At 34.5% G+C, this 144,179-nt stretch overlaps 1 long non-coding RNA gene across 1 annotated transcript; it reads left to right on the forward strand.

Annotated features, from left to right (window-relative positions):
- Window positions 1–5,879: 5,879 nt before the first annotated feature.
- LOC144330551 (uncharacterized) lies at window positions 5,880–102,309 on the forward strand. Its single transcript, XR_013396849.1, has 4 exons — window positions 5,880–5,934; window positions 17,955–18,019; window positions 97,908–98,030; window positions 102,072–102,309. It is a non-coding gene; the product is annotated as an uncharacterized LOC144330551 (long non-coding RNA).
- The last annotated feature ends 41,870 nt before the right edge of the window (window positions 102,310–144,179 follow it).

Raw genomic sequence — 144,179 nt, forward strand, 5'->3', positions numbered from 1 at the left:
TGCCTCGCTACTTTTTGTATTTTTTGTATAGATAGGGTTTCATCATCTTGCCAGACTGATCCCCAGCTCTTGGGTTCAAAGAATCCACCTGCCTTGGTTTCCTAACGTTCTGGCATTACAGGTGTGAGCCGCTGCTCCTAGCCTGTAAGATTTTATTTATAGTCTAAGTTCTTTAGATATTTATACTAATCTTGGAGAGATGAGAAATGGCAGATGAATGTATTTATTATGTTGTATATGATCTCTCAAGTGACTTTGTCAGCCATTTTCCATGTAGAAGCCTTTGATATTCTGCCTATTTAAAAGTCAACTTAAGTGTTTCTGCTCAAGACATCCAAGAATACGGTTTGGAAAACAAACTCTGTTCTGGGGCCGTGGTCACACTCAGCAGTCACAGCAATATTCTTAATGTATAAAGTGGGGTTTTGGACACCAGGTCAAGACAGCATTGACATGTAAAGCAGGACACAAAGCATTGCAATTTTCATACCGGAACTCAAGAGATTTTTATATCTGAAAAGACTCTTAATTTGACTAGGGAATAGACATCATCTCTCTAAGAAAGATGTAACATGTAAAAAGATGTAATATGGTCCTAGACGATGACAAAAAAAAAAAAGCAGGCAACCTCTTTAGGGACATAAACATGACTTAAGTTAGCTTATACTCACTTTGTATTAGCAAGGCTGCCACTGTTACTCTAATTTGCTATCATATAAGGCAACACTGCCATTTGCTTAATTTCTAAGTTACGTCTTCATGAATACATATCCTCTTAAAGTTTTCAGTGACCCAATACTGTGCTAACCTACTTGGGATAGAACAACTCCATATAATTCCAATCTACTTTTTAAATTTAGGACAAACAACTTTAGGAACAAATAATTTCTCAAGCCGTTTTATAGGAATATATATCCCCTCTTAGTCCTCATAGAATTTGTAAGCTATAATGTTTAGTTGATGTAATTAATATATAAACTTTATTTGCTGGTTATTTAAAAAGTTACTTATATAAAATATTTTAGACTAAAATAGATTTAATACCTTTCAGAAGAGAGATTATGTATTAGATATCTTTGATCATCTTCAAGTTATCTTACACAATATTTCCAAAATAGAAACATTCAGTACTTCTTTTATATTCTGTTGTGAGAGCAGGCGATATGGAAGGCCTATTTATCAGAAAACCACTCAAGCACCACTTAAAATCCTTTCAGAATCACTACTTAATCCAGCCAAAGCTATGGCAACCATTTCTTTGCAATTTTAGACCAGCTATTTGGTGATGTTAACTCTCCTGCTGTCAGTCTTAAGTAGTTACCAGGGAGAGCTTTAGTTGTCTGGATGTTGCGCAAAACTTAATGCTGATCCACTATATTTGTGACATCACGCTAATTAGATTTAATGAGAAAGAAATGGCAAGATTTCTAAATGCTTTAGTAAAATACATACATGTCAGATGATAGTGGATAAACACCACAAAGATTCTGAGACCAATTGTGCAGAGGAGGTCTGATGGAATGTTGTCATTTGAGGCATTCTGAGATAAGGCAAGTGAAAAGATAAGTTGCTGCACTTTGAATTTTCTGCCACTAATGAAAAACAAGAGTATTTAATTTTGGGGAGATTCTGTGAATTCAGTGAATTTTTACCACACTTATATACATATACTACTTCTACCCATTTATTGATTATTCAGGATACTGATAAAATTTGATTGCAAGTAGGAGTAAAATTTACTCTGTAGTTCAGGCTATTGTTTAAAAGACTTGCCATTTAGGACATTAATATGGCTTAGAATTGTGTCCCCACTCAAATCTCACCTAGAATTGTAATAATCCCCACATGTCTTGAGAGGGACCTGGTGGAGGTAACTGAGTCAAGGAGTTGGGTTTTTCCCATGCTGCTCTAATGGTTGAGAATATGTCTTATGAGATGTGATAGCTTTATAAATGAGTTACCCTGAACAAGTTATCTTGCCTGCTGCCATGTAAGACGTGACTTTGCTCCTCATTTGCCTTCCACTATGATTGTGGGGTCTCCCCAGGCATGTGGAACTGTGAGTAAACCCAACCTCTTTCCTTTATAAATTACCCAGTTTAGGTATGCATTTATTAGCAGTGTGAGAACACACTAATACAGTAAATTGGTACAGGTAGAGTGAGATGCCATTGTAAAGACACCTGAAAATGTGGAAGCTACTTTGGAACTGGGTAACAGGCAGAGGTTGGAACAGTTTGGAGGCCTCAGAAGAAGACAGGAAAATGTGGGAAAGTTTGGAACTTCCTAGAGACTTGTTGAATGGCTTTGAACAAAATGCAGATAGTGATATGGACAATGAAATCCAGGCTGAGGTGGTCTCAGATGCAGATGAGAAACTTTTTGGGAACTAGAATAAACGTGACTCTTGCTATGTTTCAGCAAACAGATCGGCGGCATTTTGCCGCTACTCTAGAGATCTGTGGAAATTTGAACTTGAGAGAGATGATTTGGAGTACCTGGTGGAAGACATTTCTAAGTGGCAAAGCATTCAAGAGGTGACAGAGCATAAAAGTTTGGAAAACTTGCAGCCTGATGATTCAGTAGAAAAGAAAAACTCATTTTCTAGGGAGAAATTCAAGCTGGCTGAAGAAGTTTGCATAAGTAGCAAGGAGCCAAAAGTTAATTGCCAGGACAATAGAGAAAATGTCTCCAGGGCCTGTCAGAGGTCTTCACAGAAGCCCCCCCCATCACAGGGGTGGAACATCTAGGAGGAAAAACTAGAGTGGTTTCCCCAGGGCCTTGCTGCTTTGTGCGGTCTCTAGACTTGGTGCTGTGAGTCCCAGAGTGTCTGAAAGGGGCCAGTGTACAGCTCAGGTTGAAACTTCAGAGGGTGCAAGCTCCAAGCCTTGGTGGCTTCCACTTGCTTATTCCGATGGTGCACACAAGTCAAGAATTGAGGTTTGGGAACCTCTGCCTAGATTTCAGAGGATGTATAGAAATGCCTAGATTTCTAGGCAGAAGTCTGCTGCAGGGGCAGAGCCCTTATGGAGAACCTCTGCTAGGGCACTGTGAAAGGGAAATGTGGAGTCAAAGCCCCCATATAGAGTCCACACTGGGACGCTGACTACTGGAGCCATAGAAGAGAGCCACTGTCCTCCAGACCCCAGAATGGTAGATTCACTGACAACTTGTACTGTGTGCCTGGAAAAGCTGCAGACTGTGAAAGCAGCTTGTGAGGGTGGCTGTATGCTGCAAAGCCACTGAGACATAGCTGCGCAAGGCCATGAGAGCCCACCTCTTGCATCAGTATGACCTGGATGTGAGACATGGAGTCAAAAGAGATCATTTTGGAGCTTTAAGATTTGATTCCCCCATTGGGCATCAGACACGCATGAGGCCTGTAGCCCCTTGTTTTGTCCAATTTCTCTCATTTGGAATGGGTGTATTTACCCAATGCCTTTACTCTCATTGTATCTAGGAAGTAAATAACTTGCTTTTGATTTTACAGGCTTGTAAGTGGAAGGGACTTGCTTTGTCTCAGATGAGACTTTGGACTTGGACTTATGGATCATTGCTGGATTATGTTAAGACTTTGGGGGATTGTGGGAGGGCATGATTATGATCTGAAACGTGAGGACATGAGATTTGGGAGGGTCCAGGGGCAGAATGATATGGTTTGCCTCTGTGTCCCCACCCAAATTTCACCTTAAATTGTAATAATCTCCACATGTCTCCACACAGGGCCAGGTGGAGATAATTAAATCATGGAGGCAGTTTCCCGCATACTGTTCTTGTGATAGTGAGTAAGTCTCATGAGATCTGATGGTTTTATAAATGGGAGTTCTCCTGAACAAGCTCTCTTGCCTGCTGCCATGTAAGATGTGACTTCGCTCCTCATTCACCTTCTGCCATGACTGTGAGGCCTCCCCAGCCATGTGGACCTGTGAGTCAATTAAACCTCTTTTCTTTGTAAATTACCCAGCCTTAGGTATGCTTTTATTAGCAGTGTGAGAACCAACTTGTTCAGCAAGAAAATTTAGGTTACTATGTGATAAAGGCTGTCCAATAAAAGATGGGTATTTTCACCTATTTACTGAATTGTTGATTTGATAATCATGCAGCTTACCATTGAATGATAGATTTGATTCATCTAGGACCAGTTCCAAGCAAATTCAGAAGACACAAATGGATCTGTTGCATTGATGCCTCTCCCTCAGCTCACTTTTATTTTTTCTTTCTTGAAATGTTCTCCCTAATGAATTGCTGAAAGCTTCAAGTACTGTTAGTACATAGTTCAACATAATTTGTTTACGCTAGTTGTATATTGACCAAAACCTTCTTAAAATTACCCTCAGTTTGAGGCAGTTTCAGATAGGCTTCATCTGGACTCTAGTCCCTTGACATCCTTTTTCTTAGAGCATTTACTTTAACATCATCAACAACAAAAACCTTGTAATTGCAAATGATTTATCACTTTATTTGTAATGTACATCCTTTCCCAGTCTCTTGCTAGAGTTACAATACAGGAATGTCTTTGTCAGGGCCCTAGAAGTCATCCCTATGAAATATAATCATCTAAAAAGGCAGTACCTGTTTTCTATAGGAAGGTCAGAGCCTAATTTCAGTAAGTATCAAAAAGCAAATATATACAGCCTAATCACATTGACTAACATCCCCTAACACTGTCTAGTACTTCTTTTCATTAGCTCACCCCAGCATTTGAAAACACTAATACCTTTTGTTACCGTAAAGCTGAGTTGAATTTCTCTCCCCTGCTGTGAGTCATAAAATCTTTCTTGCTTGTTAACTCTTCTCATATACATTTTTTCTTTAGTAAGAATGGCTATAGCAGTAAAACGTGACCTAAAGGTGGCAGAAGAGAACTCTGGTCACAGGGAAGAGACAGCATGTTGTTCATTTCAAATGAAAGAAAAAATGATCTGAGTGAGTAGTTACATACTGACACCTGTGACAGATAGGGCAATGGAAAATGTCTGCTTGATCAAGATCCTGGGGGAAATTAATATTGTAATATTGAGACAAAGAGATCTGAAAAAGAAGAATGTAGATGAATGGATTAGAGTAAGCATAATATATACGGTTTAGGTGAATTACATTAATACCCACTAAGAAACCATTCATCACAGAGATGACACTCAAAAACCAAACAGGGTCAATTTGGCCTCTGTGTGCCAGTTTGCCTTTTTCCTTGTTCATTCCCATATCAGTAAAATAGGCCCAGGAGGGGCATATCTATTTTGACAGGGATGGAGACTGTGTACAAGTTCAAGAACTATGGACTTTTTCTCACCGGTGACAACCTGGCTATTATCCCTGATGAATTTCAAAATTGCCAGCAACAAAACCAGGCACTGACCCCTTCAGGCAAATTCTTCTGGATCACTGAAAAAGCCAGACCGCACATTTAGTGACACGAGGCGTGAAAAACAAAAACAAAAGCAAAAAAACTCAGGCTGAACCAGTAAAATGGGGGATGCAGGCTCTCTAACAGCCTGAACACAGGATGGTTTCTTGCCCAACCTTGAGACGTCGGACATTTTATTTGTCTCTCCTTCTCCCAGCTGTTGTGAGTCTTCATGTGTGCACCGACGGCAACAGAATTTGTTGCCCTTCCTGAAGGACCTCAACTGTTTTTGTTACTCAGAGTAGAAAGAACGAGGCAAGATACTGTGCCTTTCTTACAGCAATGTCACTCTTCTTTCCACTCCTGCACCAGCAAGAGAAGCTTTTTCTGGACATTCCCAGCCCTCCATCTTTCTCATGAGAACTCAGGGAGATCTTTGGAGAATAGCCTTCAACGTCGTAGAAATTCCTCTGGGCTTCTATACTCACATACTAGATCACATTTGGCCTTTGGCAATTCAGTAAACATTTTAGCAATTTCTTCTTTCCTGCCTGTCTGAAGACTTTGTCCTCTTCCTGCTGCCAAAGGTTTGCAGTGCTCATTTTAGGTGCTGGCTTCTTTAGCTTTCAGGCTGGTTGATTGTCATATGAACTCAGGTCTCTGCCAGGTTTAGAAAAAGTTATTATTTTATAGATTACCCAGCTGTGTCTAGTTGTCAGGGTGGGAATGATGTACTTTCTGGTTTTCTACATGCTATGCAGGAGATGGAAGTGTTTGCCTTCAGCATTTCCTGCAGTGCAGTTCTCCAGGCATCATCATCTCTCTGCTTTTGCCCATCTGTTAATGTCTTCATTTCACATTACCTTTTAAAGCATACATTAACTATGTATTTAAAGAGTTGATTGACAGTTCTTTCTTTTCGTTTGGCACATTAAAGATGCTTCTTTGCTGTTATTTGAATTGCTTATTTTCTGAGGAGAAGTCTCAGGTCAGAATTTAAGACTGTTCCTTTGTATGCATTGTATTTTCATATCAAAATTCTAACAGTTTTTCTTTATATCTTTCTTTTATGAATTTGATTATGATGTGATTTTGTGTGATATTCTTTGGATTTATTTTACTTAGTGTTTGTTGATCTCCTAGTTTTGGTACATTTTCCTTCAGACCAGGAAACTTTTAGGGTATTATTTATTCATATATATTTTTATGTGCCCCTCCCTTAGGGAACTACGGGAACATTTATATTGGGTGGCTTGATAAGATGCTATAGATTAGTGACAATCTGTTTATATTTTATTTTTTTTCCTTTCTCTCTTTGTGATTCAGTTTAGGTAGGTGCTATTGTTGTCACATAGCTTAGTGATTTTTTTCCTTCTGCCACCTCTCATGTGATCTAATTAAGAAAAATTTCACTTAAGACATTTTATTTTCATTTCTACCTTTCCCATCTGTTTCTCATTCTAGTCTTGTTATATTCACTCATTGTTAAAAGTATCAAGCACATTTATATTAGCTGTAGCTCCTTAATGTCATTTTTTGTCAGTCCCATCTCTGTCATTTTTTTTAAGCCCTTCTGTCAGTTGTTTATGTTAATTCATAATTTCCTCCTGATTATGACTAAATTTTTTCTGTTTCTTTAATTTATAATAATATATAATTAGACGCAGGCATTGTTGTTAGATTGTTGCAGTTTAGATTTGCTTTTCTTCCTTTAATGTAACTATCAAGTTACTAGCAAATCAGATCCACTGTTAAGGAGCTTGTTTATAAATTTTGTTAGCGAAGTCTGCAGTGGCCTTTCCTTGGCTTAATTTCCCCTTACTGCTAAAGCATGTTTATTCCTAGTTCTCTACTGATTGCTCCAAATGCTCAACGAGCTCTCTTGATTCTGGCTATATGAACTTAATCTTCTCACACTCTATGTGAGCTCTGGGCATCAGTCATGATTGGCAGCTGTTTGTTTGTTTGCTTGTTTTGAGGGGTGCTGGTGGCATTTATGCATGATCAGAATATTTTAAGTCAAAGAATCCAGAAGATTTATTGTAGTTTAGCTCATTCTATAGTTCTCCCTCAAGTCAGATATCATGCCTACAATTTCCAGGTACTATTTTACATTTCAAACTCCAGTCTCTGTCTCCGAGGCTCTGAGATGGCCATTGTCTACTTAGGCTTCCCCTTTCTGATGTGGGGATTCAAAAATATCCTCAGGCACAAAGTCAGGGCAGTGTTAATATGCACCTCCAGTTTTGGGGGGCTTTTTTCACTTTCAGGGATCACAGTCATGTCCTCCTGCTGACCAATAACTGTTCACTTTTCTAATGTTTTAATGCATATGGTAAATCTAGTTTCAGGTACTCTACTACTTTTATAGTTCAGGTAACTGAGGAAAAGAACATGTAAGTATTTCCCCAAGGTCGATTTGTCAGAAGGTTTTACAAAGGCAAAAGTGTTTTCTGGCACGTTCAGGATCTGGATCTCAGGAAAAGAGGAGTTGAAAATCTAGGGGATAAATTTTCTTTAAATTGAGTCAGGTGAAATGGCACACAATACTTTTACTTAGTTTTCAGTTGTACGAACTTAGACATATGATCAAAAGTAGCAATTTGTTTAAAGAGATGAAAAATATATTCTATATCTAGATAGCCATAGGTCTAGGTTATTCTCTACTGTGCAAGAAAGAAGGAAACAAATTTAATCAATAATTCCACAATTAATTATGGCATATTCTAAAATTTATTACATGCATATTAAATGTTACACTAAGATGGTATAAATGACTCGTTAATACAAAATATATTGTATATGATTAATTTCAATTAATTTATTGATGGAAATTTTATTTTGAAAAGACATTGGACAGTACATTTTAAAAAATTTTCTAACCCTAAAGAAATTTTATACATTATTATATTTCAGTTGTATATCAATGGGCATGGAATTTACAAAGTTGAAAGGTCAATTTTTAAAATTTTTCTATAGTAAGTTTAGATCTTTCTGCCTTGTATTTGTGGGAAGAAAACATTTTCTGACATTCCCCCAGTAGAGTGGAGCTTACTTTTTTCTTTTTACCAGAGCAGGATCCTGTGTACAAACTGGTTTCTTTTTGCTCCTCTATGAGTTAACAGTTTTTGCTTCTGTCCCACTCTCAAAAATAGTGTACTTTTGCCAAAGACTGGAAATATAAGGGTTTACTACCCTTCACTCGGTGCCAAAATATCGTTGCTTGTTTTAGACCAAAGATTTTGGTCAGGTAAGGAATAAGTATACTCCCAATTCTAAAAGATTTTATGTATGATTGATCTTTTTATTGTTTAAATATTTGCTAGAATCCAGCAATTATGCTATTTGGGCCTGAGTTTTCACTCTAAAATTATGTTCAAAAGCAAATTCTATTTATTTAGAAAGGTAAAACTACTCAGATTTACTATTCTTATTTCAGTTTGATAATTTATGTTTTAGAAGAAACTTGCTTAGATAAATTAAACAATCATATGGCACCAATTAGTTTATATAATCACCCATTATCAGCTTAAATTCTGTAGTACCTCTAGTGCTATCTGATGTTTATTTTTTATAAACTGGTATATTTTGTTTATTTTTATATACTGGTATATTTTGTCTCTCTCTCTCTTTTTTTTCTTAATAAGTGAAATTAGAATTTTATCAATTTTGTTAGTCTTTTCAAAGAACTAGATTTTCATTTTATAGGTTTTCTCTATTATTCGTTTTCCCCATTAATTTATGTCCACTCTTTTTTTCAATATGTTTTGGTGTTTCCTTTATCCACTTTGGATTTATTTTGGCTTTTTATTTCAGGCTTTCTAAGACGTATGCCTATTTCATTGATGTTTATATGTTTCTTCTTTCCCACCAGAAAGATTTAAAGCTATACCTATTCTTCTAATAGCTGGTTAATTTTATAGCATAAAAGTCTGAGTTTTGTTTTCATTTACACTGTTAGGCTATTTCCTAATTTCCTCTGTGATTTTTTTCTTTGGTCCATAGTTGACAGCGCTGTTCATATCTTCTTTATACTTATTTTTCCTCTTTATTTATTTTATAAATTACTGAGTTAGGGTGAAAAATTCTGTGAACTTTTACTTTTGTACTCTAGGTGCATGAAATTTTGTTTCGTGTACTTTGAAATCTCTTTTTAAGTATACACTTATTTAAGATTATTGTATCTCTTTGATTAATCAATTATTTTGTTACACGTCCTCTTAATCTGTGATAATACTCACAGTTTTGTAGTCTATTTTTCTGACTTTGGCATAGCCACACCAATTTTCATAGTGTTTGCATTTTTTTCATGGTTTTACTTTCCAAATGTACTTAATAAAAAAACAAAAACATGTATAGATGGGTTTTGCTTTTATCTGAAAGTCTCTGATTTTTCATAAAAATGCTTATGTTTATATTTATTCTTACAAAGTATTAATAGAATCTATGTAAATCTTAGTCTTAAAGCTTTTTGATTGAAAACTTTACTTCCATCTTATTTAATGTAACTATATGGATAGATTGAATTAACTGCTTTGCTGTTTATTCTTTCTTCTTTTTTCATCTGACTCATTTTTTAATGCTTCAATACCTTTTGAACAATAAGGCTTAAAATTCACACTGGCTAGCTGCCCATCTCCAGGCTTCCTACAGGGCTGCTTTGGCTGAATGAAGAGAGGGTCTCATGCCTTCCTTTCTACCTGCTGGACAGTCTGTTTCCTTTCACTGTTCCTCTTCAGTTTCAGAGTTTCAGACATCTTCTCTCCCTTTACAGTACAAATAAAATAAAATAAAAGCTTTAATATGCTAAAAAGTGTAGATGCTTACCCTAGTCCTATATTTATTCTCTACCTTCAAGCATAATTCCAATTACCTTTCTAGAAATTATACCTGCTTTGTCTACTGGAGACAGTCAGCTGAATCATCTTGCAGAAACATTGAGCTTTAGCACTCAAGGGCCCCGAGACAGCTGTATTCAACAATCTTATTGCATGAAAGAAGGCACTAGCACAGAGAGGGGTAAGACCTGAGTGAAGTCACAGGGTTAGCAGCATGGCTGAGGCTAGTACTGTTGCTCCAAGCTGGATGCTCCCTTTACTCCTCTGCTTCTTGCAGGGGGTGCTCTGGGGAGCATTGTCTTAAATGCTTATTGGACCAGCTGTATCTCAGGTGAATCAGCCTCAAAAGAATTGTTAAGGATAAAGTAATTTGTAATTCAGAGGCCCCAAGAGAAAGGTGCTTGTAAGATGACGAAAGAGGCAGATCCTGCTTCTTACCCTGTCCCTTCCTCTGTCCCCTAAAAGCTTGTCAGACTGGATGCAGGAGGTGAAGGGATCACATGAGGGATCAATGAGGGTTTGGCGGTGAGATGAGCTGCTGCTCTCTTCTCTGTCAGGTCCAGCTTCAGGAATATCCAATCCCATCTGCCCACTCCCAATGAGCAAATTGGTTTGTAAATCCTAAGGCTTATCATTGCAAGAACCTGCAGCCTCAGGGGAGTTCTGAGGGACACAGACATTGCAGACTTTTTCACCAACCAGGAAAACTTTTCAGACATCACCCAAGAGGTCAAGCTGAAGATGTAAAAGGTGGTCCATAAGTCCATGCTGCAACTTGATGAGAAGAGTGAGGCAGCTGCCACCACTGGGGATGTCCTAAAGTTGACGTTCAAGCCTCTCATTATCATTTTCAACAGGCCCTTCATTGTGATGATCTTTGACCACTTCATATGCAGCAGTCTTTTCCTGGGCAAGGTCATTAGCCTAACCTAAGGGTATGCCCACCCAGGAGCCAAGGCACCATGTGACTTTGGGCATCAGAAACAACGTCTTGGGGAATGGGAGATTTCCCCAATGTTTTACGTTTTTTCCTGAAATCCAATGAGAAGTGTCTTTATCTTTAAGCATCTTGTAATAAATAAATGCTATTAGTGGGGGGAAAATAATATAAGGTGAAGTTTTTATTCTTTATCTTGTTATTTTGGAAGACAAGAAGGACTTCCTCATTCCTCTATATTCTAACTAGAAATGGGAACACATTTTATGTTCAAGTCTGCAAAATCTATTTGGCTTAGATTTTATGTTCTTCTCTATGGATCTGATAACATCTTTTTTGCATTAAAAAATAATTTCATCTTCGTGTGTGTGTGTGTGTGTGTGTGTGTGTGTGTGAGAGAGAGAGAGAGAGAGAGAGAGAGTTTCTTCTTTTTTTTTTTTTTTTTTTTTTAAATAGCCTTGGAGTACCAGTGGAATTTTTGGTTACATGGATGAATTGTACACTGGTGAGGTCTAGGATTTTAGTGCACCTGTCACCTGAGTAGTACACATTGCATCCAATAGACAGTTATTTGTCCCTCATCCCCCTCCTACCCTGCCCCCTTCTGAGTCTCCAAACTCTGTTATACCACTCTATATTCCTTTGTGTACCTGTAGCTTAGCTCCTACTTGTAAGTGAGAAAATAGAATATTTGGTTTTCCATTGCTGAGTTGCTTCAGTTAGAATAATGACCTCTAGTTCCATTCAAGCTGCTGCAAAAGACATTATTTTGTTCTTTTTAAGACTGAGAAGTATTTCAAGACATATATATACATATATGTATATAAACACACACACACACGCACATATATATCTCCTAAGGATTATCTCAAGAGCCTACAACCTCAGGGGAGTTCTGGGGGACATGGACATACACAAAAATATATATGTAAATATATATAATATATGTATTTATATATTTATGTTTATAAATAAATATATATATACTGTTTTTATACAAAAATATTTTCTTTATCCACTCATTGGATGATGGGCACTTAGATTAATTCCATATCTTTCCAATTGTGAATTGTGCTGTGATAAACATGTGCACAGATGCGTTTTTGATATAGTACTTTTCCTTTGGGTACTCAGTAGTGGTATTACTGAATAGAATGGTAGATCTAATTTCAGTTCTTTGAGAAATCTACATACTGTTTTCAATAGAGGTTTTAGAGGTTTTACTAATTTACATTCCTACCTGCAGTGTAAAAGCATTCCTGTTTTACCACATACACACCAACATCTATTGTTTTTTTAACTTTTTAAGAATAGCCATTCTGGGTAGGGTAAGGTGGTATTTCATTGTAATTTTAGTTTGCATTTCCATGATGATTAGTGATGTTGGGCATTTTTTCACGTATTTGTTGGACATTATACATATTATTTTGAGAAATATCTATTCATGTATCTTGCCCACTCTTTGATGGGATTTTTTTTTCCAGATGATTTCTTTGAATTCCTTGTGGATTCTGGATATTAGTCCTTTGTCAGATGCATAGTGTGTGAATATTCCTATTCTGAAGGTTTTCTGTTTATGCTGATAATTATTCATTTGGCTGTACAGAAACGTTTTAGTTTAATTAATTCCCATTTAATTACTATTGTTTTTATTGCACTTGCTGTTGGGGGTCTTAAACATAAATTTTTTGTCCAAGCCAATATCCAGAAGATACATTTTCCCAGATTATCTTCTAGATTTATTATGGTTTTAGGCCTCAGATTTGAGTCCTCGATTTATCTTGAATTGATTTTTGTATAAGGTGGAAGAGAGGGATACAGTTCCATTCTTCTATATGTGACTATCCAGTTTTCCCACCATTATTTATTAAATATGATGCATTTTCCCCAATTTGTTTTTGGATGCTTTGCCAAAGATCAGTTGGTTGTAAATGTTTGAGTTTTTTTTCTGGGTTCTCCATTCTGTTCCATTGGTCTGTGTATTTACTTTTATACCAGTACCATGCTGTTTTGGTTACTATAGGCTTGTAGTATAATTTGAAGTCAGGTAATATGATGCCTCCAGATTTGTTCTTTGTGCTTAGGATTATTTTGAGTATTTGGGCTCTTCTTTGGGTCCGTATTAATTTTAGGATTGCTTTTTCTAATTCTGCGAAAAATGATGTTGGTATTTTGATAGGAATTGCATTGAATCTATGGATTGCTTTGGTCAGTATAGGCATTTTTACAGTATTGATTCTTCCGATCTTTGACTATGAAATATATTTCTCTTTGTTTGTCATCTATTATTTCTTTCAGTAGTGCTCTGTAGTTCTCTTTGTAGAGATCTTTCACCTCTTTTGCTAATTATATTTCAATTGTTTTTGTAGCTATTTTAAAGGGACTGAGTTCTGGATTTGATTCTCGGCTTGGTCAATGTTGGTGTATAGCAATGCTACTGATTTTTGTACATTGATTTTTTATCCTAAGGCTTTACTTATTTCATTTATCAGATACAAGAGTGCTTTGGATGAATCTTTAGAGTTTTCTAGGTATAAGATCATATCATTGGCAAACAGAGATAGTTTGATTTCCTCTTTTCCAGTTGGGATGCACTTTATTTCTTTCTCTCGCCTGATTGTTCTAGCCAGGACTTCCAGTACTACTTTGAATAGAAATGGTTAAAATGGGCATCCCTGTCTATTTCTAATTCTTAGAAAAAAAGTGTTTCAACTTTTTCCCATTCAGCATGATGTTGGTTGTGGATCTGTAATATATGACTTTTATTACTTTCATATATGTTCCTTCTATGGCTAGTTTGTTGAGATTTTATATCATAAAGTATGCTGGATTTTATTCCATGCTTTTTCTGGATCTACTGAGATGACAATATGGTTTTTGTTTTTAATTCTGTTTATGTGATGAATAACATGATTGACTTGTATATGCATATGTTGAGCTATCCCTATATCACTGGAATGAAACTCACTTGATCATGGTGATTTTTTTTTATGTACTGTTGAATTCAGTTTGCTAGTACTTTGTTGAGAAGTTTTGCATTTATATTAATCAGATATATTGGTCTGCAGTTTTTTGTCGTTATGTCCTTTGTTGGCTTTGGTATCAGGGTGATTGATAATGGCATCATAGAATGTGTTAAGAAGGATTTTTGAAATCTTTTCAATCTTTTGGAATAGTTTTAGTGGAATTTATACCAATTCTTCTTTGAATGCCTGGAATAAATCAAATGAATTCATCTGTTCCTGGGCTTTTTTTGTTGTTGTTTTTGGATTTCTTTATTTTATTACTGACTCAATCTCACTGCTTGTTATTGGTCTGTTTGGAATTTCTATTTTTTTCTGATTTAAGCTGAGGGTTGGGGAAAATGTTACATGTTTTTAGAAATTTATGAATTTCCTCTAGTCTTTCTAGTTTGTGTGCATAGAGGTGTTCATATCAGTCTGGAATGATATTTTTTATTCCTGTGATGTCATTTGTGATCTTCCTTTCTGATTGAGCTTATTTAATTTTCTCTCTCTTTATTTTTTTTTAATCTAGCTAGTGGTCTATCAATATTGTTTATCTTTTCAAATAATCAGTGGTATATTCATTGATCTTTTTTACTTTTTTGTTTCAATTTCATTTAGTTTTGCTCTGATTTTTGTATTTATTTTCTTCTGATAGTTGGGGGTTTGGTTTTTCCTTGTTCCTCTAGTTCCTTGTGGTATGGTATGATGTTAGGATGTGAATTTCTGATAATTCAGATTTTTCTGATTTAGACATTTAGCACTATAAACTTTCCTCTTAGCATTGTGCTGTATCCCACAGATTCTGATAAATTGTGTCACTGTTGGCATTCATTTCAAAATTTTTAATTTTCATCTTGATTTCTTCATTAATCCTGAAATCATTCAGGAGTAGATTGTTTAATTTCCATGTATTTGAATAGTTTTGAGAGTTCTTTTTGACTTATTTCTAGTTTTATTTTACTGTGGCCTAAGAAGATATTTAATATGATTTCTATTTTCTTAAGTTTATTGATACTTTATTTTGTGGCTTCTCATATGGTCTATCTTGGAGAATGTTCCTTGTGCTAATGTAGTTTTTGGGTAGAATGCTCTGTAAATATCTGTTCGGTCCATTTGTTCTAGAGTACAGGTTAAATTCAGTATTTCTTTCTTTCTTTCTTCCTTTTTTTTTTTTTTTTGGAGACAGAGTTTCACTCATTTCCCAGGCTGGAGAGCAATAGTGTGATCTTAGGTCACCACAACCTCTGCCTCATGGGTTTAAGCGATTCTCCTGCCTCAGCCTCCTGAGTAGCTGGGATTACAGACATGTGAGGCATGTGCCACCATGCCTGGCTAATTTTGTATTTTTAGTACAGACAGGATTTCTCCATGTTGGTTAGGCTTGTCTTGAACTTTTGACCTCGGGTGATCCGCGTACCTCAGCCTCCCAAAGTGCTGGGATTACAGTCATAAGCCACCGCGCCCGGTCTAAATCCAGTATTTCTTCGTTGAGTTTCTGCCTCTATGATCTTTCTAGTGCTGTCAGTGGAGTGCTGAAATCCCCCACTCTTATCGTGCTGCTATCTCTTTTCCTACCACAGTAGTAATTACTTTATGAATCTGGAACTTCAGAGTTAAGTGCATATATATGTATAGTTATTATATCCTTTTGTTGAATTGATCCTTCTGTCATTATGTAATGGCCTTTTTTGTCTTTTCTTTTTTTTTCTTTTTTTTTTTTTACTGTTGTTGCTTTAAAGTCTGTTTTATCCAATATAAGACCAGCTATCCCTGTTCACTTTCAGTTTCCATTTGTGTGAAATATCTTTTTTCACCCCTTTACCTTGAGTCTATAAGAATCCTTACATGTTAGGTTTGTCTTATGAAGACAGCAGCTATTTGATTTGTGAATTTTTAAATTCATTCTTCCAATCTGTATATTTAAGGTAGATCATTTAGACCATTTACATTCAATGTTAATATTGAGATGTGAGATACTGTTCCAGTCATCATGTTGATTGTGAACTAGTGACTTTGTTTTCTTCTTTGTGTTGTTGTTTTATAAGTGTTGTGATTTTATGCTTTCAGGAGTTTCTATTCTGGTGTGTATTAACCTTGTATTTCAAGATTTAGAAAACCTTTTAGTATTTCTTGTAGGATTGATCTAGTATTAATAATTTCACTCCACATTTGCTTGTCTGACAAAGACTTTATTTCTCCTTCATTTATGAAACTTAGTTTTGCTGGATACAGAATTCTTGGAGGATTGTTACTCCATTTAAGGAGACAAAAGATAAGACCTCAAGCCCTTCTGGATTGTAAAGTTTCTACAGAGAGGTCTCCTGCTAGACTGGTAGTTTTTCCTTTATAGGTTATCTGCTTATTTTTTTTCCTTCCTGCTTCTAGAATTATTTTCTTCCCATTGACTTTAGATAGACTGATGACCATAAGCCTGGTGGTGTTCCTTTTGCAGTGAGTCCCCTTTTGCAGTGGGCTTATTGTATTTGGATATTTAAATCTGTAGCAAGGCAAGGTACGTTTTCCTTAATTAGTCTCTCAAATAGATTTTCCAAAGTTTTACTTTTTCTTCTCTCTCAGGAGCACCTGTATTTTTTAGGTTTGGCTATTTTATTTAACCCCATGTTTCTTGGAGACAGTTCATTTATTTAAATCCATTTTTGTTTATTTTGTCTGATTGGCTTAATTCAAAAGACACAACAATGAAAATATTTCTTCTACCTGGTCTATTCCATTGTTTGAGCTTTCCACTGCATTTTATATTTCCCTAAATGTGTCTTCACATTTTCAGAAATTCTGGTAGGTTTTTCTTTAAAATATCTATCTGTTTAGAAATATTCTTACTCATATCCTGATTTTTAAAAATTTGTTTATGTTGGCTTTCACCTTTTTCTTGTATTTATTTGAGTAACTTAATAATCAACGCTTTGAATTATTTATCTGATGTTTCTACAGTTTCATTTGGATACACTAATAGATAGATAGTTTGATATTTTAGGGGATGTTTTAGACCCTGTTTTTCATATTGCCAGAATTATTTTTCTGGCTCCTTCACATGTGGACAGACTATTCTTCTAATGACGTTTGAACTCATTTTTGATTGAGCTAGGTTGTCTTTTTAATTTCTGTTTTCCCTTAAGGATGTGACTTTAATGTTTATAGTTTATTGTCACCTAGCTGCAGCTCCGTGTGCTTTCAGTGGTGCAGACTCGGTATGAATCCCTTGGTTATAGAGAATCTTTGTTCAATGGCTTTCTCAGATGGTGGTTGTGGTGGTGATGTGCTGGATGTGTGAGCAGGTTCACTGTCTCCTGTAGGGAGTTTTTAGTCTGGTTCACAATTTAGGCTGCAGCCTGCTGCTTCTTTCAAAAGATCTGTGGTTTCTTTCAGTTTTTCTGTTAAGTTACTTCGTTGCTTCTGAAAAGAAACTGCTTTTCTTGTGGCTACTGAAAATGAATTCCTCCTTTCCCCTGAAAGCAAAGTAGTCCTATGGCCAGCAGCTCTCACTTGGAGAAGACCACACAGCTCCAGCAGGGCAGTCTTTTGTCTCTTGATCTCCCCTTAAATGTGATGACACACACTAACCCCGGCGATCTCTTGAAACATGTCCTCAAGCATTCAGCACCGTGGTGCGTCAAGACAGCCTGCCCAATCCAATTGCTGGGGCTGGATGTCTCTTAGGGATTGAAGGCTGAAGGGAGGATTGAAACTGGAGGTCTGGGAACTCCCAGTCAAGTAACCTGAGTAACAGTTTCATCTTCTGAAAAAGGTCTTTTTCTTGATTCTAGGTTTTATATGTTTATCTTAAACATTTATATTCCTCAAAGATCCTCTAAACTAACTACAAGCTCCTCCACATCATCAGGACAAACACTATTCTAACTCTCAAAAGGTAAGTATAGTAAGTATCATGGTAGTGGAATTAAAATATGTAATTGCTACATTTTAAGTTATTAAGTTATAAGGTCAAATTTCAGAAAGAGGAAGAGTAAGTAGAAATGGAATTGCTTGGGAATGTTTGCTTAGTTATATTACATTTCTTAACCAACAATAAATAAAACAACATACTTTAACCATTTCTAATTGCTTTCACTTTGTAAATGGTTTCAATCTATCGTCATCTACTTTTTAATATCTATAACCATTAATACAATAATTTTCAGATTTTCAAAATGACAAATGCTAGTATTTTTATCAGAAAGTTTTAGGATGTTCCAGATTGACCAAATATGTTGTTTTTTCCCTTGCTAACGTAGAAAGCTAAGTCTTTAAGTTGCCTTATGTCACATATGACACCTCCATATTATAATATGCGTGCTGTCAATGTCCTGGGGATAGAAATGATATGTCTAGTTCTGAATTTCAGCAATTTTTACATTCCAGAGTTATAAAAATTAGTCAAACCATTGTAAAGATTATATGTTTCATAAGAAAATGAAATATGCACTTAAAATGTAAAAAAACAAAGTCTTATGGCACTGAATATACTTTTCCTAAATCTCTTAACTTTATAGGGAAATTTATTTCACTAATCCTTTTTTATGTTCTTCTAGCAGTTGTTTCTAAAACACTAAGTTATAACTTCATACAACTATTTTAACTTGGATACTATAAGTTATTGAAAAGTCTCTATATATTTATATGATAAATGTATGCAGATGTATACAGATTATACAAAATATATCAATTTTATAAGGCAACAAATATCATAAGTGTTGTGCAAAAGATTTAAACAGACACTTCACAAGAGAAATATAGAAAAGTCGAATAAACCAAATAAAAATTCTCAAAATAAGTGGTCATTGGGCAATGCAAATTTAAACTACAATGAGATATCACTACACATCTTTCAGATAAGAAAAATTTTAAATATCTGATAATTTCAAGTGTTAGCAAAGATGAGAAACAACTAGAATCCTCATAGCTGGTAGAAAAAAATAACTATTTGAGAACCTATTATTTTATAATATTAACATAGACTTTGCATATAATCCAACAATTCCACATCTAGGCATTTACAAGTAAGAAATAAAAGCAAATGTCCACACAATGTCTTGCACACAGATATGTAGTATTTATATTCATAAAGCAGAAACTGAAAAAGGACTATGTTTATCAGCATATGAATGGATAACCAAATGATGGCATATTCATACAATGCAACACTACACAACAGTAAAAAAAAAATTCTGAAACAAAATAATATAGAGGATTCTTTAAACACTATTGAGTAAAAAAGTCAGACACAAAAATGCATTCCACTTGGCTCCCTTTTACATGAAAATCTGGAAAGACAAATCTATTACTGAGACAGAATGGATATTAGTGGTTGCCTGGGAACAAGGAAGTAGAGGATTTATTGGTATATGGCATAAAGGGATTTCGAGGGTAATTAAAGTTTTTTATGTCTTATTGTGATGGTTGTATAGATGTGTGCCTTTTTCAGAACTCATTATTTGTTGACAAAACTAAATTGCATTCATTGACCCATATGTAACAGGTGTTTATAAAAATTATTTTTGTTCTAGTAACAAATATTTAAAAATTATTCAAATGAGGCTTTATTTATTTGTATTTTTAATGTATTAGCAGAGCAATTGCTGGGTGGAAAAAGGTTCCAATTAACTAGTGTCATCTTTCAAGAGATAAGGACTTTTTTCTTTACATGTAAGGCTATATACATGATAATTTATTTTAAATACATTTATATTTTTATACAAAACCTAGGCATTCAAACAGAAACAAATTATACATCCTCAAGAAATAAAACAACTAATATGTGATTTTGTTAGTTAAGTTAAATGGTTATACAGAAAAATAGCTCCTCCAAAACATGAATATCATTTATATTACCAACAATTGTGCTTTTTGTAAAAATTTTAGTAACCTAAATAAGAAATATTTTTCTGTCATATTAAATTAACAATATTTAAATTAACATATTATGTTAAATAAACAATTATTCATTAAAAAGGAAATACAGTATTTCCTGGCTGGTCGCCAAGATTAAAATTTGTAGTCACGTCATTGAATTCAAAATTGCAGATTTAGATTTTTGACTCTGAGCACAGACCTGAGATTAAATAATACTGAAGACTCAATATATATCTTCATATGAGAATAACAGCTAATCTTAAATAATAAGCACCTACACAATATTCACAATTAATTTAGAAGTTATGGGGGCATGTTCTGCTGGTTGTCCCTACCACCTGGGTTTAATATCCATCCTGCACTAAATGAGTTACATGGGCAACAGGCTAAACCAATCTAAGCCTTGAGAGACATAATGATAGTACTGTCAAGCAGGATGATTATTAAAATGAATGACATAATTAATACAAAGCACTTGGGTCACAATTAAGCATCAAAAGTACTATACAAATATTAAATATTCATATAGGCTTCATTTCTAAAATAGCTTCTCAAAAGTAATGCTAAATATTGTTAAAGTTAAATGACAAACCTCTTCTTTACAGCTATATTTCATATTTTTAAAAAGCTAAATTATTTTTTATTACAAAACAGGTAAATTAATATTTGTATAGATAATTATAAATATAAAATTTCAAAATATCTCATGAAATTATTTTTCATGAAGGAATTAACCAATGGTGTACATATAATTAAGAATATAAGTATAAATATATCTAAAATGTCTTCTTGGGTGACCAAAGAGTAAAAATTTAAACCAAATTCTCTTGAAACACATTGTATAGACAATCAAGTATGCTGTGAATAATATAATCACCCAATATCTTTTCTTAGATTTGAATTCCATCATAATAACTCTGATGTAAATAATTAAAATATTTGCTTTTGGTTCAAAATATATTTTATATTGCATCTTATTTCATACATGGTGTTAGTGTACAAAAAATCATAAATGAAAGTTTACTTTATTAAATGCCATTTTAGGATCCATTGCTATCTCAATCCATGTTCACTATAAAACAGAGCCTGAGACTAAGTAATAATCCTCATTACCTTTGGGAGGTCACATTCCAATGTAGGTAGGATGATGCAAATGAAAGTGAAGCAAAGAGGAATGTGAGTAAAGGCAAAAAGGATGCATTAACAAACTGGCCACTGTCCCTTAATGAGTTAAGAACACTCATATCTGATATTCGGCAACTGCAAATATTCATCCAGACAGGGTTATCAGATGGAAGAAGCAAGAGAAAATTGATTTGCCAGTCTTTTCTTGGCTCCTGTACTCCATGGTCAGAGTTTGTCTCATGGAAGGATAACTATCCTATGCATCTGAGATGCCCAACATGGCCCCTTCAGTAATTGCTGGAGAAATCATAATGCCTGCACAGTGTTCTGCTGCTTCACCCAAATCTGGAAGAAGTGAGAGGAAGCAGAGACTCCCCATATGTGACTGATGAATCACAAATGACAAAACTCTCCAGGACACATATTTAAGAGGTGGGTCAGAGGTCTTACATGATAAACTTACTCTAGCATTTCAGTCTTCCTAAGTCTTTGAACATTTTTGTTTCTAAAATACTAAATAAGTTCTAGAATTTCAACATTATTTATACTAGGCTTTCTTTGGGTCAATATTTAATTTCTTAATTTATTTTTTATGTATTATTATTATTATTATTTGAGACAGGGTCTCACTCTGTCACCCAGGCTGGAGTGCGGTCATGGGATTACGGCTCACTGCAGCCTTGATTCCTGGGTTCTAGTGATCCTCCCATGTAAGCTCCTTCAAGTAGCTGGGACTACAGGCATACACCACCATGCCCAGCTAACTTTAAAACAAACGTTTTGTACAGATGAGGTCTTGCTATGTTCCCCAGGTGAGTCTTGAACTCCTGGGTTCAAGTGAATCTCCTCCCTTGGCCTCTCAAAATGTTTTGCGCTACTGCACCCAGCTGAGTTCAAATTTTTAGTCAGCTAACCAATCAAACTATTGGAGTCTCCAAAACACTCAATCTAACATACTATACTTAGAATCTGTGATTATCATACACATATAAATAAATTCAGTCTGATCAAATGTTATATTCCTTTAATGAAATTCATCATATTTTTATTATATTGGGATACATGTGCAGAACGTGCAGGTTTGTTACATAACTATACATGTGCCATGGTGATTTGCTGCATCCGTCAACCCATCATCTACATTAGGTATTTCTCCTAATGCTATCCCTCCCCTAGCCCCCCATCCCCCAACAGGCCTCAGTGTGTGATGTTGCCCTCCCTTTGTCCATATGTTCTCACTGTTCTACTCCTATTTGATAGTGAGAACATGTGGTGTTCGTTTTTCTGTTCCTGTGTTACTTTTCTGAGAAGGATGGTTTCTAGCTTCATCCATATCCCTGCAAAGGATTTGAACTCATTCTTTTTTTTTATGGCTGCATAGGATTCCATGGTGTATATGTGCAACATTTTCTTTATCCATTCCATCATTGATGAACATTTGGGTTGGTTCCCAGTCTTTGCTACTGGGAATAGTGCTACAATAAATGTATGCGTGCATGTGTCCTTATAATAGAATGATTTATAATCCTTTGGGTATATACCCAGTAATGAGATTGCTGGGTTAATTGATATTTCAAGTTCTAGATCCTTGAGGAATTGTCATACCATCTTGCAGAATGGTTGAACTAATTTACGCTCCCAACAGTGTGAAAGCATTCCTGTTTCTCCACATCTTCTCCAGCATCTGTTGTTTCCTGACTTTTTAATGATCACCATTCTAACTGGCGTGAGATGGTATCTCATTGTGGTTTTGATTTGCATTTCTCTAATTACCAGTGGTGATTATCTTTTTTGTGTGTGTTTGTTGGCCACATAAATGTCTTCTTTTGAGAAGTGCCTGTTCATATCTTTGCCCACTTTTTGATGAGGTTGTTTTTTTCTTGTAAATTTGTTTAAGTTCTTTGTAGATTCTGGATATTAGCCCTTAGTCAGATGGATAGATTGCAAAAATTTTCTCCCATTCTGTAGGTTGCCTGTTCACTCTGATGATGACAAACCCACAGCCAATATCATACTGAATCAGCAAAAGCTGGAGGCAGTCCTTTTGAAAACTGACACAAGACAAGGTTGCCCTCTCTCATCACTCCTATTCAACATAGTATTGAAAGTTCTGGCCAGGGCTATCAGGCAAGTGAAAGAAATAAAGGGTATTCAAATAGGAAGAGAGGAAGTCAAATTGTCTCTGTTTGCAGATGACATGATTATATATTTAGAAAACCCCATCATCTCAGCCCCAAATCTCTTTAAGCTGATAAGCAACTTCAGCAGTCTCAGGATACAAAATCAATGTGCAAAAATCACAAGCATTTCTATACACCAATAATAGAGATACAAATCATGAGTGAAAACCCATTCACAACTGCTACAAAGAGAATAAAATACCTAGGAATACAATTTATAAGGGATGTGAAGGACCTCTTCAAGGAGAACTACAAACCACTGCTCAAGGAAATAAGAGAGGACACAAACAAATGGAAAAACATTCCATGCTCATGGATAGGAAGAATCAATATCACGAAAATGGCCAAACTGCCCAATGTCATTTATAGATTCCATGCTATCCCCATCAAGGAACCATTGACTTTCTTCACAGAATTAGAAAAAAAACTACTTTAAATTTCATATAGAACCAAAAAAGAGTCTGAATAGCCAAGATAATCCTCAACAGAAAGAACAAAGCTGGAGGCATCACACTAACTGACTTCAAACTATACTACAAGGATACAGTAACCAAAACAGCATGGTACTGGTACCAAAACAGATACATAGACCAATGTTACAGAACAGAGGCCTCAGAAATAACACCACACATCTAAAACCATCTGATCTTTGACAAACCTGACAAAAACAAGCAATGGTGAAAGGATTCCCTATTTAATAAATGGTATTGGGAAAACTGGCTAACCATATGCAGAAAACTGAAACTGGACCCCTTCCTTACACCTTATACAAATTTACGTTGTATTCTTAAAATCCTTTCACACACAAAAATGCCCAGATTTTTCTGTTAAAATAGTTCGAAAAAATCATGCAATTATTGTGCAACCATGGGTCTTAATTTGTACCTCACTCTTTGGGGTCCTTGAAGAATTAATACTTGTTATATGTCTCAAAGCAATGACTGATGCTAGTGATGAATTTTAAGGCAGGTCATCAGTCCCTGCTGAGACAACTAAGCTAAATATTAACAATTGTTTCCACAATCCTTAGTGCAGGGGAACCTCACAAGTGAAACTAAATTCTTCTGCACAAAAAGGACAAACATCACCTACTCTTCCATTTCTTTGGACAAAGGTTGTCAAAGTGGTTTCAATTCTGGGAGCAGATGCAACCGTCCACTGTGCTGAAAATAGAGGAAAAAAATTTTGTTGTATAATAATAATATATACTATTCTAGAAAAAGCAAATTTTTTTTTCCTGTAAAATTAGGGTGCTAATGATGGTAAGAAAAACTTTAGTTAAAACCGTGACATGTCTAGATGATCTGTGTGTTATAAAAACCAGAAAGTATGAAATTTTTTAAAGTAATGTAGCTCAAATGATCTCTTTTGCATAATACACTTCCACTGTTTAAACAAGGATCCTATAATTCTTTTTGCCTAGACAGCTGTTCAAAGGCTATTAATTTACATCACAAAATGAAATATAACAGTGTGATTGGGTTGGTGGTACTACAGAGGCATTTTTAGAATTCTTAATATAATGCACAGTAAATATCACAAGTTGTATTTCCAGGATGATTTTATCAAGTTAAATGACCTTGGAGTAGACTATTAAGGGCAAGGATACCTCTCTTATAATTGACTTCAGTTATTAAAGCCATACAGAATCTTTTCTCATATTGAGAAAAATTTATCCTCTACCCCCTGATGGCTACAACAAAGGGTTTGGGCTATTTGTTCCAAATCTTGTATATAACTCTATTACAGAGATATTATGCATGTTAAGAACATCTAAATCCAGTCTAGTCTGATGTACCTGGCTATTATCAGAATTTGTGAAAATGCCACTTATTTAAAAATTATTTCATAAGACTGCTCATGTATAGAAAGTTCCTGAATATATTCAGACTTCCATTGCAGTAAGAAAAAGTATGATAAAAGGATATGAAACACTTTTAATAAAAATTAAATATTACCAAATGTATTACAATACTGATTATAACTCTAAGTAATTTTTTATTTGCTTGTTTAAAAAATTAATGTATCCCTATTCATTGGCAAGTATGCTACCAAATGCTGAGGATTCATTCCCGATATTCCAAGCAATGAATGGGCACAATATCTCAAGTGTTCGCCTGGACATGTTCCAGCAATTTAAATACATAGTAATGTATTAATAATATAGGTTTTTTATCATTCTATAAGTATCAATTAAAGTTATATAATAGCCAAAAATTTAATTGCAGTCACACACACATTGCCTAACATTTCAGTCAACGGTGGACCACATATATAATGGTAGTCTCATAAGGTTATAACAGAGCTGAAAAATTCCTATTGCTTAGTGATGTCATAGCCATCATAATATCACAGTGCAACACATTATTTATATGTCTGTGGTGATGCTGGTATAAACAAAACAACTGTGCTGCCAGTCATATAAAAGTATAGAACATTGGGAGGCCGAGGCAGTGGATTACAAGGTCAGGAGTTTGAGAGCAGCCTGTCCAGTATGGTGAAACCACGTCTCTATTAAAAAGTACAAAACAAATTAGCTGGGTGTGGTGGCCCATGCCTGTATTCCCAGCTACTCAGGAGGCTGAGACAGAAGAATCGCTTGAACCCGGGAGGTGGAGGTGCAGATATCGCCCCACAGCACTCCAGCCCAGGCAACAGAGCGAGACTCCATCTCAAAAAATAAATAAATACAATAAATAAATAAATAAATAAATAAATAAATAAGGACATACCATTTTGCACAGTATGTAATATTTAATAAAGATAGTAAATGACTATGTTACTTGTTTATGTATTTACCAGACTATACTTTTTATCATTATTTTAGTGTGTACTCCTTTTACTTATGAAAGATGTTAACTGTAAAACAGCCTCAGTCAGTCCTTGAGGAGGTATTCCAGAAGAAGGCATTGTCATCATAGGCGATGACAGCTCCATGTGTGTTATTGCCCCTGAAGATCTTCCAGTGAGACAACATGTGGAAGTGGAGGACAGTGATGTTGATGATTGTGACCCTTGTTTGTTTTGGACTAATAATGTGTGTGTTTGTGTTTTAGATTTTAACAGAAAAGTTTAAGAAGTAAAATAAATAAATAAATTGTTAAAATAAGAATACAAAGTAAGAAAATATATTCTACAGCTATTCAATGTGTTTGTGTTTTAAGCTAAGTGTTATAAAAAGAGTCAAAAAGTTAATTTAGAAAAGATTTTTAAACATAGCATTTCAATATCTTTTGACCATTATGGTATGAATAAAAGTTGCTTGAATCTAGAAAGCAACACAAATTATTGCATCAATACGATGTATCTAGAAATACATAAAATGAAAATGATTAGTGAAGGAATTCATCTTAAAAGTCAATTAACTTACTGAAATTTAAGGATAAATGTTATTAACCAATTGTAAATAGGGGTGTTTTCCTAACTGTGATTAAAAAAAGGGGTTGGCATACCTGTCAGTCAAGATGTTGTCTTTCTTCAGTGTCAACATGTTTGTGTCCTGTGAAACATTTTCATATTATTTTGAATGCTCGAACTGATCATTTTTACATCTATGCTTTCTTATTAAATTGATTTTCTTCACCAGATGCTGTTTCATGCTGTCCAACTCTAATGCCATTTTTAAATTCTGTATATTTTTAAGATATTTCTCAAGGTCTGTTCCCATCAGAAGATGAAGTTGGTAAGTCATATGGAATTTGAATTACACATGTCCCACTTTAAGTAAAGAAGTTAAGCTCTCCATCTTACAACGCTGTGGATAAGAAAGGTTTTTAACTTTTTTTTTTATCAACACCTAAGAAAAAATTTAATATTTATTCTTCTGGATAGAGACGGAAAAAATATATATTTCTAGAGCTTTCCTCAGACACATATCTACCACCAGGCTACATCACATCTTTCAGAATTTCAATTGGATAAGCTTTCTTGCCACTGTTTTTTAAAATAAAAAGCTCTAGACCCTCTTGGTTCCATATATAATTACTGCACAAAATATTTTTAGTGTTCTCTTTCAAATTGTACCTGTTGCACTTATTAGTTTTATATACAAGCAAATAGTGACTAAGTAGATGCAAAAGAAAAGTTATTAACACATTATTAGAAGCTCAGAATTTTAAGAGGTAGCCAGAGGAGCTAATTTAGAAACAATAGAAACTAAAAAGTTCTTAAAATTAAGAAGAGAAACAATAACTGTATTATTAAGATTACAGACTTCATACCCTCGCTCTGTTCTTCATTCACTCAAAGTCCATTTTTTTTTAAATAAAATGAATAGTGATCATTAAGTCAGTATCATTGGTGGTACATGATTTATACATCACAATATCATTAAGTATTTTCTTTAAGAGAAATAATGTGATGAGGACATTTTAGATTGAAGAGTAAGCATGCACAAAGCATTAAAAGTTCTGAAAATGTGTGTAATATTCAGTAAACTGTAAGTAATTTCTCATTCTAGAAATGTAGGGTGTGCTAGGTTGAGGAGAGACAACAATGATTTCAAGGGAGATGACCAGGCAGATGTTTGTATGTCAAGCTTAACTGTGAACTTTATTTACTAGGCAATAGTGATCTATTGTAATGTTTCAAATAGGTAAATATATGTTATATTTATTCTTTAGAATGATTATTTTGGCATGGTTCAAATGATGAATGAAAAGATTGTGAATTTAGAGGCAGAATGTCAGCAAGGCTACACTCCCAACAGAACCAATAGAGGTGATGATAACTTGAACTAAGGCAATTATCAGTGTGGATATGAAGGAGAAAATTATCCCAGAAGTTGTTAAGGAGAGATAATTCTAAGTACTACAACAGCAGTTAAATGCCTGGGATAAGATAAAGGAAAAAGTCAGAAATAACACTTGCAGTTCTGGTTTTAGTGATTGCATAGATACATTAGCAATCCAAATATTCCTGTGTCTTCTTATTTCTCTCTCTCTCTCTCTCTTTCTCCCTCCCCCCCTATCTCTCTCTCTCTTTAAGTTACCTGAGAGAGATTTGCTAACCAACTTGAATTCTGAAGTTTCCTCTCTTATGGATATGAATATCTTAAAATTCAAAATACCTTTACCAATCCTTTAACTAAACAGTAAAGAATCTCATATTTTTACATAATTGTTTCATCAGTGAAGAGTTTATAGATATAATTTATTCTTCATTTACAATTTCATCATGAAGAGCTTAGAGATAGAATTTATTCTTCTGGCAAATGCTTTTTATGCCTTATAAAATTAAGTGCTATGGGACTGTAACTATGTATGAAATAGTGAGGTATCAGCATAGATATTGCTCATCAGAAAAGGAAAAATGCAAAGAGAGAGGTTAGGGTCAAAAGTCTGGTATAGAAAAGCATTCTAAGTACATTGCTGAAACAGATGAGCTATTTTCATAATGGCATATACTATACTAAATCTATGTAGCTAGAATAAAATATTTCAGGATAATACAAGAGAAAAAAAATGCACTGTTTAGGATGTTTCAAATTCTGTAGAGTTGACAATAAATTATTGAAAGATCTGAAGTAATGATCACAATCTTGATGGAAATAATGAGACATGATCCACAAGAAAAGTCAGTGGTAAAGTCAGCAGGGATCCACTAATTCAAAGTTGAGTTTCATTTTCTCTAGTATGTATGAGATGCTCTAGGTCTTATTTTTTTATGGTTACTATGATATTTCTTAATTCTCTGAGGCTCTAATCAACACCATAGGCAGAAAATTACAAATATTGTGATTGGGTAAACCAAACATTTTGTCTATTATTCTTTTTCAGTGTCTTACGTATTGCTTACGAGACTTTTGAGACCAAGTCCTAATATATGTAATTTCTAGAACTATTTAAGCTAATCTACATAATTCCCACTGGCCTGCTAATCAGAAAGTACTGCTCTAGAACCAAAACTTCCAGATCTAATATCCAAAGGATATGAGATAAATAACAAACATTTAAATTCATCCCACATATTCTGTTCCCTGGTATTTACTGAGGAAACATTTACAGTTTATGAAATAGAAATATTATTTAGGCATCTTGGATACTTTTGAAGTATGGATTTATCAAGTGGACTCTCTTCCTTAAAATCATAACAGACACTTTCTTTGCAAATATTACACGTAAGTTTACTAAGTAACAAGTCCTGTGCTAAGTAGTTGATTCACTCACAAGCTCCCTTTGTCAAGTGACCTAAATGTAAGAGTTAAAGAAAGAGGAAAGAAACACGAAAAGCAGCTCAACAGTCAAAGACAGGTTTAGTTTGGAGAATAAACCTGAGAGGGCCTTCAGGCCGAGTTAGGTCAGGAGCACTCTATCGTACAGACAAGAGTATTTAAGGGTTCAGGGCAGGAGAGTTTACCACAGGCTCAGAATGTCTCTGTCTCTTTGTCTTGCTTACCTGGGAGGGAGAGTTTGGTGTGTGTTCTCATATATCTTCCTGCAGCTGTAGGTATAACCCCCAAGTCTGCTTTTAGCTTCCTTATCTTAGTGCGCCTAAAGAGAAAGGGATGCGCTTATTAGTGCCCACCATTTTACTGGGGCCCATTGTGTGAGTGTGACGTTTGGTGGTTACCCAAGAGACTTTCCCTGATCCCCTTGTATCCAAGCTGTCTTATCTGTGTTTTACTGTCTGCTCTCTCTGGCTGCTTGTTGTTAGAAGAGAAGTGATCTTCTTGAAATGCATGAGGTTAGAAAGGGAGCTGGAACTTAAAATGGCAGTGTTTGTCCAAGATGGCGGTGCTCTATCACTATACGGATAAGCAAATGATAGCTTTGACATGTTTAAACTTGTCCAAAGTCACATGTATTGTTAAGTAGCAGAAACTTGAGGTCACTAATTTATCTTTAAAGGTCACCTATTTAGTCAAAATATAGGCTGTTTTAAGTAAAACTTTATATAAGTACCTCTGCAAGGCAGCAGACCTCAATTCCTATTTTGTGGCAAGAAGTCCTTTCTGACCATTGAAGAACACTCCTTTATTTAGAGGCTTAGTTGTCTTGTTCAGGGTCTGCAGAATGCTAAAGAGTATTCATTTGAAAACAGGTTTGAAGTATCCTAAGAAAGTCTGTTTTTAGTGTTGTAAATACATGCTAAAGATCAAAATAACACCTTTAGAATCATTATAACAGAAATAATACATACGATTAACTGTTCCACAAATAATTTTGCATAAGCACCTTGCTCAAACCATGCAATTACTCCATGAAGCAAATGTTATTTTTCCTCTATTATACATAAAGATATTTTTGTAAAGTTGCTATTATAATTATGGAAGTTTAATGGCTTAAAGACGTCATAGTACTTTTAGCCAAGGTAGACAGAACTTTCTTTTTCTACAAGTTACTGAGTTGAGATTTGTTTAATATTCTTCATTTCATAATCTGAATTTATTTAATTTGTCAGTTAATACTAAAATTGCATAATCTCTGAAAACAAAATTTAGTTTCTTTATTCAAGGAATGAATATCTTTATTCTTTATAAATTGAACTTTTTAAATTTTGTTAACATTGTGTTATATGAACCATTCATTATTTGGCTGGGAGACTTTTTTTTTTTCTGCTCTGCTTAGGATTTTGGATACTTCTTTCTATTCAGTGAATCAGTGACTTAAGTCATTTGGGCTTGTGCACATGTGTTTGCGTTTGTGCTTTATAATAAACCTTAAGGGTTATAAGCACTGGTGCATAAAACAATATCATACTTTGTATTTTAAATGATTTTTCTACAGAAAATAATCAGTCATAAAACAAAAACAAAGGATAACATATAAAATTCTATTATTTTTCTTGAAGCTATATGATGAGAAACTTGAATTTGAATGAATTTATTTTAAAAAAATGTCAATTTCTCCTCAATTTATTTTGAGGAATCTTGAAATACATCAGCTTTAGAGAGTTTTGTCATATAGAAAAAATATTTGAACCAATATTCTCCTAATATTTGGAAAAATTTATCTTTATTAAAAGCTGTATTCTGTATCCCTCAAAAAAACATGACAAAAGTACTTCAAGTGAATGAGGATATTAATATGTCTGTTTCATAAAATCATATCAACTCAATTTTAGAGACCCTTTACAAAAATAGTTAAAAAGGTTCAATAAAATCAATGGTTTTTCAATGGTCTGTTTCAACTGTAATCAAATTTCTACCTATTACAAGGCAACTTAGAAATACTTATGCACAGATCGTTAAAATTTAATATTTAAGACATTATATAGCACTTTATTGGGAATATGAAATCTAGAAAATAGTTATTTTATTGTAAATTATCTCTGTAACAAATAAGGGAAGTGAAAATTCTCACATAATTTGATAATTAGTGACAATATAGTGAATTGTCAAGCAAATCCAATTGAATATAACAGGTTAAGTGACAGACTCACTATACCTGAAAATATTGTTTTCATAAGGAAATTTTCTAAGAAATAAAATAAAGTCGACATTTGTTGACTTTATATTGTTGACTTTATTTATAAAATAAAGTCGATATTTGTTGATGACAAAATATCACTGACTTTTGTTGTTTGTCACTTAGGAAAGAGCCATTTAGGAAAGAGCCATTTAATTTGATTAAAAAAATTCTTAATATGAATGCTTATGCAGACTCTTTTAAAATTATATATCTTACTAGAAGTAAGATACTTTCATAAAAACTAATGGTTCCTTCATTCAAGTATGAAAAAAATCACAATTATCTAAATGAGTTTAATTTGTTGGAGAAGGAGGATGGTATTTCCTAATTACTTTTCTTTTACCAAAAAAAAATTTATATTACTCCTCAAATATTTTCTATTTTGTTCTCTAAATGATCTGGCATTTTAACTCTATCTGGCAATGTAACAATTGAATTAGTAAAATGTTATTTTTATTTAAAAATATATAAATATGGATTTATATCAGATAGAATTACATAGAAGGAAAATAGTATAATATAGTATAATTATAGCATAATTACTTGCCACTGAATTTAAAAAGGGTTAGAGAAAAGCCTACCAGCAAAAGTTATCAACTTCTATTCTGGGGATGGTAGGAATGTGGACAGGTTTTGAGGCATAGTTGTTGTTGCCAAATTTATCAATTCCTGGCAGAAATATTATCTATTATCATTTAAGAGCAATACACTGAATGTCATCTGTTTTATTAATGATATAGAAAAGTGTTGTCAAATTAACTTTTTGTGATAATAGATATTGTCTATATCTGTACAGCTTAATACATCAATCACTTGAAACCTTGAAATGTGTCTAGAGAGATAAAGTGGTCTTTTGGCTGTATGATACACCTTAACTTAGGGGGTTTCTTTCTACATTCTTTTTACATACTCTAACTCTTTAGTTCTCTCCACTGGAGAATAAGACTTGAAAATGAACTCCATTAGGAAATTCAGTCCTATGCCTCATATAATGCCTCGCTGGAAGCAAATGTACAGCTTTGGCATGCAGAATTAGCCTTGGTCTGTAACATTGATGATTTCTTTTTAATGCATTGTGTTTTTCACCCTTAAGACTGGGATTCTCTTTATTTTTGCCTTGGGCTCTATTTTTGTTTGGAGCTATAAGATAGCCTTAAACCCCATTTGACTACATGCTGACCTTCTGGTGACAAGACTCTTCCTTTGTTATGCAGGACCTTACTGAAGCACTATATTGAATCAAAGCATTTCCAAAGAACACAATGTTACATGTAAGAAATGTCTCCAGGAATCCACTGCCTGGAAATTCTTCTCCTTACTCTTCTTGCTAGATTATATTCTTCCTTTCTATTGAAATTGCTACTATGTTAGACAATTACATCATAATCTTTAAACTCTCTCAGAAAATTCCACTTTTAATATATTTTTCTGTCAATCTTATGTCTTCTGGCTTCTTCTTTCTTTTCCCTGCTTCAGGGGCTGAAATTTTAACATGCTGAAAAGACAGTCACTGCTTCACACCAATTTCTCTAGTTTTGAGTAGCATAAGGTTTAGGTGGAATAAAGTGGATGTATTCATGTTTGCATAAGAAAAAGATCAAATGTATGGGTTATAGATAATTTAGTTCAATACATATATTTATTGTAATTGATATATAATCCTTGTGACTATTCTACATGTACACTAAATAAGCCTTCTATCAAAATACCCTCAGGTGAAAGATGAAATAAAAATTCAAGTAAAAGTTTCTTAAAAAGCAATGAAAATGATATTGCATATTGAAATTTGTGGGATACGTTTAAAGCAATGAACAGAAGAAAACAGATTAATTAAACGTCAAGATTAAAAAAATAGAAAAAAATAACCAGCAAAGTAAACAAAAAATGTATAGGAAGAAATAAAGATAAAAGCAGAAATTAATGAGGTAGAGATACAATAGAAGTAGTCATAATTAATGTAGCAAAGTTTTGTTTTTTTAAGTAATTGATTTAGAGAAATATGGATAAAGCACAGATTTATATAAATAAGCAATGTCTATTGGAAAACAACCAGTAAAGGAGCAATTAAGTAACTGAACAAATAAACAAATGATTCATTTACAAACCTCTATATAAATAAACATGAAAACCTCAATACAATAGATAATTCAGTATCAAACATATAAAAAAAGAGACATCATTCACAATAGATAGTATAGTGGCAAAAGAATAAAAAAGAGGAGACTTAAAATAGAAAGTTTAAATAGCCCATTTTCCGCAGATTAAATAATAAACTCACCCACAAAAATCACCAGGCTCCCTGCACTTTGGGAGCCTCCCGTGGGAGGATCACTTGATCCCAGGAGTACAAGACCAGCATTGAAAACATCGTGAGGCCTTGTCTCTAGAGGAAAAAAAAAAAAAAAAAAATTCATCAGGCCTAGATAATTCACAGAAGAATTCTCCCTATTCTTCAAATGGCAGATGTTTTCAATGCTCCACAAATGTTTTAGAAATTGAAAATGAAGGAAAATGCAAGAGTTTTCTGGTTTCTCGTGCAGCATGTAAAAAGCTGGAAGCCACCACTTTGTCCTGACAAGTAAAAAGCCGAACAAACTGAAATATCAACACTCTTTTCAGATCTGTCAGAGAAGTGAGATCACAGGGCAAGCCAGGGCTCCTCAAATCAGAAAGAATAACTGTCAAATGCAGAGAATATTGGCTCATCTGAGCAATAACCCGTGAGCATAAGCCACTTGAGAACCTGTGCTGAGTGCTGAGACTGGGAAACCTGAACTGTGACAAATTACTATAGGCTCAGCATGGACAGGTTTGAGACATAAAAACCTCCAGGGGGACCCAATCACTGAGTACCCCATACGTTTGTAAGTTTTATCTCCAAAAGTTCTACCAGGTTCATGGGCCAGGCGCATTGACTCACACCTGTAATCCCAGCACTTTGGGAGGCCTAGGCAGATGGATCATCTGAGGTCAGAAGTTCGAGATCATCCTGGCCAACATGTTGAAACTCTCTCCCTACTAAAAATACAAAAATTAGCCAGGCATGGTGGCATGCACCTGTAATACCAGGTACTAGGGAGGCTGTGACAGGAGAATCACTTGAACACAGGAGGCGGAGGTTACAGTGAACTGAGATTGTGCCACTGCACTCCAGCCTGGGCAACAGAGCAAGACTCTGTCTCAAAAAAAAAAAAAAAAAAAAAAAAAGAGTTCTACAAGGTTATCACTATGAATATTAAAGAAAAACCCCTGCTTCTGTCAGGAGAAGTGAAAGGAACCGTTTTGACATAAGCCAGAGCACTTTTCTTAAAATGTCTGCCCTCAGGAGAAATAATTTAAACAGAACCTAATCTGCTTGGGTTTTATCAGAGCCTAACGAACCTGGAGGAAAGAAAACACCAACTACAGCCCACTCTTGCCATCCTATCCGACCGAGAAGGCAGCAGGACGGGATTTGCAAAGTTCACAGTCCAGAGGCGTAGGGTCACTAAAAGACTGAGACCTAATCAAAGGAGCATAAAATGCTTCCCCTGTCATGTCATTATTAAAGGTCTATTTATAGAACTCCTTTTTCCCAGTACTTCATATCCAAGTTATAACACAAAAATGACAGTCCATACTAAAAGGCAAAAAAAAAAAAAAAAGAGAAAGAGCAAGCATTAGAACCAGATCCAGACATGGCAGTGAGGTTTGAATTGTTAGACAGAAAATTTAAAACAACTACAATTAAGGTGTTAAGGGCTCTAATATGTAGAGTAGACAGTATGCAAGAAAAGATGGACCACAAAAACAGAGAGAGAAAGAACAGATAGACAGATGGACAATGTAAGCAGAGAGAGAGAGAAATTCAGAGAAAGAACCCAAAAGAAATGCTACAGATAAACCCACTGTAAGAGAAATTAAGAATGCCTTTTACGTACTTACTGGTAGATTGGACATGGCTGAGGAAAAAAAAAATACTTCGATCTTGAAGACATCCCATCAGAAACTGTCAAAACTGAAAAGCTAAAAGAAAGGCAAAGAAAAACATAATAGAATATCTAAGAACTGTGGGACAGCTACAAAGTTTGTAACATACATGTTATGGGAATTCCAGAAGTAGAGGGGAGGAAGAAAGATAAAGAAAACTAAATTTTTTTTTTTTTTTTTTTTTTTTGGCTATTACAAGAACCACTTTATTAGTATTGACAGAAACCCATGAACAAGTCATGAAAAGAGAAGTAACTTTTTTTTTTTTTTTTTAAGGCGGAGTTTCACTTTTGCCTAGGCTTGAGTGAAGTGGTGGGATCTCGGCTCACTGCAACCTCTGCCTCCCGGGTTCAAGCGATTCTCCTTCCTCAGCTTCCCGAGTAGCTGGATTACAGGCGCCCACCACCATGCCTGGTTGATTTTTGTATTTTTAGTAGAGATGGGTTTTCGCCATGTTGGCCAAGATGGTCTCGAACTCCTGACCTCAGGTGATCCACCTGCCTCTGTCTCTCAAAGTGCTGGGATGACAGGCGTGAGCTACCGCACCTGGCCTACTAATTCTTTTTATAAAGGCTGTTTAACATTGATTTTCAAAAATGACAAAGATAGCACAAAAATGAAAATTGTTAGGCGATATTTTTTAGAAAGGTCAGTGCAAAACACTAAATAAAATGGTGATCAGAAGTCAATACCCCATTAGGACAATAAAACTTTATGGTCAGCTTGAATTTATTTTAGAAACAAGGTTGCATCAACATTACAAAATATCTTTATATCATATATTAAATATTAGATCTAAGAAATTTTAAATATATAGAAATAAAGACTTTTAAAAACATGAATAAATATGCCTTAATTACAAGTCCAATCTTAAGTATTTCATTTATTTGTTGCTATCATAAAGGGATTTTCTCCATCTTTTAACAGGTAATGGTTTCTTTGTGCAAAGGCTATTGATATATGTGGTAATTTTATATCATAATACCTTAGTGAAGACTTTTAGAGTTTAGGTTAGCTTTATCAACAATTCTCTGTGTTTTACAGATATTCTATCACGGCATCTACAAATCAAGAAAGTACAAAGATGAGCCTGGAATATCTCCAGGTTTTATAAGAAAGTGCTCAAAAATGGGCTTCACATAGAAATGATAAAGGAGTCAACTTTAATTAATTCCTATTGACTAAAACTGTGACAAGTTTAGCAGTAAAATAAATACACATGTTAACAGGTTATAACCTATAAAATATCATTTTATTTCTCAACTTTTTTTAGTTAAAAATTATTCCAAAATTCAAAGTTAAAACAATCAAGAATAAATGTATTTAGGAACCTTACTATTTTTTCTCCTCTTTCAGAACTCATCCCCCTTTTATAATTTAAAGATATTTTTTGTAAAAGTTAAATTAGGTACCTAACTCACTTGAAGCAAAAATCTACAAGTTAGATTTATTGTTGGTACGTGAGAAAGTTGTTTGAATGTATGACTTTAAGTTTATTTTAAATGTCAGGTACTCTAAATGGATACAGTCAAATAATCCATTAATAAAGAGTCAATCCTTATGAAAATAACTCTTTCTAAATTGAGAGAATATAAAATGTATGATTTCCACTTTTACATGCTCATTTTATAATCAAATACACTGGAGTAATAAAGCTGCCAGTTCACCATTCATTCTATTCTCTGGCTCATTTTCTTTCTAGGTAAAAGCTCAGAAGTATTGATTTCTCATAATGCTCCTTAATTTTCAACTATAAATTTATATAATTTGGAAGAATAGACAAGTCTACAATTAGTTCAAAATCCCTACAATATTGTTCTGTATCTTTAATTTTATGTGAGTTGTGTTTCCCAGTTCTATCATTTCTATTAGAACTATTACCATTATTCTCATAATGCAGCACAGAAAACTTGCAATATTTGCTGACTTTTCCACAGTATGGTAGTGACATTCAGAGTCTGTGTTCACTTGCAATAGTTGCAAAAATAACTAAAAAATAATTAACTTACTGATAGATTACACTTTGCCAAGCTGTGTGATGAATGCATTACATATAGTATCTCCCTAGTACTTAATATAGCCATATAAATAATTATTGCATAATTTGTTTTCCAAATTAGGCTTATAAAACATAGATAGAACACACTTTTTAAAAAAAACTTCAAAAATTGGATAGCAGGATAACGAATAACCCAATAAAAACGGACAAGATATTTTAACAGATGCTTAACTCTGGAAATATTTGGGTGATAAATAAGCAAGTGAAAGCAGTTCAACATCATTAGTTACGAAGAAAATGCAAATTAAAATCCCAAGGAGATACCACTACACATCTATTACAATGACTAAAATTTTAAAAAAGTAACTGTTAATGAGGAGTAGAAAAATTAGAACTCTCCTACGCTGTTGGTGGGAATTTAAAATGATACAACTACCTTGGAAAACTATATGTCAGTTTCTTAGAAATTCACGATACACCTACCCTATGATCAAGCCCTTCCTCTCCTAAGTATCCAACACATGCCTTCCCCAAGACTTGATTATGACTGTGTATAGCAGCTTTATTTATAATAGCCCCTAACTGGAGGCAGCCAAAAAAATCTAAAACCAGAATGAGTAGACAAACTATGGTCTAAACATATAATGGAATACTATTCATCAGTAAAAATGAATAAATATGGATACATGTACTGACAGAGATGAATCACAAAATAACTATGCTGAGTTTTAGAAGTCAGAATGTATGTTCTATACTTTATGATTCCATTTCTACAAAATACAAACTTATCTATGGTAGTTGTTAGTAAAGTAGACCATGGTGAGAGAAGGACTCCAAGAAGCACAAGGAAAATTTTGAGAGAGATGTATCTGTTGGTTTTCTTAATTGGGTGATAGTTTCACAGTGTGATATGTTAAAACCTATCAAATTATGCATTTCAAAATTTCAGTTTATTGTATGACATTTGTACATTAAAACAACTCTTTTTAGGCCAGGAGTGGTGGCTCATGCCTGTAATCCCAGCATTTGGGGAGGCCGAGGCGGGAGGATCACTTGAGGTTAGGAGTTCGAGACCAGCCTGGCCAACATGGCAAAACCCCATCTCTACTAAAAATACAAAAATTAGCCAGGCGTGGGGCGTGGTGGCATGTGACTGTAATCACAGCTACTTGGGAGTCTGAGGTGGGAAAAACGCTTGAACCTAGGAGGCAGAGGTTGCAGTGATCTGAGATTGCGCCACTGCACTCCAGTCTGGATGACAGGGCAAGACTCCGTCACAATAACAAAATTAAAAATTTTTAAAAATCCTCTTTTTAAATTGAAGAAACTTTAAAAATCTACCATCACACAAATATTCTCTGCAAAATTTTTATTATATGATGTGTAGAAGCAAAAATCATATTAGTTGGTGAAAGCGGAGGTGTGATAGAATTAATGACTTAAATGTACAAACTATCTTCTATTTTATGGTAGAGATAGCACTTTATTTATTTGGCTTTTTAAAAATTTCTTTAAAAAATAATGAATGGAATACATGTACAGAACATGCAGGTTTGTTGCATATGTATACATGTGCCATGGTTGTTTGCTGCACCTACTGACCTGTCCTCTAACTTCCCTCCCCTCACCCCTACCCCTTTAACAGGCCCTGGTGTGTGTTGTTCCACTTTCTGTGTCCATCTGTTCTCATTGTTCAACTTCCCCTTATGAATGAGAACATACAGTGTTTGGGTTTTTATTCCTGTGTTAGTTTGCTGAGAATGATGGCTTCCAGCTTCATCCATGTCCCTGCAAAGGACATGATCTCATTCCTTTTTATGTCGGCATAGTATTCCATGGTGTGTATGTACCACATTTACTTTATCTAGTATATCATTGACGGGTATTTGGGATGATTCAATGTCTTTGGTATTGTAAACAGCACTGTAATTAACACATGTTTGCATGTGTCTCTATAGTAGAATGATTTATATTCCTCTGGGTACATACCCAATAGTGGGATTGCTGGGTCAAATGATATTTCTGGTTATAGATTATTTGGCTTGTTTTACTTTCCTATTTACATGACTTGAGATCATTGTATTTTTTGTGTTTTTTTAATCTAATAATTATTTGAAGTAATGTGTTAATTCTTTCTACTTATCCCCTCCAGAAATATATGTTTTCATGTTAGATATTGTTCATGTTTACACTCAGGAGTCAATATTTCACGTTCTTTTTTGATATTGTATTAAAGTACTTGAGTTATTTCATCCACCACTGAGTTTCTACTTTTACATTCAGACATAATAGATGTACATATTTTGGAGTTATGTAATAATTTAATACATTCATATAACTTGTAAAGATCAAATTAGTATAATTGGGATAACCATCACCTTAAATACTTGTCTTTTATTTATGCTGGAAACATTCAAATTATTCTCTTCTAGGTATTTTGAAATATATAATATTTTAAATTAAAGTCAGCCTACTGATCTCTTAAACATTAAGTTATATTTCATGTATCAAATTGTATATTTGCACCCATTAATCAAACACACTCTATCTTCGCTCCTTTATTCGTTTCCCAACCATTGGCAATCACCCATCTACCTCTCTATCTTTAAAAATTGCACCTTTTTAGCTCCCAGAAATGAGTGAGAACATTTTTCACGATATATGATAAATGTAATATATTGGGGATACATGTGATAACTGAATATATTCATATAATTTGTAAAACTGAATCAGTATAATTGGAATATCTATCACTTTAAATATTTGCTTTATTTGAATTATTCTCTTCTAGTTTGAAATATATGATAGATTTTTCAAGTTTTTTCATTAACCTCATATTTTATTTATGTACGTTATAATATATCTTGAGGATGGCTTTGTAGAAGTTTTCTATTTCATTGCTGTTTTTTAAAATAAAAGTTAAACACTTACTTAAAATGAGGACTTTTTATTTACTTCCCTGGAAATACTTGGTGTTAGTGATGACTGGAAATTACTTTTAAAATTGATGAAAATTGATATCAAATACAGCATACAGACTACAGTGTGAAGATGAGACAAAGTATGGTGCTTAGAACCAAGACAAGGATGGAAATGAAGATTAAAAAGAAAGTGGATCCAGAAGCAAGTGATCAAGAAGAAAGTTGTCATTAGAAGTCAGAATAGATCATTGTGTTACAAAATATTTAAAATTATCAAGTCTATGATGAGGCCAGGAGATAGATAAGTCAAAAAGAAAGAGAGAGTAAGAGCAAGAGAGTGAGAGTTCATAGTAATCATCATAAGAAGCAATCAGAGATAGGACCACAGAAGTTCTGCAGTTAAGAAAAAGTGGGAAGTCTAGGAAGTGTATGTAAATAAATGTAAAGTAAAGCTCATCCTTCTGCCAGAAGACGTCTGCTTGAAGGGGAGGTTGAACAATCTATGCTGGTTTAGCAAGAACAAATTAGTGAGCCATGATAGGGATATGATAAGTGGATTAGGTTTGGTTTTGTGTCAGTCCCTCAGGTTTTATCAAGAACCGAGTGTTTTCTGGCAGGTGACTGATATCAAGAGTCTTTATACCCTGTGTTAAGGGCACAATTTTAAATATTTGGCAAATCAATTCAATGGGAAAAAGAAAAGTCTTTCCAAAAAGTTTTGCTGATTTAACTGGATATCCAGATCTCTTTCTTAAAAAGGAACTTTGACTCTCTCCTCATACCATAAACAAAATTAATTCAAGACTGATTATAGGCATAAACATAAAAGCTAAAATCATAAGAGAAATATAAGAAAATAATTTCATGACTTTCAGGAAAGCAAGCATTCTTAGAAGGACACAGAAAGCAAAATAAATAAATAAAGAAAATACAATGTTGATAAATTAGACTTGTTCAAATTAAAAACTTCTGTTTATTAAAATTTGTTAAGAAAGAGTAAAGCAGCCACAGATTGATATACTATTTATAGAACAGCACAAATAATCATCTCAGAAATAATATAGAAGGAACATGTATAACACTGTAATAGAATCCTAAGTCATTTAAATAGACATAAGGTTGTCAAAATGATAATTACTGAAGCTAAAAATGGTCATATAAATATTTTTATACTGTCCTTTCTACTTTTCAGTGTTATTTTTTTTTTGTATTTTTAAATACAAATGAATTGAAGGTTTTAGCATTTGAAATTAAACCATGAAACAATTTTGAGTTTAAATCAATGCAAAACAAAACAAAACAAAACAAAAAGTGTATCTTTACAATAGTAGGTATTCCTGCCAAACCTGATTAGTGGCTACTTGGTGATGAAATACCTTCTAGCAATTAGAAAAATAAATTGAGATAATCAGCAAATGATCTAAGGAAAATAATTGGAGATGTTTTCTTTAAATATTTAAGAAAACATTTTTTTATCCCTGCATTGTGAACAAATTGAGCTGTAGATTACTGTCATTAACTATAAATATCTAATTTCTATTAAATTAATAGAATAATAATGATATTTAACCTCCATTATTTTTATATCGCATTTATAGTAACAAACAGTAACTCATGATGTTACATGTATGTGTTTGTATTTCTGTGTATACATGACTGTTTATTATTTTAGATCCAGAATTTTGTTTTTAAAGAGAAAAAACAAAGTGAAAAGAAAATATGTAGGTTTTATTGCTTTAAACACGGTAAACACTTGGAATATTAAAATTAACTTTTAATATCCCGGGAAGAAAATACATCCATCTTAAAGATGCCAGATGTAGAGATACAATATTGAAATTTTCAGTGTGTGGATAGAAGTAAAGAGAATAATATCTAAGTTATATTAAAATATCCAGTAGATATAAAAAAGAAAATCTCAAATTTCACCAAATATAGAGTTGTATAACTTTTACATTTAAATATTGCAAATAAAACAATAGAAGACGTCAGAAATATAAATCTGCATGTAGAGAACTACTGATGAGTTCATCTACATAAAACATGGGTAACTGCTCTATAATTTTTATATAGTAACTGTAAGACTTAATTAAATGCTTACAATATATTTTAATACAAATAGATCTTGCTAACAAGATACTTTAAAACAATTTTCTGGAATATGTTTTGTGAACAGAGTTGAATATTTTTGACTTTTATTTTAGATTCTGGTGGTACATGTACAGGTTTGCTACAAAGATGTGTTGCCTTTATGCTGAAGTTGGAGTCCAGTAGAGCCCATCACCTAGGACATGAGCAGAGTGAACAATAGGTAGTTTTTCAGCCCTTATTCTCTCCTTACCTTCCTCCATTGTATTTTGCAGTGGCTATTGTTCACAGTTTTATGTCCACGTGTGCCTAAAGTTTAGCTCCCACTTACAAGTGAGATCATGTGGAATTTAATTTTCTGCTGCTGTGTTAGTTTGCTTAGGATAATGGTTTCTAACTGCGTCTATATTGCTGCAAAAGACATCATTTTATTCTTTTTTTACACCTGTAAATTCAACTCTTAATTCTTTGAAAAACCCTTAAACTGCTCTCCACAGTGGTTGAACTAATTTACATTCTCACCAACAGCGCACAGCCCCACTAACATCGGTTATTATTTGACTTTTTAACAAAAGCCATTCTGACTGGTGAAGATGGTACCTCATTGTGGTTTTGATTTTCATTTGTCTAATGATAAGTGATGATGGGCATTTTTCATATGTTTGTTGACTACTTATATGTGTTCTTTTAAAAAGAATCTGGTCATGTCCTTTGCCCACGTTTTAATGCAGTTATTTATTTTTCACTTAGTCGTTATAGGTTCTGGATATTAGGCCTTTGTCACACATATAGTTTGCAAATATCTTCTTTCATTCTGTAGCTTGTCCATTTACTCTATTGATAGATTTTCTTGCTGTGCAGAGGCTGTTTAGTTTAATTTGATCCCACTTGCTTATTTTTGTTTTTGTTGCAATTGCTTTTGAGGATTTAGTCATAAATTCTTTCCCAAGGCTGATGTCACAGAGAGTATTTCCTAGTGTTTCTTCTAGCCTTTTTACAGTTTGAGGTCTTACATTAAAGTCTTTAAACTATCGTGGGTTAATTTTTGTATATGGTGAAAGGTATGTGTCCAGTTTTATTTTTCTGCATTTTACTATTCAATTATCTCAGCACCAATTATTGAATAGGAAGTCCTTTCCTCATTGCTTATTTTTGTTGAAGATCAGATCAAATGAACATGAGATGTCTGTAGATCAGATGGTTGTAGGGTTGTGGCTTTATTTCTGGGTTCTCATTATTTTCCATTGGTCTGTGTGTCTGTTTTTGTACCAGTACCAGTGTCTGTTTTGATCACTGTTTTGTTGCAGTTTGGGACAGTTTGAATTTGGTAATGTGATTTCTCTGGCTTTGTTCTTTTTGCTTACGATTGCCTTGGTATTTGCATTCTTTTTTGGTTGCTTCCGAATTTTAGAAAAGTTTTATTATTTTTATTATTATTCTATTAAAATAACTTTGGAAGTCAAATCTGTAAAAATATGTAAATTCCTTTAAGCATTGTGAAAGTGTTAACAATATTGATTCTTCCAGTCCATGAGCATGTTTGTGTTACCTATGATTTTTTTCAGCAGAGTTTTGTAGTTCTCCTTGTAGAGATATTTCACTGCCTTGTCCTAGGTATTCATTCCTTTTATGGTGTTTGTAAATGGGTTTGAATTCTTGATTTGCCTCTCTGCTTGACTATTATTGATATATAGGAATGCTATTGTTTTTTTTACATTAATTTTGTATTCTGAAAATTTATTGACATTACTTATCATGTCTAGCAGCATTCTGGTGGAGTCTCAGAGTTTTCTACATATAAAATTACTTCATCAGCAAAGAGAGATAGTTTGACTTCTTTTACTGTGTGGGTGCCTTTCATTTCTTTCTCTTGAAAGATTGCTTTGACTAGGACTTCAAGTACTATGGTAAATAGGAGTGGTGAGAGTAAGCATCTTTGTTATGTTCCAGTTCTCAAAAGAAATGCTTCCAGCTTTTGCCCTTCAGTATGGTGTTGCCTGTGGGTTTTTCATATATGGCTATTATTATTTTGAGGTATTTTCCTTTGGTGCCTACTTTGTTGAGGATTTTTAATTTTATGAAAAGATTTTTCTGCATCTATTGAAATGATCATGTTTTTTAAATTCAACTTATATGATGAATCACATTTATTCATTTGCATATGTTGAACCAATCTTGTATCCCAGAAATAAAGCCTGCCCTATCATGCTGAATTAACATTTTAATGTGTTGCTGGGTTCCATTTGCTAGTATTCTTTGAGGATTTTTATGCCCACGTTCATCAGGGATATTGGCCTGTAGTTTTCTTTTTCTGTTGTGTCTCTGCCATACTTTGGTATACAATGATGCTGGCTTCACATAATGAGTTAGGGAGGAGTCACTTCAGGTTTTTTTTTTTAAAGTTTCAGTAGATTTGGTATCATGCCTTTGAAAATCTAGTAGGATTTGGCTGGGCCTCTATCTTGTCTAGGAATTTTTTTTGGCAGGGGTGGGTGTTGGTAGAGTTTTTCTTATTGATACAATTTAGGAATTATAGGTCTCTTCAGAGTTTTTTTTCTTCCTGCTTCAATTATGGGAGGTTGTGTATTTTCGGGAATGTATCCATTTCCTCGAGATTTTCTAGTTTGTGTGCACAATGTTGTTTATAATAGTCTCTGAGGATCTTTAGTATTTCTGCGGAATTTGGTATAATGTCATCTCTGTTATTTCTGATTGCGCTTATTTGGATCCTCTCTCTTTTTTCTTTGTTAATCTAGCGAGGGGTCTGACAATGTTACATAATCCTACCAAAGAATCAACCTTTGGTTTTGTTGATGTTTTACATGGATTTTTGCATCCCTGTTTGTTCAGTTCTGCTCTGATTTTACTTATTTATTCTGCTAGCTTTGGGGTTACTTTGTTCTTGTTTTTCTAATTATTCTAGCTTAGATTATTAATTTGAGATTTTTCTAACTTCCTGATGTACGATTTAGCACTACAATCTTTTTTTTAACACCGCTTTTGCTTCACCCCAGAGATTTCAGTATGTTTTCTCTAATTTCAAATAATTATTTGATTTCTGCCCTAATTTCAGTATTTACCCAACAGCTATTCAAGAGTTGGTCATTTAATTTCTGTGTAGTTGTGAAGTTTTTTGAGAAGCCTTCTTGGTATTGACTTCTATTTGTATTGCTCTGTGGTTTATAAGTATGGTTGATATAGTTTCAATTTTTTAATGTATTTAAAACTTATTTTTATGGCTGAACATGTGGTCAATTTTAGATTATGATGTGTGTGCAAATAAGAATAATGTATATTTTGTGGTTGTTCAATTGAGTATACTATAAATGTCTATTCGGTCCAATCGTTCAAGTGTCTAGTTTAAGTACAGAATTTCTTTATTAGTTTTCTGCCTCAATAACCTAGTGCTGTGAGTGGGTTGTTAAAGTCCCCCACTATTATTTTGTCACTGTGTAACCCATTTTGTAGCTTTAGAAGTACATGTTTTATAAATCTGTATGCTCCAATATTGGGTTTGTATATATTTAGAATAATTAGATCTTCTTGTTGAATTTTACCCTGTATCATTACATAATGCCCTTTATGGTGTTTTTGACAGTTGTTGGTTTAAGTCTGTTTCATCTGATATAATAATGACTCCCTATTCTTTTTTGTTTTTTGTTTGAGTGATAGATCTTTCCTTTCCTTGCCTTTGAGCCTACGGATGTCATTACATCTGTGATGTGTCCCTTGAAGACAACAGAAGGATTAGTCTTGTTTTGTTGTTTAACTTGCCACTTGTGCCTTTTAAGTAGGGGCCTGCAGACCATTTACTTTTAAGGTTAATATTGATATGTAAGGCTTTGATCTATTGTGTTGTTAGTTGGTTGTTTTATAGACTTGACTGTATAGTTGCTTTATAAGGTCTGTGGGCTATGTACTTAATTTTGTGATTGTGTGTGATAACAGGTTATCTTTTTTTTTTTTTTTTTTCATTTCTAAATTTAGAATTTCCTTAAAAACTTCTTGTAAGGCTGGTCTAGTGGTAACAAATTCCCTTAGCATTTGCTTGCCTGGAAATTATTATATTTATTTTTTCCTTATTAAGCTTAATTTGGCAGGGTACAAAATTCTTGGTTGAAATTTATTTTCTTTAAGAGTATTGAAAATAGAACTCAATTCTCTTCTGGCTTGTAAGGTTTCTGCTGAGAAACCCAATGTTATCTTGATGGGCTTCCCTTTGTGAGTCACTTGACTCTTTTATTCCGGGTGACTTTAAGATTTTTCATTTCTCATTGACCTTAGAGACTCTGATGACTATTTGTCTTGGTGATGGTCATCTTATATAGTATCTTGCAGCGTTTCTCTAAAATTTTTGAACTAGGATGCCATTCTCTCTAGGAAGATTGGGGAAATTTCCACAAACTGTATCTTCAAATATGCTGTCCAATTTGCCTACTCTTTCTCCTTCTCTATCAGAAATGTCAATGAGTCATATATTTGGTATCTTTATATAATCCCATATTTCTCAGATACTTTGTTTATTTCTAAATTCTTTTCTTTTCTTTTCTTTTCTCTGACTGGCTTAATTCAAAGGACCAGGTTTCAAGCTCTGAGATTCTTTCCTCAGCTTGGTTTGTTCTGCTGTTAATGTTTCCAACTGTACTCTGAAGACCCTGTAGGGAGTTTTTCAATTCCAGAAGTTCAATTTGGCTCTCTCGTAAAATGACTATGTTATGTTTCAACTCTTGGAAAAATGTACTGTTTTCCTTATACTGGTATTTAATTTTCTTCTGAATCTAGTTCAGTTACCTTGTCAGCCAGATTCTGATTTCCGATTCTGTCATTTTAAACTGGTTAAAAATCTTTCCTGGAGAGCTAGCATAGTCATTTAGAAGTAAAAAAACACTGTCGTTTTGAATTGCTGCAGTATTGTGTTGATTCTTTCTCATCTGTGAGGGCTGGTGTTCCTTTATTTATTTGTAATTGCTTTCATATGAATGGGGCTTTTTAATTTTATGTGTGTGGTTTTTTTAAAAATTTATTTCCATTAAAGTTTGGCTGGGGTTTATGCTGAATATAGCGAATTGGCTTCGTTTCTGGGTGATTTCAGAGGTATAAGGCTCTATGTAGAATGTATATTTGTCATTATGTTCCTGATTGGATTTCACTGGCCATGTGTGCTAATTTTTTTTCTTTTTCTTTTTTTTTTTTTTCGGTGTAATTCAGGCTGTGATCCTGTAGGTGGCATTTAAGACTGAAGGCCTGCAGATACGTTGTTATTTATCTGCATAATTCTTTTATTTCAGCACATTCACAGCATTGCTCTGGGATGGTGGAAAGAGGGCAATAAGTAACCCCCTTGCCATGTCTGTTCCTGGGCCTTAGAACTGTCTCCAATCACTGGAAACTTCATTTCCTTTGCTTCAAGGAAGTCCCTGGTAGGCTGTACTCTCTCAGGGAAAACCAGCACTAAAGGTAAGGTAAGCAGGAGACCTGCAACTCCCGGAGACCTGGTGGCTCTCTGCTTGTCAGAGTCAGAGCATGTCTGTAGGATATGGCTGTAAGGTATGTCTGTGGGTGGTCTGTTGATGCTTCTCAAAGCAGTTTAAATCTTAAACAGACCAACAGTCCCATACAAAATATTGAGTTAAATAAACAGGTCACAGAGTAAAATAATAAACTTTAGTAATACATTTTCTTCTTGTCCTCTCTTTTACCATTCTTTTTACCATAAAATTTTGATGAATTTCATCAGAGAAAACATCTGGGTTTTTGTGTGTGTGTGTGTTGTTGATGATGAAGGGCAGGAAACGAAAAAGTTTATTACCAATTCAATTTGTTTAGTAGATATAGGACTACCTTGATTGCCTATTGTTCATTGGTGTTTTTTTTTTTTCTTTCTCTCTTTCAAATAATTAGTTTAATTTATCTGGGTTATCAAACTTACAGTATAACATGATTCAAAATACATATTTTTAAATCATTTAATTGCCTAAGGAGCTGTAGTAGTGTGTTAGTCAGGGTTCTCCAGAGAGACACAACCAATAGGAGATTGTATATACTTTACTTAATGACATTTATTATGAGAATTGTCTCACACAATTTGGAGACTAAGAAGTCTTATGTTCCGCCATCTGCAATTTGAAAAAACAGGTGATGTATTAAAAATTCAGATTCCAGAATTATGGTTGGGGGCAGACCAAGATGGCCGAATAGGAACAGCTCCAGTCTCCAACTCCCAGCGCGAGTGACACAGAAGACCGGTGATTTCTGCATTTTCAACTGAGGTACTGGGTTCATCTCACTGGGGAGTGCCAGACGATCGGTGCTGGTCAGCTGATGCAGCCCGACCAGCCAGAGCTGAAGCAGGGCTAGGCATTGCCTCACCTGGGAAGCGCAAGGGGGAAGGGAATCCCTTTTCCTAGCCAGGGGAACTGAGACACACAACACCTGGAAAACTGGGTAACTCCCACCCCAATACTGCGCTTTAAGCAAACAGGCACACCAGGAGATCATATCCCACACCTGGCCGGGAGGGTCCCACACCCACGGAGCCTCCCTCATTGCTAGCACAGCAGTCTGTGATCTACCGGCAAGGCAGCAGCGAGGCTGGGGGAGGGGCACCCGCCATTGCTGAGGCTTAAGTAGGTAAACAAAGCTGCTGGGAAGCTCGAACTGGGTGGAGCTCACAGCAGCTCAAGGAAACCTGCCTGTCTCTGTAGACTCCACCTCTGGGGACAGGGCAATAACAAACACAGCCAAAACCTCTGCAGACGCAAACGACTCTGTCTGACAGCTTTGAAGAGAGCAGTGGATCTCCCAACACAGAGGTTGAGATCTGAGAAGGGACAGACTCCCTGCTCAAGTGGGTCCCTGACCCCTGAGTAGCCTAACTGGGAGACATCCCCCACTAGGGGCAGTCTGACACCCCACACCTCACAGGGTGGAGTACACCCCTGAGAGGAAGCTTCCAAAGCAAGAATCAGACAGGTACACTCGCTGTTCAGAAATATTCTATCTTCTGCAGCCTCTGCTGCTGATACCCAGGCAAACAGGGTCTGGAGTGGACCTCAAGCAATCTCCAACAGACCTACAGCTGAGGGTCCTGACTGTTAGAAGGAAAACTATCAAACAGGAAGGACACCTACACCAAAACCCCATCAGTACATCACCATCATCAAAGACCAGAGGCAGATAAAACCACAAAGATGGGGAAAAAGCAGGGCAGAAAAGCTGGAAATTCAAAAAATAAGAGCGCATCTCCCCCGGCAAAGGAGCGCAGCTCATCGCCAGCAACGGATCAAAGCTGGACGGAGAATGACTTTGACGAGATGAGAGAAGAAGGCTTCAGTCCATCAAATTTCTCAGAGCTAAAGGAGGAATTATGTACCCAGCACAAAGAAACTAAAAATCTTGAAAAGAAAGTGGAAGAATTGATGGCTAGAGTAATTAATGCAGAGAAGGTCATAAACGAAATGAAAGAGATGAAAACCATGACACGAGAAATACGTGACAAATGCACAAGCTTCAGTAACCGACTCAATCAACTGGAAGAAAGAGTATCTGCGATTGAGGATCAAATGAATGAAATGAAGCGAGAAGAGAAACCAAAAGAAAAAAGAAGAAAAAGAAATGAACAAAGCCTGCAAGAAGTATGGGATTATGTAAAAAGACCAAATCTACGTCTGATTGGGGTGCCTGAAAGTGAGGGGGAAAATGGAACCAAGTTGGAAAACACTCTTCAGGATATCATCCAGGAGAACTTCCCCAACCTAGTAGGGCAGGCCAACATTCAAATCCAGGAAATACAGAGAACGCCACAAAGATACTCCTCGAGAAGAGCAACTCCAAGACACATAATTGCCAGATTCACCAAAGTTGAAATGAAGGAAAAAATCTTAAGGGCAGCCAGAGAGAAAGGTCGGGTTACCCACAAAGGGAAGCCCATCAGACTAACAGCAGATCTCTCGGCAGAAACTCTCCAAGCCAGAAGAGAGTGGGGGCCAATATTCAACATTCTTAAAGAAAAGAATTTTCAACCCAGAATTTCATATCCAGCCAAACTAAGTTTCATAAGTGAAGGAGAAATAAAATCCTTTACAGATAAGCAAATGCTTAGAGATTTTGTCACCACTAGGCCTGCCTTACAAGAGACCCTGAAGGAAGCACTCAACATGGAAAGGAACAACCGGTACCAGCCATGCAAAAACATGCCAAACTGTAAAGACCATCGAGGCTAGGAAGAAACTGCATCAACTAACAAGCAAAATAACCAGTTAATATCATAATGGCAGGATCAAGTTCACACATAACAATCTTAACCTTAAATGTAAATGGACTAAATGCTCCAATTAAAAGACACAGACTGGCAAACTGGATCAAGAGTCAAGACCCATCAGTCTGCTGTATTCAGGAGACCCATCTCACACGCAGAGACATACATAGGCTCAAAATAAAGGGATGGAGGAAGATTTACCAAGCAAATGGAGAACAAAAAAAAGCGGGGGTTGCAATACTAGTCTCTGATAAAACAGACTTTAAACCATCAAAGATCAAAGGAGACAAAGAAGGCCATTACATAATGGTAAAGGGATCAATTCAACAGGAAGAGCTAACTATCCTAAATATATATGCACCCAATACAGGAGCACCCAGATTCATCAAGCAAGTCCTTAGAGACTTACAAAGAGACTTAGACTCCCATACAATAATAATGGGAGACTTCAACACTCCACTGTCAACATTAGACAGATCAACGAGACAGAAAGTTAACAAGGATATCCAGGAATTGAACTCATCTCTGCAGCAAGCAGACCTAATAGACATCTATAGAACTCTCCACCCCAAATCAACAGAATATACATTCTTCTCAGCACCACATCGTACTTACTCCAAAATCGACCACGTAATTGGAAGTAAAGCACTCCTCAGCAAATGTACAAGAACAGAAATTATAACAAACTGTCTCTCAGACCACAGTGCAATCAAACTAGAACTCAGGACTAAGAAACTCAATCAAAACCGCTCAACTACATGGAAACTGAACAACCTGCTCCTGAATGACTACTGGGTACATAACAAAATGAAGGCAGAAATAAAGATGTTCTTTGAAACCAATGAGAACAAAGATACAACATACCAGAATCTCTGGGACACATTTAAAGCAGTGTGTAGAGGGAAATTTATAGCACTAAATGCCCACAAGAGAAAGCAGGAAAGATCTAAAATTGACACTCTAACATCACAATTAAAAGAACTAGAGAAGCAAGAGCAAACACATTCGAAAGCTAGCAGAAGGCTAGAAATAACTAAGATCAGAGCAGAACTGAAGGAGATAGAGACACAAAAAACTCTCCAAAAAATCAATGAATCCAGGAGTTGGTTTTTTGAAAAGATCAACAAAATTGACAGACCACTAGCAAGACTAATAAAGAAGAAAAGAGAGAAGAATCAAATCGACGCAATTAAAAATGATAAAGGGGATATCACCACCGACCCCACAGAAATACAAACTACCATCAGAGAATACTATAAACACCTCTACGCAAATAAACTGGAAAATCTAGAAGAAATGGATAATTTCCTGGACACTTACACTCTTCCAAGACTAAACCAGGAAGAAGTTGAATCCCTGAATAGACCAATAGCAGGCTCTGAAATTGAGGCAATAATTAATAGCCTACCAACCAAAAAAAGTCCAGGACCAGATGGATTCACAGCTGAATTCTACCAGAGGTACAAGGAAGAGTTGGTACCATTCCTTCTGAAACTATTCCAATCAATAGAAAAAGAGGGAATCCTCCCTAACTCATTTTATGAGGCCAACATCATCCTGATACCAAAGCCTGGCAGAGACACAACAAAAAAAGAGAATTTTAGACCAATATCCCTGATGAACATCGATGCAAAAATCCTCAATAAAATACTGGCAAACCGGATTCAGCAACACATCAAAAAGCTTATCCACCATGATCAAGTGGGCTTCATCCCTGGGATGCAAGGCTGGTTCAACATTCGCAAATCAATAAACATAATCCAGCATATAAACAGAACCAAAGACAAGAACCACATGATTATCTCAATAGATGCAGAAAAGGCTTTTGACAAAATTCAACAGCCCTTCATGCTAAAAACGCTCAATAAATTCGGTATTGATGGAACGTACCTCAAAATAATAAGAGCTATTTATGACAAACCCACAGCCAATATCATACTGAATGGGCAAAAACTGGAAAAATTCCCTTTGAAAACCGGCACAAGACAGGGATGCCCTCTCTCACCACTCCTATTCAACATAGTGTTGGAAGTTCTGGCTAGGGCAGTCAGGCAAGAGAAAGAAATCAAGGGTATTCAGTTAGGAAAAGAAGAAGTCAAACTGTCCCTGTTTGCAGATGACATGATTGTATATTTAGAAAACCCCATTGTCTCAGCCCAAAATCTCCTTAAGCTGATAAGCAACTTCAGCAAAGTCTCAGGATACAAAATTAATGTGCAAAAATCATAAGCATTCTTATACACCAGTAACAGACAAACAGAGAGCCAAATCAGGAATGAACTTCCATTCACAGTTGCTTCAAAGAGAATAAAATACCTAGGGATCCAACTTACAAGGGATGTAAAGGACCTCTTCAAGGAGAACTACAAACCACTGCTCAGTGAAATCAAAGAGGACACAAACAAATGGAAGAACATACCATGCTCATGGATAGGAAGAATCAATATCGTGAAAATGGCCATACTGCCCAAGGTAATTTATAGATTCAATGCCATCCCCATCAAGCTACCAATGAGTTTCTTCACAGAATTGGAAAAAACTGCTTTAAAGTTCATATGGAACCAAAAAAGAGCCCGCATCTCCAAGACAATCCTAAGTCAAAAGAACAAAGCTGGAGGCATCACGCTACCTGACTTCAAACTATACTACAAGGCTACAGTAACCAAAACAGCATGGTACTGGTATCAAAACAGAGATATAGACCAATGGAACAGAACAGAGTCCTCAGAAATAATACCACACATCTACAGCCATCTGATCTTTGACAAACCTCAGAGAAACAAGAAATGGGGAAAGGATTCCCTATTTAATAAATGGTGCTGGGAAAATTGGCTAGCCATAAGTAGAAAGCTGAAACTGGATCCTTTCCTTACTCCTTATACGAAAATTAATTCAAGATGGATTAGAGACTTAAATGTTAGACCTAATACCATAAAAATCCTAGAGGAAAACCTAGGTAGTACCATTCAGGACATAGGCATGGGCAAAGACTTCATGTCTAAAACACCAAAAGCAATGGCAGCAAAAGCCAAAATTGACAAATGGGATCTCATTAAACTAAAGAGCTTCTGCACAGCAAAAGAAACTACCATCAGAGTGAACAGGCAACCTACAGAATGGGAGAAAATTTTTGCAATCTACTCATCTGACAAAGGGCTAATATCCAGAACCTACAAAGAACTCAAACAAATTTACAAGAAAAAAACAAACAACCCCATCAAAAAGTGGGCAAAGGATATGAACAGACATTTCTCAAAAGAAGACATTCATACAGCCAACAGACACATGAAAAAATGCTCATCATCACCGGCCATCAGAGAAATGCAAATCAAAACCACAATGAGATACCATCTCACACCAGTTAGAATGGCGATCATTAAAAAGTCAGGAAACAACAGGTGCTGGAGAGGATGTGGAGAAATAGGAACACTTTTGCACTGTTGGTGGGATTGTAAACTAGTTCAACCATTATGGAAAACAGTATGGCGATTCCTCAAGGATCTAGAACTAGATGTACCATATGACCCAGCCATCCCATTACTGGGTATATACCCAAAGGATTATAAATTATGCTGCTATAAAGACACATGCACTCGTATGTTTATTGCAGCACTATTCACAATAGCAAAGACTTGGAATCAACCCAAATGTCCATCAGTGACAGATTGGATTAAGAAAATGTGGCACATATACACCATGGAATACTATGCAGCCATCAAAAAGGATGAGTTTGTGTCCTTTGTAGGGACATGGATGCAGCTGGAAACCATCATTCTTAGCAATCTATCACAAGAACAGAAAACCAAACACCGCATGTTCTCACTCAAAGGTGGGAACTGAACAATGAGATCACTTGGACTCAGGAAGGGGAACATCACACACAGGGGCCTGTCATGGGGAGGGGGGAGGGGGGAGGGATTGCATTGGGAATTATACCTGATGTAAATGACAAGTTGATGGGTGCAGCACACCAACATGGCACAAGTATACATATGTAACAAACCTGCACGTTATGCACATGTACCCTACAACTTAAAGTATAATAATAATAAATAAATTAAAAAAAAATAAAAAATAAAATAAAAATTCAGATTCCAAAGGCCCAGGAACCAAAAACAATGAGAATAAGAGGAGATTGATGTTCTAGCTCAGAAAAAGAGATTACATTCATATGTTTCCACCTTTTTCTTCTATGCAAGACCTCTACAGATTGAATAATGCTCATTCACATTGGAGAGGGTCATCTATTTTACTCAGTTAACCAATTCACATGCTAATCTTCTCTGGATGCCCTCCCAGACAAACCTAAAAATAATATTTTACCAGCTATATAAGCATCCCTTAATCAAGCAAGTATACACATTAAAATTAACCATCACAGTTGTATACCTGTCTCTCTTACTATTGGAAGTGTGTGTTTTATCTCATTTTTACATGATCAATATAGATAGATGTTTGTCACTTTTATTGTTCTTTTCAAAAACAATTTTTGGTTTTCCAATGAAACCATTGTGTATTGTCCTTTTGTTTTTCATTTATTTATGCTCTTGTTATTATTTTCTTTGCCCTTTTTTGTGTAATTTACTCTTCTTTTTCTAGCCTCTTAAGGTATAAACTTAGCTTATAGAACTTAAACCTTTTTTCATTATTTAATATTGTTATAAAACCAACAGTTTTGTATGCCTGTTGCACAGTAATAAGCCAATTACACTAAGACAGCAGAATTTTCAGCAAAAACGGAGTTTAATGATCTCAGGGTCAAGAGATGGAAGGAGACCTACAAATCTATATCCCCAAAGAATTCTGGACTAGAGTTTATAGACTTTGTGGACTTGGGTGGAAGGGGGTGAGGGGAGTGAGGAGAAAAGACTAAACATTGGGTACAGTGTATACTGCTGTTTTGGTGACTATGGCTTCATAGTATGGTTTAAATTCAGGTAGTGTGATTATGTCTCCACATTTGTTCTTTCTGCTTAGTCTTGCTTTGACTATGCAGGCTCTTTTTTTGGTTCCATATGAATTTTAGATTTTTTTTTCTAATCCTGATATTTTGACAGGGTTTGCATACCTATTGCATTTAATTTGTAGATTGCTTTTGAAAATATTCAACACTAAAATAGTGGGAAACTTCAATACTCCACTGACAGCATTAGACAGATCATCATGACAGAAAGTCAACAAAGAAACAACGGATTTTAAACTATACATTGGAAAAATGGACTTAACATATATGTATATATACAGAACATTCCATCCAACAACCACAGAATACACATTCCATTTAACAGCACATGAAACTTTCTTTGAGATAGACCATATGATAGGCCATAAAACAAACTTCAATAAATTTAAGAAAATTAAAATTATATCAAGCACTCTCTCACACCACAGTAGAATAAAACTGGAAATCAACTCCAAAAGGAACCTTCAAAACCATGAAAATACATAGAAATTAAATAACTTGCTCTTGAATGTGCATTGCATCAAAAACTAAATCAAGATGCAAATTAAAAAATTCTTTGAACTGAATGACAATAAATGACACAACTTATTAAACCTCTGGGATACAGTAAAGGTGGTGCTAAGAGGAAATTTCAGAGATTTAAATGCCTATATCAAAAAGACTGAAAGAGCACAAATTGACATTCCCTCAAACCCAAACCCAGCAGAAGAAAGGAAATAATCAAGATCAGAGGAGAATTAAATATAATTAAAACAACAACAACAACAACAACAAGAAAAATACAAAAGATAAATGAAACAAAAAAAACTGCTTATTTGAAAAGATACATAAAATTAACAGAACATTAACAAGATTAACCAAATAAAGAAGAGAGAAAATCCAAATAACCTAATTGAGAGAGATGATTTAGGGCATCTGGCAGAAGAAATTCCTAAGCAGCAAAGCATTCAAGAGATGACTTGAGTGCTGTTAAAGGCATTCAGTTTTATTTGGGAAGCAGAGAATAAAAATTTAGAATATTTGAAGCCTGATAATCTGATAGAAAAGAAAATTCCATTTTCTGAGGAGAAATTCAAGCCAGCTGCAGAAATTTGCATAAGTAACAAGGAGCCAAATGTCAATCCCCAAGACAATGGGGAAAATGTCTCCAGGGCATGTCAGATGTCTTCACTGAAGGCCCTTCCATCACAGGCCAGGAGATTTGGGAGGAAAAAGTGGTTTCATGGTCCAGGCCCAAGGTGTCCATATTGTGTGCAGCCTAGGGACTTAGTGCCCTGCTGCTCCAGCCGTGGCTGAAAAGGGGCAATGCAGAGCTTGGGCCGTGGCTTCAGAGGGTGCAAACCCCAAACCTTGGCAGCTTCCATGTGGTGCTGAGTCTACAAGTGAAGAGAATTCAAGAATTGAGGTTTGAGAACATCTGCCTAGCTTTCAGAAGATGTATGGAAATGCCTGGACACCCAGGCAGAAGTTTGCTGCACGGGTGAAGCTTTCATGGATAATCTCTGCTAGGGCAGTGGGGAAGGGAAATATGGGGTCAGAGCCCCCATACAGGGTCCTGGGACGCTGCCTAGTGGAGCTGTGAAAAGAAGACCACCATCCTCATGACACCAGAATGGTAGATTCACTGACAGCTTGCACCATGAACCTGGAAAATCCACAGGCACTCAATTCCAGCCTATGAAGGTAGCTGAGAGGGAAGCTGTACCCTGCAAAGCCACAGGGATGGAGGGGACCAAGACCATGGGAACCTACCTCTTGCATCAGCATGACCTGGATATGAGACATGAAGTCAAAGGAGATCATTTTGGAACTTTTAGATTTGACTGCCCTGCTAGATTTTGGACTTGCATGAGGCCTGTAGCTCCTATGTTTTAGCCAATTTCTCCCATTTAGAATGGCTATATTTATCCAATGCCTGTACCCCTGTTGTATCTAGGAAGTAATTAACTTGCTCTTGATTTTACAGGCTCAGAGGCAGAAGGGACTTGCCTTGTCTCAGATGACATTTGGGAGGGGCCAGTGGCAGAATCATATGGTTTGGCTGTGTTCCCACCCAAATCTCATCTTGAATTCCTACTTGTTGTGGGAGGGACTTGGTGGGAGGTAATTGAATCATGGGGTTAGGTCTTTCCTGTGCTGTTCTCCTGACAGTGAATAAGTCTCATGAGATCTGATGGCTTTAAAAAGGGGATTTTCCCTGCACAAACTCTCTTCTCTTGTCTGCTGCCATGTGAGATGTGCCTTTTACCTTCTGCCATGATTGTGAGGCCTCTCCAGCTATGTCATACTGTAAGTCCAATAAACGTCTTTCTTTTTTTTTTTTTTAATTGCCTAGTCTTGATTATGTCTTTATCAGGAGTGTAAAAATGAACTAATACACTAAGTTCAGGGCCTGTTAACACTGAGAGACTCCATGATAGCTAGGATTGTTGGCATCTGTGATGAAAATGCGGACTGCTGGGATCTTCTGCTTACCTTTTTCCCTGAAATGGGGAAATCCTTTTGGTTTATAACTGGTGTCTGTCTGGCTGCTTTGCTCCCCACACTATTCTGCTATCCCGAGTTTCCATATCCCAGAGGGTCTTTGTCATTTCCATGCAGAATTCCATTGTTCTCCCTTAGAAGTTCTATTCAGTGTGTGTTTATCTGCTCATTTTCTTCATTTCTCTTTTGGAGGAGGTGAGTGTTGTGTGCTTTGAGTAAGCTATCTTGATGACATCTCTCTCATTTATTGTTATCTGTAGTGTTTTTCTCTGCCAGGTGAGGGTGATGTTATTTTGAAGTAGGTAATTTACTTGCAAGGCCACTTCAAATACTGTCCTTTATTGAATGATAGTGTTCAGAGACAGTCACAATTCTAAGTTTATGAGCTGTTAAACAACCCCTCATATCTGTTATGTAAAATGTAGTCCAGAAGAACATTGAAGTCAGTACTCATATTTTTGGTAAAATATTGATTAAAATCCTTCTTAATTATATTCTCTAAATAAAGACCCATTCTTTTTTTGATACATTTGAATAAAAAGAAAGTTCTTATGAATTTATTTTACTACTTCAGAATTAATTCAATATAATTGTAATATATTACATTTCTTATGAGGAAAGCAATGTGGATATAAGAAAATCTCATTATTAAAAAAATTTGTATGCAAATTAAAGTTTACTTATTTGAATTAGATGAGATACATCAAAAACTTATATATACATTTTCAGAGCTATTAAAGCATAATCTATAAAATAGAAAACAAGAAACATTTAATTAAAAAAAATAAGTTGTAGATGAAGAGCTCAACATTATAAGTAACTGATACTTCTTTGACCTCTGTGTTCTCTGTAAGTAGTAGAAAGAAAGATATAGCAAGTGAATTGATAGGACGAAAAAGGGAATTAGATAAGAACATAGTGTGAAACGAGAAAATTTTCAAAAATATTTTTGCTTGTTTAAATTTAACTTATGACCAATAAATGTGAGTGTGATAATATGAAAAACTCACACAAAAAGATAAGAAATGTATAACAAAATATTATTTTAAGTTTATACTATCATAAAATTAAGAAGAAAAAAGGAAGAGAAGAATAAGTTGTTCTAAAAAATGTAAGAACACTTTATCCCCTAGCAAAGTAAACAAATTGAGACATTGCTTGTTATCTAGGGAAGAATATGTTTATAAACAATTTAAAGTTGCTTGTGCAGGTTGTATAACCATGAAGCATGAAGATTACAAATAAGTAAATATGGAAAGAATTATCTTATTTTAATAGAAACCAATATGTAATTTACAATAAATGTAGTGTTGTCATGCATGGTTTAGGACATGCCTAGGGCATCTCTTTTTATAATGCTTACAAAGCATTATTGTCTACAAGAGTGGCAACCTATCAGGAGCAAGTGACTTACTCAGCTTGCATAGTCTCTTTCATATACATGGACAGTATACTACAGCTCACTGTGCTCAGTTGCAACCTCTCATCAAGAATTTCTAGAAGATACTTTGCAAGCTCATGCAAGAAACAGTTGGGCTTCCTGATTTAGAAACACTGCTGACAGACATTTTTTTCCCCTTCTTTGCTCTCTCTATGAAAGGAGGCAAAGAATATTTTCACACTGAGACATAAAAGAAAGAAATAACTTACCCTTAAGTTTTAGTAGAAGTAGACTTACAAATTAGAGTAGATATAATTATGAGGGTCGTGGTAAGAAATAATGTTATACTAAGAAGGAGTGATATAAGTATTTAAAGGAGGGAGGATTACAAATGTGGATAGAATGAAGGTAAAATTATGAAACTATGATAAAGAAATCTGGGTCTAGCAACAAAGGGAAACTATCACCCTTGGAATTAAAAGGGCATGCAGAATGAGTTGTTAGAATTAAGCAGAAACTATACCTGTAGAACATGACCACTAGATGGTATTTATAAACTTGGTCAGAAAAAAAAAAAAATGAGCCTGTTGTTTGAACCAAGCATGGGAAAGAGGTCATGAAATTCCCAGATAGTGCAGTACGTTGTAATCAAATGTCAAGTACAGACAGCTGAGCAGAGAATGGATGGGGAAAAACAAAAAAGATACCCAACATAGTCTACCCATTTCTCTCACAGCATCCACTCTTATTTTTACATCCAGAAAACAGAACATTTTCTTCAAATCCTGGAGACAAACTCCTATCAACTACCTTATTGTTCAGTGATATGAATCCAGGAACACTTATCTGATGAGCTGAATTGTGACCCTAAACCCAAAATTATGTTGAATTTCTAATCCATGTTACCTGTAAATGTGACTTTATTTGAAAATAGGGTTACGGTGGATATGATAAAGTTAAAATTAGTCATTAGATCCCTAATCCAATATGACTCACATCCTCTTAAGAAGAAGGGACTTTGGACACAGACAGACAAACACACAGATAATTCCAGGTGATGACACACAGGGAAAGAGAATTAAAAACAAAATCTTCTAACGTCTTAGAAATCCTCCCCACAAAGGTTGTAAAGGAAAAATACATTTTTATTTCTCTCCTTCCTCCCTTCCTTCCTCCTCCTTTCCTCTCTTCCCTTCTCTTTTCTTTTCTTTTTTCTTTCTTTCTTTTCTTTCTTTCTTTCTCTTTCTTTCTTTCCTTCTTTCTTTCTCTCTTTCTTTTTCTTTCTTTTCGTTCTTTTTCTTTCTTTCTCTTTCTTTCTTTCTTTCTCCTTCCTTCTTTTCCTTTCTCCTTCCTTCTTTCTTTTCCTTTCTCCTTCCTTCTTTCTTTTCCTTTCTCCTTCCTTCTTTCTTTTCCTTTCTCCTTCCTTCCTTTCCTTCCTTGCCCCTTCCTTCCTTCCTTCCTTCCTTCCTTCCTTCCTTCCTTCCTTCCTTCCTTCCTTCCTTCCTTCCTTCCTTCCTTCCTTCTTTCCTTCCTTTCTTTTCTTACTCTCTCACCCAGGCTAGAGTACAATGGCCTGATCATGACTCATTGCAGCCTCAACCTCTTTGGGCTCAGGTGATCCTCCCATCTTAGCATCACAAATAACTTTTGTAGTTTTGGAACTACAGGCTTGTACCACCATGCCTGGCTATTTTTTTTTATTTTTTTGTAGAGACAGGGTTTCACCATGTTGCCCAGGCTGGTCATGACATCCTGGGATCAAAAGATTCACCCATGTTGGCCTCTGAAAGCAGCAGAATTACAGTTGTGAGCCACCATGCCCTACCAAAATACTTTTCTTACCCAATAAGCATTAAATCAAAACTTGATATATATCACAGACAATCAAGAGATGCAAGGACAGAAATAAAATTCCACTGTTTTCTGTAGCCAAGTAGAATTCATGTTTCATACATGTTCTGTAGATGAACAATATGTATTTCTCAGGTAAGAGGATCCTCTTATACATAATTCATCCTAACTTTACCTGGTTATTAAGGTGGTCTGTTATTAGCAAATTGGCTATATCCAAAAGAAAAACAAACTTCTTATGTTTTTATGACATGAGGTTAGGTTTGCAACTTGGAGAATGGCACTCACTGAAGTTAGACTCCTCGCCTCCCACACAAATTGGGAGATAAAGATAGTATCTCCCTTGTTGTTGACATTTCAAAGAGATGACTCTCAAGTTTTTGAGAAAGATGTTCTTGAATCATAAAGATGATAAAAGGTCTATTCAGTTTACCAAAAGATCTCATTATATTTCAAAGAAAGGAGAAAGTATTTTCAATTTTATATTTTCTAAAGTAGATGCTCTAAGAAAAAAGAGGGAAGAGAATCTCTTTCCTTAATTTATCAGGGACAATGAAGCCTCTTATTTTTAGTTTGTATTTGTTCTTACAAGATAGAATAAGACATCGGACATATGTTATCACAAGTCAAGGATTATTCTGGGCTACCAGAAACTGGAGGAGGCAAAGAAATATCCTCCCCTAAGGTTTTAAAGGACGCATGGCTCTACCAACATCTTGATTTCAGGTTTCTAGCTTCCCAAACTGTGAGAGAACAAATATATATTGTAAGCCACCCAAAAAACAGAAGTGGCTATAAAAATACTTGGTAAAATGTAGATGATGGGTTGATGAGTACAGCAAATTACCATGGCACATGTATACCTGTGTAACAAACCTGCATGTTCTGCACATGTATCCCAGAACTTAAAGTATAATAAAAATAAATATTTGGTAAAATGGTGTTTGTTGAAATTAAGAGCTCTTGTTATCAAAAGAAACTATGACTAGAATTAAAAATTAAAGTCATAGTGTAAGAGAGAAACTTGCATTGTTTATTTAAAAAGAGGTTAAAAAAAAGCTATTTTAAAGTACAAATAAACGCAGCTTGAAATAATTAGAAAAAATGATCTGAGAATGCACTTTATAAAAGAGGATATTCAAATTATCATTAATCAAAAGATAAGAATTTCACCTCATGAACAAATAAATGCAAATTTAAATTACAACATTTTTAAGTCAGTAACTGTGAAGTGTTATTTTACCCAATTTACAAGCTAATGGGAAAGTCTGACACACAGAAAAATAAACATATAAACAAACGCACACATGTAGAAGAATGAGAAAGACAGAGAGAGAAAGAAAGAGAGATTGATATTTGGGTTAAAGACAAAGACAGTTTATCACTCACAGCAAAAGCAGAAACCAAGTTAAAATTACAAGCTGTTTCCTAGAGCACCAATTCCCATTGGGCAAAGTAGTGAGTTCCAGTTGATAACTTTACATGTAGCAACAAGATGTTACAGCATAAAAAATACAAGTTTGGGACACTCGGATCTTATGTAGTAGCTGCCAGTAAACTTGCTCATCCACCCTCTTTTCCAGAGACAAATGTCAATTTCTTTACCCTGGAATATAAGTAAATATTTCCAGGGAGTAGGGAAACGCACCCCTATCTTGCTTACCCAAAAAAGTAAGCAAGAATTTTTTTCTGGGAGAAACATCTCTCAATTTTTTAGAGAGAATTGTTGTCTTTATCTTTACTTGTCCAAAAAATAAAATAAATGTGCCTCCGAGGGATTTTCTGTCTCTGTTTCCAGGGCTGCATACAGATTCCAGAAAAGACAGTCTCAAAGCATGAAGGTTGTTTAATACCTGAATGTGTAGTACCTCCACGAATCTATGAAAAAATTGTCTTCCAACAAATACAGTACCAATTAAATAGAATAGCTAAGTTTGCAGAAAATGTCAAAATCAAGTTTTAGCTATAATATCAAAAAACTGGAAATTTCATGTAATGCTGGTCCACCAAAACTGATCACCTAAACTGATTATAAGCATACTCTATTTCACAACAAAGCAGTTCCATTCTTAGTAATATAACTTAAAGAAATGAGCAGGATTATTCCAAAAGATATGCAAAAGCAAGTTCAGAGCAACATTATGTGTAATAGCTCTAAACTAGGGGGGAAAAAACATCAATCAAAAGTAGATTTATTTATTTTATTTTTTCAAGTAAAGCTTGTTTAATATGGAGTAGTAGAACATGGTTATATTATACCATTTAAGACGTTCTGTCATATGACTCTTCTGTCAATCATATATTTAATTTTCTTATTCAACTTGTAGGTTCAGGTACATGTGCAGGTTTGTTACATGGGTAAACTGCATGTCACTGGGATTTGGTGTTCAAATAATTTCATCACCCAGGTAATGAGCATAGTACCCGATTGGTAGTTTTTGACTCTCAGCCTACTCCCATCCACCACCTTCAACCATGCCCTGGCACCTGTTATTCCACTCTTTGAGTCCGTGTGTATTCAATGTTTAGTTACCACTTTTAAGTGAAAGCATGCAGTATTTGGTTTGCTGTTCCTGCATTTATTTCCTTAGGATAATGACCTACAGGTGCATCGATGTTGCTGCAAAGGACATAATTCCATTCATTTTTATAGCTGTGTAGTATTCCATCATGTATATGTACCACATTTTCTTTATTCAGTCCACTGTTGATGAGCATGTACTTGCTACTGTGAATAGTGCAGCACTGAATGTGTTACCAGAGGGTCCTTGCTCCCAGAGCTCCCAAGATGGTGGCTGGCCGCTTCCAAAATGGTGGTGGGCCACTTCCAAGATGGTGGCAAGCCTCGTGTTCTCTGACCTGGGGTTCTTGGCCTCATGGATTCCAAGGAATGGAATCTTGGGCCATGGGATGAGTGCTATAGCTCTATTAGAAGCCAGTGGGTCATGGAAGAGAACCGTGGAACCCAGTGACTAGTGTTCAGCTGGATTAGGATGAACGCAGGCACTTAGCCATGCAGGAACAATGGGAACAATGGCAAGCCTTTAGCCCGATCAGGAGTGGCAGTGGGCACCTCCCTGGATCAGGAGCAGCGCAGACACCCTGCTGGATCTGGAGGGATGGAAGTCAGTGGTGAGTCTGCAATGGCGGCAAACAGTAGTGGTGGACAGCGGGCAAAAGCTTAGCTGGAGCTGTAACAAAACATGGACCAGAAGAGTTTAGTTGCTAATAGAAATAGAATGAAGACAGAGCTCCCACATAAGGGAAGGGGACCCAAAGGGGGTTGATGTTGATGGCTCAAATGCCTGGGTTTATATCCTGATCCTTGTCCCTCCCACTGTGCTCTCAGGCAATAGATGATTGGCTATTTCTTTACCTCCTGTTTTGCCTAATTAGCATTTTAGTGAGCTCTCTGATTGGTCGGGTGTGGGCTAAGTTGCAAGCCTGGAGTTTAAAGGTGGATGTGGTCACCTTCCCAGCTAGGCTTAGGGATTCTTAGTCGGCCTAGGAAATTCCAGTTAGTCGGGTCTCTCGAATGTATGAGTGCTTGTGTCCTTTTGGTAGGGCAACTTATTAATATTTTCCTTTTGGTTTATATCAGTAATGAGTTTCCTGGTTCAAATAGTAGTCCTAGTTTAAGTTACTTGGGAAATCTCCAAACTGCTCTCCACTGTGCCTGAACTAACTCACATCCCACCAGCAGTGTATAAGTGTTCCTTTTCCCCTACAACCTCACTAACATCTGAGTTTTTAGATGTTTTAATAATAGTCATTCTGACTGGTGTGAGATGGTATCTCATTGTAGTTTCAATTTGCATTTAATAATTAGTGATATTGATAATTTTTTCATATTCTTGTTGGCCCCATGAATGTTTTCTTGAGAAGTGTTTGTTCATATCCTTTGCCCATTTTTTTTTTTTTTTTTTTTTTTTTTGAGATGGAGTCTCACTCTGTTGCTCAGGCTGGAATGCAGTGGCGTGATCTCGGCTCACTGCAAGCTCCGCCTCCTGGGTTCATGCCATTCTCCTGCCTCAGCCTCCTGAGTAGCTGGGACTACAGGGGCCCACCACCACTCCCGGTTAATTTTTTTTTTTTTTTGTATTTTCGGTAAAGACGGGGTTTCACCGTGTTAGCCAGGATGGTCTCGATCTCCTGACCTCGTGATCCACCCACCTCGGCCTCCCAAAATGCTGGGATTACAGGCGTGAGCCACCATGCCCGGCCCCTTTGCCCATTTTTAATGGAGTTTTGTGGTTTTCGCTTACTGATTTGTTTAAGTCCCTTACAAATTTTAGACATTACACCTTTGTCAGATACATAGCTTGCAAATATTTTCTCCCATTCTGTAGGTTGTTTGGTACTTTGTTAATAGTTTCTTTTCCTGTGGAGAAGCCCTTTAATTAGGTCCCATTGGTCAATTTTTGTTTTTGTTGTAATTGCTTTTGGGGACTTAACCAAGAATTTTTTGCCAGGGCCAAAGTTGAGAAGGGTATTTCCTAGGTTTTCCTCTAGAAGTTTTACAGTTTTAGGACTTACATTTAAGTCCTTAATACATCTTGAGTTGACTTTTGTATATGGTGAAAGGAAAGGGTCAAGTTTCAATCTTCTGCATATGGCTAGCCAGATATTCTAGCACCATTTATTGAATAGGGGGTCCTTTCCTCAGTGCTTGTTATTGTCGACTTTGTCAACAATCAGATAGTTGTGGGTGTGTGGTGTGGCTTTATTTCTGGGTTCTTTAACTGGTTCCATTGGTCTTTTTTTTTTTTTTTTTTTTTTTTTTTTTTTTTCCTGTACCAGGCTCTTTGGGTTACTGTAGCGTTGTAGTATAGTTTAAATTAGGTAATGTGGTGCCTACAGCTTTGTTATTTTTGCTTTGCATTTCTTCAGCTATTCAGTCTTCTTTTTTGTTTCCATATAGATTTTAGGATAGTTTTATTTAATTCTGTAAAAAAAAATGATGTTGGTAGCTTGATAGAAACAACATTGCACCTGTAAATTACTTTGAGCAGTATGACCATTTTGACAATACTGATTCTTCCTGTGCATGAGCATGAAATGTTTTTTCCATTTGTTTGTGTAATCTCTGATTTATTTTCAAAGGATTTTGTATTTCTTATTGTAGAACTCCTTTACCTGCTTGGTTACTTGCATTCCTAAGTATTTTATTCTTTTTGTGGCTATTGAGAATGGGATTGCATTCTTGATTTTGCTGTCAGCTTGGATGGTACTTTCGAATAAAAAAGCTACTGAATTAGGCCGGGTGCGGTGACTGTAATCCCAGGTAGAGGCTGCGGTGAGCTGAGATTGCGCCATTGCCCTCCAGCCTGGGCAAAAAGAGTGAAACTCCGTCAAAAGGAAAGAAAAGGAAAGGAAGGGGAAGGGAGGGGAGAGGAGGGGGAGGAAAGGATTCTACTGAATTGTGCCCATCGATTTTGATCCCAAAACTTTACTGAAGTTGCTTCTCAGTTCTAGAAACCTTTTTGGCAGAGACTATGGTGTTTTCTAAGTATAGAATGATATAACCTGAGAAGTGAGATAGTTTGACTCCCTCCCTTTCTATTTGCATGTCTTTTACTTTTGTCTCTTTCTCTTGCTTGATTTCTCTGGCTAGGACTTCCAGTACTATGTTGAATAGGAGTGATGAGGATGGGCATCTTTGACTTGTTCTGTTTCTCAAGGGGAATGCTTCCAGCTTTTGTCTATTTAGTATGATGTTAGCTGTGAGTTTGTCATAGAGGCTCATTATTTTGAAGTATGATCATTCAATGCCTAGTTTGTTGAGGGTTTTTAACATGAAACAACATTGAATTTTATTGAAAACATTTTCTGCATCTATTGAGATGATCATGTGGTTTCCTTTTTAGTTCTGTTTATGTGATTAATCACATTTGTTGATTTGTGTATGTTGAGCCAACCTTGCATTTTCAGAATAAAGTCTACTTGGTCATTGTGAATTAGCTTTTGAATACATTTGCTGGTTTCAATTTGTTAGCATTTAGTTGAGCGTTTTTGTGTCTATGTTCATCAGGGATATTGGCCTGAAGCTTTCTTTTTTCATTATGTCTCTGCCGTGTTTTGGTATCAGAATGATTCTGGCCTTATAGAATGAATTAGAGAGGAGTCCCAGTTCCTCATTTTTGAAATAATTTCTGTAGGATTAATACCTTTGGTTATATACTCTGTAATGGGATTGCTGAGTGGACTGGTAGTTTTATTTTAAGTTCTTTGAGAAATCTCCAAATTGCTTCCCACTGTGGCTGAACTGATTTACATTACCACCAAGAGTATGTAAGTGTTCCCTGTTCACAGCTTCACCAACTCAGGTAATTTCTCAACATTCTGCCTGGTGTGAGATGGTATCTCATTGTGGTTTTGATTTGCATTTCTCTGATGAATAGTGATGGTGAGCATTTTTCGTATGGTTGTTGACTGCTTAGATATCTTCTTTTGAGAATTCTTTGTTCATGTACTTTGCCTTCTTTTTAAGGGGGTTGTTTCTTTTTTTTTCTTGTTGAATAGATTAAGTTCCTTATAGATCTGGTTATATTAGACCTTTATCTGATGCATAGCTTGCAAATATTTTTAAATGTCTAGAGTTCACCTGGATTTCTTGGCCACTGGCCACTTTGTTTATCTTCCAAGTTACAATCACTGGTTGAGTTTTAGTTTCATACTACATTGTTCTGTAATCAAATATCCTTCTTTCCCTCTTATAAAGACCCTAGCGATTACATTGGGACCATGTCGATAATTCAGGATAATTTCTTTAACTTAATATTCTTAATTTAATCCCATCTGCAAAGTCCCTTTTACTAGACACAGTAACATATTCACAGGTTCTGGGAATTAGGACATGAATAGCTTGGGTCGGCACAGGGAGGCATTTGCTAGCTTTCTTTACTTTCTTTTCCTTTTATTTAGTTCATTTTAAATCAGAGGCTCTTTTTTAATAAAGTTTTTAAACAGAAATTATCACAAAGGAGTGGAAATCTGGAAGAATATTGGAACTAAAGGGAAACTAAGCGGATTGTTACTGTCTTGGAAAGGAGAAAGATTGAAAGGTGAAAGGAACCTGATTACTTCTAGGAGAAGAGAAAGTATATACTACTTCACCTCTCTAGGAACACAGAAGGATGTCTTTGATATGAATCCAGTTTAAAAGAAACCTTGTTTAGCATTCCATTTTGTGAGCAGTTTAGGCCCACAAAATCTTCAAATTTTAGCACTATTACAGATGTGTTCAAACTAATAAAAGTGTTTTTTTCTGCAAAGAATACAGAAGTAGTAGTTTTATTTTAGGTTTCTGAAAGTAAAAATATGGTAAACCAAGAATCATGGATCAATACATAGCCCCAGCTTTCAAATGTGATAAAATAGTAATTTTAAATTTTATTATGCTTATATACTGGGATGAATTGTTTTATGATAGCATACATTCATTTTCTATTTGGATTGTTTTCTATCAAGCTGTGAGTGTTCTTTTTATATTCTAAATACTAGTCCTTTGTTGGATATGTGATTTGCAAATATTTTCTCCTATTCTATAGCTTGTCTTTTTATCCATTTAGTAAGTCTTTCAAAAAAGCAATTAAAAATATTTTGATGAGATTCAATTTCTCATGTCTTTCACGGATAATGCTTTTGGTGTCTTTCATGGATAATGCTTTTGGTGTCAACTCCAGAAACTTTTCACCTAGCCTTAGCATCCGGGATTTTATTTTGCATTTTTTTTTGAGATTTGTTTACATAGTCTTATTTGAAGAAACATTAGCTGTTACCTCAAAGTCATTACAGCTCCATGTTTTTTACTGCTGTTTACTTTGGCACAGGAAAATCTGCTAATTCAACCAAGTATATCTGTGAGTTTCCTATTGCTATACTGGATTTGTAATATCCCTATTATGATATAAATTATCATAAACTTAGTTACTTGGAATGGCACATATTTATCACCATACACTTTTAAAGACCAAAAGGTCAAAAGTTGGTAGGGATGCATTCTTTTCTGTAGTCTCTAAAGAATTTTCATTGTTTTTTTTTTTTGTTTGTTTGTTTGTTTGCCAATTTTGGCTTCTATAGATTGCTCTCATTCCTTGGCTCATATCCCTCTTCCATCTTTAAAGCAGAGAATGGGGCTAGGTGTGGTGGCTTATGCCTGTAATCCCAATACTTTGGGGGGCCTAGGCGGGTGGATCACCTGAGGTCAGGAGTTTGAGACCAACCTGGCCAACATGTTGAAACCCCATCTCTATTAAAAATACGAAAAAATTAGCTGGGAATGGTGGCAGGCACCTGTAATCCCAGCAAACTCAGGAGGCTGAGGCAGAAAATCGCTTGAACTCAGGAGGCGGAGGTTTCAGTGAGCCAAGATCACCTCATTGCACTCCAGCCTGGGCAACGAGCGAAACTCCATCTCAAGAAAAAAAAAAAAAAAGGCAAAACATGGTAATTTCTCAATTCACATACTGTGACTGACTCTCCTGTGACCTTCTTCTATTTATCCATTTATTATTACTCTAGTGATTACATTAAATCCCAGATAACTCAGAATACTCTTCAGATCTCAAGGTCAGCTGATTGCTAACCTTAATTATATTTGCAACTTTAATTCCCTCCTACAGCAAAACATAACAGTTACAGTTTCCAGGAATTAGACCATGGGCACCTCTTATGGGCTATTTTTCTTCCTACCACAGTATCTGTAAATGTCAACAAAACTGTTGAGCAGAATTCAGTTATTTCAACTAATCTCTTGGCATTGTGTAGGAATAGACACAACAAAGAAAGATCATAATATCATTTTATTTTTGAAAACTTCATCTGACTTTCCTTTCCACTTGAAATAAGCTTTGTCACTTGATAGCCTTAGTTTTGGTTGCTACAACAAGATGCACTCAGAAAACATTACTCACTTCAGCTGGGATTAATAAATAGAAAGCCTCAACTATTATTTGTTTTTCTTCTTTTTCCTGTCCCATAATACATAGCAATTTCTTTTTTTTTTTTTTTTTTTTTTGAAACGGAGTCTCGCTGTGTCGCCCAGGCTGGAGTGCAGTGGTGCAATCTCGGCTCACTGCTATACATAGCAATTTCTAAGCAAGCAGTGGTAGAGCAACCTAGGGGAAAACGTAACTTCCTGGTGTTAAAGCTTTTCTCCCAGGAGCTTTTAACCAGAGGTATGAAAATAGTATTGAGCAAGAAACACAAGGTAATAACAAAACAAGAAAAGGCCATGTTAACTCTACTCCTTAAAAACAATCCTATTAACCCAAGGTGAAAATAAACCTAGGACCACGTTGCTGAATATCCAAACCCCACTGCTTAAATGGAGCTGTTAACTATAAAACAACCTTCTAGTAATGTTAGCTACATCAAATATTACCTACTAAGATAATACATTTTAAAGAAATTCTTTTTGCATGTTGGATTGGGTTTGTCTCATTACATGCAAAATATAATATCTACTTTATTTTACATATATTTTCAGTGTAGGAAATGGAGAATAAAAATGATTGTCTATATATATTTCAAAACATTTAAGGAGAAAATGATAAGCCTGACCTCCATTGGCATTTAAATTTGACATCAATATTTTAATCTTAAAGTTGAATTTTTTCTCTTGTTTTATACAAGAAACTAGGTAATTTTACTTAATAAATACCACTATCTAATTGAACTTAGTCTAATTCTAAAAGAAGACATTTTGTATAATCTTATATTGATTTCTTACATATCACCAAAAAACTGCAATACAATTAAGTTAGTTTTAAATTAAAATTGTATTTTTCAGGTTTAGGTACATATTTATTAAATAAATATTTATGGAACATTTATTATATTTCCCATTATGGATACAGCAGAGAAAATAGCCTCTTTCTTAAAGCTTATATTCTAATGAGGGAAAAACACAAATAAACATATAATACTACACAAGATTATGTGAGATTATAAAATGAAGAAATTTAAAGCATAGTAAAAAAATAAAGAAGGAAGGGCATCTGTTTTCATAGTCAGCAAACTTATCTCAGTTATAACCTTTTCATTACCTTGTTGGCATACAGCAGTCACAGACAATATGAAATTAAAACCTTTTATAAATAAGTAATATTCATTTACAAGACTCAGGCAACGGAGACACAGATAATGAATCAAAGCCTATTTTTATTCTAAAATAGCTTGTTTTTTATATTAGTAAGAAGATGTTATAAAATTATACTGTAACTAATGCACTTCAAAATATATTCTACTAAATACACAATAAAACCTTGAAATTGAAGTAATCTTTAACTAGTCACAAAATTAAAACTGTCACCTGTCACATTTAATTTTTGTTTTTATCTTAAAGCAATTTGAAATATGAAAGATAGTAATTTCTATGTATAATGAATCCATGATTGAGGGTTTCAGCTATTTTATTATTTTGAAAGAAAAAAAAAACAAATGCATCAAGCAAGAATAAAAATTCAAATAGTCACCATTATTTCAGATCAATTGTGTTTTTGCCCAAAGATCTAGCACTTTTAAATGGGAAAGTGAAGGATATAAATTAAAAGGAACAGTTGCAGAAGTTCAATGAAGATTGGGCAAGAGATATGTGTTAAATCTATATTTGAAGCTGTTGTGTTCATGCAAAGGTTTTGTCCTTTCAGTGATTATCAGTTCTGTTATGAGTACACAGAAGACATATGATAGAGAAATGGATCTCCAGCTCTCTTCATATCTTCCTGGAAAATTAATATAGGGTCCATTGTACTGGGCATTGAGAATACAAAAATCAATGGAAAATTCTTCTTTTATATCAATAGCTAATAAGCTACCGATGAATTGGCAAATCATTTTCAATTTATTTGCTTAATTTAATCTATTGTCAATAAATGCTTGGAGCTCATCATGAAAAAAATATTTCCCACCCATAGTGGGGTTTCCTTTTTAAAATTATAATATCAATTATGGATAAGGTGTTTTATATCTGTTGTGTATTTGGTGAATATATATATATATGTATCATGTGTCATCTTTACCCAACCTAGTCCACGTAGTACATGCAGTTATTTTTTTAAAGTCTATATGAACTAAAATTTAAAAACTTTCTAGAAACTCACTATAGAATGACAGTGGAAGAATTTCATTTTACTGAATCAGACAACAATATTTATGAAGATTTAGGAAACAGAAGAGTGTGTGAAATGAGAAGAGAGGCACAGATATTATTCATTATAATTAATAATTGCCTGCAGTCTAACATGTATCCTACAAGGTGAAAATAATTTTATTGTTGTTCTTAATAAAAATGTCCAACAAATCCCTTCAGAGGTTTTACTCATACCTGAGTAAATTCTTCATAATGATTCAGTTTCATCATGTAATTAGAATGGGATTTACCATTAACATCCCAAAATTATATAATTAATTACATTCAGCTTCAATTACAATTACTAATTGATACAAGGCCTCTAGCTTAACTCCTAGAGGTAATCAATTTTACAATAGGCATTTTGAACAAGTGATTAGATCACATTAGCCTACTAGTTCATATGAACTGGCTAATTAGACAAAATTTTGTTTTGCTAAAAATCTCAAGAAAACCATACCAGGAAATTCCATAGGCAAAATTTCTCCCAAAGTTATTTATTCATGTGATTTTCACCTGGATAAAAAAGGTTCTTTCTTTGGTTGTCAGCACTTCCAATAGTCTTAACTATGTTCTATCCTTTAAGTCCTTCTCTAGTTTTTCCCTTATTCACTTTCTAGTAAATGTAATGTAAATCCTATTCAAGTTAATTTATTAATTTTTCACGTTCTTTCATGTTATCAGTGCCAGCTGTAGTTTGTTGCAATTTCGCTTATGGTATAAACAAATAATAAGAGACACAGAAATAAAATTTATTTCTCAGCATTCCCAAATTTCAAGGAATAATATGGTTAACCTTAATTGTGGTAAGGAAGTAGATCTTTTTTTTCCTTTTGCAGTTTTTGAGTTCCTGGGTTGAAGCATTAGACTTTGAATTTGGAGGCATGTATGTATCACTGGATATGTTTCTTAAAATACAGATACCTGAACACACAGAGAATCTGAGTCAGAGACCCATAGCCTGTGGAGCACAATTTTAGAAACATTGAACTAAGATAGAAAGATATTGTTACAGGTACCAGGAATTTGAGGCTCTTCGGTGACTTCAAAAATCAAACAGACAAAATTTATCTGACTTGTATGAGCTGTGGGTTTTTATTTTACCTGGGATGTCAAAACATCACATGCAGGAGAGGAACACAGTTCCTTAAGCCTGGTTAAATGATGAACATCTTAACCAATATTTGAATAAATTCTTATGAAACCTTTTTCCAGTGTAACATGTTAAAGTGTTCTTAGTTCAATTCTTTTTCAGCAACCCAATTACCAATATGATATGAATGGGGTTGAGAAAGAAACATTGATAAACAAGAATATATAAGAAAATCTTCTCCTTCAGTTCAGAAATTTGAACATGGTTTCCTTGTAGTTTTGGTTTACCCAAGTGATGAAAAAATGGTTGTCTGCTAGGCAGCTTAAACCAGAGACCTGCCTCAAATCACATGTATAAGAAAATAGTAGTAGCATGCACAGTTAAAATAAAATGAGTATATACTTAAAATATATGTAGCTTTAAAAACATTCTAAGTGTTAAAAAAAATACAGATAAGGGTCACTGTGTACCTAAACCTAATTTATAACATGTAAGTTAGAGCCACAGACTCAAAATTAAAGCCCTCAATAATATATGTACTCATAATTTGTTTTATGTTACAAATTCTGCGGATATTTAATAACTATTCAGGCTTTTTGCATTAATTTGAAAGATCTCAACTATTGTAAAAAATACATACACATATATCTATATACACATATGTGTTTATATACAGCGTACATATATACTTTATAAAAAGTTTGTAAATATTTCAATATACATGTACTATTTTGCAATAATTCTAAATTTATGCGGTATATAGCACTACATTATATAAGTTATTTAAATATTCTAATACTGCTATTAGTAGATATGTCTGTGTGTATGTAAGGATAAAATATTTTATTTAAAACTTGTTTGGGTGCGAGTGACAGGAAACCTGAAAAAAATAGTCTTAAATAAGATAAAGTTATTGACTCATATAAATGAAAACCAGTAGTACAATTATATATTCAACTCCAGCCGTATTAACTGTTTAAACAGACACATGATTTGGATTCAATATATCTGTTGACTTGACTTTCTTTACCTCAATGCGTTTACTTATTTTCTTAACTGTGTGAAAGTTTGATCTTTGTAAATTCTGTTTTTAGTATAATAGATTAAAACCCAGCAAGAATTATTAATGATGGTTATTCTAACATTACCTGTGGCATCTGAATTGTTTAATTTAGCTTGTTTTATGAACCTAGTCTTGAACCCCTTACTATGAACAGGGAAATATCATTAGGGTGAAAAAAGCATGCCTCCTACAACAATGATAGCCTAGGATTTTCAAGGAGAATGACTAGGTTTTTGGCAAGTTTAACTAAATGGCCCATTCCTTTTAAAATATAGGAAACTTCAAAAGAAAAAAAAATTTAGAGTGTTACCATATTATCTATTATAACCACTTTGAGTTTTAGAGGTTTGATAGCATCTAGTGCTAATGTTAAATAAAATGTTAGCTGTATGACCTGGAGTGTTGAAGAAATTATACACTAAAAAACATCAACTTGAAAATCATCAGCATAAATGTGATTTAAAGTTTGGATTAAAACATTAGGCCCTGAAACTTTTGTAAGAATGTTGAAGAAGTTCTAGTAAAAGAAGGCAAAGAGACAAAGACAAGGGAGTGTTAATTCCAGGGTGCTGATGGCAACTGTTTCCTCCCCAACTGGACACATGGTAGAAATTACTTCCTGGGCTGTTCTGTTAGGTGATGCTGGGTGGCTGGTTTTGCCAATGCAGTCTTGTGCCTATTTGTGAATTGTAGCATTTGATCGTCATATGGTACTCTTTAAGATTCTCTCACTTTCTCTCTCTTTCTTTCTCTCCAAGAAATAGCAATTTAATGATGCCAGTTACTCTAACTGCCTGGATCCATGAGTAACTCCAGTGAGCACAATTTCTCTGCTAACCAGCAATGGACAAGTAATTTGAATAAGATATAAATGTGTGTTGATATTTATAACTGCATAACCGTGCCTATCCTGGCTGAAACATGCTGTGTTTCAGCTACAAATGGAAATGTATTCAAAGGAGCATGTAAAAACAGTCTATAAAAGCAAACTGAAAATCAAAACCTATCCATCAGATTGTTTATCAAAAGTTAAATGTCAGCAATTATACAGATATCGATACTGAAGTGAAATATGAAAAGTTTAAATATTTTACATTCTTTGTTCTTTGTTATTCTGGGAGATTGTTAATAATTCTAGGAGTTATTAAAGAAAAATATACTACTAATAGCTTGAAGTTTGTAGTTTCACATTTATTACTTATATTGTGATCAGTAAGGAAAGTGCTCCTCATATAAATAACACAAAATTAAATAACCATTACAAACATTTTACCAGCACTGCTTTGAATAATCTAAAAAAAAAATCCCTCTGCAATAAGCCTGAATGGCCACTGGATGTCAGGATTATGTTATGCCTATTGATTACTTACTTTTGTTTAGTAATTTCCTGTAGATATTTCAAATTTTAGAAATCTGTATTTTTAAAGACAAACTTCAAACAAAAATAAAATAGTCATATTATCTTAAGATTGTTTATGTTTAGGCCGTCCAATATTTAAATTCACTTAAAACCTAACAAGATTTGTTTTGCGTCTTTGACACTGAATTTCAAAGGTTTGTTTTTGAAATACACAGAGCAGTTATTTTTGTTTTAATATGCCTATTTCTGTAATTTTGACATTGCCACTTTAGCCAGTAAGAATGTTCAGAATTGAAGTTATATATATGTTTCTTGTTATCTGTTGAAATTACCAAATTAAGATTATTTTAAAATTGGTCAACTAATTCACAAATATAATTTGACATTTCAAAATTATTTAAAAAATTGTGTTTGCCTTTATATGTTTATCATATTGTTTCATAAAACTAAATTTTTATGAATATTTCAGTGTGAGTTTTTAAGAATAATATGTGACTAATGATAAACAAATTTATCAAGTTGGTAGAAGTGAAAACAATGAAATTTTTTAACTAGAATAAAAATATTGAGTTAAATGCATTACATTGGATTTCTGGATATGAGATCACAGCTATTTGTAGTGCATCATGGCATTCTTGCTACTACTAAAAATGTATATTCTTTCTGAGAATACCTACGATTTTGTTCTCTGAGCAATATTAAGTGGTCTAAATTACCATATGATGATAAAATTGGCATGATGTAAATTTTTCACCTTTGACTGGAGCTTGATTGATTCATTTCTTTTTAAATTTCTTAGAGAAAATTGTGCTTATTAATTTTCTGAGACAGTGGTTATGAAGTATTTTGTCCCTATATCTTCTCTCCTTAAGTATTTATTCAGAATATTTTATTGACTTTTAATATTTACTTAAAAATGAATACATATGTATATAAGCAAAATATATAAAGATAACAGAGTTTATTCAAAATTATTAAAGAAAATCTTATTAAACTTGCAGGTTCAATGCAATTTTAGACAAATTTTTAATGTTTTTACTCAGGCTTTTACCTTGAATTGCTCACATTTTCATTCACAAATTTTACTTTGAATGTATGTTACTTGGTTAAGTAATATGAGTAATATCACTTACGGAAATGCTCAACATTTATACTCTACATTGAGTTTTTTTCATATGATGATGAAAGTTTTACAATAATTTGAGAAATCAACTATATATCACATGAAAGTGTCAAAATTGCCCATTTTTCTTCTATGCCCAAATTTATATTATGTATGGAAAGTCATTTCATGTGGGATATATATGCAAGAAGTTTGATCTGGATGGGATTCCTTAAACCTTGGACACGCAGAACATCAAGGAAGTTTGTCTTGTCAGCCCTGAGTGTTCATGGGGCACTGGTTTCAGGACTGCTCACTAATACTCAAATCCAAGCATGCTCAAATCTCTCATATAAAATGGTGTGCTATTTGCATATAACTTACTCACAGCCTCCCATATACTTTAAATCATCTCTAGATTACTTAAAACATCTAATACAATCTAAATCCTATGAAAATCATTGGTATCTTATATTTAATTGTATTTTTTGGTGTATTGTTTATTTTTTTAAATATTTTTGATTGGAGGTTGGTTTAAACTTCAGATGTAGAACCCATCGACATGAGGGACTAACTGCATATAGTATCAACTGGAGTGAGGAGAAAAAATGCATTTAGAGTAACATACAATTTACTTAAATAGTATTATTTCATATTGATATTACAGTCAATGTTTTTCATTTTCACTTCAGCTACCAGTATAATGGAAATACAAGGAGTATCAAACAAATGGAACTGAAATAAGAGAAAAGGATAATGTCTTAATTTTGTGGTATAACAGAATATCATAGACTGGGTAATTTACAATAAAAAGTTTTATTGGTTCACAGTTCTGGAGGTTGGGAAGTCCAATATCTAAGTGCTGGCATTTAGCAAGGGCCTTCTTGCTACATCATAGCATGGTTGAAATCATTACTTTGTGGAATGGCAAAAAGTAGGCTAGATGTAGCTAGAAAAAAGAGTCAAACCACTCCTGGGATAATAAGCCCACTATTATAATAAAGGCATTAGTCCATTATGAGGCCCTAGCCTTCATGACTTTAACACCTCTTAAAAGTCCACCTCCTAATATTGTCGCAATGGCAATTAAATTTCAACATGAGTTTTGGAGGAGACAAACATTCAAACCATAGTAGACGACGATACATTTTTATACTACAAAACAACCAAAACCACAACATTTCAAAAATTGAGTTAACCGTTTTACCTCTTTTTAAGGCCAAAAGGTGTAATTTTTTCCTCTTTCTTATTAAGACATGTTCTTTTTTTTTCTTTTTCTTTTTCTTTTTTTTTTTGTGATAGACTTTCTGCCTTTAATCTTGGTTCCTATGGATAGTTGGGACTTGCAATGTCACTGGTATGGCCTTGAATCAGTAATTTTTATTACAAGTGATCCTATTATTTAAGTGGTACAATGTATTCAGTACTAACTCCAAATACCTTAATGAGAGAATCTGACTGATCTAATCTGGAGATTAGAGATCTGGATCAGTTAGCACCTGTCATATAATAATCTATTACTAGTATTTTGGATGTATATGCTATAGGGTTTCTTGTTTTTATTTTTAAAGAAGTTTAATGGGCTCCCACTTCTTTAGGCTTAAAAGGAAACGTGGTGTTGGCATGTATTTCAGGTGAGGCCTCAGGAAACTTACAATCATGGCTGAAGGTGACAGGTATCCAGCATGTCACATGCAAGAATAGGAAAAAGAAAGTGAGGTGCTGGGAGGAGGGTCCCAGGCTTTTAAACAACCAGGCCTTGAATGAACTTACTAAGCAAGAACTCACTTATCACCAAAGGGATGGTGCTAAGCCATTCACAAGGGATTTGTCCCCATGATCCAATCATCTACCTCCACAGCCCACCTCCAACATTGGGAATCATATTTTAACATGGATTTGGAGGAGTCAAACATGCAAACTGTATCACAGACTTAATATCCATCAATAGGGGATTAAATAAATTATGGGGCTGTGTGTGGTGACTCAGCTTGTTATCCCAGCACTTTGGGAGGCCAAGGCAGGTGGATCACTGGAAGCCAGGAGTTTGAAACCAGCCTGGGAAACATAGAAAGATCTTATCTCTACTTAAAAAAAGGGGGTACATCAATAATCTGAATACTATGCAGCTATAACAAAACACAGGAAGCTCTTTATGCACTTACATGAAACAATGTTCAAAATCAATTGGTATATGTAAAAAGTCAAGATGCAGAATAATGTGTAAAAAAGCCTAAAATTTGTCCAGGTCTGGTGGCTCATGCTCATGGACCTAGCACTTTGGGAGGCCAAGGTAGGGGGATTTCTTGAGGCCAGGAGTTCAAGACCAACCTAGTTAACATAGCAAAACCCCACCTCTATTAGAAGAAATAATAAAGAAAACTAAAATTTGTGTTAACAAGGGGAATAACAGTAGTATTCATGTGTATATTTGATTGCATTTACATAAAACATCTTTGGAAGGATAGGGAAAAAGAACTGAGAGGCTGGGAATGGGGTGGGAGGGACAATTGTCACAATTTGACCCTTTATACTTTTTTGGACACAGGATGTTGCTGTCACCCAGACTGGACTGCAGTACCACTATCTTGGCTCGCTGCAATCTCCGCCTCCTGGGTTCAGATAATCCTCCCACCTCAGCCTCCCAAGTAGCTGGAACCACAGGTACATGACACAACACTTGGCTAATTTTTGTATTTTTTGTAGAGATGGGGTTTCACCATGTTGTCCAGGCTGGTCTCAAACTCTTGAGCTCAAGTGATTTGCCCCCCTTGGCCTTTCAAAGTGCTGGGATTACAGATGTGAACCATCGCGCCTGGTCCCTTTTATACTTTTTGGATTTTGATTTTTGTTTCGGTTTCTTCTTCCAAGGTTATCATAGTATGTATACAGTATTATTGCCCCACTTTGACAAATAATACAACAAACACTTAGGATGTCCAAGTAGTTTTTCAAAGTAGAAGAGAGAACAGAATATAGGCACTCTGGTTGTATAAACTGCTTTTGTTTTTCACTTTAAATTTGCTTTGTATTTTAAATTAGGAAATAATATATGTTCATAGTCACTAGGGAAACTATAATGAATAAAGAAGATGAAGAAATTCTTTCTATCATTCCCTTATCATTTTTGTAGAAGATACATACAGATAAATAATGTTGAACACCACCAAGTATTTTGTCTTCGAATACTTTCTCCATTTTCAAACATAACTAGTGTATTCAGAACCATTAAAACCTATAATCCTCGAGAATGTGAGAAAACAAAAAGTTCATTTTTCTCATGTTAGTAAATTACAAAATAAACAAAAAAAAAAACGTCAAAGTGAGGAAAGACATGCAAAGTCTTTGTAAGGAGATAAAAAAGCTTCCAGTTGGTCTGATTCAATTTAAATTAGATAGAAGGTGTTAACATATTTAAAAATTATTCTACTGCCAGGGGCAATGTTGATGAACAATGAACGTATAGAGAAAATAAAAGTAAGCGTGGCAATTTGGAGACTGTTTATCCTTGTATTGTCCAAAAGAGTGGAACATATTATCATCCATTGACCAAGATAATTTTTGCAAATTAAATGTATTAGTTAATCGGACATAGCTTCATATCTTGGAAGATTCATATTATTTAACTTCCTTTATTTTCTTTAACACCAAATATTGTTTCTTCATTCTTATGTAGATTTTCTTATAAAAAATACTTTATTAGTATGACCTTACTATTTAATTGCATGTTATAACATTATTTTTCATTAAACATTGATGTTCAGAATTTGTAACAGTGATCAGGAGATTATTATGGGCCAAATAATCCATTAACTTTACATACATCATCTAATTTAATCATCATAGTAATTAAATGAAGTTAATGTTATGTTTTCATTTTACAACTAAAAAAAATTGATCATTCAATAAGTTAAATGATTTAGGCAAGGTCACATAGCTAGGATATAGAGAAGGAGACAGGTTTTCAAGTTAAAGTGAAAGCTGAAGAAAAATCATTCTATAGAGATGCAACAGTCAGGAGTTTCAGAGATTTTTATTCAACTCATATCCCTGGGCATAAACTAAACCCCTGAAGCCTGAAGCATAATGCAATCTTTATAATTCAGAAATTCAAATAAGAACATGTTTTACTTTAAAATTAAGTGCAGCATATCTCTTCCTGCAATAAGTTTGCCAAAATCAAAGTTAATGGAACAGTTTCCTGCAAAACTGCCCTCACTTTAGACATCATCAACAAGTTCAGTGGTCCCAAGATAACTCTGACTTCAAACCACTGACTACAAATGTGAGAGTTCCTACAATCGTGGAAAGGTTCTATAATTTGCTAGAAAGTTACACATAACTCACTCCAAGTACTTTATTCACTATTGCAATTGTGCTATGGCTAAAAGATAAAAAGGAGAACCAACTAAAAAAAGAGAGAGAGAGAGAGATGCATAAGGCAAAACATGGAAGGATTCCAGGCATGGAACTTGCAGCATCTTCAGGAAACAGTTTTCTCCTGATGCTAATAACTAGCTGTGGAACCTCAACTGAAGTCATAGGTGTTCGGAGTTATTATTAGGTTGTATATTATAGGCAATATTGATTGAACCATTGCCCATATGATGCAGTCTTCAGCTAGAGGTCAGGCTAATATCAGGTGGCTCAAAGCCTGAGCTCTCTAATTATGTGATTGGTCTTTGTGGCATGATTGGCATATGTCCTGAAGTCATGTGATTAGTATAAACTATCTAGGGTTTCATCATAAACACCTAATTAGCATAATGAGGACCCTATCATCAATAACAAAGGCACTGTTATTACTTAGGAAATTCCAAAAATGTATATACATCTGAAGTGTATCTACATATACATCAATCAATATCTCTCTCAAAATCAATCAGTCTCTCTGTCTCACATATATACACACATAAGAGAAAGAGAGAGAGAGAGAGATTGATTTTAAGAAATTGGCTATGTGATTGTGGATGCTTGGCAAGTCCAATATCTGTACAGTAGTCTAATAGGATGGAGACCCAGAAAGGAGACGCATTTCAAAGGTAATCAGCTGGAAGAAATCCCTTTTCTTTCAGGGAGGTCCATTTTTTTCCTAGGCTGTCAACTGATCAGATGAGACTACCTATGGAAGGTAAACTATTTTATTCAAAGTCTACCCATTTAAATGGTAACTCATTTCATAAAACACAAAACTATCTAGAATAATGTTTGACCAAATATCTGGAAACTCTGACCCAGTCAAGTTGACAAATAAAATTACCCATAACAAGAGGCAAACTCTCAAGAACCAGAAATGGATGCTTTGTTATACACTTCCTACCTTGATTGATATAAATGACATAGTGCTCAATTTTTTTTCTCCTGAAATTATGCTTTATTTCCCCATAATTTATTCCCCTCGTGGGGTTCAACACATATCCAAGAAAGTAAAGCTGAACAACACCTATTAATGGAGTTCAATTCAGAAAAACAGGAACAGAGAAACATTTGACAGTGACTGTGAGAGCTCCAACAAATAGCTGCTCTTTCTCATCTTAAATTCCTGACCCAGAGTTTCAAAGATTGTAATATGTTGGAACAGAATAATTGACAACTTCACATATAGGCTGAGGAGAAACAGCAGGACCCTGGCATGGTTATAGAAAAGAGATGGCTTTAGGGGAGAAAGCTGAAAAACAGAATTCAGTGTTAGAGTTTCTTTTCTCAAAAAGAAGTGAGCTTCAAGAGATGGTACCAGAGTTTATATGAAAATATCCATGACTTCTGACAAGCTATGGATATGCTGAACATCTAGAGGGACCAGTTCTCTGCAGACTCTGAATGTCATCTACATAATGTTGTTTGGTAATAGATCATGTATCTTTTCTCTTTAATAACTAATAGTTTAATACTACATTTGCATTTCTTTATGTACTTTGTTATTTACATTTTGTAAAGACTGGCCTTAGAGTGAATGAAAATTAACCACTGAGTCAAAGTGCTAAATTGTCTGGTCTATGGACAGATGTTCTTTGTATGTGCAGAGCAAGACATAGATATGTTTCTAAATTTTGTTATCTTTCTATTTTAATGGATTATCTGTGATTAGAAGTCATTTGAAGAAAAATTAGATTCATGGCATTATCAAACTACTTGTTATCCTTTACTTGTCTATTTAAATAATAGACATTTTATCACATGCTTTTATACTTGGAAAATATTTATGCATTAAACAAAGTAGAAGATTGTCTATTTAGCTCATTTTATTAAGTCAGTAAGTTTGTCAAATACTGTATTTCAGGGGTCCCCAGCCCCTAGGCCACAGACCAGTACTGTTTCGTAGCCTGTTAGGAACTGGGTCACACAGAAGGCGGCAAGTAGCCAGCACACAAACAAAGCTTCATCTGTATTTAAAGCCACACCCCATGACAACCATTACCACCTGAGCTCAGCCTCCTATCAGATCAGCTGTGGCATTAGATTCTCATAGGCCTGTGAATCCTATTGTGGACTGCACATGTGAGCGATCTAGGTTGCACACTCTTTATGAAAATCTAATGCCTGATGATGTGAAGTGGAACTGAGGAGGTAATGCTAGCACTGGGGAGAGACTACAAATACAGATTAACATTAGCAGAGATGTTTGAATGCACAGAGAACATACAAATCAAATGTTTGCAGATTCATATCAAAACCCTATCAGTGAGTGGCAAGTGACAATTAAACTGCATCTGCTGGCTGGCTTTATAGTGGTATGTGAGTTGATGTACTTCAATTGTACAGCTGCATCTGGTGGCAGGCTTTAAGTCAGGATCTGACACTTATTCTAGTCCATGCATGGGCTGCCCATTATTTTATTTACCACTTCTGTTCATGCCTCTTTCCTTTACTGTGCACTTGTCTCAGCCACAGTTTGGGTAAGCCCACAAGCTAACGCTAGCCAAAATGAGTAAAAAGTAAATGTCACTGGAGTTTCTTTGAAAAGAGGAAAAGATGCAATGATGAGACAGCAGAAAATTCTACCACTGACAACAAAAATACAGCTGAATTTAAAAGAAAATACCAAGAGTCCTACTTAAATTGTGGATTCATTTCAAAAGGTGATTCATATTCTGTAAATCTGCTTTGTATATGTGATGACCAGCTATTTAATGAAACCATTAAACTGTCAAAACTGCTTCATCACATGGAAACCAAGAACCCTGTATTAAAAGACAAGCCTTAGGAGTTTTTCAAAAGATAAAAAAAAAAAATGTTGTGAACATGAAGAACAGAAGCAATAAAGGCCACCACTTCATCAAATGTGTCTGTACCGAGAGCATCATTTTTAGGGGCTAACTGTACTGCTAAAGCTAAGAAGCTCTTTACCATTGCAAAGAGCTAATCCTGCTTGCTGCTAAGGACATTTGTTGTGAACTTTTAGGAGAGGCTGCAGTTCAAAAGGTGGCACATGTTTCTCTTTTGGCTAGCATTATAACTAGACAAACTGATGAAATAGCAGAGGATATATAGGCATAATTGTTAGATAGGGTTAATGAGTCACTGTGGTACGCTATCCAGGTTGACGAGTCTACCGATGTTGACAAGAAGGCAACAATGCTTGTTTTTGTACGTTATATTTTTCAGGAGGATGTTCATGAGGCTGTGTTATGTACACTTTTGCTGGCAACTAAAAACACAACTGCAGAACTATTCAAGTCTTTAAATGATTACATATCTGGAAAACTGAATTAGTCATTTTGTGTCAGTATATGCATGCACAGAGTGGCTGCCATGACTGCATGGCTTTCTGGTTTCACTATTGGAGTCAAAGAGGTTGCATCTAAATATGAGTCTACACATGGTGTCATCCATAAAGAAATACTGGCTAGCCCAAAAATGTTACCTGAACTTAACAGTGGTTTGCAGGATATGATTAAAATTATCAACCACATGAAAGTACATGCCTTTAACTCATGTCTGTTCACAGCACAGCTCTGTGAGGAGATGGATGCAGAGCACACACGTCTTCAACACGTAAGTGATGTGGCCTTCTAAAGGTAGATCACTGGCCAGAGTTTTTGGGATGTGAGAGTCACTCCAGAGATTTCCTTTAGAAGAACAGTTACCACTAACAGCACATTTCAGTGATCCAAAATGGGTTGCAAACTTGCTTATTTGTGTGACACATTTAACTGGCTCAGTGAACTCAATCTATCACTTCAGAGGAGACTGATAGCTGTGTTCAAGCCACCAGATAAAATGGCTGCATTCAATGCCAAACTGGAATTGTGAGGACAACAAGTGAACACTGGGATTTCTGATGTTTCAAGCACTAGCAGAGATTTTGAAAGAGAATGAGCCAGGGCTTTCTTCCTCCTAGGTGGTGCATGATCACCTATCTCAGCTTTCATAAGAGTTTGAGCATTACTTCCCAACTACACTACTTCCCTGAACTGGGAAGGAATGGATCCGTGACCCATTTGTGAATCAGCCAGTTGAGTTGACTCACCCCATGCTAGAAGAGAATCAACTGCTTGAGATCACAAAAGATGGTGCCCTTAAAAGTATGTTTGAGAAGACATCAAATCTCCATACGTTCTGGATTAAAGGCAAGGCAGAATATCTTGAGATTGCCGTAAAAGCACTGAAAAGCATGCTTCCATTTCCAACATCCTATCTTTGCGAAGCAGACTTTCCTGCAGTGACAGCAACCAAAATGAGATTGCAGAGTAAACTGAACATAAGCAACACACTTCGGGGTCACTGGCTCCCATCACCCCAGATGGAACCAACTAGCTACAAAACAAACAACAACAACAACAAAACAACAACAACAAAAAATAATCTCAGGGCTCCCACTGATTCAACATTACCATGAGTTGTATAATTCCTTCTTCATATTTTACAATATAATAATAATAGATATAAAGTACACAATAAATGTAATGCACTTGAATCATCCCAAACCCATCCCTCCTTGCCTTCTGTGGAAAAACTGTCTTCCACAAACCGGTCCTTGGTGCCAAAAAGTTTAGGGATCACAGCTTTATACAATTTCCAGTATCATTTAAGAGATAAAATAAATTAAACAATTTAGCGACCATATTACCAAAGCAGTCAAAGAAGACGTGCTCAAGAGGAATGTTTGTGTACAAATTGTGTGGGTTTGGAACAAATATGTTTAAAGTGCTTTGAAAATCTAGATGGTTTCACATTTTACTACCTTTTTTCACTACTTAACCTTTTTTCCACATGTGTATTTTCTAAGGGTCCAGTCACATGCATAAAAAACAGAATTTAACCTTAATTTGGCCAGCAGAGTTAACCAGAATGGTAGGTTAGTTAGAAAAAGTATCTAAGAACAATGTGTGACAGGTCTGATTTCATTTACAGACTTGACTTGAATATCTTTATGAATAATCTGTTGAAAGCTACTGTAGACCTCTTATAGCATACAGAGGTAACTCACTTAAGAACTACAATTCCAAGACTATCTTGCAAGTTTGGGGACATAATTTAGATTCATCCTTTCAAGATTTTGATTCAGAACCAAATTACATTGAGACAGAGAGAGAGAGTACAAAACATCCATTGCAGAAAAATTACAAAAATCAACCTTCATGATTATGAAATGACTATGGTACTTAGTCTCTGCTGCTTGATTCTGAAGCTTGTGTAGTTGGTGATAGTAGAAATTCTGGCAGTTGTAGTGGGGTTATGCATTCAGGAGAGGCCCATGTCCTTTCTCACGTTTTAGCCCCAACCTGAACCCAGATAAAGGGTGGAGAGAGAAGTAATAGAAAAAGAAAAAAATAGATATATTAATAAATGATTAATATCTTTCTTATTAATCATTAATTTAAATTAACTACATATACACACACACACAAAATGGAGAAATTTGTATATTGAAGAAAATAAACATCTCCACAGTTTCCATAGAACAAATCTGTACACCACAAAAAATAACAAAATATCACATAACATAGTAATTTTTTCCTTTGTTTTTCAGTGTAGTCTACTTTCATAAACAATTTCATTATTTTCTGCTACGCGAAATAAGCAGATGATTTTGTCTATTTCCTATTTAAATATAAAGATATTATTATGTTAATTTGCATACAAAAAAGCCAACAAACATCTGGAATGAGTATGACTTTGATAAGCAAATGGTAAATTATTATTTCCAAAATTAAAATTGATTCAGCATGTACCTAGTCAGGGAAAGTACCTTTTTTCTTTTCTTTTTTTATTTTACTTTTAAAAACATCTCTTCTCTACTAAAAAGAATCATAATGCTTTCTAAAAATTAGTTCTGTGATAAAAAGTTCTCAGTTTTCCAAAGGAAAATTAATATGTATTATGTTTATCTTTAATGCAGTTATTGATTTAATTGTAAGCAAAATAATAGGTTAGATAAATAGAATATTGGGAAACAAAATTAAAATTTGACATGATCTCAGCAAGTAAAATTTGGCTTATTTATTACTTACTTATTAGTAAAATTGACTCAAAAACAAAAATTAGAGCTTAAGTGAAACAAGCAAATATACTCTTTACTATGGCAAAAGGCATAATATAAATAACAAAATTGAAATGTTATCAAACTACTGCAAAATACTATTTAAATGACATTGTATTAATATGCATAGGAAATAGTTATAAGACATGTTCTCTTTACTTAAAGATTTCACAATTTTAGCTTAGGTATATGAGCCCTTGAAAGCAAGTGTAATAATTAAAGCAGTAAATAAAAATAAAGGATTCAGAAAGAAACAGTGCATGAGTAGTTTATTGTCTGTTATAAAAGTAAAATCTCTAGGGCAGACAAGGACATTTATGATCTGGCCACTATATCTTGGTTCTTCTCTCTACCACTCTCCACGTACTGTACAATGTGTTCTAATTTGTGTGTGATTCCTTAAGTAGATCAGAACTTACGTTCGTAGTACCGGTGTTTTCTGCTTAGAATAAACTCCATCCCTTTCAGTCTCCTGACATTGTCTTTAAGACTCAGCTGTGTCTAAAATCCCTTTGGAGTCCTTTCCTTCAAAAACTTTAGAAAACTTTAATCTTTCCCTGATTTCTAGCTCCAGATGAGATACCTGTTCCCTGATTTTTTCATGGTTAGGAGTTACAGGTATCTTCTACTCGCCTGTTGGCTAGCGATTTTTCAATCATAGTATTTTGCATGACATTAAAATCTTTGGCTTACATTTATTAGATGTGTTTAAAAATGTGATACATGAAATCACATTTTATTTTCAAATTATCTCTTTCCCCACCTCCATTTCCATGAAGAGGCAGGCCTTCCTGTCCTAAGTTGCCCCAGAATGGCTTATGATTCTTCCCTAAAGATAAAGCTGGCTGAATGTACTTTTCTTCTTGGTATTTTGTTCTGTTTTTCTAAAACCTATCTTTTTTAAAACTGGAATTCTTGTAGAATGAAGGGAGAGAGGCGTGGAGGAGATCCAAGGAGGACAAATATGATTAGAAGCAGCAGCCCCCTTGGGAAGTAGCAACACCAATGAGAAAGTGACTGAGGCACACATAGGGAGAATGAATCTCAGGTCTAGCACCTCCTAGCGTGAGTGAATCTCACCCTAGGCCATGGGCCCTTACAAACACGTCCAATTGACCCTGCTCCTAGCATGGCCTGTAGCAGCAGATCCTGTGGACAAGGGAGCATCATGGGAGCTAACATAACGGGTATCTCATCTGGAGCCAAAATAGTCCCATAACCAGTGAGACCTCCCCTGTCTATCATCTCCTTTGACTGACATTGTACATAGAAAGGCATGGAAAAATGTGATTGAGATCGAAACTCCAGTCGCCTCTGTCTGCTAAGATTCTAATTTTAGTTGATTTACATATGTATACAATATTTAAAAACCTATATCTATGCCAAATAATTGAACTCATTAATAGTTTACCTTGCTTTAGAAATTACTGAAATTGGCCAATCACAGTGGCTCGTTCCTCTAATCCCAGCACTTTGGGAGGCTGAGGCAGGCAGATTGCCTGAGCTCAGGAGTTTGAGACCAGCCTGGGCAACATGGTGAAACCCTGTATCTACTAAAATACAAAAAAGTTAGCCAGGCATGGTGGCGTGTGCCTGCAGTCCCAGCTACTCGGGGTGCTGAGGCAGGAGAATTTCTTGAACCCGGGAGGCAGAAGTTGCAGTGCCCTGAGGTCGTGCCACTGCACTCCAGCCTGGGTGACACAGCGAGACTCTGTCTCAAAAAAAAAAAAAAAAAAAAAAAAAAAAAAGAAGAAGAAGAAGAAAAGAAAAAAAGTATTGAAACTGCTTATTAATTTATTTGACGTTTTTGGTCGTGAAATCTTGGAAGGCAGGCGTCCTGTTTTCTTTTTATCTTCTGTAATCATCATAATGCCTGACTCATAGCAGATACTGTATCAAATGAACATATACAAGACAGAATATGTCTCATGTATGTTATACAATAATTATTCACCCTGGATTTCAAAACCCTTATTGAAAGACTAAATAACTTGAAATTCCTGTAAAACTACAAAAGAAGAACATTTCTCGGAGTTCAGAGAATGCCAAAAGCTCGTTCATCTTTTGGCCTAGAGCTATGTGGGAAAAGAAAGAAAGCCCACTTCTTGGGCACACATAATCAGGAGCCAACGTAGCTTTGATTAGATTGCCCACAACGTTGCATAAGACAAATATCCATGCCTTAGTAAACATGCTGCATTGTATATATTTTCCTGAGAGCCATTGGCTATAAGAGAAATACATATGATTGCTCTTGCAGGTGTTGACTATGACACTAAAATAGAGAAGCCAACTGACCCAGAGATGAGCTAAGTCAATTGCAGAAAAGAAAACTAATACACAAATAACAATAATACAACAATAAAGTGATGACAGAAATGTGTGAGCTCATTGCAACATCTGGGGATTATTTTCCTCACCTGAGTTGATGAAATGAAGTTCATATTCCATTTGGATAGCATGAGATCTTGCCAGATAAGTATTTGAGACAGCCTTTCTCCTGAGATGGTGGGCAGGTTTTCGTGGCACTGGATCCAATTTTTGTTCTGAGGATTTGGTTAATCTTAACATTCTAACTAATGCATCTTTTAATAAATTAATGCCTTTGTAAAAAAAAAAAAAAGGTTTGTTTTATATCTTGTTCTTTCATTTATCTTCTGAACTGTAACTTTTTAATATATTTCACTCATGTTCACAAAATGTTTAGATGGTATGTGTGTATGTGTCTAAATATTAATAACAGCTACATAGAAACACTTCAGAAGAGGATATTATGATGTTTATTTTAAATGATTCCAGGAATAACTTGTGTATATTTTTAAATATTCTAATTGATAAAAGTTTTGTCTGAAAATATGTATTTTAAAATTAAATACCACTTCATAGAATTCATTTCAAGATTTGGAAGTAAATATTTAATTTGTATAACATTTTTGAAATATTTTACATAATAAAATTAGTAAATGAAGGTCTTCAATCTACATGAAGATTGTTCAAAATTATTTTTTAAAGCTAAATCAAATAACCTAAAGATTTTTTACATATTTAGAAAATGTTGGACAAATAGTATCTAGAGTACAATAATAGCCAAGAAGAATACCATTCTTAATGAAAAGAAAGACTTAACAGCTCATAGTTATGTATATTTTACCTACTTTAAACTCAAATCACAAATAAAATGCAACTAACTTAATGCAGTTAGGAATAAAATCTTTAGGCTTGCAACTAAACTAAAGTTAAACTTAACTGCTTCACACAGATAAACTGGATGGCTGAAGAAAATCATATTATACAAAATTAATAAGCATCAAAAAGCAGGGTCTATTTTTTTTTAATGACGTCAGGAGACACTTTTCTTTCCTCAGAAAACAGCAATTTAAGACCCAAAATAAGATAATACCAGCAGAGGGACAGTGTGGGTGTCCAGGCCACAGACTTTCATTTAGATAACAAGGTTTTGGACAATTAAATTCTCTCTGGGTTATACAAGACTGTAAGTTAAAATAGTGTTATGCTGAATGTAAAGAAATTTGAGGTCCAAAGCCACTCTACCTTTCCTAAATTTTTTATGAAGTTTAAGCATCTATAAAGAATTATTTCCTTTGAATTTTATTAGAGTAACATCCAATTCTCTTATATTAGAATACAAAAATATGCTGTAGATAAGGTCCTTCAACTGAAACCAAAGGATCTAACTCACAGTCTCAAACAGGTATATCACAATCGTAATATGGCAAAACACCATGTCCAAAACTTTGAATGTCAGCATGGTATAGCTTTTTTATGAGGACAAGATGGGTTACAAGCCCAAGCTTTTTAAAGTTTGAAGATGTTTGATGTAGGAGAACTGTATTTTCCAATATCTGCTCACCTTCTCTACACTCAGATATGTCTTGAAGTCTATTTTGAGAAATTTAGTAGCCACAAGCCATCCACTCTTAGTCTTTTGAAAATGAAGATAAATTCCAGTCTTGAAAACAGGATTACAATGAAACACTTCATTTTTATTTCTTGTAGAATTTAAAAAAAAAAACTTTGTATAAACTGAAACATTAGACTGGTTCTAAATATCTAATTTTCATTAAATTTTTGTTAGATTATTTTGTGAAAATAAGCATAAATTAAACTATCTATTCATTTTTAAGTATTCATTAATTCAATCTTTACTTAGCCTTTTTATGTGCCAAATACTCTTAATTAGACATTCATAAGGCAAAACTCCCTTCAAAAAGGAATTGAAGCCTGACGGAAAGCACGCGCACTATAACACAAACACATGTGCTTTGTCTATTTGTGTGTATCTATTCACCACATATTTTGACACTTTGTAAGAAAAGTATGAGCACAGAAAGAGTAGCAGACTATCTTTAAACTAAGAGAGGCTGGCACTATCTTCTCACACTTGGCTGTAAATGTTCAAGATTTTTAGACTACCTTATTGGGAGAATCATTGACTACAGAGCAGGAATTTACTGCTTCTATAAATTTATTATAGCTATTTTACCACTAAACTGAACTTACCAGTCACTCCCAAAATTGTTGTTACTGTCTACTAGGCCCCTACATAAAATGATTTTCAAATCTTCACTTTCCCAAGTCTTTTGAGAACCAGCATCCATGAACTGTTTAACAAATTACAAATTATCTGGACAAGACCATATTTAAAACTACATTACATTTAAGATAATTTGCTCAGGCTGGTCATTGACATGCTTTAACCTTTCAAAAGAAGGTGATTTTTAGCATATTTAAAAATGTCTGGCATCATTTGGAGATTAAAAACCCTTCAAATAGAAATGTTTACATTTCCTTGAACTAGCAATTTTATCTTAGCATATATTTTAATTTTTATGCAAGGCAATAAATAAAATCCTTCTTTATCAACTGAATTCAGAGCCAATTAAGAGTCAGATTCAGGGGTCATCCTCATGGACATAAACATGTTAATCTTATTACTGAAATTCACTAAGTAATTTATCAATCAGCTTATGTTAAGTACATTATGCTACAGTAACAAAAGACCTTTAAATTTTAGTAGCTTACAACAAGAAAGGTTTATTTCTAGATCATATTACATGTCTTTATTTCTTGATCATATTATACGTCTATTGTGGTTTGGCTAGAGCACTGCTCCATGTCTTCTTCAATTTTGGGTCTAGGTTATAAAGGCAGTCATATTGGAGCCCCTACACCCATCTCATGGTAGAGAAAAAAAATTATAATGGCAGAATCGCACTATGATTCTTAAGATTTCTACTCAGAAATGGTTCATATCACATCACACACATTTCATTATTAAAAGCACTCTCAGACACAATTTTTTTTTTTTTTTTTTTTTTTTTTTTTTTTTGAGACGGAGTCTCGCTCTGTCACCCAGGCTGGAGTGCAGTGGCCGGATCTCAGCTCACTGCAAGCTCCGCCTCCTGGGTTCACGCCATTCTCCTGCCTCAGCCTCCCGAGTAGCTGGGACTACAGGCGCCTGCCACCTCGCCCGGCTAAGTTTTTGTATTTTTAGTAGAGACGGGGTTTCACTGTGTTAGCCAGGATGGTCTCGATCTCCTGACCTCGTGATCCGCCCGTCTCGGCTTCCCAAAGTGCTGGGATTACAGGCTTGAGCCACCGTGCCCGGCCTCAGACACAATATTACTAACTTTGGAGACCAGATAATTATTTGTGGTGGGGTTGGAAGAGCTATCTTGTGCATTATTATTTAGCAGCATCTTTGTTTTTTACCCACTAGATGCCAGTAACAGCCCCACAGTTGTAACAAACAAAAATGTCTGCAACATTACCATATGTTCCCTGGGGGACGAAGTGGTCCCAGGCTGAGAATTATATGTCTAAAGCCAATCACTTGGCTTAGGCTGGGGAACAGTGGTATAATCTTACACGATGGAGATGTACTGTAGAGAAGAACCTGCTATGGAGTGTTCCATAAACTAAAAGCCTGATGAGAGAGCAATGCATATTTTTACAGCAATACAATCTACAAGTACACAGAGAACACACACACACACACACAGAATTAGCAAATATTTGAACTTTCTGTGCGCATGATGGATCAAAAGAAAGATTAAAATTAAGTCATTCTGTTTGTGATGTCTGTCATGTGCCCCAACCATTTGCTGATGATCTGAAGATCACTGAAGGGAAGGTTATGTTATTCTTCACAGAATGGTATATTTTAAAAATAGTCATAAAGTGGTAAAATTGATTTGAATGCTACTCTGAACCTCAAAAAAAATCCAAATGTTCATGACATATACTATACAAGGTTTTACAATGAGACTCAATGATAAAATACAGATGCTACAAAAATAAAATCCCAACCATGAGGAGATGTCCTCAATTTCAATATCTACCATTAGCACTGGTAGGGAGAAATTAATTATGGATCAAGTATTAAAGTACAAAGGGACTTTAGATGCCTTTATGCCCTTGAGGTAAGTTAAAAATTATTGATTAAATAAAATCCAAACTTAAATAATATTTTAACATGAGTTAAAAAATTAAAAAAAAATTATTACGAAAGTATTAAAGGACAAAACCATCTCTTTCATTTAAAAAAAAAAACTGCACTCATTTTAATCCTGAAGCATGCTGAACACCTAGTTCAAGGATTATAGCTCACATAGTATATCTGGAAAGTATTTAAGTCTCTTCAAGATCTTTATTTATCCATAAGTGTTCACTGTGTCTATCAAAAAGCCAGGCAAGCAAATAAGAAAGGATAGGCTTATCCTGATTTAGTATTATTAGTTCTTGTGTTAAAACTATTCCTGGAAAAACTATATTTGAATAACCCAGGGCCTTGCATTGGCAACTACCCTGGCAGCCTTTTCTTTTTGTTTTTTGAGTCAGAATCTTGCTCTGTATTCTAGAGTGGAGTACAGCCACTGCTGAAGGAAACTTTCCACCAGCAGAAGGATCTGGAGCTCAAGGCCTGCCATCCAAATTATTTGGTCCCACAGGATGTTCCCTTGATGTGGTGTGCTCCCCCTTCCCCCAGGAGTGGGAGTCCCTGGGTGTCAGTGTATAATTATTAAAAATTACTTTTATTCTACCTGCTTAAACTCTGTGACATTCTATAAGGGCTTCTTATGGACTGAATGAGTTCCACCAAAATTCATATGTTGAAATCTTAACCCTAAATGTGATGGTATTAGGAGGCTAAGTCTTTAGCAGATAATTACATCATGAGGATGGAATCCAAATTGGAAGAGAAGAAGTGAAACTATCACTGTGTACAAATGATATGATTGAATACCTAGAAAACCCTAAAGACTCATCCAAAAAGCTCCTAGATCTGATAAAGAATTCAGTAAAGACTTGGGTTACAAAATCAATGTACACAAATCAGTAGAATTGCTATACAGCATCCACGACCAAGCTGAGAATCAAATCAAGAACTCAATCTCTTTACAACAGCTATAAATAAAACCACACACACACACACACACACACACACACACACACACACCCCAACAACAAAAGCACCTAGACATATACTTAACTAAGGAAGTGATAGATCTCTACAAGGAGAACTACAAAACAGTGCTGAAATAAATCATGGCAGACACAAATGGAAACACTCATGGATTGAAAGAATCACTATTGTGAAAATGATCATACTGCCCAAAGAAACATAAAAATTCAATGCAATTTCCATTCAAATACCAACATCATTTGTCAGAGAATTAGTAAAAACAATCCTAAAATTCATATGAAACCAAAAAGAGTCTGAATAGCCAAAGAAAACCTAAGCAAAAAGAACAAATCTGGGCATCACATTATCAGACCTCAAATTATACTATAAGGTTATAGTTGCCAAAACAACATGGTAGTGGTATAAAAGTTGGCACATAGTTCAATGGAAGATTACAGAGAACCCAGTAATAAAGCCAATTATGTGCAGCCAACTGTTCTTTGACAAAGCATACAGCAACATGAATTGTAGAATGCACACCCTATTTAATAAATGGTGCTGGGGAAACTGTCAAGCCACATGTAGCAGAATGAAACTGGATCTCTAATTCTCACCATATAAAAAATCAACTCTAGATATATTAAAGACATAAATCTAAGACGTGAAATCATAAAAATTCTAGAGGACAATATTGGAAAAACTCTTCTAGACATCAGCCTAGGCACAGAATTCATAACTAAGACCCCAAAAGCAAATGCAACAAAATAAAAATAAATGAGACCTAATTAAACTAAAAAGCTTCTGCACAGCGAAAGAAATACAGACAACCCATGGAATGGGAGAAAATATCTGCAAACTATGCAAATGAAAAAGGTGTAGTATCCAGAATCTATAAGGAACTGGAACAAATCACCAATTAAAAAAAAACAAATTCTCTTATTAGAAAGTATGCAAAGGACATTAATAGACATTTCTCAAAAGAAGATTTATGGCCTGCAAACATATGAAAAAATGCTCAACATCACTAATCATCAAGGAAATGCAAACTAAACCACAATGAGATATTACCTTACTCTTGCAAGAATGACAATTTTATTATTAAAAAGTCACAAAACAATAGATATTGATGTGGATGTGGGGAAAAGGGAACACTTATACACTGCAGATGGCAATGAAAATTAGTACAACCTCTATGGGAAACAGCATGGAGATTCCTTAAAGAACTAAAAGAGCTACCATTTGATCCGGCAATCCCACTACGGGGTATCTAAAACCCCCATAAAAAAAGAAGTAATTATATGAAAGGATACTTGCACACATATGTTTATAGCAGCAGAATTCATAATTGCAAAGATATGAAACTAACCTAAGTGCCTGTGAACCAATGAGCAGATAAGGAACATATGATAAATATACACCATGGAATACTACTCAGCCATTGAAAGGAACAAAATAATGTCAGCAGCAACATGGATGGAGCTGGAGGCCATTATTCTAAGTGAAGTAATACAGGAGTGGGAATGCAAAAACTGTATGTTCTCACTTATAAGTGGAAGCTAAGCTATGATTATGTAAAGACACAGATAGTGAATGATATAATAGACTTTAGAGACTCAGAAGGTGGAGGGTGGGAGGAGATGAGGAACGGAGAACTATCTATTGGGTGCAATATGTACTACTTCGGTGATGGGTGCACTAAAATCAAAGCATTCACCACTATATAATTCATCTATGTAACAAAAAAACCACTTATACACAAAAAACTATTTAAATTTGTAAAAATAAACAAATAAAATGATTATATACTGACAAAATCTAGGTTTGAATATATGGCTATAGATTTAATTAGATAATTGATTATTTATATTATACTCCTGAATAATTAGATCCATCTAAACACAGAAATTAATAGAATGCAAAGGCTCTGTGATGGAAATCTGTCCTACTAAATCTAATAAGTGACCAAGAAAGAATGAGAATAGATCCTTTGTGCAAGTTGGCAGAAATAAAGGGAATGAAGGAAGGTAGGGCTGAGCTAAGTGTAATCAGTGTCTCCTTATAACCACACTCTCAGTTAAGCCAATCTTCCCTTAATAGTGAGAAACAACTGTGGAACGTGAAAGATACCAACAGTACCACTTAGAAAAACTCACCCACATAGAAAAATAGAACCAGAAAATAAAAGCTCCCCTCACCAATATGACAAGTACTTTATTGAATGTTCTACTGAAATGTTTCAGTGATGAGTACTAATATAATAAAAACATATGGCTTGGAATAAAATTCAATCTTTACAGAATAAGAAAAAGAAACTTCTTTTAAAATACACATGATTCTCTATTATATATGGAATTAGATTAAATTGTAACGCTTCCTGAGTGAATTGTCCTTAGCATCAAAAATGATCAAGGTTGACAAAAGTAATTGTGTGGTTCTTTTTAATTATATATTGCTCTTTAGATACAAATATATTAGTAATGGTTTGATATTGTATTTAGAAAATAAAACACAAATAAATTTACAATATATCTGAATAACTTCATGTCTCAGTCCCAGCTGCTATAACATAGTACCTTAGACTAGGTGGCTTGAACAACAAACATTTATTACTTGCAGTTCTTGAATCTGGACGTCTGAGATCAGGGTGCCAGCATTGTCGAGGTCACAGACTGCAGACCTCCTCATAACTTCAAATGGAGGAAAGAGGACAAGAGAGCTCCTGTGGTCCCTTTTATCAAGGTAATAATCCTGTTCATGAGGGCTACGCTCTCATGACTTAATTATCACCTACATTCCCCACCTGTTACCATCTTGGTAAGGGGTAGAATTTCAACCTATGAATTTTGGGGGGACACAAACATTCAGTTCATAACACATTACAACTTTTAAATTTTCACATTAGCTCATGCTAACATTCATTATTCATATCTCAAGTAGATAATACATCTCTTTCTTCTTTCTTATAATATTGAGGAATAAAGTTCCCTTAGAAGATACTGCCCTTCACTTTTTTTATTAGGCAGTGATTTTTATGGGCTACTTACAAAGTGGACAATAATTTTATCTCTTTGAAGTTACAATGTAGTGCCGTGTACATTCAAAGACATCACACTTTCTTATAATGATGATATTAGAATGTAAGTTGTTATTTTAAATGACCACCAATACATTCATTCAACTAGTATTTATTTGACACAACATATATGTGGCATCTCTCTAGGTACGGTAGGCTATTAGGTTTACTGAAATATATGGCTTATGAAGGGAGAAGATAAAGATGATTCAAGAAATGAAACAGAGATTTTAGTGACAGAGTAGTCACTAAAAATAATAATTTTGGTGATAAAAAGAAGTATATTTTTATGAGATAAAGAGTAAGTTTTATTTTAACATTGAGATACTGTATTTTTCATTGTTTCCCTAGATAGGTAGATCAAAATCAGAAATCCATTGTTTAAAAAATACATTTTTCTTTAACAATGCATCTTAAGTTGCTACTCTTATTTCCAAATTATATTTGGGAAGGTTGTGGTTTTACTTACTATATTTTAATATATTTTATTTTAACCTTAAAATCCTACATTTTAAAAATCATAAACATTTTGTTCTATACTGTACATTTTAAAATACCAAAATGGTATTGAAAATGCTTCAGAATTTTAAATTAAATTAAAAATCTTAGTTAACTTTAAAAAGTTACCTTGAGATTCTTATTGTCCTGGAATATATTATACAAAAAAATCAATTAGGAAGAATGCTACTCAAAATACATTACAAAATTTTTGTGACTTACATATGCCTTTTTTATTGGACATATTTATAAAATAGAAATTGTTGGGTTATAAGGTATGCATATGTAGTAGATATGCCAAGGAGTTTTACAAGCTTTGTTGAATAAATGTAGTCCACGTGTTCCAGAAAACATTATATTATGTCAGTTTATTTAATTTAGTCTAAAGGTTATCTGTTTTGGGTTTAATATATAGTAAAATTGACTTTGATTTTGGATGTGAATTTCTATAAATTTTAGCACACATTTAGCCACATATAACCAACCACACTACATCAACTCTATATCCTGACAATTACTGATCTGTTCTCCATCACTATAGTTTTGTCTTTTCAAGAATATCTTATAAATGGGATTCTTATAAATATAAAGTAAATGTTTATTTTCTGGCTATACAACTAGAATAGAACACATAAAGACAAGTATGTTTTATTCCTTACTGGCATGGTACATAGTAGCTTGCCATGGATATTTGTCATACAACTGAATAAATGATGCTTGTTCATTTATTTCAATTAAGTGTTTGTTTCTGTCATTTTTAATGAAAAGGAGCATTTTCACTGCTCTCATTTATTTTTTCTTTCCTCCATTATTCACTCCCTCATTGAGAAACAATTCATTATGTATCTTACTTTCTCAAAATATTAACCTTATTTTCACTTTAAATAGTATACATGGAAACTAATATTTTGTGTATGTTAAGTATATTGATTTACTTGAAAAATAAAAGCACCTAGTATATTCTCAGTATACCTATGATGCCATAAAATGTACAAATATATTGAACTACATGTGTCTATTGAACAGACTAATCAATTATAGCAACAAAAATATAAATACAAAATCCAAATAATTTTGATCCAGAGAAGTAAATTATTAGTTATATGTAGGTGAAAGTAAACATTTTATTTAAAGAATTAAACTTTCAAAACAAACTTTGGGCTATTGCCAACTTGTTAGTTGGAAGTATTGTAGTGTTAGAGAACTTGAAAATCTGCTCAAATGTGTAGAACAGTGCTTCACTTCACTTACTGCAGTCCGCAGAAGTTTAAATGAGGTTAAGATACTTAGTTCAAATCAATATTTTGCTAATCCATATGTGAAAAGGTATATTCAACTGACTCTCTTAGTAATACCAAGTAACTATTAGAATAATTCCATGGGTATGTGTGTTTCTATTTTTATTTTTTTTCTCTGAAAGCCTAGGGCTTTGAATCTCTTCATTGCCTTTGTTAAATCTCATATGTAATTGAGACTTTGTTGGAACCTCAGCCAAGTCTTAAAGCTATTTCAAGATAGAACATACATTGTTACATAACTAGAAAGTGCAATAATCTCTCAGGAAACGACAGTAATTTGCATATGGCATGGATCATGACTTAATTTTATGTTTGCTAAATTCCCTATCAAATTATTTTGAGATTTTTCTTTCCAACATAAGAAAAACAATTGAAAAATGGAAAATTAGTGAAACCAGACCTGATGTTGCATTTCAGCAGGGACTTTTGGGTAGAAAGCATGAGACTTCTTTTTTTTTTTTTTTGCTTCCTCTGCAGTCAGTGCATGAGGGGATGTTATGTCACAGTGTTTCACAAGTCTGCTGATTCTAAGAAAAAGCAAACAAACAAAAAGAATAACAGCAACAAAAATGAGTTGCTTTCCAGTTTTATACTAAAATAACATGACTTCAGCTATTACAAATACTTGAGTCTGAGTTCCAGTGAGTTCACTTAGATATATGAAGATTTTAATTATGAAAGACTAAGGGTTATATTTCCCTCCCTTTCCCCTTTATCATCTAATTGCAGCATTTATTTTTCCCTACTCATCATCGACAGCTTTGTATAACATATCATTTTCTTTGTAAAACATAGTTCTTAATAGGATACTGGATGATACAGTTTTGGATTAGGGAGGAAGAGAAAAAGACAGGGAGAGAAAGAAAAAGGAAATGAGAAACGAAAAAATAGAGAAGTGAGAAGTGAACAGGAGGAGGAAATGGCTGAAGCAATAAATGGATGCCGCAAGAAAGGGAAAGAGAGAGGCACTGGACTTTTAGCTCATGAAACTGGAAGCTACAACAACTCAATCAGACATGTGCAATTTTATTGATAACAAGATAACGTAGGATAAAGAACAAAGATAGACAGCAACCAATAAGAAATGTGATGTTTAAAAGAAATAGGGCTTAAAACAGGACAGGCAGGCAGTATACATAGGCAAGAAAATAAAAAGGTCAAGGAGTATGTTGTAATCAATTGTTAAACACAGGCTAGGAAGAAAATACTCTGTAATACTGGTTCCACCAACAGGGGAATAAAGTCAGTTTGTAGCAAATTGTACAAGATCAACTTTAATATAACATATTATCTACATCATTTCCTATGAGATAGTGCTTGATGCAAAATGAACTTAATGGTCAGTCCAGAAACTAAAGTTTCCATAAAAAAATGTACTTTATTTTTACATTAAATATATGTATTGGTAATAGGTTCCAGTGACTTATGCATATAGAAAAATATGTATTTATTGAACATGTAAAATATGTTTTATTATTTAGATGTTGTATTAAAGTTTGTACAATACAGTCTAAATTAATGATATTTTCCTTAGCAGTTATAAAAACAAACAGTAATTGTTATATAAAAATTATTTTTCTTAATATCTAAATTTGCAATGTTCATCTATGTGAGTTTGTTAGTAAACTTTCACAGCCTCATTTTTAAAAAAAGTGATAATAAAAAGATACTGCATAGAGTTATCATGAGTATTAAAGCATTTTTAAAGCACTTGGGAAAATATCTGACAAATAAAGAATACACAAATATTAGATATAATTGAATATCTGTCTAAGGAGAGATAAAGAAGGGATTCTTGATATGAGATTCTTGATATGAATTTGTGTCTTTATTTTTGGAAGTAAGCACTGTCTGTATGTTACTGTGTCTGTAATTATGTTTTTCCATGTTACTGAATGCATTCTTCAAAAGGCATTTGCAATGGATACATCCTAGTGATGGTAGCAGCAGCCCATCTGGGGCCGCAGTTCGGAAGACGTTGTCTGCAGCGAGGGAGGCGTGGTGGGACTGTGCCTCTGTGGAGCTGGTGGGGCCGGGAACATGCAGGACCCCCGCCCCTATCAAGTGGCAAGGCAAGAGCCCCTCACTCCAGATGCAACTGCAAGGGTGACTCCAGACCCATATGCCCTATGCTCCTATAGGCTCGGAAGTGCCTGCTCCCACTCCCTGGCCTGTTCCGGCTCAGGCACCCACACCACTGTAAAGCAAAGCCTGGGCGTTGTGGCAACCCAGCCGAATGTGTGTGCTGGAGGAGACACTGACATGTCAGCCTCCACCCCCACACCTCAGTCCCCGTGGGACTTTGGGCACTGACGATCAAGGGACAGAGGCCAAGCGGGGCTGAAGGTGGTGCACTGTAGGCTGGCGGGCAATCATTGGCATGAACAGCCTTCATACCATGGATGGCATGTTGATGGAGGCAGGAGGCAGACAAGGTCCTGGGCAGAAAGGGGTGGGTCCTCGGTGAAGCCCCACCTTCAAACCAGGGACAGGGAAGACTGGGGACCAGGCTGCAGGCCGCCAGGAGTGAGAACTTATAGTGCTTCTTCCAGGCCCACCCATGGCCACCATGAACCAATAAGCATGCACTTCCTTCCTTCTGAAGCCATAAAAATCCTGGACTCAGTCAGATTCACACAGATTACCTGCCTACAGATAGGAGCTACCACTGTGGCGCTCCTCTCCGCTACAGATGTCAGGAAGACCTGCCTGCCTAAAGGAGCTATCTACTCCTGATCTCCAGGATGACCTGCCTGCTTATAGGAGCTACCCACTCCAGATCTCCTCTCCACTGAGGGCTGCAGACTTGACAGGACGACTGCCTGCGGGTAGGAGCTACCCACTTCAGGTCTCCTGAGAGTTGTACTGTTGCTCAATAAAGCACTTTTTCACCTTGCTAACCCTTCAGTTTTCCGCATACCTCATTCTTCCTGGATGTGCGACAAGAATTTCAGACCTGCTGGATGGTGGGACTGAAAGAGCTATAACACAAACGGGACTGAAACACACCCCCCTGCTCACCATGTTGCAGGCGATGAGAAGGAGAGAAGAACTGCGGCCCTTCAGGGAACTCAGACCTAAGAGCTCCCTGAGCCAGGGCTGTAAAACCCTCTTTAGGGCTCTGCAATTTCTGGTGTCTCTGAGCTTTTGGGTGCTACCACATTCCTTCTGTCCAGACACCGGTGCTCTCAGGAAAAGCCACGTGCAGTACATCTGGTCCAGCTGCAGCCTTGCACAGAGCTGGCACCTGCACCAGAGCCTGGAGCTTCCCGTCCTGCCACAGCAGCCGGGGTACCTGACTGTGGCCGGACCCTGCGCTCACTTGCTGACACACCCCTCACTGCTCTGTACCTGGCTCACCCTTGGCAGGCAGGGAATCCAGGCTGGTAGTGCAGGCTGAGCACAGACTGCTGGGCCAAGTGGGCAGAAAAAGCCCAGTGGGACTGAGCAAAAGTCAGGCAAAGGCACCACTGACCACAGAGGTTTCCAGATGGTGAGATGACGCCCAAAAGATCCTGTGACTCTAAGATGATTAAATTTGAGTCACAGTCTTGCGTAATTCCTTTTTGGGATGAGTGCCACCAGGACTTTTGACTGTTCTAAGTCAATGGAATATGAGAAATGTGACAGGTTGCCACTCCATTGACTAGATTATGTTACATGGCAAAGGTAAAAGGGGTGTCACAGTCTTGGTTACATTGCATTATACAACAATCTTCCTTAGTAGGTTAGCGTGAGAGTGATAGATCCACTTGTTGGCTTTGAAGAGGTAAGTTGACATGTTGTGAGATGACCATGAGGCAAGGAACCACGAGAGGGTTCTAAGAGGTATGGTGCTGGCCAACAGCCAGCAAGAAAATGGGCTGTAGTCCTACACCATAAGGTGATAAATTCTGTCATTGGTCTGAGGGAACTGAGAAGCAGATTGAGACTCTAATGAATGTGTAACCCTCACGGACACCCGGATTGCAGTCTGATGAGACTCTGAACAGAGGAGTCAGTTAAGTAAGGTCATGTACACACACACACACACACACGTATTTCATTTTTGACACAAATATACATATACATAGTCTACCTCATAGATAAGCCTCAGCAAGATAATCAATTCCAGACTTTACCTTAAATGTTATTTCAATACAAAGCTCTGTGAAAGTTAATGCTTCCAGATAAACCTGGTGAACAACAACAACAAAAAAAACCTCTTCAAATATTAGCTGGATAATTAATTATATTTGTGCATAACTGAATATATATTATCTACTCAAGACATAGATTTCCTAGATTGTAATCCAGACAAAAATTAAGATAATTATATAAATAGGTAAAAAATGCACTCATTTTCAAATAACCATTTGCTGTTAGAAGCAGGATAAGAGGGCAGGTTATTGTGGTGTTTTGGGATTGGTTTTCTGCTCTAAGAAAAAATAAAATAAAAGATCCAGGCTATAATTTCAGCCTTCTACTTCATATAACATGTGTGTCATACAAGTTGAAATCTTGGTGTCCTCCAACTTTCATATTCAACATGTGTCTTTTTTACAGTGGTATTAGAGTTACTATTGCTGCACAATGATCACCCCAAAATTTAGTGATATAAAATTATAAAAAGCCAATAGTACTGCAGATTCTTTTGGGAAAAAAAATTAGAAAAGTCTCAGCGGTGGTGGCTTTTTCTCTGCTCCACAACATTCAGGATTTGCCTTTGAAGACCTGAATGATTGAAAGTTGAACAATTAGGTCTGAAAGATTTACTTCCCAGATATCTTCTTCAGTGACATCTTGACCTCCAGATGGGTCAGCTGAAGTTTTGGAGTAGTTGGGATTGTCCACACAGCATCTAGAGGTGACCTCTTCATGTGACTGGGGCTTATCAGAATATGACATCAGTATCTGAGTGGAAATACTATGAGAGGTATTATCCTCAGAGCTAGGTGAAAGCTGGATGCCTTATTCTGACCCAACTTCCAAAATAATGCATTATCATTTGATCACATTCTCTTGATTACAAGAAGTTATAAGCCTAGCTCAGATTCAACAAGAAAGGATTCAGCTCTGAATTTTGATGAAGGGAACAGAGTGGAAGAGTGTATTAGCTGGGAGATACTGTGATGGTGGCTAAATTTGGAAAATACAATCTGTCACACATACAGTATACCCAGAGGAATAGAAATCATTCCACCATAAAGATACATGCATGTGAACGTCCATTGCAGCACTATACACAATAGCAAAGACATGGAATTAACCTAAATTCCCACCAATGACAGTTTGAATAAGTAAAATGTGGTACATATACACAATGGAATACTATGCAGCCATAAAAAGTGAGGTCATGTCTTGTGTGGGATCATGGCTGGGACTAGAGACTATTATCCTTATCACATGAATGCAGGAACAGAAAACCAAATACTGCATGTTCTCACTTTTAAGTGGAAGCTGAATGATTAGAACTCATGAACACAAAGAAGGGAGCAACAGACACCTCCTTGAGGGTGGAGGATGAGAGGAGGGAAAGGAGCAAAAAAAATAACTATTGAATTCTAGGCTTAGTACCTGGGTGATGAAGGGATCTGTACAACAGATCCCCACAATATGAGTTTAACTATGCAACAAACCATCCTATGTACCCCTGAACCTAAAATAAAAGTTAAACAAAAACCCAGAAGATTTGTGCTATAATATGTCTTCTAATACAAACACAGAAAAGTCAGTAATGACTGCAGTATTTCTTTTATTCATATAATGTTTGGAGTGTTTGAATTGCATAATCTATATAGTTGTATAGGGCTCAAATAATATATGATCCAGAATGTAGCCTTCAAGTGATCTATTCATTGGTGGTTTCCTTATGTACTGCAGACTGCTGGGATAGTTATTAAACCAGCGCATAAGCACTAGTTTAATTTGATTTCTACTAGAAAACAGTAAAGCCAGATACAAAGTAAATGATATGGAATAATATGGCCACTAATAGAATTTTATATTATTTAGGTAAAATGTTACCTTGAGGTATAACATAAAGAAGGTCTTCCTTATTTTGTTCATTCAACAATTGTCAGTTACGTTTCTTCACTGCCATTACGAGAATATATCATAATATTAATATATTTTTATTACAAGAATATATAATCTTTCATTTGCAAACTGCTACTTCAATAAGACATCATAGTAAAGAGGCTTAATCTTTATTAGTATGTTATGTAACTTTATAGCTTGAAAAATAAAATGAACTTGCAATTACTTAGGAGTTTTAGTGAGATCCTTATACTAGTACCCATAAATATTTCTAGTCGTAGAGTAATCATTTGAGTAATAAGAATTCAGTGAAGAAACATAGGTTGGGTGGAAGGCAGAAGATGATTCCAGCTTCTTAAATATTAGATGCAACATGAAGTATCATTTAGAAGTAAGATAATTATGTTTATGATACAAGTTTTGCATAATAGAAAACACAATACTCAGGATTATAGGAAATTTTAAAACTAAAAATTTTAGTGTTTATTTTCATACTTAATAGCTATATATATTTTGATGTTATTCAGACATTAGTTGATTCTGATGCAAAATAAGAGCTAGATTTACAGACTTTCAAGGCTCCTTACATATTAAATTTCCTTGAAAAATAACATAAAGAGGGTAATTAAAATCTCAGTCAATATAGTAAAATAATTGACATTTTCATAGCATATATTGAACACCTTTAATTGACATTTTAATGACAGATGTTGAACAGTAAACAGTTACATCTAGACACCTATCCACGTATTTATTTATATATCTTTTTATGCATCATAGAATCACAAATAAAATAGCAGATTTAGCATTAGCCAAACCTTACTCTATGAAATAAATAATACATTGTCATTCAATATATATACATATATTATCTGTTGTCACCAAATATATGTATGTATATACACATATACACAATAGGCAGGATAGGCAGTCAAGAAAGTGACCATGTTCTCAGGATGCAGCAACTGTGTTGACCATCAACACAATCAACACAATAAGCCTCAGCACTCGCATTGTATTTGAGCTCATTCAAGCAAAGCTATCTTCAGTAGAGACTTTCCCTGCTAGACAGCATGAGCACTTTGATTTTACCTGTCTTCAAACTGACCCATTGCTCATTATCAAAGTTAAAAACCCACTCCTGGGTGGAGATTTCATATGCCAACTAGACATGCCATCTATGAACAAGCATGTACAGCTACTGTGCATGTGCAGACATAGGACCACCTAGAACATGTTTATGACCAATGCCACTTTCCACCTCCTTATGCATAATCATGTAAGACTCCCATAAAGAAAGCCTTCGTACTTCCAGTCTTTGCTGTCTTGACCTTATGAGCAGCAATGCTCTCTCAGATTGTATGTCTCTTTTGCACGTCACTTTCAAAATATTCTTTTTCTTTCACAATAAAATACTCTATGCTACATCTCTTTTGCTGTGTGTCTCTTGTTTAAATTCTTTTAAACTAAGAAAACAAGAACCGAGGTATCATATCAGCATTTCTGGTGCCACAACCTGGATAGACATTTGTCTGCTTCATTGATTACACTTTCCCTTCACCCGTGATGGGTATTATGGCAGTACCAGGCTACCTGGTTGACTATCACTGCTTTTCCTAGCTTCATTTTATTTAGCTTTTTGAGGAGGACCTTTTAAATAACTCACATTCTCTGAGCAAGTACTTGTGATTACTTTCCATTTTGCTGCTGCTTTGGCAATATTAATAATTACCTTATTCAGATGAAATGTCCTGATTATTCAGTCTTTGGATTCTTTTGCTGTTTTTATCTCACTGTTTGTTTTGCTGTCCCATTCAGGACCATCCTGACCAGTAATAATTGGCCACTGTAATTTGTCTGTTAAACAGGTAATCTCTTAAAAAATTTTTGATCACCTGGACACTTTAAATCTAATTTTGCGAACAGTGCCCTGTCCCTCTAGGTTCTATGTGTTCTGAGACTCTTTTGGGAGACTTTGCAAGAGGCCATCCATGTTGAGCACAGGTGCATGTCCACATGGATGCACAGTCATGGTGAGTACACCCAGGCATTCAAAGCATTATCATTGGGCGTCAAAATGGCAAATCAGTGACGTAAGGGAAGACTTGTTGACAAGTCATCAGGGACCCCCAGCTGGGAGCAGAGGCCATCTCAGCTGGGCCTGGAGACGGCCAGCACTGTGAGACCCAGGATGACGCATGGCAAACACCCATGAACTCCTAAGGTCTCAGTTTAATGGAGTTTCAAAGGGACGCCCTGGACCCCTCGTGGTTCAGCTTGGCTCATGGGTATGCCTATCAGCCTTCACTTTCTGCCCTGGACCTCTGCCTGCCAAATACTACACTGTCATCAGTGTTAATAGCAAACCCCAAACTAGGATTTTCACTCTACCCTACAGCTGACCAACTTCAACTGCAGTAAAACCTAGGGGTATGGGGCCTTGGGTGCTCTTAACAAAAGTAAAAAGTTACTCCTTTTAAGTTATCACAGAAACCCACAACACAGACTCCAAGCTATTCCTGTGAAGCTCTGGAGGATCTAGAGCTCCTGTCCAAGAAACAGCCAGCACCCAAACATCGAACAATTATGATTGCCTAAGCACCAGCTTCTATTCAAGAAAACACTTGCAGTGAGACCTCCTTAAGAGATAAGTAATGTTCTTATTTTTCTCTTATTTACTCATTGTATTTTAGGCATTCTTGGCTAGCTTATTAAAATTAATTTAGACTTGCTGGCTTTGCATGACTACTGAAAGTTGAAAATATACCAAACCTGTGCCTCAAGAAAACTGGGCCAAAACTTCTATACACCTCTTGGTACAAACCCATTGGCCCATAATATGGGAATATCTGACTAAACAAGCAATACAAAGAGACTTTCTTGAAATTGGCTATGGCCAGTTCAACTTTCCACTTTTAACTATTCATAATAGCTCCACTCTGCCAAAGGGAAAATTGCTTTCTTACCTTACCTTTTACCTGCAGGAATTCCCCTTCTGTTTCTATAACAACAATGCCAGTTCCACTACTTTTATAGAAAAACTCTAAGAGACAGTCAGTGTAACCAAACATTTGTCAGTGAGTCATCTATACAGCTTATGATGAGACCCTAAAAGGGGGATCTGATTTTTAAAAAAAAATACTTATGAACACCACCACCCAACTCTACTACCCTCTGATAAACCCATGGCCACCAAACTTCTATTACTTTTACTATCTTAATGCAAAATACTTTTGCAGCACAAATTTCACTATCACATGGAATTTTGGGGGTTTGTGAGACCTTTGGCCTATCTACAACTTCCTCTACTATGCAAGGGGTGATGCTCCATTGCCTACATTTCTCCTTATTTAACTTTCACATGGATTAAAACATCTCTTCCTTTCCCCATGTACCAATATCACAAGATCCACCTCTGAGCAGGACCTTTTATTCCTTTGCAGTAAGTACTATCTTCTCCTCTGGGACTAACCCAGTCAGCCATGGGAGGCAGAGCATCAGTGCCTTGCAGAAATAAAACAGTCTCAGAAGACCATAGTGGCCCTCCAAAAAGTGGCTAAGGGCCTCACTGGACTTCAAACAACTGCTAGACTCCCTGGCCACTGTAGTCCTACCGAACCAAAGAGGCTTAGGTCTTCTCAGAGCCAGGCAAGGAGTACCACTTTGTATCTAAAAGAAGAATGCTGTTTTTCTGTCAATCAGTCTGGTTTTATCCAAGAAAATGTCAAAAATATGATTACCTATGCAGACAAAATTGAATCTTCAGGAAAGTCTAAGGGAACTTGGAAGGAATGGTTATTGTCTGCCTTGCTGCTTTTAGTGGTGTCAGTCATTACCATACTTTTAGCTTTAACTTTTGGTCCAACTTTGTTTAAAATGTTCACTTAATTTTTGCTCTTGCTTACAGCAACTCCACTTCTCCATGATGGTTTTGCAAGGGCTTTCAACCTCTGGCTGCCAGCAAGTTACCCACCAGTCCCATAGACAACATGGTTTCTACTCCATTAGATCAGGCAGGAAGAGACTTTGGGCCCTAGGGTGGGCAGGGTCGGTGCCCCACTCAGCAGGAGGCAGCTTCAGACAACCTTACTTAACCCCTCAACTTCCCGTATGATCATAGTTCCTAAGATCTCTTAGGGGGAACCTGGAGCAGGAAAGGTAGTCAAAGAAATGACCATGTTCTTGGGACGCAGCCACCGTGGTGACCTTACCGTCAACACAATAAGCCTCAACATTCACATTTTAATTGAGCTTATTCAAGCAAAGCTATCTTCAGTAGGGACTTTCCCCTCTACAGGGCAGGAGCACTTTGATTTTACCTATCCTCAAACTGACGCTTCGCTCATCTTAATAGTAAAAAACCCACCCCGGGGTGGAGATTTAAGTTGCTAATGAAACATGCTATGTGTGAACAAGCATGTACGGCTACTGTACATGTGCGCCCAGAGGACCACCTAGAACATGCTTACTAGCAACACCACTTTCCACCTCCTTATGAACAATCATGTAAGACTCCCACAAAGGGACTCTCCCTAGTGCCGGTCTTTGCTGTCTCACCCTTACAAGCAGCCTGCCCTGAAATCTCTCTCTCGGGGCGTGCTGTCTATTCTGCACTTCACTTTCAAAATATTATTTTTCTTTCACAATGAAATACTCCATGCTGCATCTCCTTTACAGTGTGTCTCTCATTTAAATTATTTTAAATTAAGAAAACAAGAACTGAAGTATCACATCAGCCATCAATACACACATGCACACACACATAAACACACATACACACATATATAGTCACCAAAATATATTTGGGTGATGAAATAATCTGTACAACAAACCTTCATGACACAAGATTACATATATAGCAAACCTTCACATGTACCCCGAACCTAAAATAAAAGTTTAAAAAAGCCAGAATGTGTATTTAAAATGAATATGAATAATTTTAACTTGCAATTTTTCAATTTTATATATATATATATGTAACATTTGGGAGAGTTTTTTTGAAAGCAGATAAGTAAAATTAAACTATTAACCATACTTTTTTATTCTTCGTATTTTATTGGTAACGCATCTCTTTGAATCAATTTTCTATTCTTATTCCTTTTCAGGAAGCCCATTTAACATTTAACTAAATAAGACCAATAAGTAGAAACTGCTTAGAATTAATGCACTCCAGCCTGGGTGACAGAGCGAGACTCCGTCTCAAAAAACAAAACAAAACAAAAGAATTAACAAACAAAAACCTAGAACCTGGCAAATTCATACTTTACTTAGAAAGCCAAATAAGCGGTTTCTGTAAAATCTGTTCAGAATCTCACTAACATATCTGAAATTTTAAAATTAAGCCTTATTTTTATAGCATCATATATTAAAATGAAACTATGTCTTAGATTAAATTAGAGAAGGTCATTAAACTAGAAAAACACTTAAAAGTGATACAGTGACATACAATGTTCAATGTGGAAAAAAAAAATATCATCTGAGTCCTGAGGCCTGATTTTCCAAAATGTATAGAAATACAGTGATTTAGAAGATAGCTTTCTCAGGTTTGTGATTTGAGAAGAATTGGTTGCATTTCCTAAAAAGGGCTGAGTAAAATGCTTACAAATTGTAATTTTTGGAAATTGATTAATGATTGAGATTTGGTGCTTTGTATAATAAAGTATTTAATTTGCAAGAATATATATATATAAATAAAAAATCACCTCTAAATAGATTAATTATTAATTACCTATCACCTACAAACATCCACTGGTAGCCACTAAGTGAATGGAACATAGCAGTAAGATGTTTTGCTGGAGACTAAAGAGCTGAATTTGATAGGTATGAAGACAGGCCCATTTTCAGCTAGGTATGGGTGTATCCAGTGTCAAATGGAGAATATCTAAATTGTGGTGCTGAGGATATTGTAATTTAAGTTAAAGTTATTAAAGAGAGAGAGTTGAAGCCTACTCATAAGATTTTCCCAGATTACCCTGTTGAGATAACATAGTCATTTAAATATTTTTCAAATTTAAAATATAGTACATTTTTCTAGTTTATAATTATGTTTTTCCCATTGTTTAAGAAGTTTATGCACTAGATTTTTAGAGTAAACGGAAATTTGCATTGAGTGAAAAAATAAAGCCTGTGAATATAGAGATAAAATATTCAAGAATTCTTTCAAATTATAAATGGCTCATTAGATCTTCTTTGGCAGTAAGAAACCTAACATAGGATTGAAAATGTGGATGAAACAGAGCACTTAGGACCATGTACTCACTGGCACTGACAGACATAAGAAAGGCGAAATTTAAAGCTTCCTCTTAAGTCAGTATGTTGACTGAATGCTATAATGGTGCAGACTAATCTTTAGTTTACATCACTCTATCAAAATCCACTTGGAATGAGATTTACATGACTAAAACCGTAACTTATATAAAAGTTATATTTAAAAACAAAAGTTATATTAAATAGTATAATGTTACTTTTCTTGAAGGTTCTAAATGTTTCCAGAACGGCATTATTTTAACAGTGTGCTCACTGTAATATATAACAAAGGAAAATGAATTCATTATAGAATAATATAGAGCCACAATTTCTATGTTAATAAATGGCTGATAGGTCATTACTGTGAGCAAATTAGAGGAAAGATTAAATAGTCAGTTTGTCAATTTTAAGGATGCTCAAATGCAAAATAATAAATACAAATACAAATAAAATAAAATAAAAATTATTGAGACTGAAGTTCACATTTAGAAATCCTGGAAGTTAAACAAATGGTTAACCATATAGAAATACAACAAATTGGCCTGGCACAGTGGCTCAGGGCTGTAATCCCAGCACTTTGGAAGGCCGAGGTGGGCAGATCACCTGAGGTCAGGAGTCGGAGACCAGCCTGGCCAACATGCTGAAACCCCGTCTCTACTAAAAATACAAAAATTATCTGAGTGTGGTGACAGGCGCCTGTAATCCCAGGTACTTGGGAAGGAGGCTGAGGCAGGAGAATTGCTTAAACCTGGGAGGTGGAGGTTGCAGTGAGTAGAGATGGAGCCACTGCACTCCAGCCTGGGCACCAGAGTGAGACTTCATCTCAAAAAAAAAAAAAAAAAAAAAAAAGAAAGAAAAAGAAAAGAAAGACAAGGAAATAAATACAACAAATGTTTCCATTTGACAACATTGATTAGGTTGAATTGATGTTTTTATAGTTACCTCTAAAATGTAACAGAATTACACTCTGCACTTGCAGCTTCAAGGAACTAGGTAATCATTCTCATTCATGGATAGATAGATGAGAAAACATAAACAAATTTTTAGTTGTACATGATGAAAATTATGAATTGAATGTTTTTAAATAAGTTTAAAAAGTAAAACTAAAACTAAAACCTTTTGAAGAAAACATAGCAGTACATATCCATGACCTTAGATTAGGCAATACTTTCTTAGGTACAAGACAGACACATACAAACATACATTTGGTACTACTAGGTTGGTGCAAGAAAATGATTGTGGTTTTTGTCATTACCTTGGCAAAAGTGGCAATTACTTTTGCACCAATGTAATCCAAACAATACAATTAAGAAAGTGAGTCTGGGTGCAGTGACTCATACCTGTAGTCCCAGCAATCTGGGAGGTCGAGGGGGGAGGATCCCTCGAAACCAGTAATTCAGGACCTGCCAAGGCAACACAGCAAAATATTGTTGCCACACACACACAAATACAAATGAAATTAGCTAGGCATGGTGATACATGCCTGTAGGCCTGGAGTCCCAGCTACTTGGGAGGCTAAAGTAGAAGGATTTCATGAGCCCAGGAGGTTGAGGCTGCAGCGAGCTATGATTGTACCGCACCTCTGCACTCCAGCCTTAGCGACAGAAGGAAGACCTTGTCTCAAACAAAAAAAAAAAAAGAAAAAAAGTAAAAAGACAACATGTAGAATGAGAAAATATTTGTGACTCATGTGTTTGATATTGAATTTGTTCCCAGTATCAATAAATAATTGTTGCAATTCAATGATAAAAACAATTAACTCATTCATTATTTGGCTCTCTGCTTGTCCATTGTTGGTGTATAGGAATACTTGTAATTTTTGCACATTGATTTTGTATCCTGACATTTTGCTGAAGTTGCTTATCAGCTTAAGGAGTTTTCAGGCTGAGATGATGGGGTTTTGTGAATACACAATCATATCATCTCCAAACACAGACAGTTTGACATCTTCTCTTCTTGTTTGAATATGCTTTATTTCTTCCTCTTGACTGATTGCCCTGGCCAGAACTTCCAATACTATGTTGAATAAGAGTGGTGATCGAGGGCATCCTTGTCTTGTGCCAGTTTTCAAAGGGGATACTTCCAGCTTTTGCCCATTCAGTATGATTGTCTGTGAATAGCTCTTATTCTATTTATTCTTATTCTATTTATTCTTATTATTTATGACAGCTCTTATAAGAGCATCTCAGAGATGAAATCGATTTGATTTGATCATGGTATCAAATCGATCGATTTGATCATGGTAGGTAAGCTTTTTGATGTGCTGCTGGATTCAGTTTGCCAGTATTTTATTGAGGATTTTCGCATCGATGTTCATTAGGGATATTGGCCTGAAGTGTTCTTTTTTGTTCTGTCTCTCCCAGATTTGGGCATCGGGATGATACCGGCCACATTAAAAAAAATTAGGAAGGAGTCCCTCCTTTTCATTTGTTTGAAATAATTTCAGAAGGAATGGTACCAGTTCCTCCTTGTATCTCTGGCGGAATTCGGCTGTGAATTCATCTGGTCCTGGGCTTTTTCTTGGTTGATGGACTGTTAATTACTTCCTTAAATTTAGAACTTGTAATTGGTCTATTCAAGGATTCAACTTATTCCTGATTTAGTCTTGGGAATGTGTACGTGTCCAGGAATGTATCAGTTTCTTCTAGATTTTCTAGTTTATTTGTGTAGAGGTGTTTATAGTATTCTCTGATGGTAGTCTGTATTTCTGTGGGGTCAGTGGTGGCATCTCCTTTATCATTTTTTATTGTGTCTATTTGATTCTTCTCTCTTTTCTTCTTTATTTGTCCAGTTAGTGGTCTATCTATTTTATTAGATTTTTCAAAAAACCAGCTCTGGGATTCATTGATTTTTTTAAGGGTTTTTGGTGTCTCTATCTCCTTCAGTTCTTCTCTCATCTTAGTTATTTCTTGTCTTCTGCTAGCTTTTGGATTTCTTTGCTCTTGCTTCTCTAGCTATTTTAGTAGTGATGTTAGGCTGTTGACTTGAGATCTTTCCAACTTTCAGATGTGGGCATTTAGTGCTATACATTTTCCTCTTAACATTGCTTTAGCTGTGGCCCAGAGATTCTGGTACATTGGCTCTTTGTTCTCGTTGGTTTCAAAGAACTTCTTGATTTCTGCCTTAATTTTATTATTTACCCAGTAGTCACTCCGGAGCAGGTTGTTCAGTTTCCATGTAGTTGTGCAGTTTTGAGTGAGTTCCTTAATTCTGAGTTCTAATTTGACTGCACTGTGGTCTGAGAGACTGTTTGGTATGATTTCCATTCTTTTGCATTTGCAAAGGACTATTTTACTTCTAATTATATGGTCGATTTTAGAATAAGTGACACCTGTCCCAGAAATTAAAGTAAAATTAAAGAAAAAAAGAAAAAGAAAAAATATAACTCAATTAAATTGGGCAACAGATTTAAATATTTATTCCAAAAATGTACAAATACTTAATAAAAATATAATAAGTTTCACTATATCAGTAGTCATTAGGGAAATGCAAATTAAAACCATGCAAAGATACTACTTCATGCCTGCTACATGTCTATAATAAAAAAGATAGATAATAACAAGTGTTGACAAGAATGTGGAGAATTTATATTTCATTTCTCATACTATAGTTTGCTGGTGGGAATGTAATACAGCTGCTTTAGAAACAGTTTAATGATCACTTAAAATATTAAACATATACATAACACACGACCAAGCCATTCCACTCCTACTATATACCTAAGAGAAATAAATATATATGTCTGTGCATACATATGTGTGCAAAATCTTATATATGAATATTCATAAAACATTTATTATTCATAACAGTCCAAACCAGAAACAACCAAAATGTCCATCAACTGAAGAATAATAGCATAAATAAAAAGTGTTACTTTTATGTAATAGAATATGTGACTATAAAACGAAGTACTGATACATGGTACAACATGGATAATACTTGAAACATTATGGTAAATGAAATGAAATAAACCAATTACAAAGTAACCAGTATTGTATTATTCATTTATGTGAAGTGCACAGAATGGATAAATATATGTAGAGACAAAGAGTAATTTCATGGTTTCTGTGGAGCTGACAAAAAGGGGTTTGGGGAAGTGACTACTCATGAGTAAGAAATGGGTAAGAGGTTTCTTTTTTGGGGTGAATGTACTAACAAGAAATTATATTGATGGTAGTAAAACTATATATACACATATATAATATAGATTTATAAATATATACACATATATTCATATATGGTATATTAATTGTATCTCAATAATTCTGTTAATAATTATAAAAAGAAAAAATATTTAACTACAATTTAAAATAGTGAAAGCAGATATATAATATAGATAACATGAATTGCATTGTTATACAGAATTCAACACACTACATCTTTTTGGAAATTATAAATTTGCAAATAAGTTATATATATTGCAGTGTAGTCAAGTTGAAAGCTCCAGGCAGATTTTTAAGACTTGGAAAAAAGCAAAATGATATGTCAATTAACAGAAGATATAATAAAGAGGGTAGGTTAGCACAGAGCTGACCTTGTGGCAGGAACACAGTCACTGAACGACAAAAATCGGTGTCTGTTCTATATCACTCTTGTGATTGAACACTTGCCCTCAATATAAAAGTTCAGAGAAAACTAATTTTACTTTAAATTTTTCTTATAATTCTGGTTAGAACTTGCAATCAATATACACTAGATCTGAGGTTCCTTATGTAAAACTCTAATAGTAAAAGCTACCTAAAAGTTGTAGTAAAGATTAAGAGGATACATCCTGTGAAGTGCTTAGCATAGTGTTGGGCTTTATACAAAGCAGCTACTTCTAGGTTGCACCGGCTGATGATGCCAAAGCTTGTAATTTTTCAAGATCTTGTTAATTAACTGTCAGATATTTTCTATTAACTGTCAGATACTTTTTGAGGGCCTATTGTTTACCACAGACAGTGCCAACCATAGCTGACAACCTCATGAAATTTAGTCTAGTAAAACCAGACAGACATTATTCAAAAAATACACAAATAATTTGTAATTATAATTGTCATAAGATTTTTAAATGTCAAGCACTGAAGTGATAAGATACAGTGAAATCCTTTGGTTTAGTGGCAGTGAGACTTTCCTTGACATACTGGTATTAAGCGGAAGTTTAGGAAATGAGTAGGAAGTACCAGATGGATATGGAAAAAAGCATTCCAGGTAGAGGAAAGAGCATGTCACCTCTCTGTTGTAGAAACATAAGGAACACTAAGAAATGAAGTCAGTTCAAGTTTTGATTAATGTGTTCCTCTTGATTAAGTAATCTTTTCCTTCTATGTTGAAAAAATCACATAATAAATATTGGTGGAGATCATAATTAAAGGAGGATTTTTTGTAGCTTTTAAAAACATAGCATTTAATTGCATAACTATATTATACAAACGTTATGAAATACTCTCCAGCTGCTATTAATATAAGTTAAAATATATTTACTCTTGTAGAACTATATCATTTCTTTGAGAAAAGCAAATTAAAAAATAAATATGAATAGCACAAAATGTATTATTTTCTCTCACTGTCTCATATATAGATAGGTAGACATAGATGTAGGTGAATGATAAAGTACAAGTATATATATGTACATACATTTATATGTCAAATATATCTATATATATACCTATGTGTATGTGCCAACAGCTATCCATATGCATATGCAAAATATGTTCTTATATCTGTATAGGTTTTTCTAAAAGAAACAGAAAACAATGAACCATCATGATCCTTAGGGACTGGTTTGAGGACGAAAGTACACAGTGATAATTTTGGTTTTATGCAATCATGTTTAAATTTTTACCAAGGTCTTCCATATTATATGTTGTAAATTAGCAATCCTTCTGCCTATTTCTAAATACATAACGTAGTCTTCTATTATCAATTTCTTAAAATCACAACTTTTAAGCAATAATAACAAATATACAAATTTGGTTACACAACAAAGAATATCTCTAAAGTAAAACACATAACTGAAGGGTTTTTAACTAAAGAAGAAATTCTGTAATAATATTAATATTTTAAGCAATAGTTCCTGTGAGTTCAAATATATAACATAGCCATGTCTCAATAAAGTAATAAATCATATGAATTGAGAACCTACTTAAGACTGATTTGGCCTTTTAAGAATGCTACACTGTGCTCCTGGTTTTCAAATAGGTTACAGTGTTTTTAAAATGATGTAAAACGATAAACATATAAGACAAGCAAAACTTCAAAAAATATTTTTGTGTTAAACAATGTAAATAATCAAAATTTTTAGTTACTCAAAAAGTCTTAATGAAATCAAAGTTGGACATTAAAGGAAACAAAAATTGGAAATGTAATAAAGAAGAAAACCATTTCTAATGAGGAAAATGGAAGTAGCACACGTGTTGAGTTTGAAATTCACATTCTTACTAAGGAAACAGAGCACTATCTACTCGCAAACAATATGAGTTAAGATGGACTGGTCAAGTTATGGAGGACCTTGATTGCTCTGGCTGTAAAGCAGACTGCCATCCTTTAAGAAGTGGAAAGGTATAGGTTGATTTTCAGTAAGTTAGCAATATGCTGGAAGTGGTATTAAAAAAAAAATGTGCTATAAATTGAATAATTGAACTCTCTTTTTCATTGGCTTCTAAGCTATCATCCATCAAAATGTAGTTTCAGAGGGAAAAAGCTTATGCAGTTAACATAGTTAAGTGAACCAAAACGCTTAATTTGGAAAACTGAACTATCATCAGCATGATTGTGGATGACTGTCAGCAGTGGGTATGATGGAAACTATGAAGCAGAATGAATTATTCTTATCTGACTGAGGGGTAGAAGTTAGGCACAGGAAGATTAGAAAAGCTGAAAAACAGAAAACGAAAAACAGAAAAAGCAGAGCGGTAGACTCAGTCATGCCACATGAAGTGCATCAGAAGTCAGACAAATAGACAAGTACCAAAAGGACATTCCTACCAAATGGAGTCAATACATAGGGAGGAAAATAAGTAAACAGGCAGGAATTTCATTAATTTGTTAAAACTAGAAGACAAGGAAATTCATTATATTTACTCAATTGCCTAAAGCTTTGCTGGAGAAGCAACTCTTCATCTCTATCATGTAAGTAAATACCTTTTTAGATTGGATAATCTTAGGTCGCCTGGGAATTAAGTAAATGCAGATTTGCCTGAAGTGGTGCAAACCCAAGGCAACTTTTGGGACTAGCCATCTTTGTCAAGCATTCTCTGTCCTACAGTGAAATAGAAACTTGTAAATTTACTTAAGTTCAGGAAAACAAAATGTTTATATAGAAAAAAATTGTCTATACTCTCAGACATTTTCATGTCTGGTTAATTTTTATTTGGAATGATTAGAACATCTGTAAGTTATAAATGCCTTTTCCATGATAAAATGGTACTTTAAGAAATGAAAAAATAATTTTTAACTTTGAAAATATCAAAGAATATCAAATTAATTACTGCTAAATAGACAAGTATGCAAGGCTTAAAATAAAGAAGCCGCATTCACATTGGCTACACTAAGAAATGTCATTTGCAAAGTGAGGTTTAATCTATGTTGCTGAATTCTCATTATATGTGATAATTAGTAAGAATGGATTCTGCTATAGCACTTTCCAACTTCAAAGCTCTCTATAAACATTAAGTAGGAGTCAGTAAAGTCATATAGGCAGATTTAGCTAGGAAATAATGCAAAATAGATTAGATCAAACAAGTTATCTGTAATGAATATTAACTCTAGGCCAGTGTCTACAATGGCCAGGATTATTGGGGCTTCATTAACTCTTTAAGATCATATGATTTTTTTTTGCTCATAATTGAAATATTTCAGTTATATGAATTATTCCCTGTATTTCCTTATAGCTCATTAGTTTAAAAAATACACAATAAATGTACTTTCCAAACAGTAGAATTTAACACCATGGAAATAATGTGACTTTAATTTAGAGTAGCTTCCAAAGAATTCTAGACACATATCTTTCTAAAAATATACCCAACATGCTAGCTAAAGGAAAACATTATGAAAGAACAAAAATATTTCAAAAATATTAGTTTTTTAAAACTTTATTTATTTACATATTGGAATACAGCATTTAGAATACTATACAGATACAAAGTGTATTGATGGAATAAATGATTAGATCCCTAAAATAATAATTCTACCATTAACTCAGAAGATACTTTTCTTTAATGTTTTAGGGCAAAAATAACCTTAATTACTTAAATAATATAAAAATAAAACTGCTAGTGCATATCTCTGTAATGAAAGATTTATAAGTTTCATAATATTCTGAATCTGTTTTGACATTGTAAATTCAGTGGTTTGGAAATTGATTTGAAATGTTTTGTTCAATAATAATCCTTACATAATATCAATTGGTATCTTTGATTTTCTTCTGCGTACATCACATATAATCTCTCCACTAGAAACATAGTGGTTTATATAATTAGTAAATTATGTAATCAATACTTATTAGACATATTCAATAACCATGGTTATGTAAATAAAAAAATACTATGGGATTTAATGTCAATTGGGCATATGTTATAATTCTGTATAAAAGTAGCACATATAATAAAATATTTAAGAATATAAATTAATTCACTTGATTATGAGTTTAGGTTTCAACAGAGTAGTAAGTCTTTGGCATTTGCAAGAGATATATATCGAGACTTTCTAAAATTCCTATGTTTTCCACTAGTACTAAAACAAATGCTTATTAATTTTCTTATGTACTTCATGAGGTTTTTAATAATGTGATTATATGCATTAAATGAAACTAATAAAGCCACATGGTTATTATGATTGACCAGATTTACTTACTTGTCCCATGACACTCGCAAATGCATCAAGCTTTCAGTAAAAATATTTCAAATTCTGGTAATTTGTATTCCCTTTCATTATTGGCATTTTTCCTTATATTTTTAGCAAAGTCAAGTCTTTTATATATTCATATATACATGTACATATAAAAAAATTAAAGCTACATATATAATTATTTTGGTGAGGTTGAGTTTTGAATTGAGAGGCATTCAAACTGAGGAACCATGATTTCTAAAGAGCAGGAAAAAAATATCTGCCATGTTTCATGCACAAAACCAAAAACATACCCATTGTGACAGCAAAAATACTTTGAAGTACATCTTTATAATTTTTATAGTTTTTTCACACATTAACTCAATAAATGACGTGTAGTGGGTGACATGGACATTTAGTTGGCTGGAACACAGAAGATGGTCTGGAATGGAATAAGTAATGAGATTGAAATATTTATTAGAATTTACAATATAAAAACAATGGAAAAGTGTATGTGAAAATGAAAATATGTGTATACACACATTTTTGATGTTTTAGGCTTGAGATTATCTCAAATTCACAGATAAGAAATTTCCTATGCTCAAGTATGAATTTGGTTGTAAATAAAGAAAAAGGATGACATAAAAATAAGATTTTAAAAATCTCCAATTCTGGTGTTTACATTTCATCATACTGCACTTCTGACAAGTTATAGGGACTAATGAAATATTTGTAATTATATGCAAAACACCTTGGATTTTAAGCAGCACATGATATGGTATCCATACTAGGTCTCAAAGATATTATATGTTATAATATGGTCAAATAATATTGAGTGATACTATGACATAAATATGTGGATTGGTTTTAAAAATGATGACAGTATTTCTACCTAAGATACTTCAGTTATTGACGAGAGAACGAAAATCATAAAATATATAAAAGTTAATAAAAGAAAGAAAAAGAAAGGGATAGATACATTAAAAAATAGCCAAGATGGTTATTGAGGTACAGAGAGTAACATACTTGTCAAAAATATTTACAAATCTGATTTTCCAAAGGAAATAGAGAACACTAAAAATGATGTTAATAGGGAAAGTGGGAAGTGGTTCCTATAAAGACACATATTTAAATAAGCTTGATTTATAGTATGTTACAGCTTGTTTCTTAATAAAATATCCAGATAGCCCCTTTCCATTTTAATATATATTTAAGAGTATAAAATGTGGAAATGTTAAGATTTAGGTTTGGAAATTTCCTTTCTTTTTCCAGGTTGTAGAGTGATAATGATGAAGTCAAATGAGAAAAAAAAGAGATGATGATTAATGTCATGTTTACTTTTCTTTGGTTTCCTTTAAGCTGATTTGGAGAATTACCAAGTGATTGAAGGTAAAAGAGAAAGAATGAGAAACAAAAAAAGGAAGTAGAAGTGTTTTCAAATATAATTTTTAAAACTCCAATTACGAAACTGGTTACATTGAATATTAATCTTGACCTCACAGCTTTCCATTTAATTAAATCATAAAATTTATCAAAATCAGAATGATCACCTGCAAAATTTAATCAGTGATCACATCATCAAATCTGCTGAATACAATTTAGAATTCCACTTTTCAGGACTGATGGTTGACACCTACAGATTAAAATGAGTATTCCTTTTACTGTGATCCAATTCAAATAAAGACTTTATGAGATTTTAATTGAAAATAACATCATTTTGGAAGGAAATTTAAATGAAAATTGTATTACAAAATTTGCATGAAAAAGTACAAAAAAGAAAGAAGGTAGAGTCTTGATGATCAGTGTGGCTTAATAGGGACACCAATGACCCAACTAGGAAACCCAACAGCCTTATAAGAAGCTTAAGAATAGGAACTGTTGTCTTTTTAATGTCAGTATCACAAATACCTCATCTAATACCTGAACAACATAGATAATCAATAAGCACTTACTAATATAATTGGATTCATGAAAATAATAATGATGACACAGTTTGTTTAATTACTGAGATTGGAAAATTTACATTTTCCACCAATTTGCAAATGTGTTTGATCATAAATTTTTAATCTCCTTAATATACATAGTATTCTTAGGGTGAAAATATACTTCTTGGAATATATCTCCACTGATACCTCTGAAAAACTATCTGATCTTTGACAAACCTGACAAAAACAAGCAATGGGGAAAGGATTCCCTATTTAATAAATGATGTTGGGGAAACTGGCTAGCCATATGCAGAAAACTGAAACTGGACCCCTTCCTTACACCTTATACAAAAATTAACTCAAGATGGATTAAAGACTAAAACAATAATAACCCCAGAAGAAAACCTAGGCAATACCATTCAGGATATAGGCATGAGCGAAGACTTCATGACTAAAACGTCAAAAGCAATGACAACAAAAGCCGGAATTCACAAATGGTATCTAATTAAAAGAGCTTCTGCACAGCAAAAGAAACTATCATCAGAGTGAACAGGCAACCTACAGAATGGAAGAAAATTTTTGCAACCTATCTATCTGACATAGGGCTAATATCCAGAATCTACAAAGAACTTAAACAAATTTACAAGAAAAAAAATCAAAAAGTGGGCAAAGGATATGAACAAATATTTCTCAAAAGAAGACATTTATGCAGCCAAAAAAAAAATATGAAAAGAAGCTCATCATCACTGATATTAGAGAAATGCAAATCAAAACCACAATGAGATACCATCTCACACCAGTTAGAATGGCGATCGTTAAAATGTCAGGAAACAACAGATGCTGGAGAGGATGTGGAGATATAGGAATGCATTTACACTGTTGATGGGAGTGTAAATTAGTTCAACCATTGTTGAAGACAGTGTGGCAATTCCTCCAGGATCTAGAACCAGAAATACCATTTGACCCAACAATCCCATTACTAGGTATATACCCAAAGGATTATAAATTTTTCTACTATAAAGACGCATGCACACGTATGTTTATTGCAGCACCGTTCACAATAGCAAAGACTGGGAACCAACCCAAATGCCCATCAATGATAGACTGAATAAAGAAAATGTGGCAAATATACACTATGGGATACTATGCAGCCATAAAAAAAGGATGAGTTCATGTCCTTTTTAGGGACATGGATGAAGCTGGAAACCATCATTCTCAGCAAACTAACACAGGAACAGAAAACCAAACACCACATGTTCTCAATCATAAGTGGGAGTTGAACAATGACAACACATGGACATAGGGAGGGGAACATCACACAATCGGGACCTGTCAGGGGGTGAGGGACTAGGGGAGGGATAGCATTAGGAGAAATACCTAATGTGGATGATGGGTTAATGGGTGCAGCAAACCACCATGGCACGTGTATACCAATGTAACAAACCTACACATTCTGCACATTTATCACAGAACTTAAAGTATATATATACAGTGGGGCGATCTTATCTCACTGCAACCTCCGCCTCCCAGGTTCAAGCAATTCTCCTGCCTCAGCCACCTGAATAGCTGAGATTACAGGCACGCACCACCACACCCAGCTAATTTTGCGTGTGTGTATTTTCAGTAGAGATGGGGTTTCACCATGTTGGTCAGACTGGTCTTGAACTCCTGATTTCGTGATCTGCCCACCTTGGTCTCCCAAAGTGCTGGGTTTACAGGCGTGAGACAACACACCCGGCCAAGAAATTTTGCATTCTGAAAACCAGTTGTTAGTATCTTCTTAATCTCTTTACAGTCAGACTTCTCAACACCAGTTGCACATTATAATTAATTGGCAAGGTTAAAAAAAATACTGATATTTGGACCCCATTGCTGGAAAGGCATTAGACAGCCTTTAAAAATATTTTTACATTCTCAAATGTAGCCAGGTTAAGTTTCAATACTGTATAAAGCCCACTTTCAGTCTATTAATAGTCCATATATACACATGCAGAAAAATAAAATTGAACTAGTGTCTTACAATATTCAAAAATTTAACACAAAATGTATTAAATATTTAAATGTAAGACCTAAAACATACAAAACTCTTACAAGAAAACAGGGAAAATACTGTCTGACATTGGTTTTGGCAATGATTTTTTTTAATCTGACTTCAAAAGCACACACAACAGAAGCAAAAATAGACCAACAAAACTACATCAAACTAAAACTCTGCACAGTGTTAGAAACAATACAAATGAAAAGGCAACAATGAAAGAAAATATTTGCAAATCATATATCTGATAACGGTTTCATATGTAAAATATGTACGAAATTTATACAACACAATGGCAAAAAACAAACAAACAAACTCTAATTTTAACAAATGGGCAAAGGACCTGAATAGACATTTTTCTAAAGAAGACAAACAAAGGCCAACAAGTATTTAAGATTCCCAGCATAACTAATCATAAGGAAAATGCAAATCAAAACCACAATGAGATATCATGTTATAGCTGTTAGGATAGCTTTTAATCAAAAAGACAAGAAATAATAAGTGTCGGTGAGGATGAACTTTGGTAGATAAATGAAAGGGGACTCTTGACGTAAAAGTAATAAGCTATTATGAAAAGTAGTAGTATGGAAGTTCCTCAAAAAAATGAAAACAGAACTGTTACATGCTGTAGTAATTTCATTTCTGTTTATATGTCTGAAGGAAATGAAATTAGTGTGTCCAAAAGATAGCTGCACTCCCATGTCCATTGCAGCACTATTCACAATAGCCAATATATGGAATCAATCTCAGTGTCCATTATTGAATGAATGAAGAAATAAAATGTGGCTTATATACATAATGGAATCCTATTTAGCATTACAAATGAAAAAAAAAAAAAAGCTCCTGTTGTTAGTGGCAACATGGATACATCCTGAAGACGTTATGCAAAGCCGGGCATGAAAGAAAAATACCTTATGATCTTACTTAAAAGTGGAATGTAAAAAGTGGAACCATAAAAGCAGACAGTAGTGTGGTGGTTGCCAGGGGCTGAGGATGGGGGTGGTAGCAAATGGGGAGGTGCTGAACAAAGGGTACAGATTTTGTTACAGGATAATTAAGTCCTGGGACTACTAGATAGCATGGTGATTGTTGTTAATAATGCTATATTGTTTACTTGAAATTTGCTCAGAGTGTACATCTAACATCTCCTCTTTGCGGAAACACGTACAAAATGGTAAATATGTGTGGTGATGGATGTGTTAATGATGTTGGTTGATGCAGTCATTTCACAGTGTAAGTGTATATCAAATCATCATGTTGTACACCTTGAATGTATACTCTTTGTCAATTACACCTCAGTAAAGCTGGAAGAAAACAACGATAAAGGAAAAAAAATGTTTTTGTGAGGCTTCTAATAATTATCCATTATGAAGAAGATTAATAATTATCACTTTAGTGTTCACACTATAAATGATTAAAGGTGTTAACATTCAATGTTATATTACTCATTATGCTTAATTCCTTACATTCACACTTCGCTCCATTTGCATTATCTTTCACTCTTGAAAAACATGAGTGCAGTGCAAAAAACTGTTAGCATACCGGGTCTGAGAGTCCTTAGACCTTCTAACCTAAGAAGGCCTGCTCATAGGCTTTTTCCTCGACTGTTGTCTGGAAACTTGACTGGTAAGCCATTCCATACACTGATATAAAACTTTTCATAAATAATGAGAATATCATTGTGCCAAAAATGATTGTGCTTTGAGAGGCTGAACATTTTGTACATGACTATGAGCTCCTAAGAAAAAAACTCAAATCGAGTTCCCTGATAGCATGTACTGTGTGAAATTAAGAGAACTCTTGGGAGCATATACCTGATTTCCTCTAGAATTCACCTTTGTACCTTTTTTCTTGGCTTAGTTTGCTTTGTATTCTTTCACTGTAATAAACATTAGCCATGAATTCAATTATCTGCTGAGTCATTGTACCATGTGAATCTTTCCAGCTAGTCTCCAAAATCAGTGTTTGTTGTGGAGACTCTGAAACAAGTGTTGTAATTACATTTCAGATAGATAGATAGACTATATATAAATCTTTCTTTTCAATAGGGTTTAAGGAATATGGACAGAAATTCTTTAAAAGAACTCTAAATGATTGGTTAGGGTGAAATGCTTACCATTTTGATGACAAATCAAGACTGCATGATTTATAGCCTCCTTCCCTTTAGAATTACAAGGAATCAGAAAAGGAAATGTATGAAGAGTAGAATAGAGACACTGGAGACTCAGAAAAGTGGGAAGAGAGGAAGGAACTGGCGATGAGAAATTACCTGATGGGTACAATGTATATCCTATGAGTGATGGTTATTTTAAAACCCCAGACTTCACCATTACACAATATATCCATGTAACAAATCTGCACTTGTACCCCCTAAATATATAAAAATACAAAAGTAAAGGAAATATATATGTATTCTATATCTAGATATTCTTTTCTCTATACTTCTATTGATAATACTTATTTCTTGTTAGATACAGTAAGTTGTCTTAGATTATAAACTCTCTCTTTTGAATACAGCAATCTTCTTTCCCTCTTATAAATCAACTGTTGATATCATAACACAATCACACAATCTCAGACACAAATATACACACAATGTTACATCGAGCACATTTCTTGATCTATGATGGATTCATATTTGAGCTGAATTTATTTATTTCTCTTTTTTATATTAGGGGGTACATGTGGTTGCCTGATACATGGTTGCATACATGATGGTAAGATTTAGGTTTCTAGCATACTCATCACAAAAATATTGGCCATTGTATCCAGTAGGTAACTTTTCAATCCTCACGCCTCGCCTACCCTCCACCATTTTTAGTCCTCAGAGTTTAAATTCCCTATCTTTATGTTCATGTGTACCCTTTATCTCCCACTTATAATTGAGAACATATGATATTGTATTTTCTGTTTTTACTAGTTCATTTAGGATAATGGTCTCCAGCTGAATCCATGTTATATACAGGACATGATTTTGATCTTTCTTATGGCTGAGTCGTATCCCTGGTGTATATGTACCACATTTTCTTTATCCAATCAACTGTTGATGGGCACAGGTTGATTTCATGACTTTACTATTGTAAAGAGTACTATGATAAACATACAAGTGTAGATGTCTTTTTGATGTACGATTTCTTTTCCTTTGGGTAGATATCCAGTAGTGGGATTGCTGGATCAAATGGTAGTTCTATTTTAAGTTATTTGAGATATCTCCTATTTCCCACCAACAGTATATAAGTGTTCCCTTTTCTTCACATCCATGCCAACATCTGTTGTTTTTTGACTTTTTAACAAAAGCCACACTGAGTTATGTAAGATGATATCTCACTGTGGTTTTAATTTGCACGTCTCTGATGATTGGTGATATTGAACATTTTTTTCTTTGTTTGTTGGTCACTTGTATTTCTCCTTTTAAGAAATGTCTGTTTGTGTCCTTTGCCCTGTTTTTAATGGTGTTATTTTTTTCTTTTGAGTTGTTTGAGTTCTTTGTAGATCTTAGATATTAATCCTTTGTCAGAGGCATAATTTGTAAACATTTTCTCCCTTTCTGTTGATTGTTTGTTTATTCTGTTGATTGTTTATTTGCTGTGCAGAATTTTTTAAATTTGATTAAGTCCTAGTTGTCTATTTATGGTTTTGTTGTATTTTCATTTGGGGTCTTTATTATAAATTATTTGCTTAGTCTAATGTCCAAAAGAGTTTTTCCTAGGTTGTCTTCTAAAATTTTTATGGTTTGAGGTCTCACGCTTAGGCCTTTAATTCATCTCGGGTTAATTTTTGTGTATGTTGAGAAATGGGGATCCAATTTTACTATTCTGCATATGGCTAGTTAGTTTTTCTAGCTCCATTTCTTGATTAGGGTGTCCTTTTCCTCTTGTTTGTTTATATCAACTTTGTCAAAGATCAGTTGATTATAGGTGTGCAGCTTTATCTTTGGATTCTGTAATCTGATCTATTGGTCTATTTTTGTACCAGTACCATGTTATTTTAATTACTACAGCCTTGTAATTTAGTTTGAAGTCAGGCAATTTGATGCATCCAGATTTGTCCTTTTTGCTTAGGAGTGCTTTGTGTATTCAGGCTTCTTCTATTTTGATTCCATATGAACTTTAGAATTGCTTTTTCTACTTATGTAAAAAAAAAAAAAAAAATGACATTGAGAGATTGACACGAATTGCATTGAACCTGTAGGTTGCTTTGGGTAATATGGTCATTTTAATGATATTGATTCTTCTAATCCATGAACACAGAATGTTTTCCCATTTATTTGTGTCATCTATCCTTGCTTTCATCAGCGTTTTGTAGTTCTCTTTATAAAGATATTTGAATTCCTGAATTAAATGTATTCCTAGGTATTTCATTGTTTTGTGTGTGTGGCTATTGTAAATGGAACTGAGTTCTTAATTCGGTTCTCAGCTTGAATGCTACTGGTTTCGGAAATGCTACCAATTTCTGTACATTGATTTTGTATCCTGAGACTTTACTGAAGCTGTTAATGGGATCTAGGCGTCTTTTATAGAAGTCTTTATGTTTTTTTAGATATATAATTATGTCATCATTGAACAGATATTATTTGACTTTCTCTTTTCTGATTTGCTTTTTTTTATCTCTCTTGCCTGATACCTCTGGCTAGGACTTCCAGTACTATGTTGAATAGGAGTGTTGAGAGTGGACAACCTTGTCTTGTTCTAAATCTTAAGGAAAATGTTTCCAACATTTCCTCATTCAGTATGATGTTGGCTGTGGATTTGTCACACATGGTCCTTATTATTTTGAGGTATGTTTCATTTATGTTTATTCTGCTGATGACTGTTATCATAGAGAGATGTTGAATTATATTAATGCTTTTCTTGTGCTAATTAAGATGATCTTTTTTATCTTAACTCTGCTTATGTGGTGAATCATGTTTATTGATTTCCATATGTTGAAGTATCCTTGCATCCCTGGAATAAAGCCCACTTTATTGTGGTGAATTATCTTTTTGTTAGATTGCTACGTTCAGTATCCTAGTATTTTGCTAAGGATTTTTGCACGTATGTTTATCAGAGATTTGGCCTGTGGTTTCTTTTTTGTTGTTGTTGTGTCCTTGCCTGACTTTGGTATCAGGATAATACTGAATTCGTAGTATGAATTAGAAAGGGATCCTTCCTCTTTGCTTTTTTGAAATAGCTTCAGGATGATTGGTACCAGTTCTTCTTTCTACTCTGGCAAAGTTCAACTGTGAATCCTTTGGTCCTGAACTTTTTTGTGGGGAGTTTTATTTTGCTTTTTTTGTTTTTTTAAAATTACTTATTTGATTTCATTAGACATGTGTATTGAGAGTTTCCATTTATTCTTGGCTCAGTCTTGGGAGGTTCACTGTTTCCAGGAATTTATTCATTTTCTCTAGCTTTTCCAGTTTGTGTGCATAGAGGTGTTCACAGTACTCTCTGATGATCTTTTGTATTTCTCTGGTATCAATTCTGATGTCACTTTTTATCAATTCTTGATTGCGTTATTTTCTCTCTCTTTTTTTAATTTGTCTAGCTGGTGGTCACAAATTGTACTTTTCCTTTCAAAGAACTTTTTATTAAAATTTTATTGATACTTTGTATCTTTTTTTGTCTCAATCTCATTTACTTCTGTGGTCTTCATTATTTATTTTCTTCTTCTACCTTTAAATTTGTTTTGTTCTTGTATTTCTAGCTCCTTCAGGTGCAACATTAAGTTGTTCATTTAAGATCTTTCTGTCTTTATAACGTAGGCATTTATGTTATGAACTTTCCTCTTAGCTTTGCTTTTTTATTCTTTGTATTCCAGAAGCAAGTCTCTATTTTTATTGGTTTCAAAGGAGTTTTTGATTGATCCCTTTAGTTGTTTATCCTAACGTCATTCAGGAGCAAGTAGCTTAGTGTCTATGTACTTGTGTGGTTTTAAGAGTCCTTTTTATGTTGTTTTCTAATTTTAGTCTACTGTTGTCCAAGAAGATTCTTAATATGGTTTCAATATTTTAAAATTTATTGAGACTCTCTTTATGACTGACCATATGGTCGATTTTGGAGACTGTTCCACTGGCAGATGAGAGTATGTATAGTCTGTACTTGTTGGTAGAATGTTCTATAGATTTCTATTAAGTCCATTTGGTCAATAACCTTGTTTAAATCTGGAATTTCTTTGTTGATTTTCTGTCTCTTATGTTTCTGCTAATGATATCAGTGGGATTCTGAAGTCCCTCACTATTAATGTACTGTTATAATCTGTTTACTGAAGTATAGTAGTAGTTATTTTGTGAATCTGGATGTTCCATGTTGGGTGCATATAGATTTAGAATAGTTAAATCTTCTTGTTATATTTAACCCTTTATCATTATATAATGCCCTTCTTTGTCATTTGTTAAAAAGTTTGTTTTATCTGATAGAGAACAGCTATTCCTACTTGCTTTTCTTTTCCATTTGTATATCCTTTTCACCCTTTTACTTGAAGTCTAAATGTGTCTTTAACAAATAAGTAGGCCTCTTTTTGATAAAAGATGGTTGGGTCTTGTTTTTTATCCAATTTGCTACTCCGTGTATTTTAAGCGGGATATATAGGCCATTTATAATACATGCAAGGTTAATATTGACGTTTAAGATTTTGTGCCTGACATAGTGCTGTTATTTAGTTCTTCTGGAGTTTTAACTGTGTAGTTGTTTTGTAGAATCTATGAACTTTGTACTTACGTCTCCCTTTCTGATGGCAGATATTGTCCTTCCATTTCTATATTCAGAAGTCCCTTGAACAGTTCTCGTAGCACTGATCTAGTGGTGACAGATTCTCTTGGTGATTGCTTGCCTGGGAAAGACATTATTTCTCTTTTATTTATGAAGCTTATTTTGACAGGATATGAAATTCCTGGTTGGCACTGTTTTTCTTTAAGGAGGTTAAAAATAGGCCCTCAGTTTCGTCTGGCTTGTCTGGTTTCTCCTGAGTAGTCTGCTGTTAGTCTAATAGGTTTCCCTTTATAGATGATTTGACTCTTTTCCTTAGCGGCCATTAGATTGTTTTCTTTAGAATTGATCATGAATAGTCTGGTAACTATATGCCTTGGTGATGTGAATTCTTGTAGAGTATCTCACAGGTGTTCTCGTGTTCTCTGAATTTCTGGTATCTGAATGTCCACATCTGTAGCAAGATTAGGGAAATTTTCATGGATTATCCCCTCAAATTTTTTAGGTTGTTCATTTTTTTTCTTCTCTCTTGGGAATGTCAATAATTTATAGATATGGTTGTTTTACCTAATCCTATATTTCTTGAAGGTTTTGTTCTTTTTGCAAGTCTTTTTAAAAATTTTTCTGGGTTAGTTCAAAAGACTGGTCTTCAAGATGTGAAATTTTCTTCTACTTGATCTACTTTATTAATAAAGGTTTCAACTGCATTTTAAGATTTCTTAAGTGGGCCGGGTGCGGTGGCTCACGCCTGTAATCCCAGCACTTTGGGAGGCCGAGGCGGGTGGATCACGAGGTCAGGAGATGGAGACCATGCTGGCTAACACAGTGAAACCCCGTCTCTACTAAAAATACAAAAAAACTAGCCGGGCATGGTGGCGGGCGCCTGTAGTTCCAACTACTCGGGAGGCTGAGGCAGGAGAATGGCGGGAACCCAGGAGGCGGAGCTTGCAGTGAGCCGAGATTGCGCCACTGCACTCCAGCTTGGGGGACAGAGCGAGACTCCGTCTCAAAAAAAAAAAAAAAAAAAAAAAAAAAAAAAAGATTGCTTAAGTGAATTCTTTAGTTCCAAAAGTTCTGATTAATTTTTAAAATATGTTTATCTCTTTCTTCATTTCCTGTATTGCCTTAGTAGTTTATCTGTATTGGTTTTGAAACTTCTTTTGGACCTTGTTGAATTTCCTTGAAAGTCATGCTTTCAATTCTTTATCTGTCATTTCTGAGTTTCCATTTTGGTTAGAGTTTATTCCTGGAGAGCTAGTGGGATGCTTTGGTGGTGTCACACTATTCTGATTTTTTCATAGTGCCAGAATTCTTATATTGCTTCCTTCTCATCTGGAAAGACTCCTACTTCTAATATGTTAAATTATTTTCGTGTGGATGAAATTTTTTTGTATTTTTTTTTCTTTTTTTTTCTTTCCTCCTCCCTAGTGGTTGTGAGTTTAGAGTATTTGGGGCAGGATCTTTTGTCTTTGCTTCTATAGTACTATGCATTTCTATCAGTAGGTTTTAAACTAGGCTGTGTATTTTGACCTACAGGCCAGTTGATGACACTGTTGGGTAAGAGTCAGCTATGGCATAAACAGATGAGTATGTACTTGATCTTTGTTTACTGTAGTGTGCTCTCTGTTATATCATTTGATGGGCTGAGCAGTGGAATGCACTGTGCCCTGAGCTCCCTATTCAATGGGGGAGTGGGACACCTCTGGGGCAGAGTTGTGCAGCCTGGCTTGTCCACAAATACCCCAGCTGATGAGTGCAGGCACCAGTCTTGAGGTAGATGGTGTGAGCTCATAATGAAACACACTGGGCTCTCTGTGAGGGGTAATGTGGTGGCACTGGCTCCATATTCTAGATATGCAGGAATGTGATCCCTGTCCAAGGCCAGGCAGCAGAAGTGAACAAGCTGGGTGCCCATGAAGGCCAGCAGCTCCTTTTCCACCCTCTGTAACTGAGTCCAATAAGGGCCCTCCCATCTTCTGCACCTCCTGACTTGGGGCACTACTACCTAGAAGTAGTTGGAGACTGGCTTGCTTTATAGCTCTCAGTTGAGCTCATGGTCCACCAGGCCTTCTAGCATCAGCCCACAGTGTATCAGTGTTCGGTAGGTCTTTATGCAGGAGCAAATCCATGTCTGAATTAGTTTTGTTTTGTGGTTGAAACACATAGTCTGTATGCCTGAATGTCATTTTTTTCTCATGATTCTAAGCTTATCCTCTCTCTTAAGTATTTATTGACATTTTCCATCCCTTAGCTAATAATAATCAAATTTCTGATTTATTTTGTGTAGGAACTAACAAAATATGAGGGTAATGTTATGTTCAACCATATAAAATTGGCAATACTCAAAAGATTTTTTTACTCACAAAATGACAATTTCACACACACACACACACACACAGACACACACACACACACAGAGGCGTGAACATGCGCATGGGCGAAGATGGTGTATTTTTGACACTTTTGCAGTTTTTCTTTTTTGATACTAACAATTCTCACCTTCACACTGAAAGCATTTATGCCAATCAGTTTTTCTATGTTCTGTAGTTATATGTGGATACCAGAAAATCGTGAAATAGTATCGATAGTAGAGGCATTTCCATACCATACTAAGAGCATTGAATTATAGGAATGTAATATAAAAGGTATACATTATACATTGCTGAAATCTTTATATTACAATATATGTAAAGGCATGATTTAGAATGGCAGACCAAATCAAACAATTAATATGACTATCAAAAGTATATCCTACAAAATATATAAAGTCTTAAAGTTCTCAAATTTAGAAGTTTATTAAGGTATACATATAAGAAGATGTGCATTCATATATTAATCATCCTTTAGAAAAAGAAATGAGAAATTGTGATTTCAATATTAAATAAATCATGATTTAAAATAAACCATTAACTATTATATGTCTCGTTGTCTTAAGAAATGTGTAGTTACTAATTAATTTAAGAAATTTATATTTGCATGTATCAGGTATTTGACATTTCCTTAATAAAATTAAGTTTAAACAAATATAAATATTAAATAGCATTGCATAAATTACAATCCCACGGAAAAATATAAATGGTCAACCAAAAAATTATTAATTTAATAACAAATATTATGATACATGTGAAAGATACTTAATAAACAGAATTAAACATTCTTATAAAATAAATTCTTCTCTTATTATAGTAGAAAACAATTCCAATCAAAAGCCCCAAAAGATTTTAAAATATTTAACAAAATTGGTGTAATTATTCATTGCTATTTGCTTTGTTTTTATCAGGTCTACTTTATAGTACTTAGCAAGAAACAAAATAATATTAATGCTTTTTGACATAGTAATTGATCCAAAAATTTTGAAACTCCAGTAGCATTATAAAAATTTAATAAATTTTATGGTAATATGTAAATAAATGTTCTCATATATTTTTAATTTAATAATTATCAAATATCCTTAGAAACAAAGAACTTATGATATGTTTGTATTTGCTAAAATCAGAATGCAAATCACTCACATGTTTTACATATATGATAATCACAATTTTATAAAAAGTCATATATATGTAGAAAATTATATCTACTTATAAATTAATTCAGAATCATTAGATTATGAATATAAAATTGTTATTACTCCTGTATATTTTCGTTAGTTTTAGAAGCATTTTTTGCATATTTCATTCTGTTCTTTACCTTTAACCTATACTTCTGAAAACTCATTAAGCTTGTCAAAATGAATAATTTAACGGGTTCATATGTACATATATATGACATAAAAAACAACTCGAAAAAACCTTGCCCGTACTCAATGATTTTAACTATATTTTGATTGGGTACAAGTAAATATTTGGTAATTAACCACTTAATTTTAATAATGCTGGTAATTAGATTATTAAGTAAAAAATGTAAAATTTAGAAACACACAATCACCATGGAAAAATATTTTATCAAGTTAATTGTAAATTAGGCATTTGTGAAAGTAAATATAAGAGGAAATACATGGCAATATTTATTATAAATGGCTGTGTTGAAAGTGAATGAATATGTTATTTCTGTAATTTTCTCAAAGTCACAAGATTGTTTTAAGCATATTTAGGTAGCTACTTTATTAAAAACCCAAACTAAATCAACACTCACAAATAAACACGTTTATATACCATTGCTAATAAGCAGTCAAAGAATGTGTGCTCTGTATAGAAGCAGATTACTGGTGAATTTATATACTAAATTTTCTGCAAGCATTGATGTTTTTGCAGTCCACAGAGGCAATGTAAAACAAAAAAATCCAAAATTATCAGAATATGTCTCACGTAGGTGGTATGAAAATTATATAGATACAGAAAATACCACTACATGGGGGAAAACTATTTTAACCTAAAATTTTCATGGTAGTTGTGTGTGTGTGTGTGTGTGTGTGTATAACAGATTTTACAGATAATTGCTCACAATTCCACTTCACTTTGCCAATTGAGACATCATTTATTGTTAGAGATCTAGTGTGCAACTATAGAACTCCTGAACACAAGAACATATGATATTTAATTCTAAATGTTAAGTACATTAATAGCCTATACATCTTCAAAAGCATGTGTGTATATATATACATACAAATGTATATGTTATCAAATGGGTGTATAAATTTGAAAATAACTTCCCAAGTAATGTATTATATTTTCATCCAGAATATAAATAAAATTGAAAATTTGAATACACACGCACACAGTTACCACTTTTGAAAGATTGGGAGTCTTACAGAAATATGTGACCCTCTGATTTAAGGCACCTAAAGTATAAGAATGTCATCAGACAGATAAGATTGGGTGGACATTAGCAGTATGCTTAAAAGTGAATTACAGGACCCAAGATGGTAGCTTATACAAGCAAACTGAATGCTGTGGAGGTGTGTGCATATCCTTAGCACTTGGCAAGCTAAAACCACTGTTAATGGAGGCCATTAGGAAAGATGCTGAGTACCGAGCTTCAAATACATTTGCTGCCCATCTGCACAAAGCAATGCACTTTGTATTAAGGGAACCAGTGGCAAACATGTATAGCTCTTAGGACTAAAAAGAAAGTAGGAAACCTGAAGTTCTTGTGTACTACAACACATTGTTTCTTTTCAGCAGGATAAGCAATGGGCAAAAGGAATTTATTTTCTAGCATAGTGTACCTAAGGATTTGAGTTAGAATTAAATGTAATTGAAACAACAATGAAGACTACATCAAAGAGAGTGCATGGCTACTGATTGTGGGAAGATCCCCTTGCTCATTCTTTCTTTTAAATCCGGTGATAATTCCTAGGGTTATATTCTTTTTTGTACAGAATTATTATTCTTGTTTCTTCCCTCAGATAGCACATATGTGGGCCAACTACCAAATTATCTGCCAGTCTGAATAGAACCTAAAAAAAAAAGTGATGACTACAAAGTTTTCTAATCTGGAAAATAACATAGCCTATTTTTTCATATTAAGAATTATTTGATTTATTTCAAGTTACCACATTACATTACTACTTAGACTTTCAAATGATCTTTAGACTTTTTTTTTAATGTATGTGTTTATATTAGTGACTCCTAAGAATGAGAGAAACAACTTTTATGGAGTCTACATTGGAGACAAATGGTTGTAATCACTTGACCAGATGGAAATGAATAAAATAACGATCTAGATAACCTTGAATGTGTAAAATCCAAAAGCACTGATGAATCCCATTAAGCACCAAAATTCCAAACTACAGAAAATCTAAACATAAAATAAAATAGAGAAGACAAGCATTTGGATCACTCGGGAAGAAACCAATAGGTGAAAACAATTTTCGCTCAGTTTTCGAGCTGACTTCAAAAAATGTGTGAATTTTTGAAATAAATAATCTTATCATATTTATCTGTATATACATTAATCAGTATAATAAAAAATTATAGATCAAGTTTATGGCAACTTTTATATAAATTTTTTGGGTTAATTATGAGAAATAAGAATATTTAATGAGAATATATATCAATTTTATAGAAGCAACAATAATGTCCATCTTTTAGAAATACAAATTTTACTTTTTAGAAAGCTTTTAATCTCATCCATTGCTTTTAAAAGCACTATTCAAAAATTATTAAATATAATTGGCATTAGATGTAGCCAATTAACATATATTTTAGCCTTATAGGTTTATTATTTAAAAAATATGACATGGAATGCAAATATGTCACCAACTTCTGTCAGTGAGCTTACATTTTTATGGAGCAATAGTATAATAAAACAAGATTTGATCAATAATTTAGAGTATGCAACAAAAAAATGAGTAAATACATCATATTTTCCCTTTGAACTCACACTTCCTATCTAGTTATAAAATTATTCTCTGTATGGTAACTTTATTCTCTTTCTATGCAATATATTATTTTCAGTAGATTATAAATATGTTCAAAATAGTCCATTGTCAAAAAAATATTCTTTTGTTGTTCTTTTGTTTTCAGGAAGCTTTATTAACTCTTCGTCTAATTAGCATCTAGCTTCTTTAGCAAGTATTTTCCCTATTTAAAAAATGAAAGATTACTACCTTGACTTTATAATGAGCCATATTATACATTTTGCAATTTTAAATTTATTGTCATTATTAACACTTTTTTTCAGTGATCTTCTAGTACTTCACACTTTTATTGATAACTTTAGCAAAAGTAGAACCCTCCCTGTTTTTAAAAATTTGATGGCTTCTAAAAGTAACATTATGTGGATAGTTTCTATATTTGGCAGTAGCTTGTCAAATATGAGTTGTGGTAACACAATTCAGATGGCTTAAATGTAAAATAAAACAATCAGCTTGTATAAAATAATGTTGGTACATTTTTGGCTTCAGCCATGATTGGATCTAGGTGGTTTAATCAAGAGTTTATTCTTCTCTCTAAGTTCTGCTTTGCATTTCATTTTAATAGTGTCTACCAATGTATTATCAAATAAAGTCACCAGTACATTGTTTACAATGTTCCAGGTTTACATTGTAAGACTTAAAAAAAAAAAAAGTGAAAAATCAGACTGTATTCATAATGTATCCAGCAAAAACCCTTGGTTGAAGGTATTAAGTTTGGCTGGTGTGGCTTTGGTCATATGTCTATCCCTGCAACAATGTTGAGTAGAACGCTATAGACCTGATGGCCAACCGTTGGCAACATGATCCACTTCAAAGGCCAGTAAGGGCCACCTAAACCACATGCAAAGTATTTCGAAAAATCCACTAAAAAAGCAAAATCCACTTACAAAGATTTTGTTCTTTCTTTTTCTTTTGAGGAGGGTCCTTTGCTTTTAAATGCCCGACAGCTATTTCTACTTCAGTGATCTGCCAGCATCTTAAAATCAGTATGTCTAGAGCGAAGCTTACCATTATCTTTTCCAAAACTCCCAATTAGTCATTATTTCTTCCTTTAAAACCTGTAAAAACAAACAACCACCACAACAAAAACTTCTCCCTGTGTTTAGATTAAGGCCCAACTTTTTTACATGTCTTACAAGTATCTAAATTATCCAGTTGTATTTAAATGATTATCTTTGAAAAATGACCTGGAGGCCCACTCTCAGACTACACTTAGAGTCTTTCATTTCTCAAATACGCGATATATTCTGGTATTTCTACAATCTGCTTATGGGTTTCCCACATTCTGATTACCTTTCTTCTTACCCCCTAAGCATGTTGTGCCTCCTCTGCTAGAAAAATAAAAGCCACTTTTGATTATGGTCTTGGAGTCTTACTCTTTACTTTTAAATCTCCACCTCAGCAGTTTACAAGCTTTTTAATCTGGGGAAAGATTCACAAATATTTTATGGTACATTTCTCTCACTTAAAAAAATGTGGTCATTGCAGTTTATTTCATTTTTTTTATTGTTGTTGTTTGTTTATATGGATTTTTTTCAAGATTAAATGAAATAACTTGCATAAGGTAGTTATGTCAGTGACAGCCACATAGTAAACAATTAGAAAGAGCTTACCATTTAATATTGCTCCTTTGTGTATTCTGTGAAAATAGGATCAATGTGGCTGTTATCCCAACACTTAGCTCAAGCTTGAAATAGAATAAGAAGTCCAATCAATTCTCACTATATAAATATTAAGGCCAGTCTTTATTACCATTGCTGCCAGCAGGTTAGCCACTCAGGCTTAAAATATAAGCTTGTATGTGTCCTTGATTCCTTAATTTTCTTTGATGTTTCTCATCTTTCAAATACTCTGCTAATTCCTAATGACACTTTCACTAGCCTTATGTTGAATTGATTCCAACTTCCAAATTTCCACTAACATGAACCCAAGTTGGGTCTTGTGAACCCCAAATATCTGAGATGGTCTCCGTTTATTTAGAAAATTTATTTTGCCGAGGTTGAGGATGCACACCAGTGACACAGTCTCAGGAAGTCCTGATGACATGTGCCCAAGGTGGTCAGGGCACAGCTTGGTTTTATACATTTTAGGGAGACATGAGACAACATTGTATATAAGAAGTACATTGATTCTGTCCAGAAAGGCAGGGACAACTCAAAGCAGGCAGGGGGCTTCCAGGACACAGGTAGGTGAGAGACAAAGGGTTGCATTCTTTTGAGTTTTTGATACGTCTTTCCAAAAGAGGCAACCAGATAACGCATCTGTCTCAATGAGCAGAGGGATGACTTTCAAAAGAATGTGAGGCAGGTTTGACCTGAGCAGTTCCCAGCTTGACGTTTCCCTTTAGCTTAGTAATTTGGGGGCCCCAAGATTTTCCTTTTGCGGTCAGCATGGCTTTCGTCTGTTCTATTATCGCTAAATGGATTCCATAAAACAGTTTCAGTTTGTCTCACTTCCTATTAAATTTATTTAAAAAAGCCAGATCATCCCTCCAGAGGAAAAGCTTTCTCTGTGCAGTTCTCCTACATAAAAAATCTTCATACCATTTATCCACCAGTTAATACCATACATAACCTAGCAATGTTCCATCTCTCCAATACTATCTTTGAATAATACCTTCTATTTCAGATTCTTCCGTCTATATGCATGACACCAAATTTTCATTTTCTATCTCTCTTTTTTGCCCATTCTAATTTCTCACACAGAAATGCTTCTTTCTTCTTTCTGTATATTCAAAGGCCATCCAACCTTCCAATGCATGCAAATCTATACATTCCACAAAGCCTTTTATTATAACAATTTTATACTTGCAATTTATACACAGTTACTTTATTTGAAATGCTCAAAGCACACAAAATGGAGCTTGATTTTAATATATAAAGATACGTATTTTATCTTTCTTACTCTTCTAAGAACTTCATACTCACATATCCTCATGTTCTTCATTTGTGTGTCTCCTTACAACTTTTTAATGCAATGCTCACAATAATATTTGTTCAATAAATAATAAAATTGCCATTTAAAAATATTATTTCTTTAATAATAAGAAACATTATAATGCATGGACCTGCTGAAGATGAGCTTACCAAGACTCAAATTGACATTAAAAAAACTTAAATATTATGAATAATACAAAGCAAAGATGTTGCTATTTTTGCATTTTTGCTAATATCTGTGTAGAAGAGCAAATGTGTTTCTCTTCTTTAATGTGATTTGTATTCCACATTATATCCTACATGTATACATATATTATATATTAATATGTACCATATACTACATAGTCTTGGGCAAAAGCATAGAACTTTTATTCATATTAGGTAGACTAAATTCTTTCTAAATTATGCAATAATTACAGCATCTCAGAAATTTGTTTCACCTTTTCAAAGATTTAATATCCTTATATCTACTCTAGGTATAATGACATCTGTACTATCTACATTACAGTATTTTTACAAAAGTCAAGTCAAATTTGATTAACAGACAATTTGGCAGTAAAATTAACAGTATTAGATGTGACCATTTTACAAGTCATCTTAAAGACACTGCACAATGTGTTAAATTAACCATTTGAACAGTTCTACCTAACACTGTAATATTAATTTGCATTGACTCCAAATATAAGTTCAACTCTATTTCATGTTAAGATGCCTGGGATAGTTTTATCCTAAGCTAGATTTAACATAATTATTAGTGCATAAATAATTCAGAAATGTATGAAATCTATTAAAATCCTTTTCCAGTTTTTGATATTGGCAAAGTGTATCATGGGAAGATAGGAAGGTATTTATGTAATACATACTAAAATTCAACTTTGAACAAATCAAATACTGGATCAGACTGAACTTTTAACCTATACTATCTGCTATCAAGTTTTGCCAAAGAATATTAGTGGTTCATTATTGACTAATATCCCTTATTTCAAAGCTAACTGTTTCCTGTAATTTTGCATACATTCCCTTGGCTAAATGCTTTGAGAATTCTTAAAGAATGAGATCTGCCACATATAAGCCTAAAAAAATTAGAATGTAATAACCTCTAATGACGGGAAAAGCTCATTTTGCTCCAGTTTTGCATTACATTTCTATTTCATTTTTAACGGTTCTTCTATTGCTTTCATTGTTCAATATGCAATTTCATTCTTTATTCATTCTCATGTTACTCCTTTCTTTTGTTTAGTTTCTTCTCTTTTGACGCATTGTGTTAAACAATTCTTGCAGAAGATAATTTGTCATCACTGCCATAATGAATCCAATTTTCCTTAACCCAGGCCTGGCCATGGCTTGCTATATTGCAAAGGAAACTACCTAAAAGGCTAATGAGGGGCACTATTTGAGAAGTATGACTGAATTATTATAGCTTTAATTAGAACAGTCAAAATTCTTGGTGACTAATGTTCAGCAAAGTATTCTTTAGTAGAGAAAATTGTAGTCTTAAAAAAATCCCTTTTTCAAAACTACAATCCTATTACTTCTAAATATAAAAGTACTGTAGTTAAAAGTACGTAATTGAGTTGGATTTTTTCTACCATTTATAAAAATCTGTATTGCTAAATATTCTGAACTTTCCCTTAATTATCCATTCTAATATCTGACTATATTTGTAGAATCATCTTTTCTTTCATTCAGATCATGCATATCTATGTAAGTAGCGAAGATAAAAGTGGAATGGATACTTACTTTGTTGAAAACCACTACATAATGTGGATATAGTATTTAATAATTTAATGATCATTTTTACATCAGATATCTTAGGAAATGTTTCCAACTGAGCGCAGTGATTTAAAGATAATTCCTTGCTTCCAACCGTAAAGTAGGAAAAATAACGTAAAATATTCTAATCAAATTGTTGAGAGTCAAACATCAGTCATGCTAAGAAATATTTACTTAATCTTCAGTTGAGAAAAAGATAGAATCACTTGAATTTAGTTTGTATATCTGCACTTTCTTAAAAAATATTGACAAGACCTCAGATTCAAATACCCCGGTATAGGCCAGCACCAATGTCTTCATCTTCTTATAGCTCTTTTATCATACCCATGTTTCCTTTAATATTGAATGTTGCCATTTTTAAGGAGACAAATATGTTTAATCTTAATTTTCTCATCATTTTATGTTATACTTACTGTTTCATGGCTTATTTGAGGTCAACATTCCACTTTTAGTTCATTTTTATTATTCTTCGTTTTTTTCATAATTACAATTTTTTGTTTTTATAAATAGGACTTGCGTAATCTTTAACTATTTTAGTTGACCTATACTAATTTTCTAGTTTAGTAGTGATACAATTAGTTTAATGTTTCCTAGTTCTCTTCTATGTTTTCATTGTGAGGTACAAACGGAATATATAAAACAAAAAACAAATATTCGGTGGTGCATGTAGTAATATTTAATGAAAATTAGATGTAATTATGGTCCTGGAGGGAAAACTAAATCAGAATGAGGCACAAACCACAAACAAATACTGATATAAAGCTTTCCAAATATTATGAAAAATAGTAATTTAGAAATATAAGAAATTCAATGAACCCCAAACAGAATAAACACAAAGTAAGTACTCCAGAGCACATTATGGTCAAATTGACAAAAATAAATATAAAGAAGAATTCCCCCCAAAACAATATGCAGAGAGAAAAAAATAGCATTGTACATGCAGGAACAAGCATACAAATTACCACAAATTTTTTTCAAAAGCAGTAAAAGCTCAAATGAATACCATTCAAATCGTGAAAAAAGACCACAAGAGGAGGAAGAGGAGAAGGAGAAAAAGGTAAGTATTTTTGAAATAGTTTAGCTATTAAAATACCTTTCAAAATTAAAAGAAAATAAAGACATTTTCAGATACACACAGGTTAAGAGAAATCAACAAAAAATTCGCAGTTTAAAAACGTTAAAGGGAAAAATGTTAATGAAAATTTCTCAGGCTTAAAGATAATGATCTATGATGGAAGGA

Source organism: Macaca mulatta, chromosome 8, assembly GCF_049350105.2.
Source record: "Macaca mulatta isolate MMU2019108-1 chromosome 8, T2T-MMU8v2.0, whole genome shotgun sequence".
NCBI lineage: Eukaryota > Metazoa > Chordata > Mammalia > Primates > Cercopithecidae > Macaca > Macaca mulatta.